Source organism: Pelophylax lessonae (assembly GCF_965119305.1).
Source record: "Pelophylax lessonae genome assembly, chromosome: 4".
Taxonomy (NCBI): domain Eukaryota; kingdom Metazoa; phylum Chordata; class Amphibia; order Anura; family Ranidae; genus Pelophylax; species Pelophylax lessonae.
The window spans coordinates 458,173,414-458,317,201 of record NC_138771.1 but is presented as its reverse complement, the minus strand read 5'-3'; the positions used below and the strand labels follow the sequence as shown (position 1 = coordinate 458,317,201).

The 143,788-nt window shown below is 42.5% G+C and overlaps 1 protein-coding gene across 1 annotated transcript; it reads left to right on the top strand.

Moving 5' to 3' along the window:
• The first annotated feature begins 40,084 nt into the window (after positions 1 to 40,084).
• On the top strand, positions 40,085 to 107,604 carry NMUR2 (neuromedin U receptor 2). The gene is made up of 4 exons (XM_082257163.1): positions 40,085 to 40,944; positions 70,788 to 70,872; positions 85,046 to 85,171; positions 106,784 to 107,604. Exons 1-4 carry the CDS (start codon positions 40,219 to 40,221, stop codon positions 107,041 to 107,043), a joined length of 1,197 nt encoding a protein of 398 aa, XP_082113289.1. The 5' UTR covers positions 40,085 to 40,218; the 3' UTR covers positions 107,044 to 107,604.
• The last annotated feature ends 36,184 nt before the right edge of the window (positions 107,605 to 143,788 follow it).

Sequence of the window (143,788 nt, the reverse complement as noted above, 5' to 3'; positions counted from 1 at the left end):
TTGCACCCTGCTAAATGGACAGCAATAAGGTTGTAAATACAGTGACTGCCTGTCCCCCCTGATGGCGGCCCTGGGTGTGTCATGAAAGGCCAATTGAGAAAATGGCTATATCATGTAGAGGAAATCACCAGTGTGGGGCAACCTATGTCATGGAGGTAGATTTGGACATCGATGTATATGTATCACCAGAAATGGAATTCTTTGTTCTACAATATCTCAAAGACGACCTAGCATGTTATTTGAAGACTGTACTATTTTGGACATACTTGGACTCAAACATACACTGCTCTTTCCACAGCTCCTCCTCCTCTGGGGGTATGATAAAGTTTATACGCATCTTCACCAAAAGCACAAGATGATGTGTCGTCTCCGGATGAGGCTGCAGCGGAGATTTCAGTTCCAGGCTGATATAGTGGATCTGCGGGCCTGGAGTGATGCCAAAAGGCGCTCACCCAGGCTCCTGCTAAAGGCTGTGGAGCAAATCTCCGGTAAGTAAAAATATACATTACATGTGACCAGATAGGTTACAATTTTTTGGGTAGGTGGACATGTGTTTAGCTATGCAACAACACTAATACCAACACCCCCCCCCCCCTCCCTCTCGCTCCTACCTTTCCTACCTCCATCAAGTGTCTCTTCACAACCTTTAATACTACTATGTACATTCGTATTTTTTATGTTTTTTTTTTTCTTCTGCTTCTAGCCAAAGCGGACGGACGGCACCCTCTTGTGCTTTTGGTGAAGAAGGGGAGGAGGAGGACGGCCACACTCCAATATGCAGTCAGAGGCAGCGAGCCATTTGAGCAGCTGAAAATTGTGGATCGTAAGTAGAAAATAAAAATGTTAGAAATTTCTAATCTCTAATCACATTTTACAGAGCCCCCTTTACATCGGAGTCTCCAGACTTACTACACTGTAAGAGGGAAGTGTGAAGACTCTGATATAAGGAGAGTTTGGGAACCATTATTTGAGGGGGGAAGCTGGGGACTCTGGTGTAAAAGGGAACTCTGTGTTCCCCAAAGCTCCCCCATACATCTGAGCTTACAGAGACCCTCTTACACTTCCCTTCCTCAGTCCACCACAGTCAAGGGCACAACAAGTCCCACTGCAGAAGGCTACCTGCTTGGACTTGTAATCCTCTCTGTAGGGGAATGAGGAAATACTGCCTGCTATGCTAAGACTTGTAGTGCCCTCTGTTAGGGACTAAGGATTCCTCAGTCCTCAACATTCTAGGGCACTATAAGTCTCAGCATAGTGGGCTGTCATACCTCAGTCCCTCACAGCTCGGGTCAAAAACAACACAGTTAAACATCTAAAGGACAACTCCAAACAAAACTACCAATAATGGACAGAGTCCATATGCTCTATAATGTCAAAGACCCGCTACCACTCACCTTCCACCTCTGGTGCTGTCATTGTGTAGGGCAAAGGGCTCCATCTACACCATGTTTGGCTTTCATGTCAGATAGGCAGGACTTGCTCAGCTCCACTCTCTTCCTTGGCAATTGACTCTGGCGTCATTGTGGATCTTTCCTCCTCTAGAAAACCCCCAGGGGCCCTCTCCTTGTCCCCCAGCCACCCAGGGCCTTCTTCTCCTCCTCCTCCACCAACCATTTTCAGACTCTTCCAACTTCCCTGGGGCTACTCAACCACTTTGCATAGTGGACACAACAAATCTATGACCAGCCTGCAAAATATCAAGTCTGGGCCTGGTTACCTGTATGTTCCGGGTCCAGGGCGGAGCTCTCCTCCCAGAGCAACAACTGATGATAGCAGAGTGAGTTGACCGGCCAGTCACTTCCTACTGGTGCAGGTACACACCTACCGATTCCTCCACATCTTAGGATAACATGATCAGACGGCCAATCCCCAGGCAGAGAAGGAGGAGTAAGTGTCAGCGGACAACAGACACCTGGCAGACGCAGTGAAGGGACTGCAGCACACTGCTGCAACTTTTTGATCCGAGGATTGAAAGCAATCTTTTACTTGGGAGATTTCCCTGACTGCGCCCTTCGAAATGTTGGTGCTCCGCCACTGGCCGCAAGGCCCCTGTAGGTGCGAGGCCTTAGGCGCCCGCTTAATTTGCATGGTGCCCTCCTGTTTTAAAACATGGTCAATGCATCTCATTGGTGTAAGTGCACTTCTATGTTCTGAATTGTAGGGGCATTGAGTATGGTGCTAGCATGATGAGAGGTTACTGCCTATTTGTGTCCATAAATAATATATAATGTTTTTCTTTTATTTTAGAAACCAGTGATCAGGATGTTGCGGCTCAGCCTTCTCAGGCCCCCTGTAAGTAATGTGGATGTGCTGGTGTGTTGTGTATTAGGTCGAACTTGGAGGAATGATTGTTTGTTTTGTTTTCTTTTGTGGTTGATGTAACTTCAGCAAGAGAGGAGCCTCAGGCAGGGCCGAGTCGCCTGGATCCGGGCCAGGAACAAACTGTTGGCCAAGAAGAGGCCAATTTGTCCGACTCGGATGAGGACCTGGGCTCTCCTCAAAGGGGAAGTAAGTATTCTACATGTGTTTGTGTGTTCAATGTGTCCTGGTAAATATAAGGGCTGTAATATATATATTTTGACATTGGGGTTTTGTAGCAGCTGACATTGAGGATGTTTGTTGTGGAGGACTGGGGAAGAGGGGCCACTGCTTACCCAGTCCACTGTAACTACTACCTTCAATGTTTCCAGACTACTTTCTGTGTGCCTTTATCAAATAGCTTTTGTTCAAGGATTGTATTTGTGTCTTTGTGTTTCTAGGAGATACAACGCCATCCCCCCATGAAGGGACACCATCCCCCCATGTAGGGTCTCCCCCATCCTCCCCCACTCCAGGCTCCCCTGAACTAGTCTGTAAGTACCTAAAATTAGATTCTCACATGAATTGTGTGTGCTAGGATGATGTGTATCTAGGATAATCTAAGTTGGAGTCAAAGCAAGTGTAGTTTTGCTATATGTGACAGGAAGGTTGGTCATGAAACACTCTTGCTTAACCTTCATGTTTGAAAGGTGGTTTTGGGGAGCTTTACAGGACATGTTATCTTTTGTAAGTTATCTCAAGCCACCCTATTCTAAATTGGTGTTAGTTTCTCTACATTGGAAATGGTGTGCTTTGTACTTGTAAATTTTTAGGGGACATTGTAATTTAATCATGTCCTGATTTAGTCAACACTGAAAATGTGTGTTTGTCAATCTTTCATAAATACTCTTCCTCGGTAATGTACCACATTCCAGTTCACAATTTGTGTTCTTTTTGTGCAGTTTCTCCAGAGCCAGCCACGCCATCCACTTCAGGGGCCCCAAAAAAACCTGATGATGGTAAGTTGTGTGCTTTTCCAGTAATGTGTCTACTTAGTAAGTGGAGAAATGCTAACTGTGTATGTCCCCGCTCAGGCTTCAAGTTGTTCTAAAGGCAGCGGGTTCTTTATGTGAATGCATTCTATGCATTAGTATTCCAAGTGATAGGTGTGCATATTCCCCCTAAGACTTACTGGGACCATTTTTTACGGTCCAAATTTTTGCACTAATACTTGTCTGGAACAGACTCCCCCTCCTCCTTAACTGAGGTGACAGCATGCCAATATTGCCTCCTGATGCTGTCACTCCTAATCATTGAGACCATTGGAAGGGAGGGGGGCAAGGCTGGCTCACAGCCTAGTGCCTGAACAGGCACAGGGTGCTTGGCTTCATCTCATGTGCCTCCATAGCAAGCTGCCTGCTGTGGGGTCAAACAACAGGAGGGAGGTGCCTAGAGGTGTGTACAGGGGCCATGTAAAAAGGAGGATTGTTATTTCTCTTGTCCCCAAAAACCTAGAGAGTGTAAGTCTAACCTGATTAGTTTTCCGCAGCCCTCCCAAAATGATATGTTTCCAACACTTAGAACAGGCAGGGCTGAGGCACCAAAAACATCAGAAAAACACAATCAGCACAAAAGCAGGGAGTACGTATCCTTAACGCTACAAGCTTCACCCAGAAGAATGACGCTTGCACTGTACAAATCTGCATCACCACCATATCAATGTCTAAATAAAACTTTCAGGGAAATGTGGAGGGGTAATGAGTGGGTGTTAGAGCGTTTTCATGACTGCGTAACCTACAGTTAGCGTGAGTCCATTTGTTGATAAACTTTTTCTTCTCTCTTAACACAGCTGGGATGGCGGAAAGGAGATCAGGGGAGCAGACACATCTGCTCCGTCCAGAACTGGCCCTCAAAATTCCTAAGGGTGAGTCTCTACTATGTGTCAGGTTCAATCTATAGACAGTAAGAGTGAGAGAGAACGCTCCACAGATTCCAATGGTGATAGAGATAAATGTGTGCACATGTATCGTGTTGACCAATTGAACCCAAAACACCTTACATTCTTCAAAATGATTGCTTGTGTTTACATGCAGAAAAGCATTTCACTTAGCTTTGGTGGAACTGCTACTAACATTCCAAGCCATCTTATGTAACCTTTTGAACAATTTGCTGTGAAAGTTTGAGTTTAAGGTTTACAACAGCAATTTAGCATATTTGCTTCAGAGTGTTGATAAAAGCCAACCAATAGACTCCTAAGCATATTTGTTGAGGCACATTAATTACAATCCTTGTTTGGATCATTTTGCCTAAAACTAATTGTCATGTTTTTTTCTACCCAGGGCACACCCACCTCACCTACGAGGTCCTCCTGGATTATATGAGGTGGTGCGGAGACCGAATTCTATATTTGGAACACCTTTGTGGCGTGGATCCAGACCCTAAGGAGCCATTCGTTAGGAATGTCACACCTTTAAAAAGATCCTAGTATTTTTTTTTTGTGGTTTGTTTACTTATGTTGCACGTTGCAACACAAAGAAATGTGACATTTGTAATTGTTGCCCATTATAAACAAAAATCAAAAACAGTTTAAAAAAAAACCCTTTTTTTGGGACCCAAAAAAAAAAAAAAAAAAAAAAAGCCTTGTTTTTGGCAACCAAAAAAAATATAAAAAATTATAAAAAACCCTTTTTTTGGGGACCCCAAAAAAAAAAAAAAACAAAAAAAGCCTTGTTTTTGGCAACCAAAAAAAATATAAAAAATTATAAAAAACCCTTTTTTTGGGGACCCAAAAAAAAAAAAAAAACAAAAAAAGCCTTGTTTTTGGCAACCAAAAAAAATATAAAAAATTATAAAAAACCCTTTTTTTGGGGACCCAAAAAAAAAAAAAAAAACAAAAAAAGCCTTGTTTTTGGCAACCAAAAAAAATATAAAAAATTATAAAAAACCCTTTTTTTGGGGACCCAAAAAAAAAAAAAAAACAAAAAAAGCCTTGTTTTTGGCAACCAAAAAAAATATAAAAATTTATAAAAAACCCTTTTTTTGGGGACCCAAAAAAACCAAAAAAAAAACAAAAAAAGCCTTGTTTTTGGCAACCAAAAAAAAAATGTTTACAAAAAAGCCTTGTTGTTTTTATGGCAACCGACAAAACCAAAAATGTTTACAAAAAAGCCTTGTTGTTTTTATGGCAACGGACAAAACCACAAATGTTTACAAAAAAGCCTTGTTGTTTTTGGTAACAAACTAAACCAAAAATGTTTACAAAAAAGCCTTGTTGTTTTTATGGCAACGGACAAAACCACAAATGTTTACAAATAAGCCTTGTTGTTTTTGGTAACAAACTAAACCAAAAATGTTTACAAAAAAGCCTTGTTGTTTTTATGGCAACGGACAAAACCACAAATGTTTACAAATAAGCCTTGTTGTTTTTATGGCAACGGACAAAACCAAAAATGTTTACAAATAAGCCTTGTTGTTTTTGGTAACAAACTAAACCAAAAATGTTTACAAAAAAGCCTTGTTGTTTTTATGGCAACGGACAAAACCACAAATGTTTACAAATAAGCCTTGTTGTTTTTGGTAACAAACTAAACCAAAAATGTTTACAAAAAAGCCTTGTTGTTTTTATGGCAACGGACAAAACCACAAATGTTTACAAAAAAGCCTTGTTGTTTTTGGTAACAAACTAAACCAAAAATGTTTACAAAAAAGCCTTGTTGTTTTTATGGCAACGGACAAAACCACAAATGTTTACAAATAAGCCTTGTTGTTTTTATGGCAACGGACAAAACCAAAAATGTTTACAAATAAGCCTTGTTGTTTTTGGTAACAAACTAAACCAAAAATGTTTACAAAAAAGCCTTGTTGTTTTTATGGCAACGGACAAAACCACAAATGTTTACAAATAAGCCTTGTTGTTTTTATGGCAACCGACAAAACCAAAAATGTTTACAAATAAGCCTTGTTGTTTTTATGGCAACCGACAAAACCACAAATGTTTACAAATAAGCCTTGTTGTTTTTATGGCAACGGACAAAACCAAAAATGTTTACAAAAAAGCCTTGTTGTTTTTGGTAACAAACTAAACCAAAAATGTTTACAAAAAAGCCTTGTTGTTTTTATGGCAACGGACAAAACCACAAATGTTTACAAATAAGCCTTGTTGTTTTTATGGCAACGGACAAAACCAAAAATGTTTACAAATAAGCCTTGTTGTTTTTGGTAACAAACTAAACCAAAAATGTTTACAAAAAAGCCTTGTTGTTTTTATGGCAACGGACAAAACCACAAATGTTTACAAATAAGCCTTGTTGTTTTTATGGCAACCGACAAAACCAAAAATGTTTACAAAAAAGAATTGTTTTTGTGAAAACCTTCCAAAAAATGATGTCAAAACATAAAAAATGTTTAAAATGTTTATCTAAATTAAATTTAAGTATGTTGCTCTTTGCAACACAAATGTTACATTGGCAATTTAGTTCATTCTATTATATATTGTAATATATTTTTTGTACGCTACAGTTGGTAGACACCCACATGTGTTATTAAAACATTTATTTTATTACCCAAGTTTTCTTTTTGGTGTACACATCGAATGTCTTTTGTGTTGTATTTGTTTACTTGAGTGGTGTGGTCTGTAATTGTTAGTATGTTGGCTTTGGTTTATGTTAGCCTTGAGACTTGTTTTGAAGCTACATTTGAAGGGAGACCTTTTCTTGGGTCGTTATGTGAACATTGAGTTATCTAAATTTACATGAAATCATATGTTTGGAGATCGAGAAGCACGTGTGTATAAATGCCTACATTAACCAGGGCCATTACTTGGCCACCAACACTCCTAAAAAACCAAAGAGCAAACACAAACTAATCATTTTGCATAAAATTTTATTTCATCCCCAAAAAAAGCACTATAAGAAATCATATTGTGCCACCCTCAAATTTAAAAAAAAAATGGCCCCACAAATTGGCCAATGTAACAATCATTAACAAAACCCAAAAAAAAAAAAAAAAGAAATTAAGTTGGTGGTGGTGGTGGTGACTGAAGCAGTGTGGTGAGCAATGGAAAGGTTCCTGCCATCAAATGGTGGGCCAATAGTCCCATCTGCTCTGGGGTTAGCCTTAGAGTTCTGGTAAAGTGGCCCATTAGAATCAGATCTTGTGTCTGAGGCTGCTGCTGATGCAGGGTGTTGAACCCTGGAAATGTCCCAGACTGAAGATCTTGTGCCAATAGTCCCATCTGCTCTGTGCTCAGCCTAAGAATTTGGGTAACGTGTGCCATTACCATGAGATGGGATCGTTGCTGCTCCAAGGCTATTTGATGCTGCTGGTGGTGCAAGGGTTGTGAAGATGTGTGGGGAGTGGTGGTTGATTGGTTGTTGTGGTCCACGGTGCGGGGGCAAACGACATGTCGCATTGGTGACAAAAAAGAAGAACGGCCTGGGGAGGAGTGAAGTGATAAAGGTGTGGAGGGAATGTAGTCAGGTGGAAGGGGTACTGTGGAACCAGTGCGCATTGAGGTTGTGCAGGAGGATTGCTCATTGAGGGGTGTGGGAGTCCGAACGGAGTGTGAAGTGCTAGGAGTGGCTACAGGAGGAATTGTCCCATCCCCAGCTGCCTGACAAGTGGCCAACACTGGCATTACCCTCCCACTACCACAACCTGCAGTGGCAGGTGAGTGAGATGTTTGGGAGGGCTCTGCCAATGGGGCATCTTCAGATCCAAACAGGCATTGGCGTGTGGCCAGCACCTGAGTGTCAACACTTTGCCGATCCCGTTGATGCTGGTCTGCTAAACTTACCAAGCTGTTACGCATATCCTGTTGAACCTGTAACATATCCTGGTGAACCTGTACCATTGTTGCTACAGATTCCTGTATGAGCCCGAGCAGACGTACTGCCTCAGTAGATTGCTGAGTACGCCTCCTTAACTCATTTTGGACCTGATACTCATCAAGCAGCCTCTCGGCTACATCCAGCATAGATGGACGAAGTTGGGTAGGTGACAATCCCTCTGCATCTAAGGCTACCTGAAAGCAGAAGAAATAGACCAAATCATTATCAAACATCATGACTAAATATTTCAGATTAGTTTGACAACTTAACACCCCAAGCAGAACGTTGAAAAGTTTGATGTGCTTCTAATGAGTACTTGTTCATTGTAAGATTATCCAAGCTAGCAACACTTCTGATAATGGGTACATATTATATTGGTAGGACTAATATGACAAAGGCAAAAAAGATTCAACATGAAGGTGTTCCCAATTAACCCTGGTGTGGTAGGTTGTTTATGCTTTTGGTAAATCTGTTACTACACCAATGACTTTATACATCTACGTATGTTGTCTAAAATCTTGCCATCAATCGGCTAGAGGACAACCCAACCAAACGATACCCATGAATTTGGACCTGGAAAATCAAAGACGGGCCGGACTTTAAAGATCCTGGATGTTTTTGGAACATTAGTGGCACACCAAATTATAACATAATTCCCTGATGTTCAAGATAGAACTCTTGTTGTGCTGGTGCATCGTCAGAATGTCCTAGCACTAATTTAACACACACAATGTAAGCCACATCTAGTCCAAAATCAATGCTACCATTGAAATGTTACATGTGCACCTTGTTCCCTTATATCACATACCACAGCACTGGATGCAGAATCGTCGCCAGCTCCTGATCCAACTCCAGCTGCAACGTCAAGAGGGGCCTGATGTTCTTTTAAAAAAAAAAAAAAAAAACATGTTTAGTACATAACCTTAGTCAGTAATGATTATGGCCAGATTGCCCTCCTAGCTTCATGAATGAAGCATTGAGGCCAAACATTCAAAAGTGCTTTCCTGGGCTCATAGGACACTTGCTAAACCCTCCCAAAGGTTAAGAAGGCTTGGTCTGCCTACTAATGACGGCACCCATTAATGCTGTCAACTGTGTTTTGCAGGGTAAACATCTAAAAGGCAACACTCTTTCCTAAGAAAAAACATGTGTGTTAATGGGGTTAATAAGATTCAAAAAAACATTATTTGACTAGACATACCAACACCTTCCTCCAGGCCTAGCTGCACTGGGTGTGTTCCCTGCTGCGGATCTTCTGTAAAGGACATAGCAATATGAGCTATCTTGGCCAAAAAAAAACATCTACATTGTTTGGCACAGTATGATATTGGACCTACCAGGAGGAGGGTCAGCACTGATGTCAACACCTGTGAGTCCGTCTGGTTCGCCAAGCTGCATGGGCTGTGGAGGGGCTGAGATCCGTGCTACAGATGAACAAATTGCAGGTTGGGGAAAACAAAAAAAGGACAATTGGAAGGGCAAGTATCACATTCTCTTAATGTCACACATAGGATAGTAGTTAATCTTTTCCAAACAACTCACACAATTGACATCCAAGATAATATCCTACCTCGGTGCAAAGCATCCGAATCTAAGTCCTCTCTGGGAAAGATGGTATCGGGTCCTATGATGTTCAAGAAAGGTAATTGATAATCCCAGAGAGAACTTCGTGCACGTTCATCCAGCCGACCTTGACGGTCATAAAGACCCTCCGCAGCCCATGCAATTAGCTTCTTCCGAACGGACCCACAGATGTCGTTGACCTTCTTCCGCACACTGTCACGGTGGCGAGGTGCTTCACCCAGTGCATTTACAGCATCCCGGATTTCATCCCACAATCTGTTCTTCTCTGTTACTGAGTAAGACGCGGCCCTGGTCCCATGTATCGCCTGATATCTGGCCATATAGGCGTGGACCAGGGCACAGCACTGATTGTGGGTGAAACGGGGAAGCCGGGTTAATGTGGACAAGCTGACTCTGGTGGACGGACCCGCTCCAGGACTACTGTCAGAAGAGCCAGCTTGTCCACTTGGTGTGTTAACACCTCCCCCGGCTTCCTCCTCCGGGATGGGGATGGTGGACTCCCTCATGGATACAGCTGGAGCCTCCCTCACACCAGAGCCAGACGATCTGCCCACCCTGCCCCCCCTGCCCCCCCTGGCCCCCCTGGCCCCCCTGGCCCCCCTGGCCCCCCTGGCCCCCCTGGCCCTTCTCATCCTTCCAGTGGGTGGGGCCATGGGAGCACGAGGTGGGCAGAGAATCTGGCTGTCCAGCAGCAGCAAAGAGCCCCAAACTCCTAAATCTGAAATGACAAAAGAGAAAACAGAAAAAACAGGATTTGCAGATTGCTCTTCATATACAGTATAATTAGTGAACAGTTACAGAACACACTTACCTAATGGCACAAACAGACTTGGTCGTGGTGGTGGTGGTAGTAGTGGGCAAAGAGCAGAAGAGGCTGCAAAGAAAAGGAAAAAAAAAAAACACATAAGAAAACGCATATGGGTACAAATCACACGAGGCCCTCCAAACACTTACCTAATGGCACAAACACGGTGGTGGTGGTGGTGGTGGCAAAAAAAGCAGAAGAGGTTGCAAAGAAATGTACAAAAAAAACACATAAGAAAACGCATAGGGGTACAAATCACACGAGGCCCTCCAAACACTTACCTAATGGCACAAACACAGTGGTGGTGGTGGTGGTGGTGGTGGCAAAGAGCAGAAGAGGCTGCAAAGAAATGTAAAAAAAAAAACACATAAGAAAACTCATAGGGGTACAAATCACACGAGGCCCTCCAAACACTTACCTAATGGCACAAACACAGTGGTGGTGGTGGTGGTGGTGGTGGTGGTGGTGGTGGCAAAGAGCAGAAGAGGCTGCAAAGAAATGTAAAAAAAAAACACATAAGAAAACTCATAGGGGTACAAATCACACGAGGCCCTCCAAACACTTACCTAATGGCACAAACACAGTGGTGGTGGTGGTGGTGGTGGTGGTGTTAAAGAGCAGAAGAGGCTGCAAAGAAATGTAAAAAAAAAACACATAAGAAAACGCATAGGGGTACAAATCACACGAGGCCCTCCAAACACTTACCTAATGGCACAAACACAGTGGTGGTGGTGGTGGTGGTGGTGGTGGTGGTGGTGGTGGTGGTGGCAAAGAGCAGAAGAGGCTGCAAAGAAATGTAAAAAAAAAACACATAAGAAAACTCATAGGGGTACAAATCACACGAGGCCCTCCAAACACTTACCTAATGGCACAAACACAGTGGTGGTGGTGGTGGTGGTGGTGGTGGTGGTGGCAAAGAGCAGAAGAGGCTGCAAAGAAATGTAAAAAAAAAACACATAAGAAAACTCATAGGGGTACAAATCACACGAGGCCCTCCAAACACTTACCTAATGGCACAAACACAGTGGTGGTGGTGGTGGTGGTGGTGGTGGTGGTGGTGGTGGTGGTGGCAAAGAGCAGAAGAGGCTGCAAAGAAATGTAAAAAAAAAACACATAAGAAAACTCATAGGGGTACAAATCACACGAGGCCCTCCAAACACTTACCTAATGGCACAAACACAGTGGTGGTGGTGGTGGTGGTGGTGGTGGTGGTGGCAAAGAGCAGAAGAGGCTGCAAAGAAATGTAAAAAAAAAACACATAAGAAAACTCATAGGGGTACAAATCACACGAGGCCCTCCAAACACTTACCTAATGGCACAAACACAGTGGTGGTGGTGGTGGTGGTGGTGGTGTTAAAGAGCAGAAGAGGCTGCAAAGAAATGTAAAAAAAAAACACATAAGAAAACGCATAGGGGTACAAATCACACGAGGCCCTCCAAACACTTACCTAATGTCACAAACACAGTGGTGGTGGTGGTGGTGGTGGTGTAATCCTTTATAGGCAAAAGGAGGCTGCAAACATTAAACATACATGAGAAATCGCATGACCTACATACGTGCACATAATAAATTACAGTTATCAGGAAAGCAAAAATGGTGTCTTTGGAAGCTGGGAAGGTAAGGGGGCAGGTTTAGATGCCAAATCTAGACTGCACACCTTTAACAAACATGAGAAAACACATGTCCAAACCACATGCACATGGGGCCAACTGCCAATGATTAAAAGACACTTGAGGGGTTCCCAAGCTATTGTGGGTTGGAGGGGATTCACCATAGACAACTTAAGCACACCCAAGATAAGTACAAATTGTCTCCTTCCTTTTTTTTGGGAGAGAGAGATACAATTGTCTTACCTCCAGATAATGTAGGTTGTGGGTCACAGGGTCTTGCTAGCACATAAGAAACATCGATCTATAACATCCAGCAGCCATATTGGCCATGTGCTCCTTTTATAGCTGGCTCACAGGTGTGATAATTAGCGGCCGTTTCTATATATATCTGCGCATTCGCGAATTTGCGCGTTCAAAATGGAGGACGATATCCCAGACGCATTAGATGGTGCAATGCTGGCATTTATTGGTGCCTTGTTTGAGGAGGCCCTGGCACAGGAGGCAGCAGAAGGTGGGGAAGCTGCAGCAGCAGCAGCAGCAGCACCTTCAGCAGCAGCACCTCCAGTCCGTGTGCCCTTACCTCGCCAGCCACGCATTTTTGCTCCAAGGATCTATTTGGACAAGCTGCGGGATTCTGATGTCAGGAGGAAGTTCCGGCTCGAGCGAGGAACTATTCTACACCTCTACCAGCTCATAGCAGAGAAAATTGACCCGGACACACAGCGCGGCCATGCGGTGCCCGGCATGGCCAGATTGCTGGCCACTTTGTATATTTTAGGGCGTGGCAGCTTCCAAGCCACTTCGGGAAGTATCATGGGCATTAGCCAGCCCACAGTTTCAAGGGTGTTCATGTTGGTCATTAATGCCATAGTGGATATAGTGCCCAATTTTATCCACTGGCCACAGAATGAAAATGAGTGGAATGAAGTCAAGTTGGGTTTCTACCGGCGGGCACACATGCCGCAAATCCTAGGGGCAATCGATGGCACCCACATAGCCATTAGGCCCCCAAGGAGCCACGAAAGTGAATACCGGAACCGCAAGCAGTACCACTCTGTGAACGTCCAATTAGTGTGTGACGCCAAACAGCGCATCATGAGTGTCAACACTGGTCACCCAGGGTCGTGCCATGATTCCAGTATGTTAAGAACAAGTACTCTGTACGAGGTGTTTGAAAGTGGACAAATGCCCGAAGGGTGGCTTATTGGTAAAGTATTTTGTCTTAACAACATAAACTGTAAGATTACATAGACATAGGAATAAGCTACATCGGTGTACACCCTGATTTAAGCAAAGCCTACCTAAAATGGATGTGTTATTAGTTGTCAGGCTGTTCACACACAACCAGATCAGCAGCTTAGCAGCTCACAAAAGAAAGATTTGCAAAGTTGTCTTTGAGTCCAATGAAGGTGGTTAACCAATGTGTAAATGGTGTCCTCTAGCCACCCAAAGAAAACCTACAAATGATTCCAATGGTATTGCCATATCCCCAAAGTACTTTGCATAAGTGAGTCAATATTGGTTTCCTCACTCTAGTTGCAGATATATTCCAGAAGTAAGACCTAGGCTAATGTAATAGGAACAGAATAGGGGCCAAGTTGTAACTTGCAAGAGAAACCCACCACTTTGTGTGTCCTTTTTCCCATTTGTATTAGTGATTTAGGCAGTTAGACAGAGTTGAGATGTTTCATATGATTTTTTGCAAACAGACGAGCAGGTTGTTTAGTAAAATGCCTAATTGTCTCCCATTTTGAGGAGTCATCTAAAGTCACATGATATGAATAACTAATGTATATTTTTCTTATTTTTCAGGGGATGCTGGTTACCCGCAGCTGACGTGGCTGATGGCTCCAATCAGGTACCCCCAGGGCCCAGCAGAGAGGAATTACAACAGGGCCTTGCGGAGAAGCCGGAGTATCATTGAGTTGACCATAGGTCTTCTCAAGTCCCGGTTTCTCTGCTTGGCCCGGCCTGGGGGTGAACTCCTGTACTCTCCTACAAAGGCTTCCAAGATCATCCTGGCGTGCTGCGTGTTGCACAACATGTGCGTTGCCCGGGATGATTCTTGGGAGCTGACGGAGGAGAGGGAGCCAGAGGTCCGTCAGCCGGCGGCCCCCAGGCGGCGGAGCACCGCTGCCGGTATGGCCACCCGGAATACCCTGGTTGCTAGCCACTTTACATGTAAGTACTGTAACCGGTCAAGATAGGGCATGTGTATTAATTAGTTAGTTAGCAGAGGTGCCACTCACAGGGAGACAGAGGGTGATTATCATCTGCCAATGACACTTGCCATTGTAGATAAAGTGTAGTCAACATTGGTAAAATTGTGTTACTTGAGCAAAAACATGCACCTCTAACCATAAACATGTTGGTATTGTGAATAGTGTAAAGGGCTGAGAAGAGCTGGCAGGTGTTTATTTGTGTCTATGCCACCTGTGTAGTTATTGATAACATGAACGGCTGCTTGGTATCTTATGGTGTTGTAATTTTCCAGAACATCAACATCTTGGAATCATGGCACGTACCATGGGAAGCCTGTGGTGATGGGCTGTCTGGCGTCACAGGTGTGTATTCAAATGTTTACATTAATGATTTCTGGTTTGTGTAAGTTGGCATAAAATGTGTTATTTCACTCGTGATGTCGAAATTAAATGAAGTTCAGAATGAAGCAAACAGGCATTAAGATGTGATTTTCATAATGAAATGTCTTATCCTTTGTTTTATTTTTCCAGGAGTGGTACTGCTTGCGGGTGTAGGTGGTAGAAACCCACCTTGATGGACTCCACTCATTTTCTTTTGTGGTCAGTGGATATTTGGTAAGGCACATGGCCAATGACCAACATGAACACCCTGGAACTTCGAAAGTGGCTTGGAAGCTGCCCAGCAACCTTGCCATGCCTGTCCCCTATGAGCTGGTAGAGGTGCAGAATGGATTCTGAACTCTGCCGGAAGTTGTGGAAGACATCAGAATCCCGTAGCCATGGAGCAAAGATCGTGGTCTGGCGCTGTAAAGGCACACGGACTGGAGAGTGACAATATTCTTTTGCTGCATCCCTCCTTCTGCTGTCATTCTCAAATAAATAAATACATTAGAATTGAACATGTGTTTTTTTGTTTTGTGTGGGTGCCTACAGACAAAAGGGCCATCCACACTGTAAGATTTAGAGAAGACTTTATCCTTCCGATTGACATTTTCTATGTAGTGCAAGGGCCTGCCTGATTGCATCCAAATTGAAAGTGTTGAGGTTTGAGCTTCTATTATATGGTTTGGTTAAGTCTACAGGAAAAAGTCTAGACAAATTGTTAGTGTATGGCCCATTAAGCTGCCAAGGCCGGAGTTTTGCACTTTGCATGCTGCTTGTACTGGTGATGTGAGGGGTTGTAATGTAGAGTAGGGATGTGACAGTGTTGTGTTGAGGTGTGAGGCAAATGTAGTGTTGGACTATGAGGGCCTGTGTTGTTGAAATATGGAGAGAGTCCAATATCAGACACCTATGTTTATTGGTCAAGAAATTGTAAGAACCATGGTAAATATGTAAAGAATTGCATCTCGATAAAACTAGGACCACACTCATAAAATCAAAATTGTGTTGTTTCCATTGATGTGCTTGAAATTTGGGTAGGACACCCCCCTCCCCCCCCAAATTCAAGATAGTTTAAAAAAACTGTTTAAAAAAATGAGAGTGAAAAGAGATCCCAAGTGTAGTGATGTGATTTGAACCCATGACGTTGTGAACTGCAGTGAAGTTGCAAAGCACTTAGCTATTGTGCAGAATAAAGCTGTATGGTGGAAAAAAGGGAGTGTGTTAAGGCTAAAAAGCACATATAGCTAAAGAACTAAACATTGTATGGAATGTGGGAAGAAGACCATGGTAAAATTGTGAGGTTTCATCTTGCCCTGAAGTAGGGTAGGGGTTTGGTCACTTGCCTTTGGTACTTTCCTTCATAAGATCGATTCGACACACAGACAAGATCAAAAAAACACTTAAAATGGTGTAAGCTTGCAAGCGCTTCTGAGTGTAACATTATTTAGCAATATATATGATGTAATCCGTTCCATTTTAGCAATATAAACAAAAAAAGAAAATAAAAAAAGTAGGTGGAGATGGTAAGCCTCGAACCTACAGCAGAGGGAGATGAATTACAGACATGTGATGTGTGCACTAATCCACTAGCCCACATCGCTATGTGAAACTGCTATAAGCAGGAAGACATAAGTTTGCGAATTGGCGAAGCCGCGATCGTAAGTGAATCCCGCTGACGGCGGAATTCATTATTGCTGTTTTACTCGCCAATTCGCCGCAGCGCCAGTTAATTGATTTGAACGCGGCGAAACTGAAACACGTCATAGATGTTTGAAGCTGCAGTTTCTTTAAATCCGGCCCCCCATATCAAAACCTATAGTCTTACTAGAGTTCAAAACCCAAACCCCCAAAAGAGTGGTATGGGATACTTTAAAAATGCGGACTTGTAATAGGAGAACACACTTCACTATGTGAAATATCTTTGAACAGTCTTTAAGCCAGAAACAAAGGGGAAGGCAAGAACTGAGACCCTGTAAAAGCTGTCTCAAAGAGTCACTAAAGTCATTAGGATCCTGAGCTCTGGTCAGTGCTCACAATGTCCCAGGGCAGCTACACACCTTCCAGCTTTCACCAGACACTCTTCAGTGCGTTCTCCTGACCAGATCATGAGGTAAAACAGCTTAAGTAGCTCCAAAAGTAACGAGGAATACCCCACGCAGCTCTGCTATAGCTGAGACCTCAATGAACATCAGCAGACTCCAGCAGAACTGCCACAAAGACACCACAGCCCCTGGTGGTGGAAACTTCAGCAGGACAAGAACAGTGTATGCTTGAAAGTGAAAATTATAGAGAACACCCAAGCCCTGAGCTGTCTAGATTTAGTATATGGCTTTGCTGTATGCAGCAGTTCATTTTTCAGGTCTGCTCAGGTTTTCCATAAACCTGGGGCTGATTGCTCCTGTATGGTGCTGGAAGAATATTCCAGCAGTGTAGTGGGAGGATCAATCACCAGGGATAAAATAAATGTTTTTTTAGGTCCTAGCCAGTCTGGGAGGCTGGCCCCTAAAGTGTGGCCGGGGAGAAGATAAATATTTAGAAGGATCTGATTAGTCTCTCTCTCCCTCTCCCTTGGGGCTTCTCCCCTGGGAGGGGCATGTGTTTGAGTTCTAGAGAAGCTACTACTTCTAGAAACCAGAACATACAGCTCTACATGAATAAAGCTCTCCTTATACATAAATCCATGCATAAAAATAGTGGCAGCACTGAGGTGGTTAATGCCTGGCGGACGGACCAGATAAATAGGAGTGACGTGGCCGCGCAAGCACGCTCTCCGTTGAAGTCTCTGACGAAACGCGTTAGGGCGGTGGCTTGCGCGGTCACCCAGGCAACGGGACGCTGTCTAGCCACGAGGATCAGCAACTTCCGGGACGCTAAACAGCGGGCGGGAGACCGGTAAGCGGCTGGCAGGGACCGTATTGCCTACGATGTTATGCTGTGTATTTTCCAGTCAAATGTGAGTGTAATGGGAGGAGGTTTTATACAATAAAGGTGCGTTTTTTATCCAAGCAATATTGCCCTATGTGCATCTTTTACTCTCTCATATACATGACGGATTTTGAGGATACCGCAGCCGTGAGTGTTACTAGTGTGTGCTGAGTCCGGGGACAATCTATGGGAGAACATCACTGATTACGGGCTTATTATACAGAGAAATCTGGTAAGAGCACAACCTTGGGGATGAGCAAGTGGTGAGGTGGAGGCATAATACCGGCATCTGCTATATAGTGTCTGTTCCCTTCTCACAACCCCATTGGAAGCTTTTTTTTGGTGATGGACTTTTGTCATACTGGATTTTAACACCTATTTTTATGCATGGATTTATGTATAAGGAGAGCTTTATTCACGTAGAGCTGTATGTTCTGGTTTTATAGTTGTATAGCGCTGCTTGTGTATATCAATTCATTGGTACGCACCTTTTTTTTATGTTTGTTTCTTTTAGGCAGCTGCTTTTAAGATTTTAATCGATTGTTTGGTCTATGTGCACATGAGACATTGCCGCATTTATTAATAAGCGCTGGGTGATTGAGTTATAAGTTGGTTCTTAACACTCGGTCCTTTTTCACCTACTACTTATAGGCCTCAGCAGATGCTATGGGCAGAGGGACTAAAGGAAACTTGCCTGTGGATGCTTGGCTGGAGAGTTGGGACCTTTATCCTGTAGCTTCAGATATAGAAGTTACTTCAGGTATGGAGGTACTTCATGAGGGGGAGATGCCACAAGTTGCTGCTTAAGCATTATGACTGCTCACTTAGTGTACAGATTTACTGGCTGTCCCCTTTTCTTCAGCATTATTTTTAAGGATGCTAATATAGGACTGATTACTGCTAGGAACTTGTCCTCTAGGATTCATGTGTCTTTGTTATCCTGAACCCTCAACCTTCCTCCTTGCAATTTGTTCAAGATCTGCAATAAACGTTAAAAAGACCTTCTAGACTGAGCCTGAATTTGTTGGTGTGCTATTAGGACTAGGCACAGGGCGGACAGCCTCTGAACAGGTAAGGGGGGGGGGGGGCAGTTTAATTCCAGCTCCCCCTTTGGGCATTATCACTATAAAGGGTAGATGTGAGTATCCTATTTACCAAAGTGTACTGTACATTTTTGACACCACAACAATGCCACATATGTGAATAGATATACCATTGAACACAAATATATCAAAAACAGAAAAAAGGGGAGATGTGAGTCCAGTGATTAACTTCTTTAGTGCAAATGAAACTAAAGCCCAGGTGTAAGTGAAAAAATCCAAAATATGATCCAGAAGGAAATTTTAAGGTGATAGTGACTCCAAAAGATCCCCAATTTAGTTTAATTTGCACTAAAGAAGTTAATCACTGGACTCACATCTCCCCTTTTTTCTGTTTTTGATATATTTGTGTTCAATGGTATATCTATTCACATATGTGGCATTGTTGTGGTGTCACGTTTAGAGCCGGTTCACACTGGGGCGACTTGTCAGGCGACTTGGTCGCCTGACAAGTTGCCGTGGGTCGCCTGCCATAGATTAGCACAGGACCCGTTCTAATAGGAGCGACACAAGTCGTTCCGACTTAGAAAAAGGGTCCTGTACTACTTTGGGGCGACCTGGAACGACCTGCATTGACTTCAATGATATGAAGTCCGTGCATGTCGCTCCGAGGTCGCGGTGCGTGCTGTGCACTGCGACTTCACAGTCGCCTGTATGTGAACCGGCTCTTAGCGCTGCACTGTTTTTTGTTTTACTTTTATGCAATCTATGTCGGTTGTAGTGTCAGCTGCTTAACACTATTCTTGTTTTGCACTTTATTTTGGTTAGCACAGTTTGATATTCATATTCACTACTGTACATTTTTGTTCTCCCAATTTTTTTTTTTCCTTTACTGCACCGGATCTTTCAACACTATTCTTTTAATATTTCTTTAAAGTTATTAGTGAACCATGACTATCTTCTACAACCACAATTACACTTTTAGAGACCATGCTATAAGGGTGCTTAGCAAGAAATCAGAAATATCTATGAGTACTTAGGTGTACTTGAATCTTTTAATCCATTTAATGCTTTTAAGAAATTGTGTGAGATGTGTATGTATAGAAACATTGACGGTATCTAGCTTCTTTTTAGCTTCTGTACTTTCAGTTATATATCAATAAATGGTATTATATCAAAAAGAGTAATAGCCCAATATAAAATGGGAAAGAGCCTGGGGATCCCCTAAACAAAAAATGAACAGGGAAGTCCCTATTTTTGTCACTTCAGATGGGCAGAAAGTTTGTGTAAAGGTCACCATACACATTACAATCTAGCTGTTCAAGCTTTGTACAATTAGCTTTATATTTACCAAATCAATGTGATATGAGGACCTACCTAATCTATCCAATCAATCTGTATACAATCAGACAGGTCTTGCAGATGTTGGTAGATCTAAAGGAGATTGGACGCTAAGATTATAATGTGTATAGCAGGCTTTAGTAATTCAATGATCCCTTTATCCAGCAGAACCGAGTGAGCACTCTCTGGACTCCCTACAAACACATACATCAGGAAAGCAATCAGGTGTCCCCTTATCAGGCTGGAAAAGCCCATCAGCATTAATCATTAAATGTACATTGTATCAGCCATCTAAAGTGGACCTGGCATCGAATATGTTTTTCATGTTGAGTGCATGGAGCCTTTGCAGTTTAGGGATGCATTCACAAATACCGGACATCGAATCAGCCTCTGCCACAGCCCCTTACCTTGTGAATTTCTATAAAATTAAAGAGGTTGATTTACTGAAGAAAAATACATTGTTTACTTTGCAAAGTGCAGTTGCACTCTGCAAGAGCAATTGCTCCAATGGTTAGTAAATGAACAGAAGCTCTGCTGACTTCCATCATTCTATTGTGCAAGAAAAACTGCAGTTCTTTTATTTTCCTTTCACGTGATTAGGTATTCTTTGCAAAGTGAAGCTTAACCTCATTTACCAATGTAGCGCTACCCCCCTGGGAACACCCCGTTTGAGTATATTTGTTTGCCCAGGTCTCACACTGTTTAATCTGCAGCTAGTCATAGGTTATTTTCCCATACAGCCAGGGGCACACACTCTTATGCTCGTTGTCTCCAAAACCCAGTCTAGGGGATGTATTTTTTTGTTTTATTTGAAGAACTTGCATAGGAGAAGGGATTTAGTAGGATACTCCAAATTAACTATTCACATGCGAGGACAGCTTTCTCAGTAGAACTATGCAGCAGGCTGTACAGAATAGAGCAAAGTCCCTTTGTAGCAGGAAGAATTTAGTAGACCTTGCTTCTTTAAGACACCAGCTGGTGTCCCCTTTAGCTTACACCCAGCAACTGACCACTAGCACCCAGAAGGGGGTGTTAGCAGCACCAATCTCTAGAACCCCTTTAGGGGATCCCTTTAGGGGGTCTGTACTCACAAGGCCCTGGCCGCAGGTCCCTTTCCTCCATAATACCAGACTGGATTCACTGACTTTCTCCCGCAGGCAGTAGAACCATGGCTTTCAGCTTCTATGTTTAGGCCCTCGGGTCACCCACCAGAGGCCGCATGGCAGCCCCCTCCCCACTTGGACCTCTCTCTGCAGAGAAAGACCCAGAGCCCATGTGCTCATCATATATAAACACCACCATTCATAGGGGCACTTCTTGTTCTAATTGGCCAGGGCTGTAAAGATATTTATGCTTTCAGCTGCCAGATTTCCACCCACTATCCAGCACCTCCCATAGTGGCTAGATCAGTGTGAAACCTCAAAAAAGCATGACCAGCACTGCAGCAGACACTGTTAAACAATCACAGCTCTCTGTTAAGCAGACAGCACATACATTTACCTGCTGTCTATCTGTTAGGCAGAAAAAACAAAAAACTATAATACACTCACTATAGCACCTACCTAGGAGGGCGCTACACTAAGCTCTGGAGCAACTGCACTTGCAGAGTGCAACTACAATTTGTAAAGTGCACAGTCTATTTGCCTTTAGTAATAAACTCTAAAATGTTGCATGATCTCTGGGGCAGAGAACAAATGCTTCCTCCTGCCAGCAGCAGACTAATAGTATAATTTCAGTCTAGGCATTGTCACAAGACTAGAACTCGGGATGACTTTTTAAAGAAAGATGATAGAGTTTTATTTTTTTGACATGTCAAGTATGTCTCCATATAGACTTGTAAAGATGCTTGAAATTCAACATTAAGAAACCATTATAATATGTGAGTAAAATTTACAGCAATACATTATCTGCTAGTAAATTGTCAGTGTTCCTTTGATATAACTGCCACCAGCTAAACTTTGCATTATTTTTGGAAAAATTAGAGCTCTATTTAAATATCTTCACTTTCTTACATATTTATTTGTCATATAATTGGACTGAAACAATCTATTAGCCAGGAACCATTCTTTTCAATTTGCCTAAATCTCCCCAAGGATTTTTTCCAATTTCTTCAGAATACAAAATGGCAGTATTTGAAGGCCCCAGGAGCAGCCTTTTAGTGGTCTCTTATATATGTGAAAATTGTTATGTATGTAGTCTCTTGGCAAATAAAAATGTAAATATCCACAAAAGGACATACAAAGAACACAATGTATGAGCCAGCAAGAATTCTCTGTCCCCGACTAAAACTGAGTCTAAGCAAAACATTTCCTCCATATATTTTTTTCACATATCTTAGGGCCAGTTCAGACCAGAACGTAGTGCAGAAAACCTGTGTTCTCTGCGCCACACTTGTGATACGTAGTGGGTATCAGTGTTAACTTAATGACAACCAAAATGCAGGTTACAAATGCAGTGCAGTAGAACCATGCGTTCCAGTTCCTGTGCATTTTATAATATAAGCATGTCTAACACAAACAACAAACCATCAGTGATTGTACAGAAGGGAGATGATGTCAAAAGTTCTGCAAGTTTGATCTGGCCCTTGCCTCCCTGGAATAAAGCCTACTTGGTCTTTATGGATATACAGCGCAATGAAGGATGCCATGCGGTCAGCCAATATTTTTGTCAAAAGCTTAAGATCATTGTTAATGAGTGAAATTGGGCGATAATTGTTAACTAGGATTGGGTCCTTCCCCGGCTTGGGCAGAACTGAGATAAAAGCAGAGTTAAGTGCCTTATCCAGAGGGGACCCAGCATTTAAGGGGTTAAAGAATTTGGTTAAGTAGGGGGCCAGTGTGGTAGAAAATGTTTTATAATGTATGGTGGAGAAACCATCAGGGCCTGGTGCTGAGTTTGTCTTGGATTTTTTAATGGCCATAATGTCTTCCCCCACCGAGATTGGTTGTTCTAGTTCTAAACGATGACTGTGTCTTTAAGCTTGGGGAGGGGGAGTGAAGATAAGAATAAATCTACTTCCGAGGAGGAGGGGGGGAAGTAGAATTATACAAATTTCAACCTTGCATTAACCACTAAGGCTGAAAAGAGCCTACGGTGGACCTCGGCTAAATTCTATAGTCAAAGGGACAGGATGGGCATGGCTTTAGCTCATAGGCTTCACCCCAAATAGCGTACCTATACTCTGCCGAAGCTTAAAGTTGCTGGAGGTACCCTGACGCAGAACCCGACGCGTATTCTTCAAGCCTTTCAGGAATTCTACCGAAATTTGATCATTAGTTTGAGTCCCAACCATGTGTCAGGAACCATGAATCAGACTGAGACAGAAAATGCACTGAAATCACACCTTTAATGTAGTGGTAAAAAATAGTATAGAACTGGTGTGGTTGGCGGCAGCTCCTAATATGGCCGCTTGAAGCCGGAGCTCCATCCCGCCTCAGACGATCCCGGATCCCCGAGCCACGTCTAGACCCTGGTACCCGGCTCCAGAGACACCATTAGAAGGGGGAACACCCGTGGAACCGTTCCATGTCTATAGGAACGGTCTGCAGGGACCTCACGGCAGCATTCTCCCCTCCTGAGTGTCTGACAGGCCTCTCCAACATGGCGGACGCTATACAACCAAGCCCTCACATCCCGCCACAGCCTCCCCCCACAGTCGGGACCAAGCTACACTATGAGCCCAGCTTGGGGCTCCCCCATGAGTATGCCGAATGTGGGATTTGTTTCACCGGCTTCCACAGAATCTCTGATAGGCCTCATGCTCAATACGCAAACAGGGACTCCCATGGAGGCAGGAGGGGCCCACTCCCATTCTCCTTATCCAGGGGCTGACTTTTATCCAGGCCCTCATGTTCAGATGGAAGCCATGTTTTCTAAGTTCTCTGAAATGTTAGACAGGGGATTCGCCACCACAGCTTCTAAAATAACTGGGGACATAAAAGCTGACCTTGTCAACATTGGGACATGCATAGAGGCCATCGAATGTAAATTGGACCACACAGTGGTTAAAGCCAATCAAAACTCTGACTGACTACAAGAGCTACATGAACAATTAGAAGCTGCCCTGTTAAAGATCGATGATCTTGAAAATCGCAGCAGGAGGTACAATTTCAGGATCCAGGGTATCTATTTATAGGGTAGGGGGACTGTCCATGTGCTGGAATGTTTCAATTGGCTGTCCTATTCCACCTGATGGCTGTGTCATGGGTCAAAATTCTCCCCAATGTAAACAAATATGGCCGCCACGAACGACGCCATGTGTCCAAAGATTTGGCGGGTAGCGAACAAGCAAAGTTCGCCGCGAATCGACCTCCGGTTGAACTGCAAGGCCATCTCTATTCGGGAGTCTTCTTGCATCTACTGTGTAGGGGGGGCCACACCCGTGAATTCAGATGGAAACTTAACGAGTCTCTCCTCAGTAATCCTAGCATTCTGAATGAAATAGAGAAGGCTATGCAGGAGTACTTCTCCCTGAATGACATGCAGGAGGTTTCCCCGGAAACCCTATGGGCGGCCCATAAAGCCGCAATCAGGGGTGTACTGATTCAGATTTCCTCACAAACCCTAAAGGCACATCAGGCTGATGTTGGAAGACTTGAGAAAGAGTTCCAGGACCTCAGCAAAAACCATTAATTGAATCCAACTCGACAGTCGACGGCTGCATTGGGCGCAGCTAGACTTTCCCTCAACTTTGCCACTGTGCTGACTGTAATTAGGGATGATCGAACGGTTCGGGTCGACCATCGGTTCGGCCCGAACATTGGGTGTTCAAGGTTCGTCCGAATTTAAAACTTTTTGCCCAAAAAGTTCGGAATTCGGCAACCAGAACCATCCAAAATGCAGTGCTTCAGGAAATGGGCTTTAAAAGCCCCTGATTGGACCAGAACCATTAGCAAAATTGAGGGGGCAGGAGAATGCTAGGAATGTGATTGGAGTGACTAGGGGGTCCCTAGACCAATCATTAGTGAATACGCCCCCCAGTATATAAGATCGCCCCCGCCATATTCCTAGCATTGTTATACTGGACATGGAAGAGAGTGGAAGCAGTTCTGTTAATTTTACTTTAAAAGTGTCATTTAGCTATTTTTAGTGTGAGGAAAGGGATATCTAGTGTAGTTAGAGTGCTCCTTTACACTTAAGTTAGCTTCAAAAATTTAGTTTCTGTAGGGAAAGTGTTAAGTGTAAGGGGACCGTAGTGTAGTGTAGGGTTAACTGGCATTGACTGCTATGGCAGGGTGACAAAACCCTTCCATAGCAGGGTGACCGCTATAGAGAAATGATAATTTCTCTGAATTGCTTCGGCACACCCATATGGCTTCTCACCAGCCAAGCATTTTTTATGCTGCAGGGGCTGCCACTGCCAGTGCTTTTTTGAGGACATGTTTGATGTCAGACATGACATCTGAACATGTGTATAGGGGGTATATATACACATATATGTCTGAATATATACCCCTAGACATATATAGGTGTGATAGTAGCAGAAATATATGCTTGCGCTAATGAAATCTTTTACAGTAATATATTTCTGCTACTATCACACCTATATATGTCTAGGGGTATATATTCAGACATATATGTGTATATATACCCCCTATACACCTGTTCAGATGTTTTGCCTGCCTCAAAAGAACCCAAAAAAATGCCAAAAAAACGCTAGCGTCAAAAAAAAAATGCCCAGGTGTGTTTTTGCTGGCATTTTTTGGGGGGTTTTGGAGGCAGGCAAAACATCTGAACTTGTGTATAGTGGTGTATATACACACATCCATATATTTATATACACACCTAGACATATATAGGTGTGATAGTAGCAGAAATATATGCTTGCGCTAATGAAATCATTTACAGTAATATATTTCTGCTACTATAACACCTATATATGTCTAGGTGTGTATATAAATATATGTATGTGTGTATATATACCACTATACACAAGTTCAGATGTTTTGCCTGCCTCAAAAGAACCCCAAAAAATGCCAAAAAAACGCTAGCGTCAAAAAAAAAATGCCCAGGTGTGTTTTTGCTGGCATTTTTTGGGGGGTTTTGGAGGCAGGCAAAACATCTGAACTTGTGCACAGTACCACTATACAAAAGTTCAGATGTTTTTCCTGACTGCAAAGAACCCAAAAAAATGCCTGCTTTGAAACCGGCAAGGTGTGAAAACCGAGGAGAGAAGCTAACCCCCTGAGCTGAAAGTTTTCTAATACATACAATCCTTTTTTTTTCTGGTTCTGGACATGCTACAGAGCTGAAACTTCACAGGTACACCTTTTAGACCCCCCCAGACACAAAATCACACAAAATAAAGTTCTTAAAAATTGTCATTTTTGATAAAAAAGCCAATTATTGAAAAAAAAAAAAAAGAGATTTTTTTGATTTTTACTTTGGATTTCAGATCTGGGGGGTCTAAAAAGTGTACATGTGAAGTTTCAGCTCTGTAGCATGTCCAGAACCAGAAAAAAAAAAGATTGTTTGTATTAGAATACTTTCAGATCACCAATATGGCTTCTCGGGTTTCCACACCTTGCCGGTTTAATAGAAGGCTTTTTTTGGGTTCTTTGCAGTCAGGAAAAACATCTGAACTTGTGTATAGTGGTACTGTGCACAAGTTCTGATGTTTTGCCTGCCTCCAAAAACCCCCAAAAAATGCCAGCAAAAACACACCTGGGCATTTTTTTTTTTGATGCTAGTGTTTTTTTGGCATTTTTTGGGGTTCTTTTGAGGCAAGCAAAACATCTGAACTTGTGTATAGTGGTATATATACACACATAATTATATGTATATAGACACCTAGCCATATATAGGTGTGATAGTAGCAGAAATATATTACTGTAAATTATTTCATTAGCGTGTTTTTGCTGGCATTTTTTGGGGGTTTTTGGAGGCAGGCAAAACATCAGAACTTGTGCACAGTACCACTATACACAAGTTCAGATGTTTTTCCTGACTGCAAAGAACCCAAAAAAATGCCTTCTATTAAACCGGCAAGGTGTGAAAACCGAGAAGCCATATTGGTGATCTGAAAGTATTCTAATACAAACAATCTTTTTTTTTTCTGGTTCTGGACATGCTACAGAGCTGAAACTTCACATGTACACTTTTTAGACCCCCCAGATCTCTTTTTAATTTTTCAATAATTGGCTTTTTTATCAAAAATTAAAATTTTTAAGAACTTTTTTTGTGTGATTTTGTGTCTGGGGGGTCTAAAAGGTGTACCTGTGAAGTTTCAGCTCTGTAGCATGTCCAGAACCAGAAAAAAAAAGATCATATAGGTGTTAAAGGAGGGTCCCACATCCCTGTTCTACTGAAAAATTATCTTTTTTTTTTCATGGTTCTGGACATGCTACAGAGCTGAAACTTCACATGCACACCTTTTAGACCCCCCAGATACTAAATCCAAAGTCAAAATAAAAAAATCTCTCTTTTTTTTTTTCAAGAATTTTGTCTTTTTTTATCAAAAATGACAATTTTTAAGAGCTTTTTTTTGTGTGATTAATAGTTAATGGGGCATGACCCAGAACCCTAGGCACTTTTTAGGGGCATTTATTGGGTTTTAGGGCTTAAAAATTGTGTTTTTTGATTACCGAAGTTCGGGTCCCATTGATTTCAATGGGGTTCTGAAATCCGGGCCGAACTTTCGGGAAGTTCGGATGTTCTGGCCGAACCGAACTTTTCAAAAGTTCGATCATCCTTAACTGTAATAAAATGAATTTATTATGCTAAGTAAAATTGCATTTTACCTAAAAACACATATAACTCTGAGGGATAAAACATATTAGGAGAGACTGCAGGAACTTAAAGCGGTTGTAAACCAGCATGCTTTTTTTTTTTTAAACCTGCAAGGTAAAGTTATAATTTGCTAGTATACATCGCATACTAGCACATTAGGAGAAACTTGCCTTAAAACGGAGCCCTCCAGCAATGCACTGTCACCGCTGACAGAGCTTTCATCTTCACCTGGTCTTCCTTCCAGGTTCACATCCTCCGGCCGTCTGATTAGCTGTGCTGCGATGACATCACTCCCACACATGCGTGCTGGTGCCAATTTTAACGGCATAGGACTCTGAAGAAACGGCACGGGCATACCGTTCCTTCAGAGCACACAGAGTGACATCACTGGCCCATGCACAAATAAATGTCTTCTAAACAGTGCACATTTAGGAAATGTTTGCTGTACCCATAGGTCATCCTTATTATAGGCTTACCTGTAGGTAAATGTCAACCATGGGAGTTTACTCCCACTTTAATAAGTACAGACTTGAGGAAACAGGAGAAAGGGAAGATATGATTGAATCCTTTAAATACATTTTTCTGCTGTCGCTTTTCTATCTTTATGTTCTAAGTTAAAACCTAATTTTTAACTTAAAGTGCAAGTAAATTCTAACAATAAATGTCTCCTCTTTGCTTCCTTTCAGTCTGGTAAATATACAATTGAAAGCATTTTGTTATATCTGATCATTTAGTGAGAAAAAAAAAAAAAAATTGTTCATCATGTCTGGAATCTTAACATCCTCTGCTTTCCTCCTATGCTGTACTCCTATCAGTTGTTCTCAGTAGGGATAGACTGATATGGTTTTTTCAGGGCCGATATCGATACCGATATTTTGGTCACTGGAAGTATCGGTATCGGCCGATATTTTGCACATTTAAAGTTTTGAAAAATAAGAAAAATGTTGACACAAATCTGGTACTGAGCATCTTAAAGTTTGTTTGTTAACATTTTTAACATTAAAGGCTCGTTCTTCACACCTTACCTGCATGAAAACTGTTCGGAAAACCACACAGCTTTCACTTGCAGGTACATCAGTTTTACAATGTGAACGAACGAGTCCTAGAAGAGTAGACAACTGTAGACAACTGTGAAAAATAAAGTGCTGGGAAAATATTAAGTAAAGGCTTCCCAAAACAAAATTTACATAAACTGCTGCAGTAGTGAACTCACTGTCTGCAATGATTAAATCTAGTAGCTGCAGTGCAAAAGACAGTGGACTAGACACTAGTACTAATAACTTTTAATACGCCAACTTAGGTAGAACAATAATATTGTGCAGAAAGCATAACATTTTAGCATATTCACCAGTTAAACGGCTTCTGTTTTTTCAAATATTGCTGCCACTTCACTAAAAACACGCTCACTTGGTACCGAGGAAGGAGGAGCAGAAAGGTATCTTCTAGCATGAGAAGCAAGTCTTTTGTAGCGTGCCTCATTTTCTTTCCATCACTTTCTTTCCACCACAGAGGATCACCACTAATTCTGCCAATTGCTGGTTCCTTCAAATAGAGATGAATTTTATCATCCAGGGTCATTATTGCAGATTCAGAAGAATCCTCTGCATGAGGCCCTAATAAAACACTGAACATAGCATCTATTCGACCACAATGAAGTTTCTCTTCTGTCCATTGTCTTTTTGGACGACATTTTTCTCTTTTGCAGCATCCATTTCTTCCAGATTAGAAACCTGCTCTTCCTGACTTGTCTTTTCGGCAGGAACCTCCTGTTGAATATCTTCTGTCAGACATTGTTTTGCCTTGGCCAATACATCATCAGAAGAGAAAGCATGATTCTTGTATTGAGGATCCAAAAGACATGCAAGCACAATATTTTTTTTCTCTTCATGCTTCTCAAAATGTTTGGCAAGGCTGTCCCTCACGGCCTGCCTACATGTTTTAGTGCCACGTGTGTTGGGTCCTTCATTCTCTTGAAGAAGCGTCTTCAGCACTCTCACACATGGGATGACAGATGACACAGATGAGTCGTAATGAATCACCTCTAGTGTCACTTCCTCTATGGGGAGGAGGGTTTTAATGACATTGGCTGTAATGTCCCACTGATCAGCTGTAGGACAAGGATATCCTCCATATTCACCTGAATAGATGGTAAGAGTTCGCTTCTGCTCCAGCATTCTTTGCAGCATGTGAAGTGTTGAGTTCCATCGTGTTGGAACAGCGTTAATCAAGTTGTTTTTGGGTAGGCCAAGGTCTTCCTGAATGCACCTCAGTCACTGCTTGGCAAGGATTGAGTGGTGGAAATGGCCTGCGCAAGTCTTCAGCATGCCAATTATATCAAGCAAAGCTCTCTGGTTTGACAGACCATCATTTTCCACAAGTTTGAGGGTGTGTGCCATGCAACTGAGGTCTGACACATCAGCAAGCCTCATTCCTTTCACCATGTTCGCTCCGCTGTCTTGAAGCACAAGCATCATTGGGTCTTTGGTGATTCCCCAGTCTTCAAGCATTCCTAAAAAACTTTCTCTAATGTACTCCCCAGTGTGGGATCCTTGCATCACTTTTGTATTCAACACCAAATGCCTTCTTGTCTATCCGCTGTCAATGAAGTGGCATGTAAGACTCCATTAGTGACTCTGTTTGTCCTGACCAGCAGTGAGTCGAGAATGAGAGTGAGTTGCCAGCATTCTCTGGTTTCAGCATAACATTTACTTTCTCAACGACCTTTTGGTGAATGTTTCCCAGCATTTCGGTTCGATAATACTTGGCACTCCTCAGTGTGTACCTTGGCTCAACTATGGACATCAACCACTTAAATCCAGAGTCAGACACCATTGTAAATGCCTGGTTATCAGTGACCATCATCTCTGTGATTACTCTGTCCAGCAGTTGCGACCTACCATCCGAATTTAGCCACCTGATTTATTTTTCTGAAACATATCGGTTATTGTTGCCTGGGATACTGGTATTTCACCTTGTGATTCATTGTGTTTTTTCTGTGCTGCATGCTATAATTTAACATGATGAACTCTTAGATGGGCCCAAAGATTTTTAGGTATTTTTGTTTTTTGCAATTGCTGATCCCATGCTTACATTGTTTGTGCACGTGTTGCACACTGCTGCTTTTCCTGGAGATGGAGACGAGAAATATTCCCAGATCACACTTTTACTTTTTCTATCTGCATCCATCTCCATTGAAATTTGAAAGACATTACTAAAATTGAATATAGGGTTAAAAAAAAACTGGCTGGCAGGCACCCTGTGGTGGGTGGCTGGCTGTCTGGCATCCTGTGGTGGGTGGCTTGCTTGCTAGCACCCTGTGGTGGGTTGCTGGCTGGCACCCTGTGGGTGGGTCTGGCTGGCTGGCACCCTGTGGTGGTGGGCTGGCTGGCACTCTGTGGTGAGTGGGGGGCTGTGGGCTGCTGGCTGGCACAGGGCCTGTGGGTGGCTGGCTGCCACATGGCCTTTGGGTGGCTGGCTGGTACAGTGCCTGTGTCTGGCTGGCTGGTACAGGGCCTGTGGGTGGCTGGCTTGCTGGTACAGTGCCTGACCTGTGATTGGCTGGCTGGTACAGGGCTTGTGGGTGTGGGTGGGTGGCTGGCACTGGACTGCTGTGGGTGGGTGACTGTATGGCTGTGTTACACTCCCAACTAAGGAAGCAAGAAAAAACAAATCACTGCTCAAAAGGCTGTCAGCTGAACCAAAAGGAATCCCGAGCAACTGCGGCAGTCCTGCAAGAATCGTAAGTGGAATATGTAGACTAATATTTTTACGGATTTGTGAATATGCATTTTCTTAGATAAAAACTTTTTTACAAAAACTTTTTACCGTTTATAAGCACATCCTTGACTGTATTCCCTTTATGCATGTTTGTACGTCCGAAGCGAAAATGTAAATTTACACATGCGGATTCCCTTAGACTGTATAGATTGTTCATTATATAAACACATGTGTAAGGGTCTTCTTCGGATGTTTTTCAGCTTTTTGTGGGTTGTCAGTGTTTAGTGTTCAGCTGGTTCCAAATCAATTTAATATATATGGTGCGCATAATTATTATATTACTGTTCAAGTAGTAAATTAATTCTTTTTTTATCATCTTTCATTCCTCTTAATGCGCATTATGTATATTTATTTCTTTCCTTTTTTGTATCTATACACATGCATTCACCCATTCAATTTTTTTTTTTTTTTTTGGCTAGGTTTTTAGATAGATTTTGTCTCTCTTTGTCAGTGATTTTATATGAAATTTTTGATATAATGTCTGTCTGTTCATTTATTGAATGTTGTGTATTTTTGTATACACATGCAATCTATATGTTGTTTATGAGATTACCTTTTGGGTGGAATCTGTTTGCGCATATTTGAATAACGATTTAACAAGAGCATTGCATGTGTATGATTAGGTTTTGCAACTAGACGAGTGTGTCTTCGTTTATTAGAGCCAGGTGTCCATGTCCCAGGAAACCATTCTTTTAATTGGACAAGGTGATGCTACCTGGCCCATAAGGGAGGACACATGTCTGTTTGCAATTAGTAATGAATAAGCACATGGTGTGAAACGCGTCTGCTATCCTGTTTGTCTTGTATACATGTTCGATGTTGGACCTTTGATTTGAATAAATAAACTCAAGTTTCTACTTTCCTGGGACTGGAAGTGCTGCTTTCCTTTCTACACATTACACTCCCAACTAGTCATGATGGTTAGGCCCAGTGCGTGGAGGCGCGTGGCGCAACATACGCAATGACATCACGACAATATCGGTAATATCAGCAATTTCCGGGGTCGATACCGATATATCGAGAAAAGTGAATATCGGCCCTCCGATAATCGACTTTGCTGAAAATGGGTTGATCCCTAGTTCTCAGCTCTCCCTGGAGACTACAGAACTACCCCTTCCCGCTTCATTTTTTGGGGATCAGGAGAGGTGGATGAGTTCTGTGGTCCTGTTGCTCTTCCAACGATACAGTATTGTGAGTGGGACAGACCCAACCAAGACAGGGGCTTTTGGAGGGGACTGTAGGCTAGCCTCTTGCCTATTGACTAGGGGCCCTGACCTTCGATGGAGATACAAGTATTTAGGAAGATATCCTGTTATATAATGCAAGAGGACACTATTCAATTTAACAGTCAAGGAAGCCATGGTGGTCTCTGCCAACTTGAAACACAGTAAGAAGATGTATGTGAAAAGAAAGCTGGTTAATGAGACTAAGCCCAGGGTCTTCTTGAATACTGTTGCCGGACAGTCTGGAATTACTCATGTATTATGCAACTAATTATTGTTTCATTATTTCTATATATACATGTCTCACCGATTTTATGTATATTGTGTATGTTAAATAATCATTCCCCATTTGTTAGGGGTTTCTGTTTTTATATGTCAATCAATAAAAAAGTTTTTACTTCCCCCTTATTTGTGCCTATAAAGTTCACCAAACTTCTTCTAACGAGTCTGGAATTACTGATTAATCAAAGCATTGTCTAGGTGTGAATTCCCATTCACCTATAGTTTCTGTCTGTTGGCTAATTTGACTAACTCTTGGAGGTTCCGATGAGGGGATTAGCGTTGTGTCAGCTCTACCTCATTACCCAAATCATTGTGTGATGTTTGGGTAAAATTTTTGTGTTATTGTTCATGGGGTGACCGACCTACTTTTGAAGAGCATAAAAACCTGTATTTCTGTTCAACAAACAGTCATTCCTTTGATGCTATCCCAACATCTTGTCTGTGCTTTGGGTAAAAGGCTGGTATTAGCTCTTGATCTGCTGTAATGGTTTGGAGGGCAGGATCACTGTTTGGTGGAAGGAAGCACCTAGCCTGGGTGCAAAAACCAAACCCGATTTTAGCTGATTTTTTTTTACTTCTTTCTCTGGCAATACAGTCCAAATTATGATCTTGCACACAGTCCCACTGCTTTATTAAAATGCACCTGGTTGCATCATAAAGATGGCTGCAGCATGGTGGCCATTTTTAAACTGTGCCCAGCGGCTTCTATAGAAAGAAGCCAGGAATTTCCCTGCATGCTATGCAGCAGTACATATTTAAATGCCCCCTCTATGCATCTGAGCTTCAATGCGTAGGTGGGGCTTTGTGTGAGTGTGGCTGGTGTCACAGTGGCCCCATGATCTACTATTGTCCTGGGGCCCCATGAGTTGTCAGTCAGCCCCTGAGCCCAACATTGTGTTCTCTAACTACCACAAAAATAACATTCTTTTTTCTTGTAGTGATGAAAACAGCAGTCAGTTTGTACAGAAGATTTCCAGAATTCCTCATCCCTCTGCTTCTGTAACTAGTTTACTGCTACTCCCAGTCATCTTAAAGTAAAAGTACAAACAGGCCATTAATCATATTGTAGAAATACTGGCAATGTTCTTAGGTTTACTAAGTGGTTCATCTACCATGAGCTACTTATATGTCAGGGTCAGCATAAAATGTGTTCACATTTGTGTGTGAATCCATATATTCATACCCATAGCAACACCTGTACACTGCAATCAGGTCTGTTCCTATGGCTTCTGCACATCAATACGGAGAATGACTGAAGCAAACCTGTATCAATCATTAGGTGATCTATGATTGCAAGAAAATCACAAACATTGATTGGTATGATAATCACCCTTAAAATTAGGGATGACAGCAAAACTTGCTAATTCTTAAAGTGTGAAAGCATAATTATGACATACATGCCTGTGAATGTAAATCACATAACATAATGGTTCCTATGGAATTATTATGAGTTTTAAAACAAAGGTATGGTGATCATTTAGTGGGCAAATCATTTGTATTTTTTACAGTGTTTATCATCAAGTCATTTTACTGACATTATTAACATTTTTACAAGCCTAAAATATGTGAATATAATAAAATGTGAAATAACTACTAGAGGGAGCTTTCAGTCGCTAAGTGCAATTATATTTGCTATACATTTGCCCCACATTCATCCAGAATAAGCTGGGAAACATTGATTTCTATCTACATTGGCATGGCAAAAAAATATATATATATACATTACCTAACATCTGCAATATTTGTACTTGCATCGAAAAAGATGCTAACTGTAATACATATTCTAATTATCCTACTTATATAAAATGGAATGTTAATGTAATTTACGGAACACATTTGAAAATTAAATTTGCCAGGGTCAAGATGTCGTATCATTGCATTTTGTACTGCAAATGCAATTGATGCCCATAGAGAGTGCCTAACCTGTGCATTTATTACAGGTACAGCACTTTAAGTTTTTTTTTTTTCTTATTAAAAAAAATGCCCCCTGCAGACATAACCAGCTTCTACCCCCCAGCATGCCGACAGCTAACGCAGTGGCAAAAGAAAACCAATTGCCTAGTCCCCTGCCATGTTGCTATCAGATCACATGGTTTTGAGCATTGGAGATGATTTAAAAGGGGTTACACCCAAAAAAGGGGTACTCATCCCAAAGAACTGGTGCCTGAAAAGGTGCCGACAAGTTGGGGGAGTTATATGCCATCTACTTGTTTCCCATGGTTACAAGTGGGTGAATTCCCATGGTTACTGTGGTCCTTTGGAGTTCTCCTTGACATCACTAAGACATGTCCACATTTGGCATTAGTCCAACTAGCACATCATTGCCCACTTTTAAAATAATAATTTGCATAAACTTGCAAATTGCAGCAGTACCACAGATTCCTCAGGCTCACTTAGCCTTTACTCATAGCACTTTGCTGTATTGGCCCACTCCTGGCCTCTGTATCGGGTCTCCCAGCATCCCGGGCTCTCCCACTCAAAATGTACAAATCCCCCTCCTGGACTCTCTAGTTGTCTCAGCTCTCTTGGTCCTCTGCTGACTTGCATAGCTGTCCCAACTCTCCTGGTCCTGTGGGTAAGGAAATCTCTCCAACATGGAGTCTTGTCTCCCCAATCAATTACCTCTCCTGACTGGAGCACACTTCCATTCTCAGACTGTCTTTGTTTCTGAACAGCAGCAACTGCAAATGCTGTAGTTCTGATTAGGCTTATATTGGCCCTGCACACCTATGTCACTCAGACTGCAGGCATTTATCAAGGTCTGGACACAGGATTGAAGTTTCCTTCCTGCCCAAGACACTTTGGAACTTTCAAGCTCCAGTACCCAACCCAGGACTACCAAATCCTAGGGAAAACTTAAAACAGAGCTTTATCAGCTTATAAATCACTTGCTGAAGCTTCTAAAACTGAACCTTTGAGAATACTGTGACATCTGCATAAATTTTACTAAACTCATACTGTGGCAGGGCCTTGCATTGTCTCACCTCAAAATGCTAAAATTGTGTAAAAACACAGCACCAGTTTCAGCACCATGGATAGCTCCAGAAAATTCTCTAAGTATATTGTCACCTGTAAAAGTGATATTCTCCAGCAACCCTCATTCATCTGGTACACATTAAACTTATCATAAACAGGGTAAATGTAGATATGAAATGCCATGTAAATGTCAGGAGGGCAAATTGCTTTAAAAGATGCCTTTAAAACATATTTATATATATATATATATATATATATATATACACACACACATATACACACGTATATTCAAAAGTATTGTAATGTCTGCTTTTACACACACATGAACTTTAATTGCATCCCAGTCTTAGTCTGTAGGGTTCAATACTGAGTTGGCCCACCCTTTGTGGCTATAACAGCTCCAACTCTTTTGGGAAGGCTGTCCAAAAGGTTTAGGAGTGTGTCTATGGGAATGTTTGACCATTCTTCCAGAAGCGCATTTGTGAGGTCAGACACTGATGTTGGAAAGAAAGCCTGGCTCACAATCTGCACTCTAATTCATCCCAAAGGTGCTCTATCAGCTTGAGGTCAGGACTCGGAATAGGCAAGTCAAGTTCCTCCACCCCAAACTCGCTCATCCATGTTTTTTATGGACCTTACTTTGTGCACTGGTGTGCAGTCATGTTGGAACAGGAAGGGGCCAACCCCAAACTGTTTCCACAAAGTTGGGAGCATGAAATTGTCCAAAATGTCTTGGTATGCTGACGCCTTAAACTAAACTTGAACTAAGGACCAAGCCAACCCCTGAAAAACAATCCCACACCATAATCCCCCATCCACCAAATTATTTGGACCAGTGCACAAAGCAAGGTCCATAATGACATGGATGAGCACAGAGTCCTCACCTCAACCCGATAGAACACCTTTGGGATGAATTTGTGCAGAGACTGCAAGCCAGGCCTTCTCGTCCAACATCAGAGCCTGGCCTCACAAATGCGCTTCTGGAAGATTGGTCAAACATTCCTAAAGATTCATTCCTAAACCTCGTGGACTGCTTTCCTAGAAAAGTTGAAGACAGTAGAGCTTCAAAGGGTGGGCCAACTCAATATTGAACCCTACGAACTAAGACTGGGATGCCATTAACCGCTTCCCACCCTCCTACAATACATATATGGCGGAGTGGGAACTTCATCGTTCTGAGCCCACATACCAATACACCGCTCTCAAAGAGTACTCGGGCATGGCCCCGTGGCAGCACAACAGCACAATCCTGTGATGGCTGTGATCACAGGACACAGCCAAAACGGGATGAGGATATGGGCACCCAATTGGCCCTCCTGATAACATGATGGCTGTGTCCAATCAAAGCCTTCACAGTGTAAACAGAGACACAAGTCTCTGCGACAGTTCTCCCTGCTGAGCTCAGTGAGAGCTCAGTGAGGGGGGGGGGGGATCTGCAAACTATGTGACAACTCTGTGTGTAAGGGATGATTTTACACACAGAGCTGTCACAGATCCCCACACAGTATGCAAAGCACCACTGCCCCATCACATCTGTACCACTGCACAAAACATCTGTCATAGTGTCCCCATGAACATCAGTACTAGTGCAAAAAACATCTGCAATAGTGTTTCATTGTGACATCAACATCTGTCAGTTTCCGCTGGTGGACGATCAACATCTGTCATAGTGTACAAGTGCACAAAAACATCTGTCAGTGTATCAGTGTCCCACTGATAAATAAATAAAACTATTAAAGTGGCCCCATCCCCTCCGTGCTCGCGTGCAAAGGCAACGCACACGTTGGTTCCGCTGTGAACGTCAGAGTGAAAGCAATAATTCTAGCACCAGATCTCCTTTGTAACTCTAAAATGGTAAAAAATAAAGGCTTATAAAATATCACCTTTGGAGATTTTTAAATACCGAAGTTTGGTGCCATTTCACAAGCGTGCACAATTTTAAAGCATGATATGTTTGGTATCCATTTACCCAGTTCAGCACCGTTAACTGTGTAAAATTTTGTTAGAAAAGCTGCTTCACAAATACAGTGTGACATAAAAATTATCAAAACCCACACTTTTATTCTCTAGGGCCTCTGCTACAAAAATGTATAATGTTTGGGGGTTTTCTATTTTCTAGCAAAAATAAGAATTTTTACTTGTAAACAAAAAGCATCAGAAGAAGGCCTGGTCTTAAACTGGATAATGCCTGAAGGTGCTCCCTGCATGTTGGGCCTCTCTACGTGGTTAGGATTTGAAAAAGTCTCATACATGTAGTATCTCCATACTCAGGATGAGTAGCAGAATGTATTTTGAGGAATAGTTGCAAGTATGCCTATGCCGTGTGTGAGAAATAACTTGTTAATGTGACATTTTTGTGAAAAAAATTATAATAATTTCTTTATTTTACAAAGAAGAATTGTGAGAAAAAAATTGCAACTTCAAAAAACTTGCCATGCCTCTTACTTAATACATTGGACTGTCTACTTTCCAAAAAGGGATTATTTGGGGGTTATTTGTACTGTCTTGGCATGTTAGGGCCTCAAGAAATTAGGTAGGCCATCAGTACAGCAGGTGTGATCAATTTTTAGTGATTGATACAATAGCTTGTAGACTCTATAACTTTCACACAGACCAAATATTATACACATATTTGGGTTATTTTTACCAAAGAAATGTAGCAGTATAAATTGTGTTCAACATTTATGAAGAATTTTTTTCTAACAGAAACAAGAAAAACATATTTTAAAAAAAAAAAGATATTTTTTTCATTTGTATTGCAAAAAAACAAACAAACAAACAAAAAAAAACAATTGGTGATTAAGTACCACCAAAAGAAAGCTCTATTTGTGTGAAAAAAAAATGATAATGATAATTTCATTTGGGTACAGTGTTGCATGAGTAATACTCATTCAAAGCGGGACAGCACAGAAAGCTGAAAATTGGCCTGGGCAGGAAGGGGGTGAAAGTGCCCAGTACTGAGGTGGTTAAAGTTCATGTGCATCCCAATACTTTTGACAATATAGTGTGTATATAATATATATATATATATATGCCCAATAGAATTTCATTGTGCGAACTATGATCACTGTGTATAATTATAAAGCAGAAAGAAGATCCTGAGTATTTTTGAGAAAATAAGGCTGTGACTCTGTACATATAAAACTAAAATTTATACATGGATACAAACAAACAAAATGTTTTTTTAACAATTAAATCACAGTGATAAGAATATTTATGCCCTTTCACATTTTTCTTAAAAAAAAAAAAAGATAAGGAAAAAAAAAAAAACTATAATTTCCTTTTTAGGCTTACTGACCATTTTATTTTATCTCATGCATGTCAAATTAAATCTGGCTCATGGTTCATTTGTCTAACAAGTGTTAGATGTTCATTTCAAAATATATTTTCACATTACCAGCAAACATAGTGGCAAATGCAATTTACCCAGGACAGTTTTCATGGTTGTATTCCTCCGTTATGAACATCCAGAACACATAACATTCCCATTTTCATCTGGTAGAACAGAAGTAATGGTGTGTCCTAGAAATTAACCCTTCAGCAGCTTGCCACACCAACCTGCACTGAATATCAGCGATCGTGAAAGCACCAGCGATGAGCAGCGAGAACCTTTTCATCTCAGACTCGTGCTGAATGCAGCTTGAAGTCATTGTTAGAAATGTTGAATAATTTTGGCCATCCAATCAGCATCCTTCAGGGGAGGAGAGTTTTCCACTTAAAACAGAGATCTTTAAAAGGCAACTGGTGTACAGTATCACACAGCAGCACAATCTGAGACTTGAGCAGTTTTCTCCCCTATTGAACGGACTTGTAGCCCCTTGGAAAGTGCTTGAAGAGGAGCTCCAGTGCCAGTATTTAAACAGAATTCATACTACCATTGTTAGCTTCCTGACACCTAGTTGAGTATTTCTCTCCTATTTTTTACATCATTCGATGTGTCTTCATTTTACATTAACCTTTTTGTGTATCTTTATATTTTAGTGACATTTTATTTCATTGTGTCTAGTTATTTAGAATTATACTATTATTTTATTAAACCATTTATGTCTTGGTTTATTATCTTTTAGTGATTTTATTTTTGTTACATAGCAATTTTGCTACGTTATGGCAGGATCTTTTTGACAGACCAGCTTCATTCTTACTAGTATTTAGACAGTTTCTGTTGTTTGGACATACAAATTAAGTGAATCCTGGTTCAGTCTTAACATCCGAGCAATGGATGAGCAGCAGAATGTCAGTCTCATGTTGCCAGGTCATTTTCTTCCATCTGATGACACTCTCTTGAGATACCTAAACAGCACAGAAGAATATCTGGCATATTTTTATGGCCCAAAGCGAAGTCATTTATCGCTCCCCATAACTCTTGTATACACAGCGATTTTCTTGGTGGGGGTCAGTGGAAACATTCTGGTGTGTTTGGTGATCCTGAAGCACCACAACATGAGGACTCCAACAAACTATTACTTGTTTAGTCTAGCAGTTTCTGACCTTCTTGTCCTGCTCCTTGGGATGCCTCTTGAAGTGTATGAGATGTGGCGCAACTATCCTTTTCTCTTTGGTGCTTGGGGGTGTTATTTTAAGACTGTGCTCTTTGAGACTGTATGTTTTGCCTCCATCCTTAGCGTGACAACAGTGAGTGTGGAGAGGTATGTGGCCATTATCCATCCTTTTCAAGCCAAGCTCAAAAGCACCAGAAGGAGGGCCCTTAGAATCCTCATTACACTTTGGATCTTCTCCATTCTTTTCTCTATCCCCAATACTAGCACTCATGGCATCGAAGTGAAGTACTTTCCCAATGGAAGTCTTGTACCAGACTCTGCTATGTGCACTGTTGTCCAACCCTTGTGGATTTATAACTGCATTATCCAGGTAACATCATTCCTGTTCTACGTGCTTCCAATGGGAGTCATCAGTGTCCTTTACTGCCTGATGGGTATAAAAGTAAGTTGGATGACATCTAATTACATTTTTAAGATTATGCAATAACCGCATTCATCTTCATGTATAAAGAATTAGTCCACCCAAAACCGTCATTTTTTGCAAGAGCCTGGGAAGGTAAACCTCTAAGTGTCTTACATCTCCCAGGATCTCTATTGGTAAGTGCTCTACTGGTGAGGTTCTAAACCTTTGCCATGACTATGATGATGGAGCCCTGTTCTACTTGCTGTAACTAGTTGTTTATTTTACATTATAAAAATACAACAGTAGGGATGGGAACACCAAGATTGGGTGAGAGCATCCAAAAAATACAAAATGGGAAAGGAAAAGATCTAGGGACTGTCAAAGGTAGATCAAATCACTAGAGTCTCCAAAGCATACAACACAATAGCAGGTGACTTAGCTCAGAAGGCTCCACCTAAATCTAAAATATTAGTTTTGTGTGGATTAACTCTTAATTTTCATGAGAGCTTAGGTATTGATCATCTCATTCTGAGTTTAGCTTGTACTTCTGTGTCCTCATTTATGCACTTTATCATTATGTGCCAAGTACTTTTAGTTTCATGCTTCTGCCTGCATTGCATTAAGTGTCAGTGTTACCACATCCATGCTGGGAAACTGCAGGGGAATAATAAGCAAAAGCATGAGGTGATTGAAGGTAAAAAGGATTTAAAGGTAATTCTCATGAACAAGAAGCAAAGGTGAAGAACACTATCATTTTAAACTCACCTTTGTGATTCGTTTTTAAAAAAAGACTCAATTTGAAAGTAGATGTAAAACCTAAAAAGAAGAACATTTCGTTTCTAAAGCACTGTGTATTACAAAAATCTATTAAAAATAAAATACTTTTTGTTCACCTTTTTTTTCATGCCATGTGACATCTAAGTGCAGTTTATCTCCAAAAAATCTTTGCATCAAGTTTCTGTCTACATGCACTTCAGCAATGGCTATATGGCATTTCCTAGAGATGTTTTCCACATGATGACACCAGTGGATCAATGTGTGTTGGAATGTCCACTTTGTAGTCTCTATTGAAAACCTATATAAAACAGGGTAAATGCCGCAGAACAATTTGGACAGAAGACAGACAGATTTTTTCACCCCATAACAGGAAGTGCCTTAACAACCACCTTCATAGCAGGATCACCAGGTGTTATTTTAATGAAAGCTGCAGATTTAAGAATGTTAAAGATAACTTTTAAAAATATGTTAAAGCTTATTTGAAATTCTACAGATTGGGTTTTCACATACTTTAAAGTCAATACTCAAAAAAAAACTGCACTAGCAATTTAACCTTCAAAACTGTGATCTAGGTAGCTGTATTCTTCAAAATGTTTCAGTCACACAACCCTATAGCCTATATCTATTGTAGAAGAATAATATAGGAAGAAAACTAGAGTTTTAGTTCCCCCCTTGCTTCTGCCTGATATAGATAATGCATGTTCAGAAATTCAATATACACTATATTACCAAAAGTATTGGGACACCTGCCTTTACACGCACATTAAATTTAACTGCACCCCAGTTCTAATCTGTAATGTTCAATATTGAGTTGGCCCACCCTTTGTAGTTATAACAGCTTCAACTCTTTTGGGAAGGCTGTCCACAAGGTTTAGGAGTGTGTCTATGGGAATGTTTGACCATTCTTCCAGAAGTGCATTTGTGAGTCTTTGTGAGTCTTTATGGACCTTGTTTGTGCACTGGTGTGCAGTCATGTTGGAACAGGAAGGGCCATCCCCTTACTGTTCCCACAAAGTTGGGAGCATGAAATTGTGCAAAATGTCTTGGTATGCTGTTGCCTTAAGAGTTCCCTTCACTGGAACTAAGGGGCCAAACCCAACCCCTGAAAAACAATCCCACACCATAATCCCCTCTCTGCCAAATGATTTGGACCATTGCACATATCAAGGTCCATAAAGACATGGATGAGTGAGTTTGGGGTGGATGAATTTGACTGGCCTGCACAGAGTCCTGATCTCAACCCGAAAGAAAACCTTTGGGATGAATTAGAGCAGAGACTGTATGCCAGGCCTTCTTTCCAACATCAGTGCCTGACCTCACAAATGCACTTCTGGAAGAATGGGTATATATTTCTATAGACACACTCCTAAACCTTGTGGACAGCCTTCCCAGAAGAGTTGAAGCTGGTATAGCTGCAAAGGATGGGCTAACTCAATATTGAACTCTACGGACTAAGACTGGGATGCCATTAAATTTCATGTGCACGTAAAGCCAGGCATCACAATACTTTTGGTAATATAGTTTAGAAGGTTCCATAGATTAGGAGGGAGGAGTGGTAAAGAGTTGGGTTTTATTCTAAATAAAGCGCTTATCTTTAGGGCCCTTGGCACACAGGGCTGCCCAAATGCAGTGCATCTCTCCCAGTGTTTTAGTACACTCTGGAGGGGAGAATCCGGCATCAAGCCTCACTTTAGGAAGCCTGTCAAAGTCTTTAGCAGGCTGTGGCTGAACAGGACTGAATGCTGTAATGAGACGTTCTGTGCTAAGGGAGTGAGCTAGAAGAGGGGTCGGGGCTGAGGGGAGTTTAGGACTGTGAGTGAAAATCTGTACTGTGTGAGGAATTGGTCCTTTTAGAGGGGATCTGTACAATGGGGGATATAGGATTGGGGTGGGAGGGATTTGTACTGGGAGAAGGGAGGAGGAGAGAGTGTACATTGTACATTAGCCTTTTTTTTTTCATACTTTTGGGCCCCTCACTCTCTGTGTCACACAATCCTAACATCTGCACTCTTGACCCCTGAACTCTGTGTGTTACATACTCCTGAACCCTGCACATTGTACAGTAAGTCCCCTACTTACGAACGAGTTCTGTTCCGGGAGCTCCTTTGTAAGTCCAACTTGGTTGTAAGTAAACAAAGATCAGTGCTTACAGACCAGGGCTGCGAGCACTATAAAGTGTGTTCAGGGGGGGGGGGGGGGGGGAGTTCCCCTGTCAGAATACAATAACACAGCTGGGGAGATCACTGCACCAACATTGCATGTGCTGGTATGGTGATCTATCAGGTTGTTTTATATTCAGTCTGCTAGGATGAATGAAATAAAAACAAAAAAAACTGTGCGTTGGCATCTTTGAAAGTTCGCAACTCGAAGGTTCATATGTAGGGGACTTACTGCACAATAACTATTCCTGATACCTGAACTCTGTGCGTGTCACACACCCTTGTGCCATACACCCCTGTGCCCTACACACCCTCCCCCTATATATATTTACACAATTTTGGCCAGCATTCTGCATGCCACCTGTAGATAATGTGTCTTCTGCTTCTGCTAGATGCCTGTGTGTGCGCAGTAAAATCCCAAAGACATCTACAGGGCTGGGAAATAGGCATCTACAGTGCCGGGAAATGTGTCTTCTGCTTCTAGATGCCTGTGTGTGTGCAGTAAAATCCCAAAGACATCACAGTACTGTGAAATGGATCTGTCCCCCAGCTCTATAGAACTCTATAGGGTTTTACTGCCCCAAACACAGGAAGTTTCCCTGGCTAAAATCCTATTTGTGTCTCTCTTCTGTAGATCATGTGACATGTAATTAATTAGTGATGGGACACTTCCGGTATCTGCAAAGATTGCTGCAGTTTAAATGAGATCAACAACACTGTCACTAAATGCTAAGCCCACTGTGGGAGTGTATAGTGTTTGGGATAAGACAGAATAAGCCAAAATGGGACCTGTAGCAGCAGGAAGGAAAAAGCATTGTGTTGGTATTATATGTATGCATGGTAGCATCAAGGTTTAAATCTAACCAGTGCCATCCACAACAGCCACACCCAGCAGAAAGCACCTGCAGCAGGTGAGTCTGTGTTGCAATGGCAAAAGCAAATAGGGCAGCGCTTAGGCAATGTAAGGCCCCTTCACAGGTTGATGACGGAAAACCACGATGGATGCTCTGGCTCAGATGTCCCCTCTTACATCAATGGATGAACACACTTTCAAAAGGTAGAGCCGATATTTCTTAATCCATCTTTATTAGTACATGTAGATGAGTAAAAATACAAATGGGCTCACACGTTTCGGCTGATAAGCCTTGATCAAAGCACAGATTTAGAGTAAAAGAGCAGGACATATATAATGTGCAAATATACCCCACCTTCCAATTAATCACCTAATTAAACATCACAGTTGAAAGTAATCAGCTGGTTGGGTATAATAGTTGATAGTGCAGCAGAAAAAAGGGGAGGCTTGTTAAGGCAGTGGACATATAGAACAAATATTTGGACGGTCATTCAGTTAAAGAAAGTAAAGAAAGAAAACATGTAAATATAAGTATAATAGATACATTAGCATAAACAATTATTTAAGAATCACATCCACATCATATTGGGAATTAAAGCCTATAGGTACCTTGGGTCTCTAATGGCTCGTACACACGATCAGATAATCGGACGACTTATAGTTCGCATTTTGTTGCATGATACTAATATCGAATTCAACAATGCGTACTAAACGTATGATTTTTGTCGTACCATTCTGGAAAAGCTTCCTGGCTGCGTAGCTACGTATTGGATAGTGCAAATCAAAAACAATGGCAGCCAGGCCTTTTCCGGGTTTTTTTTTGTGTTTCTAATCATGCGTCGACTTTGTCTATCGATTTTTAGTGGACGCATACTGTACTGATTAAACGACTGCCATTCGGTAGGCTATCGTACGACAAAGGTTTTCGTGTTTGTTCCTTCGAATTTTTTGGGACGAAAAGGCTGTTGAAAGTTGTGTACTAACGATCAGATTATTGTGCGATCAAGTCGAAAGCAATATTTTTCGTACGATTATCTGAATGTGTGTTTGAGGCATAAGCTAAAAATCAACCAAACCGCTCTTTCCAAAAGTTTGCAGTGGAAATCTCCACCACTTGGCAATTTTTTACCTTCTCTAGACCACAAAACACAAAAGATCTCATGTCACCAAAATGGCATTCTAACTTCTGGCTTTATCAGTTCACACTACCTCCCCACCCCCAGCTTCTGCTGTGGCTTACAAAGGAACTGTAATCTTTGGCCTGGCTGCTCAAAATGCCAACCACAACCCTGAAAGACTACATCGGGAGTTACAGCTGACAGCACCTCGAGGGGCACCACTCACCCCCACACTTGCTACCACCCCACCACTACCACGTGAGCACTCCCTCCTCCCCCTTTACCAGTGTGCCTGCACTTTTCTTCATACCACCATGCCTGAAACTGCCCCATCACTACATCTTCATAACAACCCCCCCCCACCCCAAAAAAAAAAAACTCACAGTATACTGTCTGACTTCCATCCTTCTCCCTTCACCTCACCTGTACACTAGTTCTCACTCTCACCACTGTGCCGGACTCCCACCTCTCCCGTATGCTCACTTCCTTAGTCACTGCATCGACGCATGTCTTATCACACATCATCACTGCCACTGTACCATTGTGTATTCCTGCGCTCCACCACTACTACTACTACTACTACTTTTCGCCAGTTTAATGAACAGGCACACTTTTGCTAGTGTACAGTCAGCAGCAGAAACTCATTCAGCCAATTACAGCATTGAATCATACCCCATTGATTAGGAATTTGTGGTTAGACTTAAAACAATTTCAGCTTCTGGGTATTACCTTCTTGATATTGAGACCCTATCACCAGTAAGGGATGAAGCAAGCCATTTTAATAGGCTGGAAAGGCAACTGTTAAAATATGTTTTTCACTAGAGCCTCTGAGTGTTATATAAATCTTTCTGCTTAAGACATCGATGGCGAATTGCCTGAAACTCAGCCTAGTAGAAGAACTATTATCTTATGTAATAGCATTTAGCTGATGTTTTGCACTCAGCTGTTGTTAACAAGATAACACAAATCACATTAGTTTGCAGACATCTGGTTAGTGGTTACAAAACAGCAGAAGCAAAACATCCCTGCACCATGAAAGCAACACCTTCTTGTCGCTTCATATGAACAGGTTCCAGCAATCAGCAACATTTTATTATTTTAAGAGTCCAATGACCTGAACCTTTTTTTTTAATTACACATTTTATTTTAAAGGAAACAATAATTTGAATTAAAAATGATTTCTAGGACTATAGGCTTAGAAAGAGTCAGACACAAAATCACAATATAGGCTATTTAATTGTATTTAAGTCCTACTAAACGATTCTAAACATTTTTAACCATTTCAGCTCCGGAAGGTTTTACCCCAGGCCTATTCAGCAATGTGTTACATTCACACATATGAATTTTTTGGTGCGTTTTGCAGAATTGCAATACAGTTAATTTAAAATGGTTTCGTATGGATGTAGTTCACATCTGTGCATTTTGCAGAGCTGCATATTGTTGGAAAGAGTCACTTTTTCTCACAGCAGATTGAGTTTTGCGTTTAATAGTCTTCAATGGAACTGCACCAAAAGAGCAAGTGTTTTGTGTTTTGCGGATTTGTGTTTTTTTCTCTTTAACACACTGTGTATAGCTGGTTGCTATAGTGGGAGTGTGCCAGGAAGCTAGCTGCCACGTCATCAGCTGTCAGTGGGCTTCCCCGCTGATAGCTGAATGTAAAAAAATCTTATTTTGAAGATTTTGAAGGTAACCCCCATACCAAAATTTAAAAAAAATGGCTATCCACCCCCCCCCCCCACACTTCTCAAAGCATGCAGTCCAGCAGGTCAGGAAATGGAGGGAACAAGCAAGTGCCCTCCTCCTCCTGAACCATACCAGGCCACATGCCCTCAACATGGGGGTTGCTTTGTGCACGGGGGGACTCTGCCCCCAAAAAAGCACCTTACACCTCTATTGATGGGGACAGCCTCCAATAGTGTTCAACCTCATGGAGGGAAATGCATGTGGCTTCCCTCCAGATGAAGCCACATGCGTTGGTGGTATAACATGTAGATTTTGGGCCTGGCGGCAGGAGTATTCACTGGATTAGGTGATATGCTGGATGTTTATTACATGCTTGTTTTTATATAATAAATGTGAGTATATTTTATGAAGTGGGGTCTGTGCATTGTGTTGAACGTATTAACCCAGGTACTGCACTATTGGAGGCTGTTCTTTTCTGTTTGTTGCTTATGACCTGCTTGTGAGCTGTGTGGAGCCATTTTGGAAAGGAAATCCTATTGCTCTTAAATAAACCTGAACACCATATGTTTGGTTCATCAGATTGATCTGCTTACATGCTTAGTTGACCCTTAGTTGGGGTCTAGAATAAATGTGAGCTTGCACTTCACCTGGTGAAAGAAGCAGAAGTTGGAAAAAGCATAACACTGTAGAGTTTTTTTTGTGAAGCAATTTATTGCATAGAGACTTTCTCAATTCTCAGATTTTTTTTATTCCTATTCAATATAAGTGTACTTTCTCACACTATTTATTTACACGTTTGTTTACAGATATATTTTGTACTGAAACATTATATTTATGAAATGTTTATATTTGTAGTTATTTATTGTCACGTTTCAGTTAACCCTATATTTTGTTACTGAGGCAGCGCGATGATCACACATTTTTATTTTGATTGATTTCCCCTTCAACATGGGAGCCCCCAGACCCCCCACCCCCCCAGCTGAATGAGTTTGAGATATATTGTCAATCACAACACCTGCTGCCACCGCCAACTCAAAAAAAGAAAAAAAAAGCCTGCTAGAGGACTGCCAGCTCCATCGTCTGCACCTGACAGTTCTTATCTAAGAATACCAATATCTAAGGGGTGAGGTCACCTGGTGACATCACTGGGTGACACGCCCCCTTGTGACATCACAAGCCAGGGTCATGTCATTTAAGAACTGTCCGAAGGCAGAGCTGGCAGAGTTTGAGTAAGCAGTGGCATTGGGCATCCTGATTGACCGGTAATCTTCACAGGGGATATTTATTTTTATTGTTAAAATAAAAGGACTATGTGCCCCATACTTATTCACATAGGAGGGGTGGGATCTGGGGGCCACCTTGTTAAGCCCCCCCCCCAGCCTGCAGACCCCCAGGGTACATGGGTACAAGGTGCTTTGGGGGGGAAAGCAAAGCCCCCCAACCCAAAAGCACCCCCTCATGTTGAGGACATGTGACCCGGTATGGTTCAGGAGGGGGGGGGGCGCTTTCCTGACCTGCCGGGCTGCATGTTCGGATAAGGGTCTGGTATGGATTTTGGGGGGGGACTTTTCTTTTAAATTTTGCCATTTTATTTATTTATTTTTTTATTGCTGGCAACTGTTTTTTACATTCAGTGTCATGTGTTATCTGTTGTATCCAATGCCAGGCAATTTAGTGGGCCATTTCTCTGGACAACAATCAGATACATTTGAGAGCTTTTTTCATAAATTTTCTTATTACATTTTTTACCCACTTAATGACTGTCCCACGTACATTTACTGCGGCAGGGCGGCCCTACGGTGCATAATCACATACCTGTACAGTGGGAGCCAATCAGTGGGTCGTTCGGAGGTATGACAGAACAGTGGTCTGCCTATGTAAACAAGACAGACTATTGTTCTGGCAGACAGGAAGAGAGAGATCTTGTGTTCCTACTAATCAGAAACACAGATCTCTCTCTTATTGCAGTCAGTCAATCCCCCACACAGTTAGAAATCACTCTCTTGGAGCACACCTAACTCTTTGATCGCCCCTGATGTTAACCTCTTCCCTGCCAGTGTCATTTATACAGTGACAGTGCATTTTTTGCACTGATCACTGTATTAGTGTCACTGGTCCCTAAAACGTGTCACTTAGGAGTTGATTTACTAAAGGCAAATCCATTGTGCACTTGGAAGTGTAGTCGCTGTAGATCTGAGGGGAACATGCAAGGAAAATAAAAAAACAACAGCATTTTTACTTGCACATGATTGGATGATAGAAATCAGCAGAGCTTCCCCTCAGGTCTACAGCGGCTGCACTTCCAAGTGCACTTGCAGTGCAATTGCAGCGCACAGTGGATTTGTCTTTAATAAATAAACCCCTTAAGCCCCGTACACACGTACTGATCGTCGGCCGTCTTTTGTCCAGGGCTGTCGTGTCTGTTGAAAACTGCAAAAGACTGCACACGAATTTTGTCGGCCAACAACAGCCGACTGCAGAAGTGATGTCATGTGATGGTTAACTTTCCGTGTCTTTTTTCTTTTCTGAGCATGCCCAGTCTTGCTAATCTGCTGTCTGTCGGCCGAAATCTGTACTGACTGGCGAACAATCAGCTGTTCTGTTGTTGGCCAACAAAAATTTTAATGCCTGCACGACAGATTCTGTTCGGCCGAAAATGCGCTGTCGGCTGTCGGAAGCATCATACTAACAAGCCAACAATCGGCCGATCCGTCGTCGGCCGAATATTTACGGCCGACAATCGGTACGTGTGTACGGGGCTTTAGTGTCAGATTTGCTATAATGTTGAAGTCCAGCTAGAAATTGCTGATCGCTCCCATTTCTAATAAAAACAATAAAAAATAAATAAAAAGTCCATAAATCTATCCAATAGTTTGTAGATGTGATAACTTTTGCGCAAATCAATCAATATACGATTTTTGGGATTTTTTTTAGCCAAAAATATGTATCAGAATACAAACTGGCCTAAACTGAAGAAGAAATTAGATTTTTACATTTTTTTTATTGGATATGTTTTATAGCAAAAAGTTAAAAAAAAAGTTGTTGTTTTTTTTTTTTTTTTAAATTGTCAGCATTTTTTTGTTTATAGCACAAAAATAAAAACTGCAGAGGTGATTAAATGGCACCAAAAGAAAGATCTATTTGTGGAGGGAAAAAAGGACATCAATTTTATTTGGGTACAACATCGCGTGACCGTGCAATTGTCAGTTAAAGCAAAGCAGTGCCGTATCACAAAAAATGGCCTGGTCAGGAAGGGGGTAAAACCTTCCCGGGCTGAAGTGGTTAAGGAGTAGCTCATAAGGTATTGGGTTGGGACTGGCATGTGGAGTGTAATAACCCAAATGCCTAGTCACTTTGCGCACACATACAAATTTATTCAGGAACCAATTAAACTACCAGCATGTCTTTTGAGTATGAAAGAAAGGCTACACAAGCACATGGAGGACACGTAAACTGACCAAGATTCAAGCCAAGCCACTGTGCTGCCCTAAGGCATACACCACCATTGGTTCTTATAGTTTTAAAAGGACCATCTTAATTTATAGATCTTTTATGTATTAAAACTCATTGTTACTTTGATGTTTTTTTTTCTGGATCCCTAGTTTACCATTATGGTAACCAGTGGTGGCTGGTGCTCCATGGGCCGGGGGGGAGTGGGGCATCAGACGGGAGACACCATACCCCCCCCCCCTCTGACCACACCAGCTTGCTCGCACACCATACCATCCAACCACCCCCCCCCCCCAGTCGCCAGCTCACTCACTCTGGACTAAAGTAGAGAGCAGCTTCCCCCAGTGGCGGCGGCTTCCCCTGCGTCTCCTCCCTCCTCCTCCTTGGCCAATAGCATGGCCTCTCCTTTCAGCCAATCGAGAAATGGGTCTCAGGACCCGCTTCCTGATTGGCTGGGAGTAGGATCCGTGTGCTATTGTCACACAACTGGGTGGGCTCGGGGCGCAGTGCTCTGCGCCCTGAGCCCACCCTTTTTTTGAAGCCTATTAGAGCCTCTGGCTCTAATCACGTGCTTAAAAAAAAAAAGAAAAACCCATTGGAATCCATGCGTCCTGCACCCTGCATGTAGATTAGGGGGCCAAACTCATGGATTGGTGGGCGGCGCCCCTGCGCCCCCAATGCACCTGCCGACACTGATGGTAACCTCTCTCAAATATGAGGATTCTAGTAAAGCTTAGAAAAACAACTGTGTTATGTTATAACCTGGGAACTTCACACACTCTGGTGTCCTAACCTAGACTGCAGACCTTATAAACCTTTACATATATCAACTGAAGTAACTAACCTCTGGTGATAACTAGAGATAAAAAAAATCCTCCTACATACTGTAAGTTGTACCTGTATATCTGCTGTCCTCCTTTCTTTAGATCCTTCTAAAGCACCTAGATCAAAAGCTTGTTCTCAGCTCCAGCAGGCAGAGGGGTGGGGATCTGACATCACACACTGAACAGAATAGAGAGGAGATCTGAGTAGAGGGAATAAATACAGCCCCCACTCACACACACACACACACACACACACACACACACACACAGCTTTATAGGAACATATGCACAGCTGAGGCTGTCAATCACCTTTTTTGTATTGGAGGGGGTGGTGGGACCATTACCAGTGCTTGTCTGCTCTTAGGGCTCTTTCACACACGGCGATCAGATCAGATCCGCCTGTCAGTTTTTTAGGCGGATCTGATCGGATCCTCCATGCAGCTCTATGGGGCAGCGGATGTCAGCGGAGACACCTCCGCTGACACCCGCTGCCATCCGTATCCGATCCTGTCCGTGAAATCTGGACGGATGGAAACCCTATTTTTCCACCTGTTCAGGGATCGGATCGGATTAGAACGGACAGGCAGTCCGCTCTCATCCAATCCCCCATAAAGAGCAGCGGGGGCTGTGACACCTCCCTCTCCGCACTGCAAGCGGAGACAGAGCTGTCATCCGCCGGCTCAGCGGGGATTGGCAGATCGATCCCCGCTGAGCAGCACGGATCCGCCTACGGAGGCGGACCGTGTGAAAGAGCCCTTAGACTGTCAGAAGTGACCCATGCAGATAGCAGAGGGAAGAGAGATCAGAAAGGAACACACTAGGTGCTTTGGATTGAGGCTAGTATGCATTCTAGAAGAATATGCTATGTTAATTTTTCATTTCAGAGGTTTATAACCACTAAAGACGAGTTACTACTGTGCCTTTGTGTGTCAAGTAAATCCCCAATTATAGTCTAAGTAAACAACTGGTTGTACTAAAATAAGGGTTACCAAAATAGGATTGGCTGCTTCATATGTATGTCTTTTTTGTTTTTTTATTTTGTTTTGTTCACTTCTCTGTTTAGTTATCTTCCCCTTACTCCAAAGATCCATTTGAGTTAAACTTCTCATAAGCTTGTATTTCCCATTTTACTGTCACTCTGTATAACACATCAATAAGGCAGATAACATTTTTCTTTCTTCAGATAGGACAGCACACCAAAATAAATGTTATTCAGTTGGTTTTGCACATAATTATAGTGCGAAGACCATTGATGTGCATTAAAACATAGCAACCAATCAGATTTACCTGCAGTTGTCAATTAAAATATTTCTTGTTGCTTTCTACAAGTGATTTAACATCACTGTGTATTATCCTACACCTTAAATAAATTCCCTTTTGGGTTTCTGTTTAAATTGTAACTTTGGTTGTTTTTTTTAATAGCCCCTTAGTGATGGCATCTACCAAATGTGCTAGAAAAGAAAATGGTGACTCTTGAGTAGAAAAGATTGTCTATTTGGTAGAGCCTAGAAGCCATACCATCTACACCAGCCTTTCTCAACCTTTTCAGCACAGAGGAACCCTTGAAATAAATTTCTGGTCTCTGGGAACTCCTGCTAAAAAGTAAAAATCTACAACTTATGACACATTAGTGTGACAGTCAGTGGAAAGAATGATCCTTACTCTTGTAATCATTGGAAAGAATTATCCCCTTACAGATAGCTAAAATGAACAATGGTGTCATTGGGAACTTATCTGAGAGGCAGAAATTGCCCATTGCTAAAGGAACCCCTAACAACCTCAGGGGGAACCCTATGGTTCCACAGAACACTGGCTGCATGTTAAAAATAATTGCTATGGCTGATACACAGTACATATAAACTTCTCATTCACGGCACACACATGATAGATTTATTAACACAAATATTAAAATGTTCAGCACGTGGTGTCTACTAGACTAAGTGTCAAATGGTGACTATTTGTCAAAAGAAAGTCAATATGACAAATGACCAGAAAAGGTTGTGTACGTTTTTTAGCTGCGTTCGGATGGTTTGGTTTAGAGACTAGCCAGACACTTCTTTAACATTGCTGAGGCAGCTCAAAAGGTTGCAGATCAATAGTGCTAACTACAGACATACAAGTGAAGTTGCAATATTTGCATACCCTTTTAAGGCCCCGTTCACATAGGGGCGACGCTACTTCGCACCGCGACCTCCGAGGTCGCGGTGCGAGCAGCGTGCCGCGACCTTGGAGCGGCCGCCACGGACTTCATAACATTGAAGTCTATGGCGGTCGCCTCCTGGTCGCCCCCAAAGAAGCTCCGGACCCTTGTGTCGCTCCTATTAGAACGGGTCCGCAGCTTCCCTATGGGAGGCGACCTACGGCGACCTGTGAGGCGACCAGGTCGCCTCAGTGTGAACCGGGACTAAAGCAACTCTGTAACAAAACAAATAAAACAATAAAACAATGAAACAAATTAAACAAATAAAATAAAACAAAAACATAGTGGCCCGGACAAACAAGAGAGTTTATACTTACCTTTTCCACTGCCTGTGCCTCCAATCTGCATCTGGCACTCCTTGGAGAGGGTTGTATTCCGGCTGGTCCCCTCCTACGCTGTGGTTTCTCCTGCTGAACCCTACATGAGCGCATGACGCATTACTGACACGAGGGATGGTGGATCAAACCACTGTAGTGGAACCCCCTGAAAGTCTATCAGATGCTAAAGATCCTTCTGCAGTGGCATCCCTACAATACAGCGCAAATCGTTGTTCTCTCTGAAATGATCACTGAGCGCCTGTGATCCTTTTATATAGGCTCACAGGTATCTGTGTCATTTCACAAGTCCCTCCCCATACAGTTAGAAACACTCCCCTAGGCTAACAATTAACCCTTTGATCGCTCCTAGGTTGACCCCTTCCCTGCCAGTGTCATTATTACAGTAACAGTGCATAATAAACAGGATGAACATTTTTAATTTTTTTTTCAGGAATGTTATATAGCAGAAGATGAAAAATATATATATATATTTTTTTTTTCAAAATTGTCGCAATTTTTATAGCGCAAAAAATAAAAATCACACAGGTGATAAAATACCACCAAATGAAAGCTCTATTTGTGGGAAAAAAAGGACATCAGTTTTATTTTGTTACGGTGTTGCACAACCATGCAATTTTCCGTTAAAATAACGCAGTGCTGAATCGCACAAAATGGCCTGGTCATTAAGGGAGCAAATCCTTCCAGTCCAGAAGTGGTTAACCTTTTAAAAAAAAAAATTTCCACACTTACCATGCATTTTCCAAACTTTACTGTAGCTTTGCAAGCATAGGCATGCGCACAGGGTGTGCAAGATGTGCTTGGGCACACACTAATCAACCCATGCGCATTAGCATTATCGCTCTGTGTGCCAGAAGGAAGATGGGAAATATGGGAAATCTAAATTTGTGTATAAAAGAGCCCCTAATTTAAGAGATAGGGTACTCAGGAATCTCATAGAACCTCCAAAAATAAAGAAGTTGACTTTTTGGAACATTAAGGGATTCCACAGCTGTGGCTGATGCTACAGCTGTGTCAGAGTACCTAACAACATGAAGAAAAGGACATCCTTTACTAATCCCAGCATACAAAGATCCTATGATGTTAAGGATTTTGTGTCATGTGATATTAAAGGAGTAGTGTATGCTATAAAATGCCCCTGCAACCTACTATATCTGGGGTCCTCAATAGGCGGACACCGGGCCACGTCCGGACCCACACACGCTTAAATCTGGACCGCCGAAGCGCTCTCCCTCCTTCTGTCATCAGCGGGGGCAGAATGGAGAGGATCGGAGTGGCTGTGTCTTACACTGTGGCAGCGCTGCATGATTACAAAAAGCCAAGTTCTTCTGCTTACCCGGCGGAGAGGCTGTCATATGAAGTTTCGCCTCCTGGACCGGCTCCTACCTATGATAGACAGAATACCGGTGACGTCTATCATAGGAGCCGGTTCAGGAGGCGGGACTTTGTATGGCAGCCTCTCCGCCGGGTAAGCAGAAGAACTTGGCTTTTTGTAATCATGCGGCGCTGCCACAGTGTAAGACACTCCGATCCTCTCCATTCTGCCCCCAGCTGATGACTTGGCTTTTTGTAATCATGCAGCGCTCTAACCCGCACTGGTTACTCTGCAGTAATGGGGGCACACACACTTGTCATTCTGCATTAATGGGTACGCACTGGTCACTCTGCATTGGATGGGGGCAAGTTTTGGGGAATGCCTTTTTTTGTTGTTGGCGTTCTGTATTTGGAATTTGACGGTCCTTTTCCGGACCTTGGACTGAATGGAAAATTGGTAAGTGGACCTTTTAAGTTTACATTTGACTACCCCTGTACTATATATAGGCAGAACAAAGAGAACACTTAAGGAAAGAATAAAAGAGCATGTGCACAATATCTGTATAGGGTTTGATAAACATAATTTGTCTATACACTGCAGAGATAAACATAATAAAGACTATAAGGGTCTGCAGTTCTGGGGTATAGAAGCCCCAAAAAAACACTGGAGAGGAAGAAGCTTTGTTCGGGTACTCAGTAAGGGTGACTAGTGGTGGATATATGAATTAGGATCTTTGGTACAGGGAGGCTTGAACAAGGACTTTGACTTGGGATGCTTCATTATCATTAGTAATCAGTAGGAGTACAGTATTTGCAATGGTAGGGTTGAAATTAGATCATTTAGAGAGTTGCTAACCCCAGTTAGGGTATTGAGATTATGCTTTGTAATGCCTTTTAACTGATAATATTCCACTGTACATTAATACATATTGATTGTATTAAAATTAGTAAATGTACACTATTATGATGATAGATGGTGTGTGCATAAGCCGATTAGACGTCACTGTCTTTAATAAAATGTTCTATAGAATGTAGCATAAAGGGCATAAAAATGTTAATTGTATATTTAGCAACAATGTATTTTTTAGTCAGTGGTGGGTATAGGAACGCTGCAGAGTATAATCTAACAAAAATTGTCGATGCCAAGTAAACTACAAGAAAATGGTGCCTGCTTGAGTAGATATATAGCATTTTAGCCCAATGTCCAATAGAATTCCCCCTGATGAAGACACATGACCCTGTGTCAACACGTGTTGGGGAGGGTCAAAGACAGTGACGGCATCCAGAAGCTCAGTCGAGATAGCAACCTGGAGTGTGAGCTAACGGCTTGTATACACAGACAAGACCATCAGAGAGGAGTTTTATGCGCATGTAGACTGGTGTGCTGGAAGAACCAGAAATTTGTAGCAGAGTACCCAGTGTTTTATTTTTAATAAAGTGTTGTTTTTAAGGTTAAAAGGACTGTTGATTTTTTTTCATATGTGATACCGGGACACCATTAAGAAAAGTTGGGTGGCCAGACAAGGAGCAATCATTGGGGGCTTAGTTCCTAGACCTAGCCCAGGAGAGGCTAAAAAGTGCATTTTGACCAAGCTTAATTGCAAGGTCAAATTATTGAATGTGAGAGTTTAACCGAAGGGAGGGGGGGGAGCACTTTTTGTGGTGTCACACGGATTTGCTTATTCGTACCTCACTAAGGGAGAAGGAAGAGTGTGAACAATTAAGGAGATCGGTGATGGGGAAGATTGTCACAGTTCATCCTAAATAGCACAGATGCGCAGGGCCGGCGCTCCCGCTAGGCGAAACAGGCAGTCGCCTAGGGCACAGCCTTACTTCTCAAGTGTCCCTGATTCGCCGGGATAATCCCCAGCTAATCAGGGCTGAGTATCGGAATGCTTGCGGCGGTGCGGGCGGCTTGGTTCCCGCACACCGCGAGTGACACATGGCAGCCGGTCTCTCTCCCTGGCTGCAGCCTGCCTGTGTCAGTGCAGAGAGCGGAGAGCACTGAACCCGCCCCTCCCCCTTCCTGTGTTTGCTGTACACAGAGGAGGCGGGAGCAGCTCACCACTCTCTGCAACATGCCGCTTTGATCTGAGGTCTGTGACTGTGATTTTTACATCTAATACTAACTTGCTGGGAGGGTAAATGGAGATCGAACTGGGGGGGATGTATGGAGAGGGGGGGATGTATGGAGAGGGGGGTGTATGGAGCAGGGGGGGATGTATGGAGAGGGGGGTGTATGGAGCTGGGGGGGTTATGGAGAGGGGGGGTGTATAGAGATGGGGGTGTATGGAGAGGGGGATGTATGGAGCTGGGGGGATGTATGGAGATGGGGGGATGTATGGAGATTGGGGGGGATGTATGGAGCTGGGGGATGTATGGAGAGGGGGGATGTATGGAGAGGGGGGTGTATGGAGAGGGGGGATGTATGGAGATAGGGGGGATAGTATGGAGCTGGGGGGGATGTATGGAGCTGGGGGGATGTATGGAGCTGATATACTAATTGAGAGCACCATATTGTTGGGGAACACATCCATCTTGTATACCAAGGCCACAGTATTCAGATTCCTTCTCCAAAGAGGATCAAGGTGCTCTTATTAGTATATCAGTCTCTCCCAAATCCCCTTCTATAGCTCTGTCCAGACAGGCATGTTCCCAGATGGCCTGGCCTAAAAGACCTTTTGCAGCCCACTGAAGGACCTGCAGGAAAAGGTTGGGGGCAACAGGGTGACTATATTTGTGTTTAGTTCATCCTTGCCTGGAACTTCAGCCCTACAAAGAGCCATTTAGGTCAGCTCTTTAGTGGACTACATCCCAGAAGCTCTAGGTTGTTTAGCTCCCATGCCCTGTCTACTATGGGCTTCCCCTACACTTGTATTTTTAAGGGCACTGACTACACCCATGACATCACTAAAGGAAAGTTTTCTCTAAAAGGGGACTAACACTCAATTAACACTTTTAATCTACTATACTATGTTTGGAAGCACGACACCTAGTGGCAAGCAAGCTAACTGCACTTGCCTATATCCTCAGTACTTAAAGGCTAACTCCACCTTTTGCACCATGTCATACATCTATTTAGGCTATAACAAGTAACATGGTGCAAAAGGAAACCTTCCCAGTGACAGTATGTGGAGGTTCTTTTTCCCTGCAGCTACTTCACTTTTACAATTTGCATGGCTGAGCAGGGCTCAGTTCGCACAGCTGCATCATTTAGTCACAGATGTCTGTGAATGAATGAACTACAAGTCCCATCTTCCACTGCGCCAAACTGAATCACCACACACATGGTCCATTGATATTTTCTCTAGTTCTCTAACTGAAAGTCTGTAACTTGGTACAGACAGAGAACTGGAGAAATAGTCTGCAGGAGCCTAGCATAACGCCCCCGGTGCACTGTTTACTTTTGGAATGCTTTATAGTCTCATTTGCAAAAAGATAATAAATGCACATTTAGCAACTCTCATTTTTTTTTTTTTTTTTAAGATGAACTTAGCCTTTAAGATTTGTATTCAAGCATTAATATATTTTAATAGCCTTGGAAGACATTGGGGGTTATTTACTAAAGCTGTTGAGTGCAAAATCTGGTGCACCTCTGCATAGAAACCAATCAGCCAGAAGTTTTCAATGCCGAAACTTAATTGAACAAGCTGAGATTAAAAGCTGATTGGCTACCATGCACAGCTGCACCAGATTCAGAGTGCACCAGCTTTAGTGCATTTCCCTCATTGTGACTTCAGCACAGTTGCAGTGTTTGCTGAAGAGCATAAGTAGATCACTGATTGCTTGTACTTGTTGATCGAAAATAAACAATCTCAGGCATCTAGAAAATGAATCAGCAAGCCGCTAATTCTATCCAGGAGATATTCCATCTGTGCTAAGGACTGGAAAATGAAGATTTATACAGGAAGGTTCAGAGAAACAGTTTGGAAAATAAGTGATGCTTAATTAATTAAGACAGATTTACTATACAATTTTAGTTCATTAAATTCCACTTTGGCTGGTTTGAAGCAGCTGTGTACCAGTACAGAATATACAGTACCTCTATCCTAAATCCCAGCCAAATGTTGTTGCTGACCTCTACTTCTGAAAATGCTAGTTGCTGGTAAGTCATGCTGAGATGAGGGATTCAATATTGTCTGAGTCACTGATCTGGAGCAAGTAGTCAGAACTCCAGGGATCAGCAAGAAAAATAGTCAATTAGCTTTTTTTGGAAGGACAACTCAGTAATGGTATTCTACATATTTCACCACCTCTGATTTTCTCTACCCAAGACATGTTCTTTTTTTTTTATAACATGATTTTTAAATTGAAAAACATATTGCATTTTTAAAAGATTAGCACAGATGTATGGATATGGTTCCCCAGTCTTTACATGCACAGAAAGACATTGTTTAAAGTGGTTGTATCCCCAAAAAAATCAATCAAAAAAAAAAAAAAAACCCTGCAGGACAATGGCATAATGTGCTAGTATGCATTGCATACTAGCACATTATGAAATACCTTAGAACGAACCCACCACATGGTCGCCCGGACACCGCTGAGGGAGCTGACAATGTTCCCTCAGTGTCACTTCCGGGTTCAGCGGCTCCTGTAAGTGGCTGGAGCCGCGATGACGTCAATCCCGCGCATGCACGCGGTAGTTCACTTTCCGGCAAGGAGTCGGCAAGGAGCTCTGAAGGTCTGGCAAGATATGCCGGACATTCAGAGCGCATGCGCCGCTGGTGTCAGCGGTTGCATGCAGGGTGAATATCTCCGAAACCGTGCAGGTTTAGGAGATATTAATTCTACCTACAGGTAAGCCTTATTATAGGCTTACCTGTAGGTAAAAGTTAAAAAGCGGAGTATACTACCACTTAAACCAGTTCTGGACCGAAAGGTTTTCCCCCTTAATGACCAGGCCATTTTTTGGGATTCGGCACTGCGTTACTTTAACAGACAATTAACGGACAATTCCCCACAAATAGAGCTTTCTTTTGGTGGTATTTGATCACCTGTGTGATTTTTATTTTTTTTGCTATAAACGAAAAAAGAGCTACAATTCTGGAAAAAAAAAAAACAATATATTTCACATTCTGCTATATAACAAAAAAAATGTAAAAATCTATTTTTTTCATAATTTTAAGCTAATTTGTATTCTGCTACATATTTTTTGGGGAAAAAAATCCCAATAAGCGTATTTTTAATGGTTTGTGCAAAATTGTGTCTGTAAAACTAGGGGAAAGATTTATGTCATTTTTATAATTTTGTTTTTACTAGTAATGGCGATGATCAGCGATTTTTAGCAGGACTGCAACTTTGCAACGGACAGATCAGACCCCTAACTGACATTTTTGGGGAGACCAGTGACATTACTACAGTAATTAGTACTAAAAATATGCACTGGTACTGTAATAATGACACTGGCATGGAAGGGGTTAACTTGGGGGCGATCAAAGGGTTAAGTGTATGAATGGGGGGTTTTCTAACTGTGAGGGGGATGGGCTTGGGGAATCAACACAGACACCTGTGATCCTAAATAGGAGAATCACAGGCGCTCTGTGCTGATTCCTGAGAGAACAACGGTCTGCTGTGTTTACAACAGCAGACTGTCGTTCTCTCTCTCCAGGGGGAGTGATCACGGGTGCCCGGTGGCAATCGCAGTCGCCGGCCCCGTGAATCAGCTCCCCCACTGGTTAATGGGGGTGTGCGTGCAGGTACGGCGGTTTGCGCAACCGAGCCAGCCTGCTGCAGTATATCTGCAGCGGACGGTCAGCAAGTGGTTAATAAGTCACCCCTGCAAAGTTTGCTTGATTTAACCAGAGCTTTATGTGATGCACTACTGCAAAAACTCACAATATTTCTGTGCAGAACTGCAGCCTCACCTCACAAGATTCTATCCCCTACAGAATTCTCATCTGAAGTGCACAGTGCATTTTTAGAATCGAAACCTCTATCAGGTGTGAAGGCAGACAATTTTTGAGCCCCACACTCTTGAAACATTAATCTGATGTTGATGGCATATGGTATACTGTCAACATTAATAATCTATCCCTTTTTTGTCGTGATCATGCTAGTTCATATGCCTGGTGAGATGAGCTAGAAGCAATTAGCATTATTGCAATATAAAGACAAAGATAGAAGAAGAGAAAAAAGTATTCATTTATTCATATTCTAACGCTAAGCAGATAAAAAATTCACAATCTAATGCAGCGCTCTATTTGGTAATGCGTCATTATCTGTATTTTTTTTAAATGCAAGCAGGTTTAATATGAGAGCTGCAGAATGAGCCAATCAGTCCATGTGCTGGCAAGAAGCATGCTGGTAGGAGAAGAAAGTAGAGTGACAGATGGATGAGCCCATCACTGTGCTGCTTCTCCTTTCACTGTCCAGTGACATGACTGAGGTATAGCCGATATTGCGGCTGCTGTACCTGAACCCAACACCACATTTACCTAATACAAAAGACACCACAACTTCTTGGGTTAGAAAGGCCATAGCAGCCATTTATTAAAACAAATCAAATTTTGTTACAAAATAAATTGTTTAATTTAACTGAACAGTAATTACCCAAATTCCGTACCATGACTAACCTTGTCAACTAATCTTGTCAACGTCTAGGATCTTGGAAGGCGAGCTATTGACCAACTGGCTATATCTCCCAACATAATAGCCTCCGAGGCCCTCAGCCGCACTGCACTGGTTCGAGGACTATTACTATTAAGATACCCTCGATATAGTCAAATGACTCTTAGCCATTACCATCTTAAAGTGTTACCAAGGTAGGTACACCCATACCTGAGATGGGCTCCACCCTTCCAATTTACTCCTTGTAAAACCATTACAGCCATCCAAGACCCTAAGACCCCTGTCCCCTACTATGACAAAAACACACCAGCCCACCATCCCAGGCCACGCAGCCATCCCCCTCTACAACCGTCCAACGCCTGCCCCCGACCCCCCACTACCCAAGATGGCCAAGAACACCAAACCACAATAAAAACCCGTACCCCCACAGCCACCAAAAACTAGGGATGGAGGGAGGGAAAGTTATTTCTCTGCCGTCCTGCTCCGAATGACTCCCAGGACCCCCCAGCACCACCCTTTCTCTCCCAAGGGTGCCGCCCTGCCCCTCCCTGCCCTTCTCCAATCAAAACTGACCCTGAGTCCCATGCACAATTTTTTATTTAACCCCTAAAGTACTACAGCCTACTGCTAACCTAGTCATGCCGGCCTTCCGTTTACTGTTCCATTCAACTCAAGGCCTTTTCTGTCTTGGGTGGGTCCAGGACAACCTAGATTTAGCAGCAAGAAAAGATCTCTGGATATTGCAGCAAAAGTAATTCATTTTTATCTTATTATTTTTGGCTGGTGCTGTGCAGCAGAGATCAGTGCAGTGATGATGTGCTGATTTTGGCGCATCCGCTGTTTTTTTTTTTTTTCAAACTTTATTGAAATGTCACACAGACATCTTATACAGTTCAATTGCCAGCTATGTGGTGTAAGGCAATGGATTGCCTTACACTGCGCTGTGCTGTAAAAAGTACTACATATAACAATAATTTATTTTAATTTTTTTTGTGCACCTTGTCCACACACCATCGTAATGCATTGGCGTGAACCAGGCAGATAGGGAGACAAGACATATTGCATTGTCATGTGGTAGGACAACAGCGATGGAATAGCCACCACATTTGGTGTGAACATACCCTTAAAGGACACCTCTGTTCTAGGAATACCACATTTTTATTGGTTCTATAGAGTCTTCTTGGTGATTTCTGTTACTTCCTTCCTTCAATATGGTGAAAACCTCTGTATATTTCCATACCAGGTTCTGACTTTTTTATTTTATCCCTTCTATGAACTTTAAATCACACATTTGGGAGAAGCTAGCAGGATGTTCTGTCTCGGAAATAAAAAGCTGTTACCCATCATTTGGAAATAGCTCTTATAAAAACACTGAGTAGGTAGACAAAATGGTCTCAGTAACTGCCGAGCAGAGATGTTTTTAAGATCAGACTCTGCTTAGTAAGCTGAGGTCATTTAGTGAATGGCTGATTATGTAACAGTCATTTTGATGGCAAGTAATGGGAACACTGGCAGCCCTGAGGGCTGTAAACTTACCTGTTGCTTCTCATCCAGACAGGAAAAGCTGGAGAAATTAACTTTTTTTATTGTATTTTCTAATGTCCTGCTTTATTCTTCTTTACACCTTAAAAAGAACATGCTGATTCCTTGTCTGTCTCTCTGAATTTTTTCACTTGCCTCCGGTGTCACCCCTTTTTGTCTATTTTTTTATGTAGTTGTAATGATTACAATGTCAGGTAAATTGCAACTGCTCCTCTGCCTTGAAACAATGGCCTGTTTGCACTTAAACAACTTACTAGTTTTGTTTAGTTTTGACAGCATATATTTATATTGCTGTGGAACACCTTTTTACAGAAATGAGAATAATGGGGTTGATTTGTAGTTTGCATTGCAGAGAATAACATCCCACCGGCATGCTATCCCTTCCTGTATCTCTTATGCGTGGTACACAAGAGATGCTTTGTTTTTTTTTTAACCCATTGGGTTAAAAAAAAACAAAAATAAACTGACAGATCATCATACTAATGTAGCAATGTTTCCAGGCCTTGGGCCTGAGGCGGGTCTGCCATTAGTACCGGTAACACTTCCAACACATTTAAGTTGTAAACCCAGGTGTGAGAACTGAGACAATGACCATTCCGGCATCTTTGGTTTGTTTTGTTTATTGTATATTGGGGATGGGAGAAGGGAATGAGTGGGATACTCCTCTGGCTCTTCTAGGCTTAACTGGGACTTTGTACAAAAATGACAGTTAGCGCTGTCTTGATGCCAGCTGAATGCCGACCAGTGCTTCCTGGCGTTCAAAGATACCGTTATGCTGAAATTGTGCTGGAACCTCGACTTTAACTTGTTTGTTAACTCAGAAGACCCAGGGCTGTAGAACACTTAACTCTTGACACTCGATTTAGCTCAAAAGCCACTGAACAGCTCCCTCCAGCCCTTCACTGACTGAGGTAGCTCCTTGTCACTGTTTGTGCTGCTACAACTCTTAACTCTGTACACTGTACACTGACTCTTCAGGGCCCAACCACTGGTGTCCCCTTTTACACTTCAGGGTCCTCTGGCTAGGTACCCCCTCTAATACTTCTGGGTCCTCAGACTAGGCACCCCCTTTACAGCTAGCTGACTCCTGGATCCCTGGAACCTTCTCTGGGGTGGTCCCCTCTACACTTGGCAGACCCCTAGGGACAGTTAACAATACCCACGACCTTGGTAGGCTTTCATGGAACTGAACCCCTCTTCCTCCACTGGTCCCCGGCACACTGGATCCCCTCTGCAGCTCAACTCAACACTCTCTGGATTCCCAGGCAGGCACCCGAGACATCCTTCTTACATGAGGAGAGACAGCCGTACTCTCCCTCCTGGGACTCTGCTTTCTGCCAAAGACGCTGCGCCATGCGTTCCCTCAAAACTTATACCCACTCCCAGAATCCTCTGCAGCAGAATCTGCCTTCTGGGGTAGATATAGGCCTGAGTGTGTCCCTGATTGGGTTTCCTCCACTGCCCAATGAGAATCCTCTCATGGAGCCAGTGGGGAGACTCCCCTCTTAGCAGACACACCTGGGAGACATGACAGCCAGCTGAAATCATGGCCCTGCTGTTAGGCAGCCAAGGCCCACTATACTTTTACCTAGCACCTACCTGTAGGGTGCTACACTAACATTTGCAATGTTAGTGCGGCGAGTGCTATTGTGGTCTGACAGGGGGACTCCCCTGCCCCTGCTAGAACACACTCATCACTGATCGGATGCTGGTTTTTGAGCATGCCCATTTGACCAACTTCTGTAGAACATACAGCTGTACACATGGCTTGGTTCCTGCCAAACTGACCATTTTTGGATGATTTTCGGCCCGTGTATACCCAGCCTAACACTAACATTTCATAAAATGCTAAACTTCTGTAGCACTAATCCCATGGGAGCTGCTGAGTGTGGGTTCCCCTTGGTTACCATTAGCAACAGTAGGACATTTAGGCAAGTTTCCATGTGTGATTACCTCAGACAAGAACCAGTCCAGTTTCTTTGGCTTTTTAGGGTTTATTGAGAACTTGGATAAGAGAAGGGATGAGTGGGATACTCTAACAACTGAACTATGCACAAAATAGGCTGCTTACTTTAGCTTCACTTTTGATTATGAAAAGTCGTTTAAGCTCCTTATGGTACTCCTTCCTGAGGTAGCTGACATGTAGTGTAGACTGTACTGCTGAGACACTTCAGGGCCCTTCCTGGGAAACCCTCTTTATTCCCTATTCTTGATTTTGAGCACTCACAACACTGGTTTTCCAGAAGAATCCTGCCCCACAGCTCCACTTGGTCAGCACACACTGGATCCTCTACAGCACAGCTCATCCCCTGGTCCCTAGGATGACTGCCTGGACCACCCTCCTCAGCAACAGGAGGAGAGACAACCGTCAACCTCCTCCTGGGACCTGGCTTTCTGCCCATAGACACCCTGTCATATGCTCCCCGCCTATTTATGTGCAATCCCAGGATGCATTGCAGGAAAGCCCTCCCACTGGAACTGACATAAAACAGAGTGTGCCACTGGATAGGTTTCCTCCACTGTCCAATAAGGTCCCTCATTGGCTGCAGTGGGGACACTCCCTCAGATCCAGTGAATCACACTTAGAAACATGTGACAGGCTAAACTAGTAGATCAGACCCTCCTCATACACAGGAACAGGGTCACAGATATGTTTTACCTAGCACCTACCTGGGACGGTGCTACACTTCTATGTATCCTTAACACTAACCTTCTCTACAACCCTAACATTAAAACTAACCTTCACATTAGCACTAGAACTAACCCCCTCTGTTAACATTAAGCCTTCTTGAAAACCCTAACACTAATCCTCCCTTTAGCCCTAAAACTAACCCTTCATGGAACCCTAACACTAACCTTTCCTATAAACTTAACAGTAACCCTCCCTGTAAACCCAACATAAAGGAGAAGTACATCCAAAGTTCATTTGCCTGTACTTATCCAATGGATCACAGTTCCTTCTGCACTCCTGTGGCCCGCTGTCTGCTGACAACACAGATCCGGATCAGGCTGGGGAAAGAGCACGACAATATTGTCGGAATCCACACTCAACCCTGGACTGGCACTTGGCTCAGTCTCTCAGTGAGCCGTTAAGAGCCTGAGCCTGCAGCTCCTGCCCCCTCCACAGCACAACACTCCAGTGAACATGGGAGGGGCAAAGCAGAGCACGGTGACTAACAGTTACGAGCTCTCTGCCCACGGAGCTCTGAGAACGCAGCAATCCAGTGGTGTTTAATCGCTTGGTTCTCAGTCTTAGAGCTGGCGGGGGACAGATGCAGCATAGGACAATTGCTGCATCCACCTAGGTAAGTATGGTTCTTGAAAAAAAATATATATACTTCTCTTTTAAGCCTTTATATAACTCAATTCTAACCCTTCCTGTAACCATAATATGATTAACTCTGTACACTTTAACTCTGACACTAGCCCTCTCAGTTACCCCAACATTTACCTTTCCAACACTAATTCTCCCTGTACTCCTAAAACTAACCATTCATGAATCCCTACCCTTAACCCTTAATTTATCCCTAACACTAACCCTCACTATAACCCTATCTTTACCTTATTTTGTAATCCTAAAATTTCCTCCCTTAAAGGGGTTGTAAAGTCAGAAGGTTTTTTTTTTTATCTTAGTGCATTCTATGCATTAAGATAAAAAGCCTTCTGTGTGCAGCAGCCCACTAATACTTACCTGAGCCTTCTCTCTATCCAGCAATGTCCACGAGTGTTTTATCATCCAGGACTCTCTCTCCCGATGGGCTGAGACACAGCAGCAGCGCTGTTGGCTCCTGCTGCTGGCAATTAAACTCAGTTAGCCAATCAGGAGAGAGAGGGGGCGGGGCACGACAACAGCTCCGTGTCTGAAAGGACACACAGAGCGGCAGCTCGGCCCAGGTGCCGCCATAGCAAGCTGCTTGCTGTGGAGGAACTCAACAAGAGGGAGAGACCTGAGAAGAGGAGAATCTTTGCTGCCCTGTGCAAAACCACTGCATAGAGGAGGTAAGTATAACATTTTTGTTTTTTTAATAATAATTTAAAAAAAAATGATCACTTAAAATATCACTTAAAGCCCTGATCATATCCTTCCTGTAACCCTAAAATGAACACTTTAGTTATCAAATAATTTTGTGCAACATCATAAAAATAAATAAATAAATACATTTCATCTGAGTGTCCTTAACCACTTGCCGACTGCCGTCAGTATATTTACTGTGGCAGCCAGCCCCTCACAGGCAAAGCGACGTAGTACTACGTCGCTAGCCTGTGAGGCTCTAGGGGGCGCGTTCCCGCCCCTGCTCGTTCACGGACCCCCCGCGCGTGTGCCCGGCGGACCCGGTGTCCGCCGGGCACTCGCGATTGTCTGTTACAGCGGGAGAAAGGCAGGCGACTAATGTAAACACAGGCACCTGTCATTCTCCCCTGTGTAGGAATGGTGATCATACAGTTCTACTATGTAGGACCGTTGATCTCTGTTCTTACACCACAAGCCAAATCCAATCACAGTTAGAAGCACGCCCCTAGGGACACACTTAACCCCTCCTTCTCAAATAAAGTTAACTCCTTCCCTGCCAGTGTCATTTTTACAGTAACAGTGCATATGTATAGCACTGATTACTGTAGTAATGTCACTGGTAACCCCAAAAGTGTCAAAAATGTCAGTCAAGGGTCCGATCTGTCCGCCACAATGTCGCAGTCTTGCAAAAAAAAAATCGCAGATCGCTGCCATTACTCGTTAAAAAAAAACAACAAAAATGACAAAAATTTTTCCCTTAGTTAGTAAACGCAATAACTTTTGCGCAAACCAATCAAAATACACTTTTTGCGATTTTTTTTTACCAAACATATGTAGCATAAAACAAATTGGCCTAAAATGTTAAAAAAAATTTGATTTTTACTTTTTTTTTTTGGGGGGGGAATTTCATATAAAGAAATGTGAAAAATATTGTTGTTTTTGCAAAATTTACGCTCTTTTTTTGTTTATAGCGCATGATCAAAAAATCGCACAGGTGATCAAATACCACCAAAAGAAAGCTCTGTTTGTGGAAAAAAAAGGACATCAAATTTGTTTAGGTACACCGCGCAATTGTCCGTTAAAGTCACGCAGTGCCGAATCGCAAAATAGGCTCTGGTCAGGAAGGGGGTAAAATCTTCCGGGGCTTAAGTGGTTAATCAATAAATATAATAAAGTCCACCTCCTATCTTACAAAATCCTCTGTGTTGCAAAAAGTGACATCAAAGTTCATGTATTTTCTAAGATTGAACTTTATACCAAATCTTCTGTTTGAGACCAAGTGAGCACCTCGTCCAACGCTACCACACCCATGTATGTGATTCTGCTAACCTTGGATGTGACCTCCAAATTATAAGAGGTTCAGACAACATCAAGAAATAAACAGCAGCAACATTTCCACACTTCCACTATTAATGGTACCCAAAAAAAGGCCACTCCAACTTCCGTATCTATCCACAAGACCTGCTCCATTTCAATTTAAACGTCCCACATGGGTCAGGTGAATCCCCTCTAAACTTCACGAAGGTAATATGAAGCCAAGAAAAATATTGGAGGCCCTGGTGCTCCGAAGACTATCACCACACTTTCCAGGTCCTCCCTGTGCTCTCCTCTTCCTTTAAGCGGAACTGTATTTACCAAAATGGCACTTACGGGCAGTACCTAGGGCAGAAGTGTTAGAGGGGTCAAGCCTTAACTTTAACAACCTTAACAGCCTTAAGGCTACATTCACACCTGAGCGTAGCGTTTTTACCGCGATTTTACCGCGATTTTTGCGGCGTTTTTTACCGCGATTTTACCGCGATTTTTACCGCGATTTTTGTGCAGGCGTTTTTAGATTGAATAGAGTTCAATGGAAAACGCCTGTAATCTGCCCAAAAAGAAGCTCATGTACTTTTTTGAGCGTTGGGCGTTTTGTATACAGCGTCAAAACGCTCAGATGTGAACAGGGGCCATTGAAATGAATAGGATTTGTCTTGTTGGGCATTTTGAGAGCTGATCCTAGAGCAGAAAAACGCCCCAAAAACGCCCCAAAACGCCTAGATGTGAACGGAGCCTTACTTTAACAAGCTATTTATTTTTGTTTCTAATTTTGTTTCCATCTTTTTACCAGGGGAAACAGCAAAATACACAAATAAAACACATATATAGGAGTTGTTTTACCTTCCAAAGGAATTACATTTTTTTCCATCTATTTATGAGCTTAATAAGTGCCGGTTCACACTACGTCGCTCCGACTTAGGGGGCGACCTGTGAAGTCGCGTGCAGCGCGACTTCGGCGTGACTTGCACGGACTTCATAAAATGAATGTCTATGCAAGTCGCTCCAGGTCGCCCCGAAGTAGTACAGGACCCTTTTTCTAAGTCGGAGCGACTTGTGTCGCTCCTATTAGAACGGCTCCTGTACCGCACAATAGGAGCGTGACGGACCGCGACTTGTCAGGCTGACAAGTTGCGGTCCAAGTCGGACTAGTGTGAATGCGGTCTTACACAATTTTTACCACACTGCACAGCCATGTCTGAGGGGCAGAAGACCTTATTTGTATCTGCTGTAGTCCATTAACATCTACAGGTCTCTATCCTCCTGAAAGGAGCTCACTGCTCTATCACTCTGCTCTCTCCTCATATCAGCGTGTTCTGCTTCTCCATTTCCCAGTCTGAACTCTGCTATACAGGGACTGTATAAGGCTGATATTAAGTCATATCCAGGTACTAAAACTGCTTATATTTACAAAAATATATTTAACTACAGAACTGAAATGATTCAATTTTTTTTTATACCTGCCTGGAGATATCCTTTAACGTAATATCAGTTTGCGGAAAAATCAGATTTCCCTGTGTGGGCTAAAAAAACACAGAAGATGATGAGTAACAGTAATTCTCACCCCCTGCTGTACTAAATGATTGATGTATTGATGGCACAATATTCTCTGCGCTCCAATGTATACTTCTCATTGTCGAGTTAATGGACACTTTCTCAACATAGTTGTGCTGTTGCATTTTATCTCAAAAGCTATTTCTTTACACATTTTCAACTTGTATTCTTGTTCAGCTAAAGGGGGATCGCTCGCTGGAAGTGGATAAAATGTCTGTGAATGGACAGAGGCCATCTCGAAAATCAATCACAAAGATGCTTTGTAAGTAAAATATGAAGTGTACTTATGTGCTGTGTATCGTAATACTTGTGTGTATAATGGGAGTATATAGAAAAAATGATCAAAAACTGTTTTTCTAGCAATTTCAAAAGTATTTGAGAGTCTATTTTATTCACAGTCCTCAGTCCATTATACTTTTCTTTATGAACATATAAAAGTGCAGCAACAATAAAAAAAAATCTTTATAATAAACAAAAGGGTCCAGGCATGGAACAAAAAAGAGAATGGTAAAAAACCAACCCTTTTTCAAGATATTTAGGTAAGCCAGGAGGCATTTATCTTCTTCATCTTCCAGAAACCAATAAGTGGAGGCTCAATACTAAACCCCATACATGAATTGTGTGTCTTGATTGGATCTCTGATTAGTTTTTTTTTTTAATTGACTCCTTTTTAGCCTGATATGCAGTTTTATCAATCTCTGCTAAGCTACAAGGTGATGACAAGGTTGCTTCCACTTCCTTTGGAGTCAAAGCTTGCCTGGTCCTTCCTGAAAACACAGGTCAAGGAGGCATTTGAAAACAGTGATGGGCTAATAGAGATGAGGGGCATCCAAGCTCCAACACTACCAGGAACCTGAATGGATGCAGCAAAGGGGATTGACAGGTAGCAGCCACCTTTAAAATGTCAAAGTTAGAGCTTGGGTCCTTCCTTCTTGCTTGTCCTTCCCTCAAAGGATCACCCCTGCATCTATTTTCTGGATGGCTTTGGTCTGGTCTAGCAATTTCACAGGTTCTCTTTACTTTCTTTTTCTTCTGATGAGCAGTGCTGCCTTGATGACCAGTAGAATCAACACTACAAGATTCATTTTATTTGACCTTTAAAGCGGTATTAAACCCAAAAGCAAATATTTATTATATTTCGGCTTATCAGTTCTTAGATGTGATGGCTATATTAGTTTCCTTTTTTAGGCTCTCTTTCCTCTGTATTAATCTGGTGATCTGTCTAGTAAGTCTGTTGTTTTTCATTGCAAGCTCCAGCTGTCTGGAAGAATGTATCAGTTTACATGGATGAGACAAATCACTTAAGGCCCCTTTCAGATGGGTGGTGCATTCAACGGACTCAGTTTTGCTCAGCGGGGATCGATCCGCCGATCCCTGCTGAGCAGGCCGATGACAGCTCCGTCTCCGCTCTGTGTGCAGAGACGGAGCTGTCAGAGCCGCGCTCCCTCTATGAGAGATCGGATGAGAACAGACCGCCTGGCGCCAATGGCGCTCTGAACATTTTTCTGTATATGATAACAGTATACATGTGATTTTTTTTCTACGTATTTTTTTGTCAGTATATATGTGTATATATATATAGATATATTCTATGTGTGTAATGTCACTCACAAGCAGGCTGTGTCCACAATTTTTTAGGTCAACAGTTGCAGCATTAGAAGTGATGAAAGGTTAGTGATGCGGTACTAAGGGTGAGCTTCTTTGACTCCAAAATCGAATTTCTCTCATTTCCCCTGACTGCTCAGCAACCTAATTTATCTATCAGGGAGGGGGCACAAGGAATAACCTAGGGGGTGCAATTCCCCCCCCCCCCCACACACACACCTTGCCCACCTGTAGCAAAACCATTGGTTTTGGGTTGATACCGCTTTGAATTTTTGGTAGGAATTTTTGGTAGGTATTTAAATGTATTGTTGGAATTTTGGTGATGACAAAAGTATTCAGAATTATTGAAACACAGATGGACAAGGACATTTCAAAGAAAGTTTTTAAAAAATGTCAACACTGAAAAATACATGACAGCCAGCATCATTCAACCTCCTTTCCTACGCCATCTTGGCGGAAGGTGCATCAACACGCTGCACTGAGCTCAAATTACTGCAGCACTGTGCCCTTTAGTGCCTTCAGTAGACCACCCACCACTGCAATAGACAAGAAGAGGAAAGATCAATGACATCACTGAACTGGCCAGAAGACAGCTGGACTTAGGGCATGTATGTTAGGAATTTTTTAAACAATATGAAAATTCCCCCTGCCCCCAAAGTAAAGAAAAAAAGCTAAGTCAAAGCAATAAATAATAAAACGTAAAACCAAATTAAAAATAGTTACTTTACACCCCAGCTTTCAGCAGCTTCCTGTGGGCATTGATGACATCATTGGGCCTTAAGGCAGGATCTTGGAAAAGCTTTCACTAGATAATACTCCAAAATTGTGCAAGAGTGCATTCTTGCAGGATTAGGGATGTCCACCTTTCCCAGGATCCACAGAAAAATCCAGTGATGTTGCCAAAATGTGATGTGACAAATTTTTACTTCCAGTGTTCCATCATTTTATCACCTAATGATTTTATTGTTAAGTGGGGGACTGTGAAATAAGCAGACGTTTAGTTTGCATGCAAATTTCATTAGGTGCCCTTCGATTTAGGTAGTATTGTTAGTCTGGGAACCTAGATATTGATAGACTTACTTTTAGGAAACCCAGTCACCAATTAAAAAATTGCAGGGGGAGGCACAGAAATATCAAACATTTTAGGTGCTTGCTTGCAGCATTTTTTTCTTTCCATACTGGATTTGTTTACTTGCCCTGTTCTTCTGAACTTTTTGGAAAATTTGACACCTACAGGAAGAGTCTATGTCATAGCACAGCCCCCTCCCTCCTTGAACAATATAGCCCTCTCCTCCCCTCGAAGTATATAATTACTTTCTGTGCTGGCCCAGTTTCTCCATCAATTCCTTCACCTCCCTACATAATCTTGTGAGTGTGGCTTACATGCAGCTATGTAGCAGAGGGATCAGACGACACACGTTTTCTCTTTTACTTTTCACAGTAATCAGCCATGGAAAATATTGTTCAACATTATTCCAGAATATACTTTATAAACTGGGAACTTATCAACATACAGCATAGGACAGTTTCAGTAGTGCAGTAGGCATACGGTGCTTACAATTAGTAGAATGTTTAGGGCTGGCTTTCTATACCAGCATTGCTTGTGGTCATTCACTGTACCAGCTACAAGGGACAAGGGATGCTCTGCTGTCCAACTTGCACGGGGTAGTGTAAGACTGGCATGCTGATTACATGCAGAGTAGTTCCCTCTTCCTATCACTAGGAGGTATCCGGGTGTCCGCAAACTGTCTCTTCTCCACAGGATCCTGAAGCTAAGCTCAACCTATCTCTCCCTGATAAGCGGGTCTCTTTCCCTACCCATTTTTCTCACATTGCAAGACTCCCCCAACTGACAAAGTAGGTACAAATCCTCTCTGTGGCAAATAGGGCTGCCCAAATCCGAACTCTAGAACTCTGTGTCTGTACAGACACAGGATCCCCAAGATGGTACCCAAAGTTAATGGCAGAGGATACACTGATGCCATGCATGTTTTCCCTCTAGAAGACAGAATAAAAAGGTATTACTTCTCTTAAACAGAATTTTAATTAAGGCATGAAGATATCTAGTTGTAGAAAATCAGCACTACAAGGAAATAATCTGAGACTAACACCCAGTCACAACCTTTTATGTAGCTCCTGGGGGGTCAAAGGGGAATGTCACTTAAGTGAAAAGATTGAGTCTGCTATGGCTCCCAACAACACATTTAAGATGGCAGTACCCATCAGCAGTTTTATGTCTGTTGTAAGTAAATAACGTGTTTAAAATATGTAAAATCCACATATCATATGGGAAGACTGTTGTTAAAATGAATGGTCTGGCAACAGGGTCCCTTTAAAAAGACTGAATGTGTTCTCGTTTTAAATGATATTTTTAGTTATAATTACTAATGCATTGCATTATACCAGTTCAATTCAGGAAATATATCTGACTACCTTTGTGAAATAAAGAAGGATTATTTTTCTACCGAGGCCAAACTGACACTAGTTGTCCACATTGGTTTGTTTGTCTTTTGCTAGATCAAGGATTTATATCTGCCAAACAGTGGCTTCACTTTTCCCCATGTAGCTATGACCAAGCCATTGCTTGTCAGGGAGACAGGATGCTTGATGTGAAGGTACGAGAGCATAGGCTTATCATTTTGGCTCTCTGGTAAAGTCATGCCACATGTCCGTGTAACCATGACAGCTAACTGCTGCCTAGAGTCCGTGCTCATGTGCATTGCAGTCCCAGCTCAGGCAGCCTGTGTGGTCCCCAGTGCATGCACAGTGGGAGCCTCTCTCCTGTCTAGACCAGAGCAAAGAGGGAATAAAGATTTGGGCAAATTACTAGCAGTTCTTGCTAATCTGACTCCTCTCCTGCTTGCTGTGACTTACAGAAACATGGAAAAAAGAATGTGATGTGACGAACAGAAGTATTTTACCTTCAGATATTTTCATGAATAAGACCCTTGAGCTATGCAATAATTTTTGGAAACAGAGCGCCTAGGAGAAGGAGGGTTCATCCATTCAAGGTGTAAATCCACAGCTCCAGTCAGCTATATCTGATGGACCACCTGCCAGTGTATGGCTGGCCCCGAAGACTAATGCAAAGTTAAAGTTTGTCCCTAAACACCAATACAAAGTTAAAGTTTGTCCCTGAACACTAATGCAACGTTAAAGTTTTTCCCTAAGCACAAATTAAAAATTAGAGTTTTTCCCAGAACACCAGTAAAAGGCAAAGTTTGTCCCTAAACAGTAATAAAAAGTTAAAGTGTGTCCCTAAACTCCAATGCAAAATTAATTGTGTACACTAAACACCAAGCACTGAACACCAATCTAGTGTTGGAGTTTTGCAATGAGCACCAATACCACTAAGCACTCATGCAAATTCAATGTTTTTGTGACCGTCATTCTGATATTTAATATGGAATTCTGTTTTTTATTGTATCAGCGTTTGTATTTGTTATATAAATCACATTTATTGCTATAGCTACAAGTCATTGATCACACTAATGTACCACAAGCTGTAGATGAGAAAATAATTTCAAGGGTCCCCTGAACGGTTTTTAAAGGTTGCTTGGGGATAAAAAGTCTGAGATAGGCTGTTCGAGAAAAAAGCTGCTTTTTATGCAAGGCTGACCTTAAAGGACTGTCTCTATTTGCCCTTTCTAATTATGAAATTAAACAACTATGTTATCTCTCACAGAATGCCAAGGGACTCCTATTGGCCTTGCCAATCTAAACCAGCGCCTACATGGGCTGCCAACAAATTTTGGCCATCCATTTTCTTTCAGCATTTTGTAGCATTTCATTTCCCCTCTGTTTCTGACAGCATTGTCTTTAGATTGTGGTTTTCTTTGTGACTCCTCACTTAATACTATTATTTGAGTTCAAATAAATACCAGTTACTTTACAATATATAACTCTCTGGGGGCTTGGGTGGTTTAGTAGATGGCAGTTGACTAAAGGTTAGATACCAGAGTGTGGCTGTAAATAGGGTTCACTTAGAACAGAGACCAGTCACTAGTGGTGTACCACAATACTCCATATTAGGTCCTGATCTATGCAAGTGATATAACTAAAGGTTTGTTGGGCAAGGTATGTCTTTTTGCTAAAGATACAAAAGGTGTGTAATAGGATTTATATCCCTGGAGGTGTATGTAACATGGAGCAAGATTTGGTATTGCTGGAAGATTGGTCAAAGCAGTGGAAACGGCAGTTAAATGTTTCTAAATGTAAAATAATGCCCCAGCTGCATCTAATTCAATAACCCTGACCCTGCATACTCATGGAAACCCAATACCCCTCGCATTTCTCTCATAAAAATGTAAATGGCACCACACTCAGATGTTCACAAAATACCACATCATCTGGCAATCACTACTTAAGTCGTACAATGTTAGGTTATGCTTATTCTTCAACAACATATCTTTGATGTTCCATATTTCAATAAACGTTACTGTACCTAAATCTATTGGAGTACAGATAAAGGGCAGGTTAGATGCAGGGACCCCCCCCCGAGACACAGTATGGTCCCGTTGGGGTGTCTGGATGGGTTGGACACCCCTCTGTAAGACATCAGAGTAAGCTGTTTATTCCATGTAAAATTTTGGCTTTCCATGCGTTACCTTGTTACATATCAGAATTTTTCAATATTATTACATATGTAGCAAGGTTTCCAGGCATGTGGCCTGATGTGGGTCTGCCATTAGTACCGGTGTTCCGTGAGAATTACCTACCCGTGAGAAAAACCTACCCCTCGTCACTTCCGGTTCACGGCACTGTATGTAATGCAGCGGTTACATTAAAACAACTGTGCGGCAATACGAGTCATTTGCGCTCCTGTCCCGGTCACTTCCCTGCTCTCGGCTAGTAAATATAAAAGCAGCGGCGGGTGTATGAAAACATAAATCACAGAGCCGAGAGCCGCTTTTATATTTACTAGCCAAGATCAGGGAAGTGCCAGGGACAGGAGCGGAGATGACTCGTATTGCAGCACAGCTGTTTTATGTAACCGCTGCGTGGGTAGGTTTTGTTCACGGTACACCGTGATATTTTCATACTAGTGCGTATGCGCACTAGTCAGCTCCTGAGTTGTTCCATTAGGTATCCGGGGCTGAGAGCATGCGCACTGCTGCGCTGCTCAGCTGTTCCTGGCCGGAAGTGACAAGGGTAGGTTTTTCTCACGGGGTAGGTAATTCTCACGTTACACCGGAATCCTCTGCAGCCCATGTGAGCTGAGTCCCTGGGTGTGACAACTGAAGCAATGACAACTCCGGCATCTTTGTTTGTGGTTTTTATTATAAGTTAAAGGAGATGGGAGAAGGGAATGAGTGGGATACTCCTTTAGGCTCAAACTAATTACAATTGGGACTTTGATCCTGAAAATGCCCGTTGGCACTTCCTTGACGCCAGCCGGCGCTAGCCAACGCTCACTAGCACTGAGTACACACTGCAACTTGATAGAAGTGCTGAATCCTCGACTGAAAGTCCAGAAGATCCAGAACTGTGAAACTGTAGAATTTCTGACACTGTTATGCTGTATAAATCACTGAATACTGTCCCCTGCTTTGGCCAGCCTGAGGTAGTATGAAGTAGAACTCTGCATAGCTGTACTTGCAACTGACACACTCTATACAATTCAGGGTGCAGATGCCCACTTGACTGTAACTCTTCAGGGTCCACTGACTAATATCCCCTTTGTAACTTCAGGGTCCTCAACCTAGGTACCTCCTTGTAGCTAGCTGACACTGGATCCCAGAACCTCTTCCGGAGTGGTCCCCTCTGACTCTAGGCAGACCCCCAGTGGCAATCCTCAGTACTCACCACCTGTGTAAGCTTTCCTGGGACTGGACCCCTCTCACTCTCCGCAGACTCTCGGCACACCATATCCCCTGATTGGGCTTCCCACACTGCCCTATGAGAAGCCTCTCACAGGAGCCAGTGGGGATACTTCTCCCCTCAGCAGGCACATCTGGAAGCCCTGACACCCTAGCCAAATAAATCACAGCCCTGCTGTTAGGCAGACAAGGCCCACTATACATTTACCTAGCACCTACCTGTAGGGTGCTACACATTTATGCTTTTTTCTTTCTGTATTAATTTGCCATTATGAAAATATGTAATAAACATTAATGAAACATACATATAAAATAATGCACCTAGGGAAAAGGAATCCCTTGTGAGAGTACAACATTAGGGATACAGTTTTGCCCAACACTACAGAGGAAAAAGATTTGGGGGTACTTATTTCAGATGACTGCAAAATGCGCAAACAGTTTGACCAGGCAGTGGAGAAATCGAATGCGATTCTAGGATGCATCACTAGAGGGATCACCAGCAAGAGAAAGGAAGTCCTGATTTCCCTATATAGATCTTTAGTGAGACCTAATTTAGAATACGGTGTCCAGTTCTGGAAACCTCACTTGCAAAAAGATATTGATAAGATAGAATGAGTCCAGAGACAGGTAACTAAAATGGTGAAAGCTTTAGCGGATAAAACCTATCGAGAGCGACTTCAGGATCTTTATATGTACAGTCTGGAGGAAAGAAGGGAAAGGGGAGACATGATTTAAACCTTTAAATAGATCAAGTGAGTGAATAAGGTTCAGGAGGTCAGTTTTTTTCAATACAAAACCAAAATCAACAACATAGGGACATGACCTCAAACTAACTGGAGGAATGTTCAAAACGAATTTTAGAAAGTATTATTTTACTGAAAGCATTGTTGGTGCTTGGAATAGACTTCCAGCAGAGGTAGTGAGCCAGTCAACAGTAAATGGCTTCAACCATGCTTATATGTAAATATAGATTCATACTCAGACAAAACAGTTAACAAAACAATAAAAAGAAAAAAAAATTAAAAAACAAACAAACAAACAAAAAACAAAGGGGCTGACTCGATGGACTACTTGCTCTTTTATCTGTTGTCACTATTCTAAGTTTTTAATAATGCTAATATATATTTAAAGTTAGAACTTTTTTGTTAAAAGTAGGGATTGAACTCTTTGAGGCTGGGTTCACACTGCCACAAGGAGCAGCTCACAGCAGAGGTCTGGTGCGTCCCTGTTCACCATTTCAGGTCCGATTTCAGTCTGAATTTTTGGCTGAATTTGGACCTGAAACGGAGCAGAAGATGCACAGGACCCCTGTGCAATTCGCACCAGAGCCACTCCAGAGATATGTGAACTGGCTCCATAGAGAGCCGGTCACAATTTCCTGACATGCAAATCTGATGCAGGGAAACTTGCATCCGATTCACAATTGTGTGAACCCAGCCTAAACATTTTGGCTGTCCCAGAAATTTCCTTCCATTCCTGTGAAGTGAGGAAGTGAGAGGGGATCCCTCTAAAGGAAGGGAAATCCTTTTCTCAGCAGTTGTCACCAGAACAACCCACTTGAACATTTCCCTCTTTCCAGTGACCACTAAAAATGTTTTTTTTTTGTACTGGTGACAATGGTCACTAGGACAAAACGAGATGGTGGATCTCTACAGCTAGGACAGAGAAAATATTTCAAGACCTAGTAAAGATTTTTAACCTTTCCCTACTCTATCCAAAGCAAACAAAAAATGGCTTTAGACACTCTTTAACTTTTAAGTGCTGAGAAGCCGCCTTCTGCCATAGGTACCTAAAACATAAATTAGGAATAGCCAAATTAGGCATACATTGAAATGCTTAGAGGGGTATAATATAGTCATAGAAAATTCAGTTTCTGATGTTGCACTTGGCCTGCCTCTTTCTTCTATTTCTTTCTCATTATTGGTCAGGTAAGGTATTACACATGAACCAATAGAAATATAGGTGGGCCAATTATTACTTCAGGAACCCTTAGAACCTATGTACAATGTAGAGTTCCTGGGATCTGCAATATATCTGACTACACATGTAGAAGCTTGTAGGTTCCAGCAATGCATGGTGGGCCATTTATTACTTCAGGAACCCTTAGAACCTATGTACAATGTAGAGTTCCTGGGATCTGCAATATATCTGACTACACATGTAGAAGCTTGTAGGTTCCAGCAATGCATGGATTCCTGCAGCTGGAGAATATACTTGGGTTCATTTTAATTTTTTAAACCTAAAGAAACTATTAGCATCTGAGGAGTAATGCCAGTTTCTCAATCTGATCAGCTCACTTATGTATAGTAAATAAGACAAATTATTGTCCCAGTAAAAGCAACTGGTGCAGATCACAGATTGCTTGTAATAGCTTCAGTTAATCCATAGACTGAAATGTTTTATCCTTGCTGACAGCACTGCAGTATCAGAAATATATCCTTGGTTTCTCAACTAGTCATTTATATTCTGTGACTGACAGTGACATCAATCAAGGCACCAAATGGATATATCTAGAAAGTATGCAGAGATAAGTGCCAGGGTGAAGAAACTGAGTTAGATGAAAAGTGCTTCCAAAAAAATATAATACCTTGGTGCAGCTAATAGTCTGGAAGCAAATAAAGAAACGTTAATACATTAAAGCCCAACTTAACGATCAGTTCAAATCAGAAAAATACATTCCAGATGCATCAAAACAAAGTATTTTCAAAGTCTTATAGATTTTTTTAAGCTTGTCCCCTGCTAGCATTCTGCACAGAAGGACCTTTGTTGTCTGTGTGGAAGCCGTGGTCTCTCTGCAGAAGTTCAGCATGACCTTTTCTAAACTAACTTTTAGACGCACAAACTTGTGCCCGGGGTGATCATCTTTTCCCAACTGAAAGTAATGGCTTCATGTGTGATTCCATGCGAACACTTGCATGTAATTACTTTGCACAGGCTGAGTAACCACAACCATCCACATCCACCAGTAAATCCCACTGCAGGTATACGCTGGATTCTTGCCACAGCCGAAAGTAAAACATCACGAAAAAGAGTCTTTAGACTGCATTAAAGAAGAACTCTGCACAGCAAGACTTTACTATGTTTATTGTGTTATTCGCTCCTAACCTCTTCAGTGTAGCATGTTATTTTTATTTTCTTCCATCATCTAAAATTTTGGCTTTTAGATATACCTTTTTGTATGTCTACTCCCCACTAACACCAGTGCTGCATATAAGGTTGACACCATCTGTTGTCCCTGTGTATGATTGCACAATCAAAATACAGTCTGTGATGTCCAACACACAGCCACAGGTGTGTGTGTTTCCCAGGTTGTGATTATTTAAAGGAGAAAATAAATGCAACACTGCACTGATAAGGAGCTAATGATACATTAACAAATATTAAAATTGTGTTGCCCTGAATTGTCGTGGGAAAAAAAAAATTGCAAATAAAGAAAAAATAATATAGCGTATACAATTGCAACACAAGTCATATTGTAAATAAATGTTATTAAAAATTACCAAAAAAAATAATAAACAAATAAATAATAATTACCTTTCTATTTCAATCTATAGCGCCGTAATTTTCTGTAAAATGCAAGGCAATATGGCAATCTGGAGGCATTCTGTACATAGATGGTGTACAGAACGTCCCCCCCTAGGTATGTCATTTCCTGCTTGTGTGATTGGCTCACTGATTTGCATCTCCTGCAACAAAAATTTTATTTTTGGTGAGATATTCTGAAAGGAAACCAAAATCTAAAATGTAAATTTAAAGGGATGTACACCCTGCCCCTTTCCTCATTAGAGCCCTTCAGGTGCAGCAGCTGATTGATAATTACAAAACCCCTCCCATACAGACTCTTGCCCATGCACACAGACAAACAAACAGATATTACTCCAGAATAACAAAAGGTAGGACACTGCAACAAAGTTTGCTAAAATCCTTGTAATGTACATAGATCACCTAGAGGGGAGAATTTTTTTCTCAACAAAATGAAGTTACTCTTTCATTACATTTAAAGGGTAACTCCACTTTCATGGGAAAAAAAATTGCAAAAAAACCCAAAATATTAATATCGCAAATACAATTGCGACTCAAGGCAAACAATATTTGTTACTTTCTGCTATAAAACATATTCAATAAAAAAATGTAAAAAATCAAATTTCTTCATCAATTTGGGCCAATATGTGTTCTGCTACATATTTTTGCTAAAAAAAAAAATCCCAATAAGCGCATATTGTTTGGTTTGCACAAAAGTTATAGCATCTACAAACTATGGGATATATTTATGGAATTTTTTTTTTTAATAGTAATGGCGGTGATCAGCAATTTTTAGCGAGACTTCAACATTGCAGAGGACAAATCTGACCCTAGGTGACACTTTTTGGGGACCAATGACACTAATACAATGATCAGTGCTAAAAAAAAAAAAATGCACTGGCCTTGTACTAATGACACTGGCAGGGAAGGGGTTAACGTTAGGGGCGATCAAAGGGTTAAATGTGTTCTCTAGGAGTGCTTGCTAACTGTGTGGGGGTGCTTTGACTGGGGGAAGACAGAGATTTGTGTTCCTGCTTAGCCGAAACACAGGATCTCCATCTTCCCCTCTCACAGAACGGTAATCTGCCTTGTTTCAATAAGCAGGCTGCCGTTCTGCCTCTCTCGGGAACAATCACCAAGTTCCAGCAAACATCAGGTCTGCCAGACCTACTGATTGGCCCCCCGCTGTGCCCAATCACAGTGGGAGCAGGTCACCACTAGCGCACATGTGCGCCCCCTGAACCAGAAATCGAAATGACATACAAGTTTGTGATTTTGCGCTGGAGGGCCACGCTGCCACAGTATATGTACTTGAAGCAGTCCGGAAGAAGTTATGAAACCACTCCCATTAGATGCCCTTACCACATGAACACAGACAAACACACAGTGATTTCTTCAGAATAACAAAAGGTAGGAATCTGCAAAAAAGTTTGATAAAATCCCTGCAATGTACTTTTTTCTTAACCAAAGTGGAGTTACTCTTTAACCACTTGCCGATCGGGCCATAGCTGATTGACGGCTAAAGTGTGGTCGGCTTATTCTGGGAGGGCATACAATGATCTCCTCGCAGACTCGTGCGCACACGGATCGTGGTAAAGGGCCAATGACAGCGGCCTTTTCCCACGTGATCACTTCATCCAATGACGGAGCAATCACTTGTCAACAAACCGGCACATGTACGATTGGTACAGTGTGTGAGGAGAGGAGAGAAACTGTAGCTGCAGCCATCCGCTGCCTCCTCCATACCCAAAGTGTGCCCATCCATGCCTCCATCCATGCCACATCCATGCCACATCTGTGCCCACCCATGCCACCTCAGTGCTCATCCATGCCACGCCAGTGCTCATACATGCCACATTGCTCATCCATGCCACGTTAGTGCTCATCCGTGCCACATCCATGCCACGTCAGTGGTAATCCATGCCACATTCATGCCACATCAGTGGTCATCCATGCCACAACAGTGCTCATAAGTGCCAAATCCATACCACGTCAGTGCTCATCTGTGCCACATCCATGCCACGTCAGTGCTCATTTGTGCCACATCCGTGTTCATCCATGCCACATCCATGCCACGTCAGTGCTCATCCGTGCCACATCAGTGCTCATCCATGCCACATCATTGCTCATCCGTGCCACATCCATGCCACATCAATGCTCATCCGTGCCACATGAGTGCCGCTACAGTGCTGATCAGTGCCCTACAATGCCTCACAAAATTGTAAATGAAAGTCAGGAAATTATGGTGCTCCCTCCATGTTGGGCCTCTGTATGTGGCTAGGATGTGGAAAAGTGTCACACATGTGGTATCGCTATACTCAAGAGTAGTAGCAGAATGTATTTTGGGGTGTAATTTTTGCTATGTACATGCTATGTGTTAGAAATATCTTATAAAGGGAAAACTTTGTGTAAAATAAAATTCGTTTTAATTTTCTTTCCACATTTTCCAAAAACTTGTGGAAAAAAATGACATGTTCAAAAGACTCCTAGATTATGTATCGGGGTGTTTGCTTTCCAAAATGGGGTCATGAAATTATATGTGTAATTTTTGCTCCTAGAACACCTGACAGTGCTACTTGGATGTTGGCCCTCTGTCTGTGGTCAGGCTGTGGAAAAGTCCCACAAATGTGGTATCGCCATACTCAGGAGGAGTAGTAGAATGTATTTTGGGGTGTAGTTGCAAGTATGCCAATAAAGTGTGTGAGAAATAACTTGGTAATATGACCATTTTGTGGAAAAAAAAAATAATAATTTTGCAAAGAATTGTGGTAAAAGATTACAACTTCAAAAAACTCACCATGCCTCTTACTAAATACCTTGGAATGTCTACTTTTCAAAAAGGGGTCATTTGGGGGGTATTTGTACTTTCTTGGCTTGTTAGGGTCTCAAGAAATGAAATAGGCCGTCAGTACATCAGGTGTGATCAATTTTCAATGATTGGCACCATAGCTTGCAGACTCTATAATCTTCACAAAGACCATAAAATGTATACTTATTTGGGTTATTTTTACTAAAGATATGTAGCAGTATAAATTTGACAAAATTTATGAAGAAAAATTAATAAATTTGCACAATTTTAAAACCGAAACAAAGAAAAATGCATTTTTTTACAAAATTTCAGGTATTTTTTCATTTATAGCGCAAAAAATAAAAAACCCAATTATAATTAAATACCACCAAACGAAAGCTCTGTTTGTGTGAAAAAAAAGGATGAAAATTTCATATGGGTACAGTGCTGCATGACTGAGTAATTGTCATTCATAATGTGAGAGCATTGAAATTTGAAAATTGGTCTGGTTAGGAAGGAGGGTTTAAGTGCCCAGTGGGTAAGTGGTTAAATCAGCATACAGAGATCAGCATAGATATCAGAAGAGAGAGATCAGCATTAACACTTTGCAAATACATTTTGAATGTATATTAGCTACAATAAAAACAGTATAAAACATGCTAATATATTTCACATACTAATCTTACCCTGTGTTATTACAGTTGTCTTAGTGATGGTTTTTGCCATCTGCTGGGCTCCTTTCCACATTGACCGACTTTTCTTCAGCTTCGTGGGGGAGTGGACTGAGCCTCTAGCCAACATCTTTAACCTCATGCATGTAGTGTCTGGTAAGTTGAATATGAATAAATTGATCTCTCTGTAATGGTATGCAGATGTAACATGGGATTTTTGTATGGTAAACTATATTCAGTCATGAAAAAGATGCTTTAGCAGCTGCTCCATTCTTCTAAACCCTATAGTTGCTAGTATCCGGTTTTTCTGAATGTCATTGAATGGCAGGCTCAAAAACCTTAGATGTAATTAAATATTCAGTGCCAGTTGTATCCAAAAGTATGCTATAAGTGCCTCTACTGAGGCTAAGCCTATTTCATTCACTGCTTTTCCCCTTCTCAACACTGCATGGACATCAATGTTAGGGTCTGTTCTTTTTGCTTCAAGTGGGTGTTGCATTCTCATCCAAGTCTTTGGGAAAGCAAAACCTGCTTGAATCTGGTCAAATTTGGGTCAACTGTCTGTAAATGTAACTGTCAATGAATTCTGAATGAGCTCAGGAGCTTCTAATACTGGTGTCAGACTGATGCCATCAACCAAGCCTAATCCCCATCAACACAGGACCTTTCTGAGCCAAGTGCTTCTTTCCAGCTAAAACAGAAACCTTAGTATGTAAGAATTCTGGTTCAAGGGCCATGATTATAACATATCTGCAATATTGTTAGGAGATTAAAGCTTACTTATCAGGCACAATAAAACCAGCATTGGTTATTTAGATTGCAGCATTCTTGGCATTTCATGCTGTGCCTATGCTGCATATCGCCAATAAAAAGATTCCTTCTCTGGCTGGTAATGTCCCCATATCCTGTGATGGAAACTGATCATCTTTGCCTCCTGTCTGTGAGGTGATCTGTGTCCTTAGCACCCTCTCTGCAGTTGTAGCGAGGAGTTTGTTCTACCATCAGGTAGATACCAAGAACATATGCTGAAGAAGGGCATACAAGCTATGCCCATCCTGAACCCAATTATGTATAACTGAGCCCCACTAATGCTGTTAGCATTTCTCTTCAGCAGACTCTGTGCATATAGACAACTCCTCATGACTCTAGCAGATAAATTATACTTTCAGAAGAAAAACATAATGGGACAAGGAGGTAAAGAATAAAAAAGGGGGATTCTAAGCAGAAGAAGAGGGAACTGAAGCATTTATTTTAGCTACTGCCCTAAGGGGTTTAAAGAAGTAGAGGGAGGTGAAGCATTTATTTTACCTACTGCCCCTAAGGGGTTTTAGGGAAACCTTTCAGGGCCCTTTCACACCAGATGTGCTGACATGCATTGATCAACACACACAAGCACATCTATATTCTCATAACAATGTATTTAAACAGGAGCAGTTCATACCAGTGCATTATGTATTTATTAAAACTGGAGGGTGCAAAATCTGATGCAGCTCCGCACAGAAACCAATCAGCCTCTAGATTTTATTGTCAAAGCCTAATTGAACAAACTGAAGTTAGAAGCTAATTAGCTACCATGCACAGCTGCACCAGTTTAGTAAAAATTCCCCCCTGTGTAAAATCTGCTTAAATTCAAGAAACATTATGTTGAAGTTTCCTTTACAAATAAAGCTATTGAAGTTATAATGTGAAATGCGTTTGTATGTACTCATGACATACACTGTGGTGTGAATGAACCCTTCAGGGGAAAAAAGACAGACACATTTCTCTTGCTAGGCCTTGTGATCTTACTCATTCCAGGAGGTACACTTTGAGCTTTCAGTACTCCTTTACTCCCTAATTTACAAAAACTGGAACAAGATTCTATGTCATAAGATATAGGGGTCAACATTCATCCTGCAGCACGGTGGGACCTTGACAGGAGCTTATCCAATAAATGTAAACAGCAAACAACCCTAAATCCTGAAAGATCAGATTAGAGTCAATATGGATGCTAATTTTTAGGGATAAGAGGACCATCTGAGAGAACAAGTTGTCTATAAGGTATGGTCTGTATCTTTCAAAGCAGCCTCTTCAAACCTCAGAAAATTGTGAGCAGTCAGCCATTGCTGGAGTGCGTGCATGTAGACAGGACAGCCGTAAATATTTTCTGCCATGGCTAGGAAGCATGAATTTAATCTTTCTGACAGACAGCTCTACAATTTTCTCTTATCACAAGGAGCAGGGAGGGGCAAGACCTCCTTTGGTCCTATACAGCACAGTTTGGAATTTTGCTGTGCTCGGAAATAAAAATAGTTTCTTTCAGCTATTCATCTAAAAGCAAGACTCGATATGATAGCAGACAGCATACAGAAAAGCTTGGGGTTAGAGGTAATTGAGTCTGAACATCAAAGTTTTGGCCCAAATCATCTTTAAATAGCCCCTTCAACCCCAAGTAGATTGATTTGGTGGAAATATGCAGAGACAACAAATTACCTTTACCAAATCCTGCCCGTATCATTTTTTTTTTACACTATATAATTTCAATTACTGTAAATCCGATCCTTCCTCTTTTACCAAAGACCTTTAGCCCCGGTTCACACTTATGCGATGCGGGAAGGCTGCGAATCCGTAGCCTGTTCCCGCATCGCAAACGCACCCCCGGCAGTTCACACTGCCATATGCGATACGCTGGGGGTGTCAATGTAATCTTAACGACACCCCCAGTTTGATCGCATATCGCAGTGCGATCTTGCAGTTCGCACAGAATCGGATCGCACAAGTGTGAACCGCTGTGCGATCCGATCCTGATGCGGCTGCCAAAAAGGGTCCTGTGCGTGTTTGCTGTGGGTGCGGTGCGAATTTAGCCATACAAAGTGTATGGCTAAACTCACACCGCACAGCCGATCGCATGTAATGAAGGATAAAGAAGAATGTGAACCGAGGCTTAGCAAGAAAATGAAATACTTGTTCAGAAATCCTGGTTTGTCGATCGCTATAATTGGGTAGAAGAATACCCTTGGTTACTTCAGACATTTTCATATCTTCTGCTTCAAGGCCCTATTCTCCACCTATTGTCCAATATTTTTATCTCCCTGAAACCTGTATCTTCATTGTTTGCGAGTATTTTCACCTGCCAATACAGAGGGGATGTGCTAGCTAACGGAAACCTCTCCTGCTACCTACAGCAGAAAACTGTTAGAGGCTAAGCACTACCTAGTTTTATTTAAGGTCACACCAATTACATATGTTTTAAGTTAGTACCTCACAATATCGTTTTTAATGCAGTATAATGTGTTTGTGCCCATTTAACTCCTTCGAATGCAGAGGAGTTATATCATCTGCCAGATTTTTTTTGGCCTGTGTCGCTTTTGGGGAAATTTCCATTATCTTCCTGTCTAGTTGCCAGGACAGGAAGTGAGTGGGATCTCTTCAACAAGGACACAACAAGGAATTTTAAAGAAATTAGATTCTAATCTTTCCCAGCTCTATCTATAAAACGACTAAACGTGTGCATTATGTAATAGAAAAAAGAACATTCTACTACTTTTTGACTTTCAGTTAATTGCTTTTTGACTTCTGTCTATAGTATCATTTACTTTTCTAATCAGTAGCAGTGTAATGGCATTCTGTCCATTTTAACACCTAAACTGGCTGCAGTTTTTGGCAACAGATTGAATAATTCAGATGCAAGAAATCCTCTGGTGCTTTGGTATGGTATGGTCTTGATTAAATGTCTCAGATCTGATGAATTGCCCAGCATTCCTTGTAATAGGAAACAATTTGACACCTGCTGAATTTTGCCTGCCAGCTGCACGAATAGGGGGATCTAGAAATATATAGTCACTGGACTGTAGCAGAATCCTATTTACACCCCAAAGTAGCAGAACATTTTGGCAAATCAAACTGATTAGGTATTTTGACAAGGTTTTTACATTTTTTCAATGATATTGGCTCCACACTTGTAATAATAGTTTTGTCCAAACTTAGCTAGCATAAATTTTTAATTTATATGTTCTATATTTTAAAAAAAATTGTAAAATAGGTTTATTAGGAACATTTAGTCAGAAGAACATATTCAATTTGTGATGATGTACTATATATTTATTTGCTTATGTATTTGTTACAAGTATTTATATAGTGCCAACTTACACAATGCTTTATATATATATATATATATATATATATAGCGTGTGTGTATTAGGTACACCTGTTCAATTGCTTGGTAACACAAATTGCTAATCAGCCAATCATATGGCAGCAACTCAATGCATTTAGAAGAAGAAGCAAGGCGCCTCTAAATGCAGTAACTCAGGTATTTATTACACGGTAAAAGATTAAAAGCACTTACAAAATAGTAGGCTGTAACAGGTATGAGAGAGCTAAAGTGATCCAAGAGGCCATCCAGAATCTGCAAGTGTTTACACGTCTGGTGTATGTGCACATCATGCCGATAATTTAGCTAGCTCCTTTCCCTTTTGTACCGCATTGGCCCCTCCCATCTATGACCGTAGCTGCCCATATAAGTGTCCACCGATCGTCAGTGGGTGGAGGTCTGACGAAGGAGCCGCGCATGCTCCGAAACATGTAACCGGTGAATCTAAGATGGAAAAGGACCTGGGGGTCCTAATGGACAACAGGCTTGGCAGTGGCATGCAATTCCAAGCCGCTGCAAGCAAAGCCAACAAAATACTGGCATGTATAAAAAAGGGGATTCACTCCAGAAATAAAGAGATTATTGTCCCACTCTACAAGACTCTGGTCCGGCCACATCAGGAGTAGGGATGATCAAACGGTTCGGGTCGACCATCGGTTCGGCCCGAACATTGGGTGTTCGAGGTTCGGCCGAATTTAGAACTTTTTGCCCAAAAAGTTCAGAATTCGGCAACCAGAACCTCCCAAAATGCAACGCTTCAGGAAATGGGCTTTAAAAGCCCCGTGATTGGACCAGAACCATTAGCAAAAGCCAATTGAGGGGGCAGGAGAATGCTAGGAATGTGATTGGAGTGACTAGGGGGTCCCTAGACCAATCATTAGTGAATACGCCCCCCAGTATATAAGATCACCCCCGCCATATTCCTAGCATTGTTATCCTCCTGCCATCCGTGCTACAGCCTATATACGGCTGCAGCGCGGACTCGAATTTTCGGGAGGCCGTTTTTTAAACGGCCTCCCAGTGACACGCCCCCCGCGCGCTCCCACGAGCGCGCATCGGGGGGAATCTGTGTCGGCCGTGTCCCTTGGACACAGCCGATCACAGATCGTGGTGAATGGCCAATCACAGCGGCCATTCACCACGTGATCAAGCCGTCCAATGAGAGATGATCTCATATGTAAACATATGAGATCATCTCTCATCGCCGGCGCTCCTTCCTCACACAGAGCCTGCGTGTGAGGAAGGAGGGAGAGCTGCACAGCGCCGGGGACACAGAAAAAAGTTATCAGGGCACCGATCACCAGTGCCCTGATTACTAGAGGTACACCAAACACACCTTCAATGCCCACAGTGCCCACCATCAGTGCCCCCCATCAGTGCACACAATCAGTGCCCATAGTGCTGCCAGTCAGTGCCCATAGTGCTGCCAGTCAGTGCCCATCAGTGCCTGCTCATCTAGGCACTGATGAGCACTGACTGGCAGCACTATGGGCACTGAGTGTGGGCACTGATGGTGCTGCCCATCAGTGCTCATCAGTGCCGCCCATCAGTGCTCATCAGTGCCACCCGCCAGTGCCCATCAGTGCCGCCCGCCAGTGCCCATCAGTGCCGCCCGCCAGTGCCCATCAGTGCTGCCCGTCAGTACCACCTCTCAGTGCCCAGCAGTGCCACCTCTCAGTGCCCAGCAGTGCCGCCTATCAGTGCTCATCAGTGCCGCATATCAGTGCTCATCAGTGCGGCATATTAGTACCTCCTCATCAGTGCCACCTCATCAGTGCCCATAAGTGCCACCTCAGCAGTGCCCATAAGTGCCACCTCATCAGTGCCCATCAGTGCAGCCTATCAGTGCCCATCAGAGCCGCCTCATCAGCGCACATCAGTGAAGGAGAAAAATGTATTTATTTTCAAAATTTACTCGCAAAAAATAAGAAAAACTTTTTTTTTTTCAAAATTTTCTGTATTTTTTCATTTTTTGGGGAAAAAATAAAAAACCCAGAGATGATTAAATGCCATCAAAAGAAAGCTCTATTTGTGTGAAAAAAAATGATAAAAATTTTATATGGGTACAGTGTAGCATGACCGCGCAATTGTCATTCAAAGTGTGAGAGCGCTGAAAGCTAAAAATTGGTCTGGATGGGAAGGGGGTTTAAGTGCACAGAAGGCAAGTAGTTAAACTGGACATGGAAGAGAGTGGAAGCAGTTCTGTTAATTTTACTTTAAAAGTGTCATTTAGCTATTTATTAGTGTGAGGAAAGGGATATCTAGTGTAGTTAGAGTGCTCCTTTACACTTAAGTTAGCTTCAAAAATTTAGTTTCTGTAGGGAAAGTGTTAAGTGTAAGGGGACCGTAGTGTAGTGTAGGGTTAACTGGTAGTGACTGCTATAGCAGGGTGACAAAACCCTTCCATAGCAGGGTGACCGCTATAGAGAAATGATCATTTCTCTGAATTGCTTCGACACACCCATATGGCTTCTCACCAGCCAAGCATTTTTTTATGCTGCAGGGGCTGCCACTGCCAGTGCTTTTTTGAGGACATGTTTGATGTCAGACATGACATCTGAACATGTGTATAGGGGGTATATATACACATATATGTCTGAATATATACCCCTAGACATATATAAGTGTGATAGTAGCAGAAATAAATGCTTGCGCTAATGAAATAATTTACACTAATATATTTCTGCTACTATCACACCTATATATGTCTAGGGGTATATATTCAGACATATATGTGTATATATACCCCCTATACACATGTTGAGATGTTTTGCCTGCCTCAAAAGAACCCAAAAAAATGACAAAAAAACGCTGGCGTCAAAAAAAAAAAAAATGCCCAGGTGTGTTTTTGCTGGCATTTTTTGGGGGGTTTTGGAGGCAGGCAAAACATCTGAACTTGTGTATAGTGGTGTATATACACACATCCATATATTTATATACACACCTAGACATATATAGGTGTGATAGTAGCAGAAATATATGCTTGCGCTAATGAAATCATTTACAGTAATATATTTTTGCTACTATCACACCTATATATGTCTTGGTGTGTATATAAATATATGTATGTGTGTATATATACCACTATACACAAGTTCAGATGTTTTGCCTGCCTCAAAAGAACCCAAAAAATGCCAAAAAAACGCTAGCGTCAAAAAAAAAAATTCCCAGATGTGTTTTTGCTGGCATTTTTTGGGGGTTTTTGGAGGCAGGCAAAACATCTGAACTTGTGCACAGTACCACTATACACAAGTTCAGATGTTTTTCCTGACTGCAAAGAACCCAAAAAAAGCCTGCTTTGAAACCGGCAAGGTGTGAAAAATCAAAATCAAAAAATCTCTCTTTTTTTTTTCAATAATTGGCTTTTTTATCAAAAATGACAATTTTTAAGAACTTTTTTTGTGTGATTAATAGTTAATGGGGCATGACCCAGAACCCTAGGCACTTTTTAGGGGCATTTATTGGGTTTTAGGGCTTAAAAATTGTGTTTTTTGATTACCGAAGTTCGGGTCCCATTGATTTCAATGGGGTTCTGAAATCCGGGCCGAACTTTCGGGAAGTTCGGATGTTCTGGCCGAACCAAACTTTTCAAAAGTTCGATCATCCTTAATCAGGAGTATTCCGTCCAGTTCTGGGCACCGGTCCTCAGGAAGGATGTGCTGGAGCTGGAGAGTAGGGATGGCCTTGTGGTTCGCCTGGCGGTCGGTACCCGCCAATTTTGCGAACACATGGCGTTGTTCGCGGCCGCCATATTAGGTTACATTGGGGAGAACTTTGACCCATGAAACAGCCGTCAGGTGGAATGGGACAGCCAATTGAATCATTTCAGCACATGGACATGCCCCTTACCTTATAAATAGACCAGAGCAGGCAGCCATTTCACATTCTGCTTTTTGTCAGCATAGGGAAAGGTCTGTTGTGTTCATGAGGGAGAGATTGCCAGACACAAATAGCTCTGTTAAGATCCACAAAAGTCCTTTTCAGGGCTGGTATTTCGATATAGGTCTACTACAGTCTCTTTTCAGTTTAGGGACAGGTATCCAGTCTGTGATTTAGGGGCAGTTAGAGATCGGCAGTGACACAGATCACTCTGTTAATGTCCAGTAAAGTCCTTTTCAGGGCTGGTATTTCGGTATATGTCTACTACAGTCTCTTTTCAGTTTAGGGACAGGTATCCAGTCTGTGCTTTAGGGGCAGTTAGAGATCGGCACTGAGGTGACACAAATCGCTCTGTTAATGTCCACAGAAGTCATTTAAAGGGCTGGTATTTTGGTATAGGTCTACTACAATCTCTTTTCAGTTTAGGGACAGGTATCCAGTCTGTGCTTTAGGGGCAGTTAGAGATCGGCAGTGACACAAATCGCTCTGTTAATGTCCACAAAAGTAATTTAAAGGGCTGCAATTTTTTTGGTATTGGTGTGCAATACACTATATAGGGGTGTAATCCACGATATAATATACTATGTAGAAAGCATATTATAGTGGATTTGTATTGTGCACTGTGCAGCACTGTGACTGGTTTGCAGCAATACTACAAACAGTGACAAAAGCACTTTTAATGTATTATAACTGGTGTGATAGACCAGTGCCCCCCCCCCCCAATACCACATATTGAAGTGGGGTATTATCTGAGTATACTTTTACAAGTGTATTTGTAACAATATTGCCTCTTTTGCTGTGTTAAGTCTGATACACACAGTGCCAAACTCACTGGCCAATTTTTTTTAACAACTGGTGTGATAGACCAGTGGCCCCCCAAATACCACATATTGAAGTGGGGTGTTATTTAACAGTATACTTTTCTAAGAGTGTATTTTAGTCCTGCAAAAATTTGGCTTCTTTTGCTGTGTTAACTCTGCTACACACAGTGACAACAGTTACTGGCCAATTATTTGTAGAACTGGTGTAACAAACCCCCCAATACCACAGATTGAAGCTGGGTGTTAGCTGAGTATACTTTCCTATTTGTATTTGTGTCCTGCAACAATATTGCCTCTTTTGCTGCGCTAACTCTGATACACACAGTGCCAAACTCCCTGGCCAATTTTTTGAACAACTGGTGTGATAAACCAGTGGCCCCCCAATACCACATATTGAAGTGGGGTGTTATCTGAGTATACTTTCATAAGTGTATTTGTGTCCTGCAACAATATTGCCTCTTTTTCTGTGTTAAGTCTGATACACACAGTGCCAAACTCACTGGCCAATTTTTTGAACAACTGGTGTGATAGACCAGTGGTCCCCAATACCACATATTGAAGTGGGTTGTTATCTGAGTATACTTTCATAAGTGTATTTGTGTCCTGCAACAATATTGCCTTTTTTGCTGAGTTAATTCTGATACACACAGTGCCAAACTCACTGGCCAATTTATTGAACAACTGGTGTGATCAACCAGTGGCCCCCCAATACCACATATTGAATCGGGGTGTTATCTGAGTATACTTTCATTAGTGTATTTGTGTCCTGCAACAATATTGCCTCTTTTGCTGTGTTCATTCTGATACACAAAGTGCCAAACTCCCTGGCCAATTTTTTGAACAACTTGTGTGATAAACCAGTGGCCCCCCAATACCACATATTGAAGTGGGTGTTATTTAACATTATACTTTTCTAAGAGTGTATTTTAGTCCTGCAAAAATTTGGCCACTTTTGCTGTGTTAACTGTGCTACACACAGTGACAACAGTTACTGGCCAATTATTTGTAGAACTGGTGTGATAAAACTGTGGCCCTCCAATATCACATATTGAAGTGGGTGTTATTTAACAGTATACCTTTCTAAGATTGTATTTTAGTCCTGCAAAAATGTGGCCTCTTTTGCTGTGTTAACTGTGCTGCACACAGTGACAACAGTTACTGGCTAATTATGTGTAGAACTGGTGTGATTAAACTGTGGCCCCCCAATATCACATATTGAAGTGGGGTGTTATTTAACAGTATACTTTTCTAAGATTGTATTTTAGTCCTGCAAACATTTGGCCTCTTTTGCTGTGTTAACTCTGCTACACACAGTGACAACAGTTAGTGGCCAATTATTTGTAGAACTGGTGTGATAAACCTGTGGCCCCCAAATACCACAGATTGAAGTGGGGTGTTATATACATTTTTCCAGATATACTGCGACTCTCTAGAGACTTTTGTCACAGGGTAATTTAAAAACATGACAGGCGGAGGAAGAGGGAGACACTTACGCAAGGGTGGTAGGGGTAGGGCAGGAGCAGAAGGCCGGAGCCAAAGTGTGAAGTTTCAGAAGGCGAGTTCAATTACGTCAAATGATGCACCAGACTTGGTTGAGTGGCTCACTCAGCCTTCCTCTTCTGCACCCTCCTCATCCTCTCTATCTGCACCCTCTTCACTCTCTGCTGTGTGCACCCCCAAAGACACCACCACAAACACCACCACCACATACCCTCTGCTTGAGTCACTGGTATTATTTTCCGATCCATCACAAGACATTTGCGATGCGCAGCCATTGTTGGCATCGGATCAGGAAGAGGAGGTAGAAACAGCCGCCACTCAGCAGTCTGACGACAGTACCCAGATCAGCCCAAGGAGGTTGGTCCCCGCTGTTGCTGCCTACTCCGAGATCTTGATTGTTAGTGGAGGGGAAGGTGACATGGATGATGACGTGTGTATGGACGTCACGTGGGTGCCCACAAGAGAGGAAGAGGAGGGGAGTTCAGAGGGAGAGAAGGACCAGCAGATAGGGGGTAGAGGCAGGCAGAACTTGCATTGCACAAGAGGTACAAAGCAGACTGATAATGTATCAGGAGTGAGCCATCCACCATGTACAGTCACATCTGGCGCTCCCAGGACGCCGACACATGGCTCCGCAGTGTGGGCTTTCTTAAATGTGTCTGTTGCTGACAACAGTGTTGCCATCTGCAGCCTTTGCAGTCAACGCATAAGTCGCAGTAAGCCCAACACTCACCTAGGGACAACCGCCTTAAGAAGGCACCTGAACTCCCATCACCGAGCCCAGTGTCAGAACCCACAAAGCCACACTCCAGGCTCTCACCGTCCAGCCTCTTCTCCTTCTCCTCTCTCCTCACATTTGTCCTCCACTCCATCTTCCATGATGCCATCGTCACGTTGTTCTGGAAAAAGGCAGGCTTCTGTGGCCCAAATGTTGTAGCGGAAAAAAATGATGACGCCGGATAGCCCTCTTGCCCAACGTTTGACTGCTGGCTTGTCGGAACTGATAGCCCGCCAACTACTGCCATATCAACTGGTGGACTCGGAGGCCTTTCGTAAATTTGGGGCCATTGGAACACCACAATGGAAGGTCCCAGGCAGGAAATATTTCCCGCAGAAGGGCATTCCAGAGCTGTATGGCCATGTTCAGCGGCAAGTGAATATATCTCTTGATGCCAAGATACATCTGACCACAGACACATGGTCTAGCAAACACGGCAGGGAAGGTATATCACTTTTAATGTCCACTGGGTGAACCTTCTGACGGCCGTCAAGCATGTAACCCGTGGCACCCGTGTAGATTTGGTTGTACCGCCACAGATTGCATGCAGGCCTGCCTCTTCTTCTCCTCCTCCATCCTCCCTCTCCTCCTCGGTTGACCCCTCCTTTTCCGCTGCTACCGTCTCTTCCACTGCGCTGCCCAAGATCCCCAGAACCTATTCCACATGCCAGGTGAGAGGTTGCCATGCTGTGCTGCGTCTGTTGTGCATGGAAGCCAAGAGCCACACTGGTCCTGCACTCCTTTCAGCTTTGCGTTCACAGGCAGATCAGTGGCTGACACTGCTGAATTTGACAGTTTGTAAAGTGGTACGACAACGGTGTCAATCTGCTGAGCACGCTGAAAAAGGGCAAAATAACACACTTGCCATGCATGGCACACGTCCTGAAGTTGGTGGTGCAGCGATTCATTGCCAAATACCCTGGGGTCCAGGACGTCTTGCGGCAGGCCAGGAAAATCTCGGTCCATTTCAGAAGATCTTACACAGCCATGGCTCGCCTTGCTGACATTCAGCGGCGACACAACCTGCTCATCAGGCATCTTATTTGTGACTGCCCGACGCGATGGAACTCAATGTTGCATATGCTTGATAGGCTGCTCCAGCAGAAACGTGCAGTTAACGACTACCTGTACGAACTCTGCGGCAGGACAGGTTCTGGGAGCTTGGGTTTTTTCACCTCGCCAGTGGCTGCTCATGCGGGACGCATGCAGACTTCTGCGGCCATTCAATGAGATCACCAAACTGGTCAGTCACAGCCAGGATGCCATAAGTGACAGTGTACCATACGCCATCTTGCTGGAGCGTGCATTGAGTCGTGTCATTGGTCAAGCCATCGAGGAGCAGGAGCGGGAAGATGAGGAAGTCACAATGTTGGATGAATTCCCAGTGGCTGCTACTCCATCTGAGACAAGTCAACAGCAGGAGTCTGAAGAGGAGTCAGAGGAGGATGGTGCTGGGGGGGGGGGGGTGAGGAGGAGCAAGAAGAGCATGCTTTAAACCTTTCTGGAATCCCTGGTGTTATCAGTGGATGGGGGAGGAGAACGAGGATGACATTATCATGGATGATGAGCTGGAAGCAGGCCACTACACCGCTTCCAGTTTAGTGTGAATGGGGCCCTTCATGCTCCAGTGTTTTAAGGGGGACCCCCATATAAAAAGCATAAAGGCCAAGGACCAGTATTGGATGGCAACATACTTAGACCCCCGTTACAAACAAAAAATGGCGGAAATGTTACCACAATCACAGAGGGCGGTCAGAATACAGCACTTCCAGGCCTTGCTGCGGCAAATGCTGCATTCTGCTTTTGCGTGCACTGGCAGAGGAATTTCCAGTCATGGAGAGACAGTTGTGGGTAGCAATCCAACAGCGCCTGCAAGAGGAGGGCGGTTTGAAGATGTCTTGGTCACTTCAGATATGAGATCCTTCTTTCAGCCGAACCATCAACAGTTGTACTCCGGATCCAGCATCAGGGAATGCCTAGACCGATAGGTGTTCAACTACATCGGGTTAACAGCCGATGTGGACACTCTGAGGAGTGATGAACCCCTGGACTACTGGGTGGGCAGGCTTGACCTCTGGCCAGAGCTTGCACAATTTGCAATGGAAATGTTGGCTTGCCCCACGTCCAGTGTCCTGTCCGAAAGGACGTTCAGCGCAGCAGGGGGGATCGTGACCGGTAAGCATACTCGCCTAGCTCATGACAGTGTAGACTACCTCACATTTATAAAAATGAATGAGGCATGGATCTCTGAGGAATTCAACACGTGTGACCAGTAGACCATGTTTCATTGAAATTCCTTATGCCAGGCCACAAATATCCGCCAGACCGCCATCCACCCAAAACAATTCCTGGTCCTTGGCTTCGCTAAATACAGCGGCATAAAAGGCATTTCATGTCCATTGAATGGCTAATTTTTGGGGCCTATACTGGCCGACACTTACTTCTTTCTCCTGTGAATACCTAATGTACCTCCAGCCACCAAATACTACGTTCTTAGCTGTCAGTTAAACCCATGTGGGCTAATTTTTGGGGCCTATACAGGCCGACACTTACTTCTGTATCCTGTGAATGCCTAATGTACCTCCAGCCACCAAATACTACATTCTTAGCTGTCAGGTAAACCCATGTGGCCTAATTTTTGGGGCCTATACTTGCCGACACTTACTTCTGTATCCTGTGAATGCCTAATGTACCTCCAGCCACCAAATACTACGTTCTTAGCTGTCAGGTAAACCCACGTGGTCTAATTTTTGGGGCCTATACTGGCCGACACTTACATCTGTATCCTGTGAATGCCTAATGTTCCTCCAGCCACCAAATACTACGTTCTTAGCTGTCAGGTAAACCCATGTGGGCTAATTTTTGGGGCCAATACTGGCCAACACTTACTTCTGTATCCTGCGAATGCCTAATGTACCTTCAGCCACAGAATACTACGTTCTTTACTGTCAGGTAAACCCATGTGGGCTAATTTTTGAGGCCAATACTGGCCGACACTTCTGTATCCTGTGAATGCCTAATGTACCTCTGTCCACCAAATACTACGTTCTTAGCTGTCAGGTAAACCCATGTGGGCAAATTTTTGGGGCCTATACTGGCCGACACTTACTTCTGTATCCTGTGAATGTCTAATGTACCTCCAGCCACCAAATACTAAGTTCTTAGCTGTCAGGTAAACCCACGTGGTCTAATTTTTGGGGCCTATACTGGCCGACACTTACATCTGTATCCTGTGAATGCCTAATGTACCTCCAGCCACCAAATACTACGTTCTTAGCTGTCAGGTAAACCCATGTGGGCTAATTTTTGGGGCCAAAACTGGCCGACACTTACTTCTGTATCCTGTGAATGCCTAATGTACCTTCAGCCACAGAATACTACGTTCTTTACTGTCAGGTAAACCCATGTGGGCTAATTTTTGGGGCCAATACTGGCCGACACTTACTTCTGTATCCTGTGAATGCCTAATGTACCTCCAGCCACCAAATACTACATTCTTAGCTGTCAGGTAAACCCATGTGGCCTAATTTTTGGGGCCTATACTGGCCGACACTTACTTCTGTATCCTGTGAATGCCTAATGTACCTCCAGCCACCAAATACTACGTTCTTAGCTGTCAGGTAAACCCACGTGGTCTAATTTTTGGGGCCTATACTGGCCGACACTTACATCTGTATCCTGTGATTGCCTAATGTTCCTCCAGCCACCAAATACTACGTTCTTAGCTGTCAGGTAAACCCATGTGGGCTAATTTTTGGGGCCAATACTGGCCAACACTTACTTCTGTATCCTGCGAATGCCTAATGTACCTTCAGCCACAGAATACTACGTTCTTTACTGTCAGGTAAACCCATGTGGGCTAATTTTTGAGGCCAATACTGGCCGACACTTCTGTATCCTGTGAATGCCTAATGTACCTCTGTCCACCAAATACTACGTTCTTAGCTGTCAGGTAAACCCATGTGGGCAAATTTTTGGGGCCTATACTGGCCGACACTTACTTCTGTATCCTGTGAATGTCTAATGTACCTCCAGCCACCAAATACTAAGTTCTTAGCTGTCAGGTAAACCCACGTGGTCTAATTTTTGGGGCCTATACTGGCCGACACTTACATCTGTATCCTGTGAATGCCTAATGTACCTCCAGCCACCAAATACTACGTTCTTAGCTGTCAGGTAAACCCATGTGGGCTAATTTTTGGGGCCAAAACTGGCCGACACTTACTTCTGTATCCTGTGAATGCCTAATGTACCTTCAGCCACAGAATACTACGTTCTTTACTGTCAGGTAAACCCATGTGGGCTAATTTTTGGGGCCAATACTGGCCGACACTTACTTCTGTATCCTGTGAATGCCTAATGTACCTCTAGCCACCAAATACTACGTTCTTAGCTGTCAGGTAAACCCATGTGGGCTAATTTTAGGGGCCAATACTGTCCGACACTTACTTTTGTATCCTGTGAATGCCTAATATACCTTCAGCCACAGAATACTACATTCTTAGCTGTCAGGTAAACCCATGTCTGCTAATTTTTGGGGCCAATACTGGCCGACACTTACTTCTGTATCCTGTGAATGTCTAATGTACCTCCAGCCACCAAATACTAAGTTCTTAGCTGTCAGGTAAACCCATGTGGTCTAATTTTTGGGGCCTATACTGGCCGACACTTACTTCTGTATCCTGTGAATGCTTAATGTACCTCCAGCCACCAAAAATGACGTTCTTAGCTGTCAGGTAAACCCATGTGGGCTAATTTTTGGGGCCCATACCGGCCGACACTTACTTCTGTATACTGTGAATGCCTAATGTACCTTCAGCCAGAGAATACTACGTTCTTAGCTGTCAGGTAAACCCACGTGGTCTAATTTTTGGGGCCTATACGGGCTGACACTTACTTCTGTATCCTGTGAATGCCTAATGTACCTCCAGCCACCAAATACTACATTCTTAGCTGTCAGGTAAACCCATGTGGTCTAATTTGTGGGGCCTATACTGGCCGACATTTCTGTATCCTGTGAATGCCTAATGTACCTCCAGCCACCAAAAATGACGTTCTTAGCTGTCAGGTAAACCCATGTGGGCTAATTTTTGGGGCCAATTCCGGCCGACACTTACTTCTGTATACTGTAAATACCTAATGTACCTTCAGCCAGAGAATACTACGTTCTTAGCTGTCAGGTAAACCCACGTGGTCTAATTTTTGGGGCCTATATGGGCCGACACTTACTTCTGTATCCTGTGAATACCTAATGTACCTCCAGCCACCAAATACTACATTCTTAGCTGTCAGGTAAACCCATGTGGTCTAATTTTTGGGGCCTATACTGGCCGACATTTCTGTATCCTGTGAATGCCTAATGTACCTACAGCCACCAAATACTACGTTCTTACTTGTCAGGTAAACCCATGTGAGCTAATTTTTGGGGCCTTTTATGGCCGACACTTACTTCTGTATCCTGTGAATGCCTATTGTACCTTCAGCCACAGAATACAATGTTCTTAGCTGTCAGGTAAACACATGTGGGCTAGTTTCTGGGGCCTTTTATGGTCGACACTTACTTCTTTATCCTGCGAATGCCTCATTTTTCAGACAGGAATTGAAAATCAATGGGTCTGTAAAGGTTCCGCCAAATTGTGGAATGGATGCGGACCCATTTTACAGATGTGTGAATGGACCCTATATGTATTTGACATGTATTTACCGGCTGCTGTTAGTTCTGGCTGATTTATGAAAAAAAAAAAATAATAATAATTTTAGGGCAACTTTTCCAATTGCACTACTTCTGTTATGACATTGTCCATGTGGTGGGACTATTTGTGCACAGCTAGTACGTCTTTTGTGGCTGAAAATATGATCTAAAGGTTTTTAAAGTTCGCCTCCCATTAAAGTCAATGGGGCCCGCCGCAAACTTGCGGTTCGCGGACTTTTGAGAAAATTTGCGGCTGACTTCAAGTAATTTTGTGTAGTCTGAGAGATTTCCAATTTATGGACGTCTGCAGTGGTTGAAGCCATACTACCACAGTCAATAATATCAACACGATCAGGTTTGAGGTAGTTACAGTGGGTTTCAGCAGACATAGAAAAAGGCATGCAAGCACTTATCCCCTGAGCAGTTTGAAGTGACCAACAGTCTGGTTTTGACTGGTCACTCATGCACTTTGGATATAGTGCCGTTCTGGGTGTGTTGGTGGGCGGGATAGTGCCGGGTGAGGTGGTATGCATGGTTTGTCATCTGGACGTCCTCAAGGTCTAATTGCATTCTAGTTAGTATGCAATTTTTAATCAAATCTTTTTGAACTGACCAAAGTTCTTTGTCTTGATTTAGCTACCAATAAAGTTTATTTTTGCACTTAAACCTGAGTTGAGCCTCACTATAACACAGCCATTCTGAGGCGATCCTTTTGACCGCCTCCACCTTCCCCTATTTTTTCTAGATTGTCCATTAAGGTTGCTGAGGCTCCCCGACACATATTTTACGCCGTTAGGTTAAGTTGGATGTTACATCCCTCAGTTAGACTATCAGAGGGAGAGTTGTTCTCATACTGAGTTTTATCTCCTTTTCCATAAACCACTCATTACAAGCAAAGTATGCAGAATACATCTCAGAATGCACAACACATCCAACCTTAATGCACAACACACCGAACCTTGAAGCAAATGGGCTACAGCAGCAGAAGACCACACCAGGTGCCACTGTCAGCTAAGAACAGGAAAATGACGCTACAATTCACACAGGCTCACCAAAATTAGACAATAGAATGGAAAAACCTTGCTGGTCTGATTAATATCAATTTCAGCTGCTATGTTCAGATGGTAGGGTCAGAATTTGGCATAAACAGCTTAAAAGCATGTATCAGTAGGGATTATCGAACGGTTCGGGTCGACCATCGGTTCGACCCGAACATTGGGTGTTCAAAATTCAGCCGAATTCCGAACTTTTTGCTGAAAAAGTTAGGAATTCGGCAACCAGAACCGACCAAAATGCAATAGGACAGGAAATGGGCTTTAAAAGCCTGTGATTGGACCAGAACCATCAGTAAAAGCCAATTGAGGGGGCAGGAGGATGCTAGGAATGTGATTGGAGTGACTAGGGGGTCCAGAGACCAATCATTAGTGAATACGCCCCCCAGTATATAAGATAGCCCTGCCAAATTCCTAGCAGTGTAATACAGGGCTGTGGAAGAGAGTGGAAGCAGTTCTGTTACTTCTGCTTCAAAAGTGTCATTTAGCAATTATTAGTGTGAGGAAAGGAATATCTAGTGTAGTTAGGGTGCTATTTTCCACTTTAGTTAGATTCAAAAATCTAGTTTCTGTAGGGAAAATGTTAAGTGCCAGGGTGACCGTAGTGTAGTGTAGGGTTAACTGACTCTGACTGCTATGGCAGGGTGACAAAACCCTTCCATTTCAGGGTGACCGCTATAGAGAAAAGATTGTTTCTCTTAGGTGACTTATTGAACAGGGATATGGCTTCTACCCTGTCAGCCTGCTTTTTGCTGCAGGCGTTTAGAGGGCTTTTTTGAGGACATGTTTGGAGTCAGGCATGACATCTGAACTTGTGTATAGGGGTATATATACACACACACTTATATGTATTTATACACATACACATATATAGGTGTAAAAATAGCTGAACACTATGCTTGCGCTAATGAAATAATTAACAGGCATATGTCTCCGCTCCTATAACACCTATATATTTGTATGTGTACTGTATAAATACATATAAGTGTGTGTGTATATATACCCCTATACAGAAGTTCAGATGTTTTGCCTGCCTCCAAAGACCCCAAAAAAATGCCCCAAAAAAACACCTGCAATAACACACCTGGGCATTTTTTTTGGCACAGGCATTTTTTTGGGGTCTTTGGAGGCAGGTAAAACATCTGAACTTCTGTATAGGAGTATATATACACACACACTTATATGTATTTATACACATACACATATATAGGTGTGATAGGAGCGGAGTCATATGCCTGTTAATTATTTTATTAGCGCAAGCATAGGATTCTGCTATTTTCACACCTATATGTGTGTATGTGTATAAATAAATATAAGTGCGTGTGTATATATACCCCTATACAGAAGTTCAGATGTTTTGCCTGCCTCCAAAGACCCCAAAAAAATGCCCAAAAAAAACGCCTGCAATAACACACCTGGGCATTTTTTTTGGCACAGGCATTTTTTTGGGCATTTTTTTGGGGTCTTTGGAGGCAGGCAAAACATCTGAACTTCTGTATAGGGGTATATATACACACGCACTTATATTTATTTATACACATACACACATATAGGTGTGAAAATAGCAGAATCCTATGCTTGCGCTAATAAAATAATTAACAGGCATATGTTTTGCCTGCCTCCAAAGACCCCCAAAAAATGCCCAAAAAAACGCCTGCGCCAAAAAAAAAAACCGCCCAGGTGTGTTATTGCAGGTGTTTTTTTTGGGCATTTTTTGTGGGTCTTTGAATGGTGTGAGGGATATTTTCTTGGCACACTTTGAATCCCTTTATTATTATTTTTTCTTTTCTCTTTTTGGATACATCATCGGCCATTGCACACTTTATCCCTTTCACATCATTTCTTTTCCTGCCCTGTCTTGAGCTCCCGACTTTAGGGACATCTCACTCATTGATTTCTTACTCCCCTTTGTCAGCTCACTTTATCTGGTTACTTTTGTTCAAGCACAGGCATCACTCCGTGAGGTTAATATCCTCATGGTTTCTATACTTGTCTCAATCTGATTACATTTTCACAATATTGCTAGTTTGTATTACCATTATCCTGTGCAACTTCACACATGTGTCAATCCTACTAATCTTTCATAATCAGACAAGTCTACTTACTTTCTTCACTCCATCTTTTGTGTTACAGCACTTCTGTCATCCTTTTGGTTCATTAGATGCACAGAGATTAGCACTTTGGGTCCTAAGCTTCTTTCTCTCTCTTTTCTTTTTTCTTTTTTGCTTGCTTTCTCCTCTTTTTGATTCTGACACTGGTCTTGCTGGAACACATTTTCCATACATAAATACTCCTTTCTTTGTGGTATCACCTTGCGATACAGTACATACCTCTATATTATCTATATTATGATATACTGATATATCCATCTATATATTTATGTATTTTCAGCCAGTGTCATTTTATCCACCTTTATCCACACTTTTTCACCACACATGTCTCCTCGCCTGGCTCTCTGCTGTGTTGCAGCATATTCTTGCCCCTTCAGCTCCCGGATCAGATGAATATACCCCCACTCTACGGTAGCGTTCACCAGTCTGATTTAGCCAGAAGTAAGTGTGGTTTCCCCACTTTAGTTATACACATTTTTTCAAACTCCATATTTACTGGCCTATATAACGCATAGTGGACATTGACATCTTATTTGATTATTCCCAGACAGATCTATCCATATACTCCTGATGAGTGGGCAAAAGGCCCCACGAAACGCGTAGAGTTTCCAATACAGATTATTTATCGTCATGTAATATTGATGTTGACATGCTATTATTATGTTCAATATGCTACAATGCTGTTACTTCACCATTATGTTTAACATGCTTTACATGTCTTGTAACTATGTTTGTGGTCATGCACATATATTTATTATATATTTTATTTGATAATAAAACTTACTCTTTTACTACCAGTGATGTTTGCATTCACCTCATATAAAGTCCCACCAGGGGACAGTTATACAGTTATAGGGCAATTGTGTGTAAAAGCATAACACAAAAAAAATCCATATGTTTTTTAATATTACTACTATTATTCTTTTTTACTGACTGCTATACCCCACAATTCTAGCACCTGCTGATTTTGCAAAGGCCGGTAAGCTTCTAAGGCGAAAGATGTTAGCTGAAAAATAAAGGTTAAAAGTTAATTACAGACACTGTTGCACACCTATGCCTTGAAAGTTTATCCACACCACTGAGTCTTGATAGTGTACCAACCATGCTCTTGTTGTTATTGATTTAGACTGTATGATCAGATCAGTGACACGTATCGTAACAGAAGATACTGCCAGGTGCTTTAAAAAGAGAGGAAGCCAGGTGCCCCATCCAAGATTTGCCATGGTTCCTGATGATCTCTAGTTACTCCCTTGAGAGCCTAAATTACATTGCTGAAAGCCCTTTACCGAGATAAATTGCTTTGGGCTCCTGGCACAGAAAGTTAACTTTCCTTCTGCTCAACTCTGAAGGATATTTAGGCTGGTATTAGAATAGCAAGGAGCAGGCAAGCTCATAGGTTGACATTGGAATATCAGTATGCATGGTGTGATCACTGGCATTATACGCTGACTACGCGTTTATAATAAAAATGTTCATTAAAAAGTTGATTATTAAAAAGTTAAGAAGTGTATTATGAAACTAAACTCAACAATCTACAGCTCATGAATGTAATTAACACACATTCAATAAAGAAGAATTGTATTGTTTCCTTATTTCTCAAAGGTATACTAAAAATAATAATGCAATAAAACATTGTTACTAACACATACCAAGGTTGTTTGAATGCTTTAACCAAAACAGTAATTTTTTTCCTGCTACGTCTATGCCCACATAATATGTTCTTATAAATTCTGAGAACCTTTATTAACCAAGTGAATGCAGGATCAACATGCTTTTACATTTTGCTTGTCCTTGTCTCTCTAGGTGTTTTCTTCTATCTCAGCTCTGCTGTCAATCCTCTGATCTACAATCTTCTCTCCAGACGCTTTCGATCTGCATTCAGAAATTTCCTTCCACCTCTTTTCAAACACTGGACTCCTAAAATCCCAGTCCAGGTCTTGGCCCCTCAGAAAAGCACCTCGATTCTTGCCAGCCGTAACCGCAAGGACTCCACGGAAGAAGGCAGTCCCTCTTTTCCCCATCGCACCTCTGTCTGCAGTTCCCATTTCTCTACAGTATTGTGAATTTGTACAGTTGCCTGGGCAGTTGCGATCTTTTGGAGATTACAATATTTGAATGTGTTAGCACGCAATGGGTTACTGTGCAGCATGAAAGTTATACTGTCCCTAGGGAAGACCTCAGTCAGCTGGAAAGAATGAATCCTATGCCCAGACAACAGCCACAGCAGTCATCGCAAGGGGAAGTGACTTAATAAGAGATCAGTTTAATCATTTCATTGCTTAAGTGGATTAAAACATGTTGCTCTGTGCATGCAAATCATGTTAAGCAACTTGCAGTTTTCTGTGCTTTCCTTGTAGCTGTCTGATAATACAAGACAACAAAAGGCATAAGATATATGTTGTTCAGTTTATGCCATGTATATTTTTTCAAGAGTGACATTTTACATTCCACTTTTGACACTGGCATAATTAAACACAAGGTAAACATGCAAGCACAGAAAATAATTTGTAGTCGCCAAAACATCTTGTACATGGCTTCCTAAACGTACGATTAAAGATCCCCAATTGATTGCCCTATATGTACCCATACTCCCTTCTCAATATTGTCAAAATCATCACCTATGAGGTACCAGTATGACTTCAAAAGATGTCAATAGCTTGGTCATAGGGCCCCTTCACACCTTAACATGTGGCATGCAGTACATGTACTCATCTACACTTGAGTGAGACCACATCAGTAAGCTTCCCTGCTGGCATCAACATCTTATCATCTGATTACTTGGGATCTTTGACCATCTTGATTGGCCAGGCGGGATGAGTTCCCTTGAGCCACCAAGTCACTTGAATGACAATGGGCTCCATTCACAAAGCCATATCTACCGCATTAAGAGCCACAGTAAAATATCTAGCGTTTTTCAAATTTTTTTTTGCAATTTACTAAAAAACAGCACTAAATACAGCATGAGCTTTTTCAGAAGTGATGCAATTTTAGTAGTGAAAGATAGCGGTATTTTAACGGCATTGCTTCTTTAACAAGCAGTCAATAGCTGGTTAAGAAGAGTGTGGCCACGGCAACAACCAAGACTCATGACAGAGTTCCTCACTGACAGCAGAATGTAAACAAAAGAATTGCCAGCATTTAAAAATTATTTTAAAGGGAACCCCTAAATTTATACTAGACCCTTATCTCTGCATGCAACCCAGCATGCCAGGAAGGGGAGTTAGCGAGAACTCCCCTCCTCCTGAACTATTCCAGACCACATGCCCTCAACATGGGGGTGCTTTGGGGGAGGGGGACTTCCCTCTTAAAGCACCTTGTCCCAATGTTGAGGACAAGGGTCTCTTCCTGACAAATCTGGCAAGGTGGCTGTGGGGGTGCGGGGTGTGAGTTATTGTAATCTTGAAGCCCCCTTTAACAAGGGTCCTGGCCCTTCCATAGGAATGGAACATATGTGCAAAGTTCCCAGAAGTAGATCCAACATCCCCCCCCCCCCACCTTTCCTGGCCAGCCGGGCAGCATGCTCTGATAAGATAAAAGTTAATGACAATCAGCGCAAACAGAAAAGGTACCAGATACTCCTAAAAATGCAAGCTGAACACTGAAGATATATCACTCATATCCCAACATGGTAAAATTACATATAAAGTGCAGCGCAACAAGTTCTAATAAGGCAATAGTCCAGAAAGTCCCAGAGGATCCATAAAGTGCATTGAAAGATGGTCAACCAAGCCCCTCCACCAGTGAGGTATACACCGCACTCACCTGAAGGAACCCAATAAACGCCTGACAAGTGGTGCCAAAAGCTATATCCAGGTGACCAGGACATATGCAGGGGGACTCTCCACAGAAAGATCCAGGCAGCAAAATTATATGTAGGGGAATCTCTCCCCCCTGCATATGTCCTGGTATGGATTGAGAGGGGGACCCGCATACTGTTTTTTTTTTTTAATTTTAAAATGCCGGCAATTTTTTTTTGTTTACTTTCTGCTGACAGAAAAGTCATGGTTGTTAGGAATGCAGTGGACGACCGCTCCATAACAACCAGCTATTTACTGGTCATTAAGGACGTGGCAGTTGCCCGCTCCTTAACAACAATCTATTTACTGATTGTTAAGGAGGCGGCAGTTGTCACAATCCTTAACAGCCAGCTAAAATTAAAAAAACGTCTTAACTATTGGTTGCCTGGACCACTACTTCTTTTACTGCATGCATTTATTTATTTATTTCCTTCAGTGAAATTACTTTACTGACATTTTATGCAGTATTTAACAAGCAGTTTTGCTTTTTGAGGTAAATACTGCATAAAGGGATAGTAAATTGACATTTTCAGCATAGCATGGTGTATTTGGGGAAAGTGTCTCTGATCACCTAAATACTGCATTCGATCTGCTGTCTATTACATTATATACAGTATCTCACAAAAGTGAGTACACCTCCTTATATTTTTGTAAATATTTTATTAGATTTTTTCATATGACAACACTAAAGAAATTACACTTTGATACAATGTAAAGTAGTGAGTTCACAGCTTGTAAAACAGTGTAAATTTGCTCTCCCCTCAAAATAACTCAACACACAGCCATTAATGTCTAAACTGCTGGCAACAAACGTGAGTACACCCCTAAGTTAAAATGTCCAAATTGGGCCCAAAGTGTCAATATTTTGTGTGGCCACCATTACTTTACAGCACTGCCTTAACCCTCTTGGGCATGGAGTTCACCAGAGCTTCACAGGTTGTCACTGGAGTGGAAAGTCCTTTTCCACTCCTCCATGACGACATCACGGAGTTGGTGGATGTTAGAGACCTTGCGCTCCTCCACCTTCCATTTAAAGATGCCCCATAGATGCTTAATAGGGTTTAGGTGTGAAGACATGCTTGGCCAGTCCATCGCCTTTACCCGCAGCTTCTTTAGCAAGGCAGTGGTCGTGTTGGAGGTGTGTTTGGAGTCGTTATCATGTTTGAATACTGCCCTATGGCCCAGTCTCCAAAGGGAGGGGATCATGCTCTGCTTTAGTATGTCACAGTACATGTTGGCATTCATGGTTCCCTCATGAACTGTAGCTCCCCAGTGCCAGCAGCACTCGCACAGCCCCAGACCATGAAACTCTTACCACCATGCTTAACTGTAGGCAAGGCACACTTGTCTTTGCACTCCTCACCTGGTTGCCGCCACACACACTTGACACCATCTGAACCAAATAAGTTTATTTTGGTCTCATCAGACCAGAGGACATGGTTCCAGTAATCTATGTCCTTAGTCTGCTTATCTTCAGCAAACTGTTTGAGGGCTTTCTTATGCATCATCTTTTTGGAAGAGGCTTCCTTCCGGGATGACAGCCATGCAGACCAATGTGATGCAGTGTGTGGCGTACGGTCTGAGCACTGACAGGCTGACCCCTTCAACATTTGCAGCAATGCTGGCGGCACTCATACATCTATTTTCCAAAGATAACCTCTGGATATGATGCTGAGCATGTGCACTCAACTTCTTTGGTCGACCATGGTGAGGCCTGTTCTGAGTGGAACCTGGTCTGTTAAACTGCTGTATGGTCTTGGCCACCATGCTGCAGCTCAGTTTCAGGGTCTTGGTAATCTTCTTATAGCCTAAGCCATCGTTATGTAGAGCAACAATTCTTTTTTTCAGATCCTCAGAGAGTTCTTTGCCATGAGGTGCCATGTTGAACTTCCAGTGAACAGTATGAGAGAGTGAGAGCAATAACACCAAATTTCCCACACCTGCTCCCCATTCACACCTGAGACCTTGTAATACTAACGAGTCACATGACACCGGGGAGGGAAATTAGCTAATTTGGCCCAATTTGGACATTTTATTTTAGGGGTGTACTCACTTTTGTTGCCAGCGATTTAGACATTAATGGCTGTGTGTTGAGTTATTTTGAGGGGACAGCAAATTTACACTGTTATACAAGCTGTACACTCACTACTTTACATTGTAGCAAAGTGTAATTTTTTCAGTGTTGTCACATGAAAAGTTAGAATAAAATATTTACAAAAATGTGAGGGATGTACTCACTTTTGTGAGATACTGTATATTATATTTCTAAGAACACACAGTATTTGTTTCACACAAATATGTTATAAGAAAGCGCACAACTTCTCTTCTTACACTCACTTACATAACACTTATTTCTGCTTCCTCCATTACCATACTTTTGATTGATTTTATCAGTGCTTATTGCATGCTCCATATTGCCTTGCCTTGGTTACCAGTATCTTCTTCTCCATTGTCTTTTATACTTTTATAACTTAAATAAAAAATACATTGAATTAAAAACAGCAAAAGCAAAAAAACTATTTTGCGATCAAAACATGGCATTGTTACTGACAACGTTACTTCTAAGGCTGGCCATACACTATACAATTTTCTTATTCAATTTCCTTTAGATTTACCTTAAACTATGTAGTGCAAGGGCCTGTCTGACTGCATACAAATTGAAAGTGTTTAGGTTTGACCCTATATTACATGGTTTTGGTAAATCTAAAGGAAAGTTGAACAAGAAAATTGTATAGTGTATGGCCAGCCTTAGTCTACTGACCCATCGGGATTTCTTCACTTTGATTTCAGATTTAGACATGAAGGGAATCCTGTTTAACTTTTTTTAATTATTCATGGATGTGACACACTAATCATCCTTTTTACCATATATCTCAAAGGGTATTGACACCCCCAGTTAAAGTACAAACATTTATTTTTTAAAACAAACCGGCTTCCACTGCCTCAGCAATGCCTGTGAGAGAAGGGAGAGACGCTACTGACAGACACAGCACTAGATCGAGTGAAGACTCAGGTAAGTACAAGAGAGGGTTGAAAAGGCATACTGCTACCTAAACATTTTTTTTTACCTTAATGCAGGAAATGCAATAAGGTAAAAATTGTTTATGCTTTAGAACCACATTAAAAACCCATGTTCTAGAAAATAGACAAACATTAAAATGCATTACTTTGTTCTTTTGCACTTACGATTTACATTTTAAGCTGTGAACATTCAGGTGGTTATTGAGTACTGATTTGTGTGTCCTTTAAAATATTTTTTATTGTGTTTATACAAAAGTGTGGTGTTACATGACTGTATATATATATATATATATAAATATATATATAAAAGTCATTATAATCTCCCATAGCATTTTATTTTGTTACATGGCTTATACTAGAAATACAAGTGTGCATAAAAAATAAAAGATCTATTGTAAATAAAGATCTAACATATGTAGTTATCTGTGCCCTTAGTTTATTGTCTTGTTCGTTTGTACAGAATGTACTATAAATGCCACTGTGTGCAATCATATACAACATATGAGCAATAATGAACTTATATCCAGTGTAGACAAGTCCTGTCTAAATTATTTTTGTACTAATGATAAGTACTGTATTTTTTTTTTTTGTAAGAAACCATATTTAGTGTGTGTAGCTATAATTCAGAGCTCATACAACTATTGACCTTTGATTGGTCAATTTTCTAGAATTCTTCAGTCCTATCATTGTCTTGTAGTCCTATGATTGTACTTTTCATATTCTTGGTATTATTTGGCCTTCAAAGGGTTGGTACACTAAAAAGTGTTATTTTAGTTGTATGTCAACCCCTTGTTTATGATGCCTTTGATGCTCTAAAGCAGTAGTGGTCCACTCCCTTGATATAGGGGGCTTTAAGTGTGATTCCTGACATTACCAAAGGGCCAAACATAAAAATATTGAATGTAATGTTATAGAAAGCTGTCAGGGACTGCAGGCATGTGACAGGAGATGGTCATAGACTATGTGCATTCTATATGAGATGGTAAGAGACTGCAAATATACTATAGGAGTTATTGGAGACTGGGGACATGCTTCTAGAGACGATCAATAACTGATGACATTAGATTAGACTACCAATCATGGCCATTACTGCTTACTGCTCCTTTATATATCAAGGGTTCCACATTTGTGTTCTCTCTCAGGAAAGTCCTTTATAATTCATGAACATACAAAAGGTGATAAGGTATAGTCATCCCGGAAAATATAAAATGGTGTAAAAGAAAAAATTCAAGCTGTTTTTTCTTCACTGGCCTGAGTAAGCACCTAAGCGTGGAAAGCACAGTCTATATCTGCAGGAGCTCCATGGGGCAACGCATGAGTTCCAAAGGGCTGCAGGCTGGGCGCCAAGGCTCTAAACAATGATATTTATTTTTTCCAAACCCGCTTGAGTATGTGCATTTATTAACTCATGTGGTATTTACTTTAGGAACATGCAATTCATAAAAAAGTATGTTAAATACCGCATGAGTTAATTTTTGTTTATTTTACAGTATTTAACGTGTGTTTTTGCACCCTTTTTTAACATAGACCTATTCTACCTGGAGAAGATGCACTTAAGAGGGAATATGATAGTGATATACAAATATCTTTTCCCAATCATTTTTATTAAGGTTGTAAATAGTAAAAAGGTAAAGACATACAATACAATAAAGTAAAGTACCAGTACATAATGGTGTAAATGACATACAGCATTGATTAAAAAAGTATCAGTATAAGGTGATAGGGCTGTGACTACATTCCCTGAGAACAATGATTTTCATCCTAGGAGGAGCTGCATAGCCAGGGGGTTACCTTAATTTAAGACAGGTCACCCCAACTGTTGGTTGGCCATATTAGCTGGTCTTCCCGTTAGCATACACAGCCCTCAGACGGAGATTGGGACCCATGGTGGCTAACCCACAATCCCACAGCTTTCCCCAAGCAATTAAAAGTTTTAATACATGGAAAGAAGGGAAGAGGACAAAAAAGGAAAGAAGTGAGAAATAATGAAAGAAGAAAATAAAAGGAGACAGTGAGCCTCTCCTGTGGCACTAAGAGGTTTGCCTATAATCTGAGGAGGCAGTTCCTATCAGGTAGGTGATCCAGGGGTCCCTGGATATGGTGGATATGTGTTTGTTTAACAATATCTGGGACAATTTATTCTTTAAAAGGTCATAAGAAATCACTGGATATCCCCATCCGTTTTAGGATCGAGAACTGAGTGATCAACCACTGCTGATCACTTCATTTTAGGCCTTGCAACCATGGGTGTCTGCAGAACTTTTTTCAGGGCGGGGGCATAATTTTAAGGTCACCCATGCTCCGTCCCTTTTCAACAATGTCATGAAGGGGAGGGGCTTAGTTATTATACTTATTTTGAGTATATTCCCTTAAAGCATGTGTAACAGATTCCCAATACTTGGACCAAGTATTTCTGTCTTAGGTCTCCAGACTCTCACGTGATGCAGTGACCTGGCCCCTCAATTCCCCCCCAAACATCAACCGAAGCTTGATGAAAAAGTAAAACAAATGACCCTTTATTCACCAACTCAACTTCCAATATATATCCAGTTTTAGGAGCTTGATTACATCATGCAAATGTATTGTATACAAAACATAATTAACATACCTGGCCATCTGGACAGACAAAGGTGAATGAGACTGCAACATTATCATAATTAATTCAACAAACAACAAGCCCAAAACATAGCCGAATACACATTCCTAGAAGTGTGAACACACTTCACCTCTAACAGATTAAGCAGAAAACCTAGGCTCTCAGACTGCACATCTTCTTTTTTAAAACACCTTACTATAAATGTCAATACACATCCCCACAGCAGACGTCATTAGCATCTCTTTAGTCTCTCAATGTGTGGAGAAGTCCTCTGCTGTAATATGCAGCTCTAGGCCTGTAACATTGATCCCAGTCTGAGTCTGTATCTTGGGGTGACAAGGATTTGAGTCCAAAGCAACACTACTCCCATTGTCCCCCAGCATATACCCCCACACAGAGGTGCACTCCCCTACAAGCCAGGGCCCATAGTCCGTGAGCAGGAGGCTGGCCTCCACACTCCTCCAGTAGCCCGTGGCGAACATCCCAGCAAATGGGCGTTCGTCACAGCATGTTATACAGCACAGTGCTTTGCTGTGTAATTTAGCCCCTTCTATCACCTAAAATACCTGGCTCATCCTGCCTGGCTATGTTCTCCCCTCTGTAAACTGACCACGGTATACCATGGCTGCTGAGCCCTGACACCGTGGTCAGTTTACGTGCCTCCATCATCCGCAGCCCTCCTGTCCTCCTCTGTCCTCACTTCCCCCCTCTCTTCCTGCCTGTCTACTTCTGTGTCAGTGCCCATCCCCCCTCCTCTCCTGCTGCTGTAGTTTCATTTAAAGTTTCATATCCTGTCTACAGTTTGTTTAATAATCCTGTGTGCCCCTGTGTCTGTTTTTTATAAAAATAAGCCATTCTTTATAAGTATAGAGTGCCACTCACCGCTCACGTGACCCGCCACCTCTCTCCTCCTTTCCTCTTCCACTCCTCCTCCCCTCCCAACTGACATCAGTGAGGAATCCTTGGCCCCACCCGCTGCAGGCAGCTGTCAGCCGGAGAGAGGAGAGAGCGGACTGGTCACGTGAGCGGTGCTCGGCCCTCTGAAAACTGGTAAAGAACAGCTTATTTTTTTAAAACACAGACACACAGGCACACATGATTATTAAACAGAACAGATAGGATGGTGTAAAGTGGCTTAACAACCACTTAAAAGGGGTAGTTGAGATTCCAAGGGAGGGCATTTGCCCCCCCCCCTTGCTCCTACCTGTGGATGCCCATGCTTGCAACTGCAGGGAGCTGGTGAATGTCAGTCACTGGCTCTCTGCTCTGCCCCTTCAGTGCTCACTTGAGCTTTGGACTGTGAAGGGAGTTGGAGCAGCTGGCTCAGGCTCTCAGTGGCTGCCTTAAAGACTGAGCCAGCTGCTGACTCAGGCATCTGGATGGATCCGGTTCTGTGACATCAGCCGGAAGTGGGCTTTAGCCTGCTGTGGGCTGAGAGTGGGTCACAGGCATGAAGAATGAACTGCACTCCTGTGATCCATAAGAGAAGTACAGCCAAAAAAGCGTAGGCTATACTTTTCCTTAAAGCTTTGCCGGAAAAACAGGAAGCTAATTGGTTTCCATGCAGCACTGCACCAGATTTTGCACTCTCCCAGTTTTGGTAAATAAGCTCCAATATGTTTACTTAGCTAGAGCACAGAACAGATTTCTATGCAGCTAAATTAGAGTAAACCTGGTAATCCACAAAAACAGCATTAGGTAATGGCATTAGAAAACAGCAATGATAATAAATACTGTGATAACTTCCTCTGTAAACTATATTTACTGCACTCTGGTTAATGGTAGCAATGAAATGTAAAACTCTCTAAAGAGGTACTTCTTATTATGGACAATAGGTAAAATCCTTGCAAAGTAGCTGAGTGAATAGTTTTTAGCCCTAGTACCTCAGCTGGCTAGCATTGGGGCCCTGGCCTTACAGTGGTGTGCATAAGTACATTCCTAGTAACATCTGAATGCAGTAAATAATACTGCTAGTTAAATAGCCAGTCCCTATGTGCTCAGTCTTTGTTAGCAGCAACAGGTTAATTACAGCAATGTCCTTTTACTAGCTATAGTGATACAGCAACAAGGGGTCTTGCTGTTCAAATGTCAGCTCACTTCTGGATCTGCCTCAACACATAGCTACAAGCTTGTAGCAAGTTGATGTGCACACCTCAGACAGCAAGAGAAAAACCCTTGGTATTCAGTCTGTAAAATACAGCTCTCTCTATCTTTTTTACCCAGCTTGCACTGGGAATTTTAGTCCAATTATCCATCAACTGCCATAGTAAAGTTTCTTTCCCGAACTTCATCTCCCATGATTCAGTGCTGCCAACCATCAAGTCTCTTGAGCTTTTTTTTCTTGTCAGCTCCCCCTGGTGGATGAAGGTGAGGTAATGTTTTTTATATAACAGTTTATTGAAGTTCAACGCATTACAGCAGGAGTACATTACAACCATACAATGAACAAATAGTGTGGATACACAGTAGGTGGCAATCGGTCACAAAACAAAAGTAAGCGAATTTGCGTGAAGAACTCCAGAGAAAACATAACAATAATCTCTGTAGCCAAAGGCATCAACAACAAATAATATTAATGATACCATTTTCTATTTTCTGGGGTTAGGAAGGGAAACGGTAGGGTCAAGGGAGGAAGGTAGGAGGGGGGGGGGAGGATGGGTAGCCAGACATATGCGTGTAAACCAGATACATACGGTATAGAGGGGCCAATGCCCCCTATATTTGCTCCTGGGGGGGAGCATGAACATAGGCAACGTTTAGTGTCAACGTTGGGCACCGTCTCAAGTACTCTTTGCACATATAAAACAGTAGGATGTAGCTAGTACTACACAACTAGATAATAACAGTGAATATTGTATCCCCAACAGACTGTATGGCTTGTCTAGGTGCCCCATAATGATAATGATAGGTCGGGTCTTTACCAAGGGCAATTAGGAATGAAGCGGCACCAAGGTGTGAAGAAAGGGGGGGTCTATCAGATCTTGTACATCCATTAAAAGGTCAAGTGTCCAGACCAGGTCTACTTTGAGAATCCCCTGCCACTGTGGGGAAGAGATACCATTTCCTGTGAAATCGTAAGGCATTGGCAGAGGGAGTGTGTTGCAGGCCTGTAGATTCTTGGTCACGCAGCCTAGATAAGTCAGCATGGAGATCTTTGATTGTGGGAGGAGATGGCTCCAACCACCGCTTGAGGATTAGTCTGCGAGCTATCATGAGGCAGGAGAGTATCCAGGGCTTGTTGTTGAACAGTATACTCCGGGAGTGTTTGGGTGTATGAATGCCAGGCAACGATGGATCACCAAACAGCAGGAGGTAGATGTCCTTTGGTAGCATTAGTCCCGTGTAGTTTGATATATACCGTAAGACCTTGTCCCAAAAGGAGGCGATGGGGGGGCACATCCAGAGTTTATGAAGCAACGAGGGAAATTGGCACTTACACAGCGTGCAGAAGTGATGGAATACATCTGCGGACCACCTTATGTGTGGAAAATAAGCTCGATGCATAATTTTGAAAAGTTGTTCCCTCCAGAACTCATTTGTGATGTATCGGCGGGTGGTTAGATACCCGGATAGGATGCGGTGATGTGCTGTATCAGAGTGGAGTATAGTATTCCACGGTTTCGCCACTTGGTCAGAGACATTATGGGAGAGAGCAACAAGCAAGGGCTTGTATAGGTGAGAAATCTTATGTTTGCCCTGCTGTAGCCACGTATCCAGTAGTGAGGTGGTAAAGCGATTTTGGGGCGTGCGGCATAATGAGTCCACGAAACTTAGACATTGTCTATAGTACAAGTAGTGACCCTTCGGCAGATGGAAACGAGTAGCAAAAGTGTCAAATGGGAGAGGCATTCCTGAACATTCATCAAACAATTGGACAAACTTTGTAACACCTCGCCTTGACCAGTCCCCATAAGCGGAGCACTGCTGGGCCTGTGGGAACATGGGGTGATTACAGATAGGCAAGAACCTGGAGAGGCGCTGAGGCAACTTAAAACGTCTCCTCAGGTCCCTCCAAGCCATCACAGTATCCCTGAGCAGCAAATTGCCGCGCAGCGACACCGGGAGATCAGCTGTTCCACAGTGCAGCAGCGCCGCCAGGTTCCAGGGAGCGGCTAATTCTGAGTCCAAGGCATAATTAGTATATCTGGATTCACGACTCAACCAGTCCATACAGTTTCTCACAAGGCAGACCACATTATACAACCGAGTGTTAGGGAGATCCACGCCCCCTTCCCGTTTGTTTAAGTGTAATTTGGCCATCGATATTCTAGAGCGTTTCCCGTTCCATAGGAATGAAGAGACAGCTTTGTGTAGTCTGGAGATATCTACATGTTTCAAGAGAAGTGGCAAAGTTTGGAGAGGGTAGAGGAGTTTGGGGAAGGTGGTCATTTTGTATAGGTGACACCTACCGATAAAGGAGAGTGGTAGATTTGCCCATGTTTTAAGTTCTGCGCACATTTTATCGATAACCGGTGTGAAATTTAGACGGTATAAGGAGGAGGAGAAGCGTCCTATTTTTATGCCCAGATAAGTGATATAACTGGTGTTGACCCGAAGGAGGGAAGATGATGCCCAATGCGGAGTATGAACTGTATTTAGCGGGAGGATTTCACTTTTAGTGAAGTTTATACGGAGGCCGGAACATAGTCTATATTCCGCAAACATGTCCTGTATAAGCGGTAAATCATGGCTAGGGTCTGCGGTAAATATCAGAACGTCGTCCGCAAACATGGCGGTACGGAGTTCCTCTTGGCCCACTTTGATCCCCCGGAGCCCAGGATGATGCAGCATGTATCTGGACAATGGTTCCAGGGCCAAATTAAATAGCAGGGGTGACAGAGGGCACCCCTGTCTGGTACCCTTGTACAATTTAAAAGGTTGCGAAATGTGGCCTGCTATTACCACCTGAGCCTCGGGGGATGCGTACATGGTTCTGATTGTGTGTAGAAAAGCGCCGGAGAAACCAAAGCGTACTAGTACTTTATCTAGCCACTGTATATTAACATTATCGAAGGCCTTTTCGGCGTCCAAAGTGATGATCGCTGCCGTGTTGTCAGGGTTTTCTTTGGTAACTTCCAGGGCAGTTATAACCTTTCTAATGTTGGCGGCTGCTGAACGTCCTTTGACAAATCCTGCTTGGGCTGGGTGTATAAGGGACGGGAGTATAGACGCTAATCTGTCCGCTATAATTTTGGAGAGCAGCTTTGAGTCCACATTTAATAGCGAGATGGGCCTATATGATCCCAGGTCCTTCGGGTCCTTCCCCTTTTTGTAAATCAGCTTAATGTGTGCCGGGTAACCAGTCGGTAAGTATGGATGGCCTGACATAATGTGGTTGAAGACGCGTTGTAGGGTAGGAGCTAAGTGGTCTATGGCCAATTTATAGAACTCCGGAGTGTAACCGTCGGGACCGGGCGATTTTCCTGGTGACAGTCCTAGAACGGTGTTCCGCACTTCCTCGACGGTTATAGGAGAATTTAGGGAGTCTAAATGGGTCGGGGACACCGTAGGGAGTTCCACAGATGACAACCACCGTGTAGCTGTAGTTTCATCGCAGGGTTCGAATCCGTACAGGGACTTATAAAAGTCCGCAAATACCTTGTTGACTTCGGTGGGAGACTCCACAAGCTGACCATCAGCCCCCCTAAGGAAAGACACAAGTGTGGGTTCAAAAGGTCCGCGGCACAAAGATGCCACCAGCTTTCCGGGTTTATTCCCAAAGGAGTGGAACTTCCAATCCAGGTGGGATTTGTAAAGTCTCTCCCTATTGTCAGCCCAGGTATCGAATTCTGTCTTCGCCTTACGCCACCTGTCTCTGTTAGGCGGAGAATTATCGGGGTTGAGGTCGGTCTGTGCTTTTCTAAGGGAAGCGCTAGCTTCCGTATAGGCTTTGGCCACCCTCTTTTTATATGCTGACGCGTATGCGATGATGCGTCCTCTCAGGACTGCTTTACCTGATTCCCATAGAAGCGTCGGGGAAGTGGAAGGTGTGTCATTGATGTTGACAAAGTCGGCCCATACGTCGCCTAAAAGGGTAGCAATCCCGGGGTCTTTGGCTAAGTAGGAGGGAAATCTCCAATTTTTGAAAGATGGGGCGGTTGCATGTATGGAGATATCGATGGATATGGGAGCGTGGTCCGAAATGGCTATGTCGTGGATTTTCGGTGAGCTAGTGTACGGGAGCATTTTAGTGTTGGCGAACGCGTAATCTATCCTCGTGAGGGTGTTGTGGGGATGTGAGTAAAAAGTAAATTCTCTGCCGGTGGGGTTCGACAAGCGCCACGTGTCGTAAGTTGTAAACTTTCTGCCAAGTTGAGCAATAAAGGGGAATGATATGTGTTCTTAGAGAATGTGGACCCCGTGGCCCGTGATCTGTCTTCAGAGGGTTGCATGAGCTGGTTAAAGTCACCGGTCACTAGTAATGGTAGATGAAGGAAAGGCGCTAGGGCACTAGCCAGTGTTTGGAAAAAGGAGACAGAGGGGGCGGTAGGCGCGTACACACCCGCCACCGCCCACTCCTGCACCCCATCTCTGAGATGCAGAATGGCGATGCGCCCCACCCCGTCGAGGTGTTTGTCATGGACTGTGACTTTGTAGTTCTTGTGGATCAGAATCAGTACCCCTGATTTCCCTTTCACTGCTGGTGAACCAAATACCTGTCCCACCCAGAGCTTTTGCATTCTGTGGAAATCTCTCTCCTCTAAGTGAGATTCCTGCAGTATTGCAATGTCCGCCCTCAGACGTTTCAGGTGTCTGAGGACGGCCATTCGTTTGTGAGGTGACCTAAGTCCTTTGACGTTCCACGAGACAATGGTCATGGGGGATCATAAAAGCTGGATTGAGCCGTGAAGCCTTTGAGAGCAGTATGAGGACTGAGACGGTGCCTGGTAGAATGCAGCCTATGATTAATAAAAATTAGCAGGTGGCCCGGTAGGGGCCGTACATCTGGCAAGTCAAGGGAAGGGAGCAGGGGCACAAGTAGCCTACCAGAGGCTAGGGCTAGAGAAGAGGATAGGGGGCAAAAACATCGTAGAAACTTCACTTTTTTCCTCATGCAATAGGGCACGCGGATGGACAGCGTTACCGGGTTTCTATGGTCAGCGTCCGAAATAGGCTAAGTGATCGCTTCAAGTGTCGACACCACACGGCCCAAAAGGGACACCGAGCCCAGAAACCAGTAATAAGGCCGTGGCCCAATTCACAATGAAACTGTGGGTACTTAGTAACAGGTAAACGTCAAAATAATAAACCATAACAGGAATTAAACCATCAGAAGGTAGACGAATATAAGCAATAAGTATACAACATATTCTATTACCTATCCCTTCAAGGCAGTGAAAATTTGCGGGACCACGAGAGGGGGCAGCCGAGCCGCCGAGGCACGGGATAGAGGTCCATATGTCTTAGAGCCGTAGGGGCATCGTAGCCAACAGTCACTGCCCAGATGCATGAAAGGGGTATATGTCACGTAAGTGAGGTGACACCAGAGCTGAGGTCTCCTCCTGGAGAAAATGAGAAAAGAGCGGCCAGCACCGGCAGGTGCGTGGAGTCACTCAACGATTTCTGTGTTCGGACGACGGTCCATTGGTGCGTTGCCTCTTCGTCGGTTCCTTCCGTGGACTCCGTTGTTCTCCTGCCCCCTGGGGGCGCTGGGGAGATGGGGTTGCTGGTTGCTCCACCTGGATATTGAAGTGGCGGTCAAGAAAGTGCACGGCTTCCTCAGGGTATGTGAAGGACTTTTGTTCCCCTGATAAGTCGGTTAAACGCAAGGTAGCAGGGTATGCTAGGGTGAACTTGACAGCTTTGCGGTAGAGAGCTTGGCATAATGGCTGAAAGGCCTTTCTGCGTTTGGTAACCTCCTGCGAGTAGCCTGCAAAGACCAACAGCTTGTGGCCGTCAACTTGGAACGATTTAGAGTTCCTAAACGATTTGAGGATATTTTGTCGGTCCATGTAGTTTAGATACCGCACTATGACAGGGCGGGGTGTTTTTCTGTCATTTGATGGAGCCCCCAGGCGATGGGCTCTCTCAGCAATGCACGTTGTGTGGATCCCCAGAGCCAGGGGGAGGCGGGTAGTGGTCAAATCCATTAACGTTTCTGCTCCGTATGATTCAGGGAGGCCTATGATCCGGAGGTTATTCCTCCGAGATCGGTTCTCTAGATCGTCCAGCTTGTCCAATAGATAGCGCTGGGTCTGCCTGGCTTGCTGGTCCATCGAGAATGAGCCCTGGAGCTCATCCTCTACATCTGAAAGTCTATGTTCCAGCTCCTGTAGCCTGCGCGTGTGGTCTCCCAGTTCCTTCTGCAGCTGGGCCATCCCCAGGGCTATCGCCTTATCCACTGCCTCTGTGATGGTGGGCGATAGCAGGCTGGCCACTGCCTGGGCTAGAGAGGTGATTTGGGCCTCAGGCATGGGCAGGGAGGACTGACCTTGTGGGGCCGGCTGAAGTAAGGGAGCGGCATCCGCCATTATGGCCTCCGTGTAGGCCGCAGATGAAGCCGCGGGCTCGATTTGCGGCGGTGCGGCGGAGCCATTCGGGCGAAGAAATTTGTCCATCCCTCTGGGTCTTCCGATGGCGTGGGGTCGGACCGTGGGGTCGGATGGCTCGTGCGGACTGGTTAGAACGGTCTTTTATGCTGGTTTGCCCGGAGCCGATGTCCCACACAGCCTCTCACATGGGCGCCGGAACCGGAAGTGTCCAAGGTGAGGTAATGTTAACCCATTGACCTAACATCCATTGGGAGACACAGAAATCACTACAATATCCTAAATCCCTCTCTGTCTCTAGCCAAGAACATGGCTTCTCAGCAATATAGCAGTAAGTATTAAATATCTTCTTTACAGGGAGCACATTTTTGACCATTTTTCATTTTGGGGACAATAAAGCTTTACACAAGACCAGCTTAATATTAATTATTAGTGTCTTGATGTACATACACATTAAGTACACAATGTACTGTATTGACCTACACATTTTGATTAGGAAAAATGGATAAAGATGGTCATGACAAATGTGGGAACAACACAGAGTAAACTTATATTTTATGGGAATAAACTGACAGTTGGTCCTATGAGGTAGAGAAGAGATGCATAATAAAGAAATGTGTAATGAAGGAGCTTTTGTTTTGCTAAAGGAACATTAAAAGTATAAAGCACTTGGCCCTGGGGTCACTGCTGCAATTACACACAAATGAATAGCTGGTACTGCCTATCAGGGGCCTGGATGATGGCATCAATTGTTGCCATGGGCAACAATATTGTTAGACATTCAAGGTCTACATTTATCTTAAAAAAAAAAAAGAAGAAAAACAGGAGTACAATCAGCATTGAGTCTATGTATCAGATATACATTATCATGAATAATAAAATAAAAATTGTAATTATATTTTGCTTTTTATGTCTAGCTAGTCATCTGTGTTATAATTTGCCTTATGAGGAAAGCAGATTATGTAATTAGCAAAAATAGCTAATACAGAGACACAATGAAAAGGGAATAAATGGGCCCTCTAGAATATGACAGAGCTCACTGATCAGGTTTTCTAAATTAGGAAAAATAATGACAAAAAGGACCTTTTCACACTGATCTATTTTTCAGCAGCGCTTCTGTTAAAAAAAAAAAAAAAAAAAAAAAAAAGAAGAAGAAAAATGCATGAAAAATGCATCCCTTTAAGTCCTGTGAAGCTCTTTACACTGGTCCATTGTATTTCAATTGCATTTTTAAAACCCCTGCTTGCTGCATTTTTGGTGTGCTTTTTAAAATCGCACCAAAAACACAGCTCCCCATTAAAAAAAAAAAAAAGAAAATGCGTACTGGTACACACTAATTAACAAAATAGCTGAGATGGAAGAGCTAATTTCAGTCTCACACAACTCCCCTCATAAATTCATTACTTGGGCCTGCTGGATTCGCTTTCAGTTTTCCTGTGATTATCTACAAGAGTTAGACACTCCCCTCCTAAACGCGACCAAAAATCTCAGTATACCTTTCTCCTACAATAGACTCAAACTTATTCTTCATAAATTGCTTCATTCAGGTATCAGGTAAAATTGCCTTTTTTTTTTCTCTTCCCCTCTTGTGCCTAAAACTTTTACATCTTCCCCCTTCTCCCCTACCCACCAATACCAAAACCACATATTGCTTTAGTGCCTGTGCTGGACACACGCACTCCCACCTCCCACACAAGATAAAACGTCACACATCAAGATCAATCCTTTCAGATATACCTTCCATATTACAACCTCCACCTGGAAAAAAAAACCTCTTTTCTTCTTTTAGGTAAAAAACCTCAGTTATAACAACCGATCAAGCTTACCTGCTTTCTGCCCATGGCATTACAATTTTATTGCTCATTACTCCTTATTAGACTCATATTTGTTAATTCATCTTCGTACTATTAACCTGTTATATCGAGTTGAGGTCAGAACTCTGGACAGGCCAGTCAAGTTCCTCCACCCCAAACTTGCTCATCCTTGTCTTTATGGACCTTGCTTTGTGCACTGGTCCAAATCATTTGGTGGTGGGGGGATTGTGGTGTGGGGTTTTTCAGGGGTTGGGCTTGGCTTAATTCCAATGAAGGGAACTCTTAAGGCGTAAGCATACCAAGATATTTTGGTCCTGACCTCAACCTGATAGAACTTCTTTGGGATGAATTAGAGCAGAGACTACATCCTAAACCTTGTGGACAGCCTTCCCAGAAGAGTTGAAGCTGCTATAGCTGCAAAGGATTGGCCAACTGGGATGCCAATAAACTTCATGTGCATGTAAAGGCAGGCATCTCAATACTTTTGACAATATGGTGTATATAGCAATGGATAAATTAAGGGTAGATGTGCCTAGAGGCCTCATTCACCACTTCCAGACTAGCGAGGTACCCATATGTCGCTGGACTTCAAGTGGTTATACCAGAAGGGAACCTGCAGCTGCAGGAATCATCCCAGTACTATTTTTTAGAGCCAACGGTCGGCTCACTTGTCCAATCAATCCTAGTGGCTAATTAGATGCTGGATTGCTTTTCCAAGCAATGGGAGGGGATATCCACACCCCCCGTTGCCTTCTGCAGCTTTCTTGGGTTCTCCCTGTCCCACCAGGAAACCTGAGCAGCCAGTCGGCATGTCCACCAGTTGATCAGAAAGCTGAACAAAGCCCGGATCTGCTTTGATTGGCTCTCGTCTATGGTAACCGGCAACCTGACATCACTTCCATTTCACCCAGATGTCAACTGCATAATTTTTAAAAAAACAAAAGCGTTTGAAAACACAGATCTTGGTGTTTTTTATGCTTTTTACATTCCCTGTGACAGCAATAAAATTAATTTAAAAAAATTTAAAGCCACAGTGTAAAAAAAATCAATAATAAAGACTATTAATTTCAAAAGAAAATGTAAAGTGTCCCTGTCCCCCTGTGCTCGTGCACAGAGGGGAATGCGTGTGTAGGTTCTGCACACATGCGAACAGCGATCGTCCCACACATGTGAGCTATCACCACAAAGGTCAGATTGGGGGACAGTAATTCTAGCACTAGACCTCCTCTGTAAATCCAAAGAGGTAATCTGTAAAGGCTTTTAAAGCGTTGCCTATGGATAGTAAAATTTACATTGTTTGTCGCCATTGCACGGACACAATTTTATTGTGTGACATATTTGGTATCTATTTTCTCGGCGTAACATCATCATTGATATTTTACAAAAAAATTGGTTTATGTATTGTGTTTTTTAGAATTTAAATTTAAAAAAGTGTATTTTTTCCCAAAATTTTAGTTTGAAAAACCGCTGTGCAAATAATGTGACATAAAAAAAATTGCAAAACCCACTATGCACTATGGCTTCTGCTTTTAAATATATATATAATATTTGGGGCTTCTAAGTAATTTTCTGGCAAAAAATACATGTAAACAAAAAGTGACAGAAAAGGACAGGTCTGGAAGTGGTTTAGGGGACACACCAGAGCCAAGCACAGAACAATATAGACATAAAGACATCTGCTGTGTCCCAATGCCAAATCCAGCAAGCTAAAAAAAAAAAAAATCTGTTAGTTGTCATTTGTAAGTGGTGCATGGACACAGGTCAAAGCAGTTGAAGTTGCAGCTGAGCCCTGGCTCCAGTAATGCCCCTTTCACATGGGCCCCCCCGTTTGGCAGAATCCGCAGGCAGGTGACAGGTCTGTCTTCGCTCACTGTGCCGCTCTCCGCTATGGGGAAATCGGGTTAAAACAGACTGGCCAAAGACCCAAACAAAGCCAGAATTGTCTTCGGTCGGGTCTCCGATGTAGTAAAACCCAGAAGCGATTGTCATGACATCACTTCGGGTTACTGGAGCCTTAAAGGCGACAGATTTTTAAAAAAATGACAGTATTCTAAACAGCCAAACTTGCCATTTTGAATGCTTTTAAGTTCAGAGGAGGGGTTTGGGGTCTTTTAGATCTAGATCCCTCCATAAAGAGTACCTGTCACTGCCTATTACTGTCACAAGGGGATGTTTACATTCCTTATGCTAGCAATAAAAGTGATCAAAAAAATGTAAAGGACAATGTAAAAATAAAAACTTTTAAATGTGTAGAATATCGTCACCTTATTTCGGCCTGAAGGGTGGCTGGAAAATCTGTATCAGTATCGGCCCTGAAAAAAACTATATCGATCCATCCCAAATTCTCACATATATAACAGATAAAAACATCATTTGAATCATAAAGAGAACAGACTGAATAAAAATGTGTTCTGCTCAGGGAGCTGTGATAACCGAGCAATCTGCGGTGTTAGATTGCTCAGTTCTCAGTGTTAGATTTGGCATGGGACAGATGCTGCATCCACCTAGGTAAGTATTACTGGGGGAAAAAAAAGTCTATACTTCTCTTTTAACCACTTTACTACCGCTTACGGTAATAGTACTGCGGCAGTGTGGCTCGTTCCCGTCCAGTCACGTAGTATTAACGTGACTGGACTCCTCCCCTTCTGGGCGGCGCTTGCGCGCCGCCGGAGGCTCGCTCCCGCTGTTTTCATTCACAGCGGGAGTCGGGCCAGGGGAGGAGCAGCGGCGATCGCCGCTGCTCTTACCCGATCGTCGGGGATCGAGTCTGGAGATCCGCCCGCTGTGTGTAAACACAGCGGGCGGATCTCCATAGTGACAGGGAGTGACAGATCGGACTGTTCAGCATAGCTGGACATCCGATCTGTCCATGAATCACATAGTCACCTCCCCCCCTACACGTCAGTAAGCACCAGGCATACATTAACCCCTCCCTCTCCAATAAAATTAACCCCTTCCCTGCCAGTGTCATTTTTACAGTAACAGTGCATATATATAGCACTGATTACTGCAGTAATGTCACTGGTACCCCCAAAAGTGTCAAAAATGTCAGTCAGGGGTCCGGTCTGTCCGCCGCAATGTCGCAGTCCCGCAAAAAAAATCGCAGATCGCCGCCATTACGCGTTAAAAAAAAAACACCAAAAATGACAGAAATCTTTCCCTTTGTTAGTAAACGCAATAACTTTTGCGCAAACCAATCAAAATACGCTTATTGCGATTTTTTTTACCAAACATATGTAGCATAAAACAAATTGGCAAAAAACTTTTAAAAAAATTGGTTTTTACATCTTTTTTGGGGGGAATTTCATATAAAAAAATGTGAAAAATATTGTTATTTTTTCAAAATAAACGCTCTTTTTTTGTTTATAGCGCAAAAAGTAAAAATCGCACAGGTGATCAAATACCACCAAAAGAAAGCTCTGTTTGTGAGAGAAAAAGGACGTAAATTTCGTTTGGGTACGGCGTTGCACGACCGCGCAATTGTCAGTTGAAGTCGCACAGCGCCGAATCGCAAAAAGTGGCCTGGACGGAAGACAGCAAAATCCTCCGGTTGTAAAGTGGTTAATAGATACTTTGAGAAACCTACATCATCTATTCAAAGGCTTCACATAATATTTGTACCCACACACAGAGGGTATAGAAAAGAAATGCATCCCTTTAAAAATAATCCGATTTTGTTGCTTTGCAGCCTGGAATGAAGACAGGCGCATTTTTTTTTTTTTATCTAGCTATATTTACTCAGTGCAACCTTGAACATCCAAGTGAAAGATATAACACCAACATGACAGAAAAAAAAATCAAAAACGGAATCAGAGTTGGAAAAAGGATCACCCCCCTCCTAAAAATGACTTGTAAACTCAGTCGGGTGTAGCTAATCACACTCAATGGCACACAACACCAGTTGGCTTTTAACTGTAATCAGCTATGGTCAATTTAATTGGCTCAGCATGAAAAGATCTTTCCTGCAGCATTTCAGTCTCTGGTAGTGCAACTGAAGCAAACAATCAACTATGGGTGGCGAGGCACTGTCAAAAGATCTCTGGGATAAAGTTGTGGAAAGGCACAAGTCAGGAAATGGATATAAAAAAGTACAAGGGCTTTATCAATGCCTAAAAGCACAATGAAATCTTATATAATAAGTGGAAGGTATTTGGTACAACACAGACCCTCCCTGGTTCAGGACATCACTCGAAACTGGTCAGAGAGGCTACCAAGAGGCCCACAGCAACTCTAAAGCAGCTGCAGGAATATTTGACAAAGAGTGTTCATTGTGTGCATGTGACAACAATATCACAAATTCTCCACAAATGTGGCTTGTACAGTGCTTTGCGAAAGTATTCGGCCCCCTTGAACTTTTCGACCTTTTGCCACATTTCAGGCTTCAAACATAAAGATATAAAACTGTATTTTTTTGTGAAGAATCAACAACAAGTGGGACACAATCATGAAGTGGAACAAAATTTATTGGATATTTCAAACTTTTTTAACAAATAAAAAACTGGAAAATTGGGCGTGCAAAATTACTCAGCCCCCTTAAGTTAATACTTTGTAGCTCCACCTTTTTCTGCGATTACGGCTGTTAGTCACTTGAGGTATGTCTCTATCAGTTTCGAGAGACTGACATTTTTGCCCATTCCTCCTTGAAAAACAGCTCGAGCTCAGTGAGGTTGGATGGAGAGTGTTTGTGAACAGCAGTTTTCAGTTCTTTCCACAGATTCTCGATTGGATTCAGGTCTGGACTTTGACTTGGCCATTCTAACACCTGGATATGTTTATTTGTGAACCATTCCATTTTAGATTTTGCTTTATGTTTTGGATCATTGTCTTGTTGGAAGACAAATCTCCGTCCCAGTCTCAGGTCTTTTGCATACTCCATCAGGTTTTCTTCCAGAATGGTCCTGTATTTGGCTCCATCCATCTTCCCATCAATTTTACCCATCTTCCCTGTCCCTGCTGAAGAAAAGCAGGCCCAAACCATGATGCTGCCACCACCATGTTTGACAGTGGGGATGGTGTGTTCAGGGTGATTAGCTGTGTTGCTTTTACGCCAAACATAACATTTTGCATAGTTGCCAAAAAGTTTGATTTTGGTTTCATCTGACCAGAGCACCTTCTTCCACATGTTTGGTGTGTCTCCCAGGTGGCTTGTGGCAAACTTTAAACAACACTTTTTATGGATATCTTTAAGAAATGGCTTTCTTGTTGCCACTCTTCCATAAAGGCCAGATTTGTGCAGTATACGACTGATTGTTGTCCTATGGACAGAGTCTTCCACCTCAGCTGTAGATCTCTGCATTCATCCAGAGTGATCATGGGCCTCTTGGCTGCATCTCTGATCAGTCTTTTCCTTGTATGAGCTGAAAGGCCAGGTCTTCATAGATTTTCAGTGGTCTGATACTCCTTCCATTTCAATATTATCGCTTGCACAGTGCTCCTTGGAATGTTTAAAGCTTGGGAAATCTTTGTATCTAAATCCAGCTTTAAACTTCTCCACAACAGTATCTCAGACCTGAAAATACAAGGGAACAGCGCAGATTTGATATAATGAATATTAAAGTGCTTATCGTGAATAAATAATTATATATAAATATGAATATGGCAAAAATGCATTCAATCACTAAAAAACACCCCGTGAAGTGAATAAATAAAGTTCATGAATATTAAAGTCCATAAATCTCAAAAACAGTCCAAATAATATTCCAAGCAAGTGCTTCAGCAGGTAGCCAGTGAAAGGTATCAGGTAAAAAACCAGATAAAATATATAATAAGGTGCTCAAGTGCTAGAAATCCTGTGCAAATTCATGCTGCAATGGTGTGGTGATAGGTGACTTTTTTCCTCTCCCCCGGATGTTACACTTACCGGACAATGTGGACCCCTAGACAGTATAGTGTAAGGGTTACACAGGCAGAGTCCAGCATAAAATCCGGGCAATACTCCTTTGGTCTTGGTTAGGGCCACTTGGGGGTCTCCTACAGGCTCTCACCAGAGTAGGACCATAAATGAAAGGAAGAAAATCCCAATAGTGTGATATTGCTAAAAACTCATGTTTATTAAGCTTGCTGATAAAACACTCACATTTAATGAAGTAAAGACAGGTGGTGTACAGTCATATATCGGTATCACAGATCGCTGGGATCACGGTGCGCAGTGGGCTCCCACTTTTCGGGTTTCGCCATCCCACTGGGCGTATATGTCTGTGATAACGCCCAGTGGGAGGGTGAAACGCGTCGACGCAATTTCCGGTTCCACACCTTTCGTGACGTCATTTCCGGTAGCAGTGGAACGCACGCCGGAGCCAGAGGAGCCCGCTGCGCACCGTGATCCCAGCGATCTGTGATACCGATATATGACTGTACACCGCCTATCTTTACTTCATTAAATGTGAGTGTTTTATCAGCAAGCTTAATAAACATGAGTTTTTAGCAATATCACACTATTGGGATTTTCTTCCTTTCATTTATGGTCCTACTCTGGTGAGAGCCTGTAGGAGACCCCCAAGTGGCCCTAACCAAGACCAAAGGAGTATCGCCTGGATTTTATGCCGGACTCTGCCTGTGTGACCCTTACACTATACTGTCTAGGGGTCCACATTGTCCGGTAAGTGTAACATCCTGGGGGAGAGGAAAAAAGTCACCTATCACCACACCATTGCAGCATGAATTTGCACAGGATTTCTAGCACTTGAGCACCTTATTATATATTTTATCTGGTTTTTTACCTGATACCTTTCACTGGCTACCTGCTGAAGCACTTGCTTGGAATATTATTTGGACTGTTTTTGAGATTTATGGACTTTAATATTCATGAACTTTATTTATTCACTTCACGGGGTGTTTTTTAGCGATTGAATGCATTTTTGCCATATTCATATTGATATATAATTATTTATTCACGATAAGCACTTTAATATTCATTATATCAAATCTGCGCTGTTCCCTTGTATTTTCACGTTTAAAATCCTTTTGATTTTATGCACAACAGCACTTTTGAGGCACTAATATATCACCATAGCGCAGCATTAATTTTTCGTTTTTCCAGTATCTCGGACCTGCCTGGTGTGTTCCTTGTTCTTCATGATGCTCTCTGCGCTTTAAACGGACCTCTGAGACTATCACAGTGCAGGTGCATTTATATGGAGACTTGATTACACACAGGTGGATTCTATTTATCATCATTAGTCATTTAGGTCAACATTGGATAATTCAGAGATCCTCACTGAACTTCTGGAGAGAGTTTGCTTCACTGAAAGTAAAGGGGCTGAATATTTTTGCACGCCCAATGTTTCAGTTTTTTATTTGTTAACAAAGTTTGAAATATCCAATAAATTTTGTTCCACTTCATGATTGTGTCCCACTTGTTGTTGATTCTTCACAAAAAATTACAGTTTTATATCTTTATGTTTGAAGCCTGAAATGTGGCAAAAGGTCGAAAAGTTCAAGGGGGCCGAATACTTTCGCAAGGCACTGTATGTGAGGGTTGCAAGAAAAAAGCCACTTTTCAAGAAAGCCTACTTGAAATTTCTGAGGCCCCATGGAAAAAAGGAGTTATGATCAGATGAGACTAAAAGTGAATTATTTGGCCTCAACACCAAAAAATATGTCTTGTGGAAATCTAATACAGCTCACTCCTGTTATGGAGTGGTTCCTCTGCAGCAGGAACTGGAGCACTTGTCAGGATAGAAGGAAAAATTAATAGGGCAAAATATCGTCAAATTCTTGAGGAAAATCTGCTGCCCTCTGCCAGTAGGTGGGCAGTGGGAAGAAGGTTTACCTTCCAACATGACAATGACCCTAAGCACACAGCAAAAATGACCACACAGTGGTTGAAGGAAAAAAAGGTAATTTTCATTGCATAGCCCAGTCTGAGTCCAGACTTAAACCCCATTGAAAATCTGTGGAATAACTTAAAGACTGCAATCCACAAACAGTCACCATTAAATTTAACTGAACTTGAGCAGTTTTGCAAAGAAGAGTGGGCAAATATTGAAAAGTCTAGATGTGCAAAGTTAGTAGAGACCTATCCCAACAGACTAAAGCTGTAATCAAAGCAAAAGGTGGCCCAAAAAAATACTGACACAAGGGGGTGATTCTTTTTCCAACTCAGTGATACTGTTTTTGAATTTGGTGTTATATCTTTCACTTGGATGTTATAAGTTGCACAGAGTATTTACAGCTGCATAAAACAAAAACTGTGTCTGTCTGAACTTCAGGCTGCAATGCATCAAATGCAAATGTAAATAATTTAAAGGGAGTGATTCTTTTTTATAACCACTGCAAATCCAATTCTAGATTTTTTTTTTTTTTTTTAACACCAAAGATTTTTTATCTAATATCACTACTGCACACATTTTAGCGGTTAATTGGTCAGATCATGAATTTTGATTTCCTGCCACTCACTGATAATCAAACCATAGGTCTTTGCATGTAGAGTAAATGATTCTATGCTAGCATCCAAAGATACAATAAAGCTGCTTAAAGGCAAGTCTGCAAAATATTGGCTTCTCGATAGTGCTTCAGTTGAATTTTCCACTACTCTATGGAAGCGTATAAAGCTGTCTACTCTTGAGTGGCCAAATTACCGTTATATACAGCTTTCCTCTTAAGGAAAAAAATAGAGCACTGCACTCATTTCTAAGTTGGAATGTGACTTCTTGATTGCCTCTAAATTGTTTACACCCAACTCCACTAAGGCCAAATTTAGTAATCTGGAAAAGTTAGAATGTACTTAAATGTAGCCCTTACTAATATGGCAGAGTGGAAGCTGCAGTGGTTGAAAAACAACAGTTCTTTGCCAAAGGCAATAGAGACAGCTGGTTGTAAAACAAAGAAATTCCAGCAATAAAAAAATTAGGAAAAATAATGGTATGGGCCCCCCACCGATTAAATCCATACCAGGCATTTTGGATTTTGAGAGGAAACCTTACGGCAAAATTTAAAAGAAAAATGGTGTGGGGTCCCCCGAAATCTATATCAGACCCTTATCCAAGCATGCAGCCCCACAGGTAAGGAAAGGGGGTGGACAGATGGGTGCCCCCATCCTGAACCATACCAGATCCCATGCCCTCCACATGGGCACAAGGGCATGTTGATGGGGACAAGGGCCCTTTCCCCACAACCCTGGTCGATGGTGGTGGGAGTCTGTGGGCGCGGGGCTTATTGGAATCTGGAAGCCCCCTTTAAAAAGTACCCCTACTCATACACCCACAGGAACCCCGCTGACAGCTGATTACTCATTGGTTGTTAAGGACGCGGCCACCCACTCCTTAACAACCATGACAATTACTGGTGGATGTTATATGACGTCCTTAGGTTTTTTTCAGCTGATGATTCCCTCTCTTGTAAAAGCAATCATAATTAGGGATGATAGAACGGTTCGGGTTGACCATCGGTTCGGCCTGAACATTGGGTGTTCGAGGTTCGGCAAGGTCGAGGTTGCCCAAAAAGTTCGGAATTCGGCAACCAGAACCGACCAAAATGCAATGGTTCAGGAAATGGGTTTTAAAAGCACGTGATTGGACCAGAACCATTAGCAAAAGCCAATTGAGGGGGCAGGAGAATGCTAGGAATGTGATTGGAGTGACTAGGGGGTCCCTAGGCCAATCATTAGTGAATACACCCCCCAGTATATAAGATAGCCCCCGCCAAATTCCTAGCTTTGTTATAAAGGACATGGAAGAGAGTGGAAGCAGTTCTGTTAATTTTACTTTAAAAGTGTCATTACCATTTATTAGCGTGAGGAAAGGGATATCTAGTGTAGTTAGAGTGCTCTTTTACACTTTAGTTAGCTTCAAAAATGTAGTTTCTGTAGGGAAAGTGTGAAGTGTCAGGGTGACCGTAATGTAGTGTAGGGTTAACTGACTGCTATGGCAGGGTGACCAAACCCTTCCATATCAGGGTGACCGTAATGTAGTGTAGGGTGAACTGACTGCTATGGAAGGGTGACCAAACCCTTCCATACCAGGGTGACCGTAATGTAGTGTAGGGTGAACTGACAGTGACTGCTATGGCAGGGTGACCAAACCCTTCCATATCAGGGTGACCGCTATAGAGAAAAGATAGTTTCTCTCAAGTCACTTTCGCTGCATTAATATGGCTTTGCCCCTGTCAGCTTGCTTTTTGGCTGCAGGCGTCTATAGGGATTTTTTGAGCACATGTTTGGAGTCAGGCATGACATCTGAACATGTGTATAGGGGTATATATACACACCCATGTATGTATATATACACCTGCACATATATAGGTATGAAAGGAGCAGAAAAAACGACTTGCGCTAATGAAATAATTAACACCAATATAGTTACGCTCCTATCACACCTATATATGTCTAGGTGTGTATATACATATAAGTATGTGTGTATATATACCCATATACACAAGTTCAGATGTTTTGCCTGCCTCCAAAGAACCCAAAAAAATGCCCAAAAAAACGCTAGCGCCAAAAAAAAAAAAAACACCCAGGTGTGTTGTTGCAGGCATTTTTTTGGGGTTTTTGGAGGCAGGCAAAACATCTGAACTTGTGTATACGGGTATATATACATACATACTTATATGTATATATACACCTAGACATATATAGGTGTGATAGTAGCAGGAATATATGCTTGCGCTAATGAAATCATTTACACTAATATGGTTACGCTCCTATAACACCTATATATGTCTAAGTGTAAAATACATATAAGTATGTGTGTGTACACAAGTTCAGATGTTTTGCCTGCCTCCAAAAACCCCCAAAAAATGCCTGCAACAACACACCTGGGCGTTTTTTTTTTTTTGACGCTAGCGTTTTTTTGGGCATTTTTTTGGGTTCTTTGGAGGCAGGCAAAACATCTGAACTTGTGTATAGTGGTATATATACCACTATACACAAGTTCAGATGTTTTTCCTTACTCCAAAGAGCCCAAAAAAACGCTTGCTACTAAACCGGCAAGGTGTGAAAAGCGAGAAGCCACTAACCTGTTCTATAAGTGTTCTAATACAAACAATCTTTTTTTTCTGGTTCTGGACATGCTACAGAGCTGAAACTTCACATGTACACTTTTTAGACCCCCCAGACACTAAATCCAAAGAAATTTTTTTTTTTTTTTTTTTTTTTTTTTTTTTTAATTTTTCCAATAATTGGCTCTCTATCAAAAATGACAATTTTTAAGAACTTTTTTTTTGTGTGATTAATAGTCCCTGGGGTATGACCCAGAACCCTAGGCACTTTTTAGGGGCATTTATTGGGTTTTAGGGCTTCAAAATTGTGTTTTTTGATTACCAAAGTTCGGGTCCCATTGATTTCAATGGGGTTCTGAAATCCTGGCCGAACTTTCGGGAAGTTCGGATGTTCTGGCCGAACCGAACTTTTGAAAAGTTCGATCATCCCTAATCATAATGGCTGTTCAGCCATATATATAATGTTTGGGGGGGGGGGGGGGTTCTGAGTAATTTTCTAGCAACAAAAAGACAATTTTCACATGTAGGAGAGGAGTGCCAGAATAAGTCTGGGCTGGAAGTGGTTAAGAATGCCGGAGGCCACCTGCTCCCTAAAGTGTTTGTAACCCTAACACCTAAATTCACTGCCAGCCCCCTCTCTTGTTTTATGAATGGAGCCCAGTATGATATGCCAGAAGTGTTATCCCCCTCTGCTCTATACAGATGTCATTAAATCCACTTCCATCCACAAGAACCTTCAGTGGTTATATATGGGAAGTGCAAAAAAAAGAAGGATATATATATATAGTGCCCTCTATATATTATAGATTATTTTTTTTAAATAAAACCCAAAATTAAAAACTTAACTTTAAAAGTGAGCATTTGCTGGTGCACATCAGATTACATGCAAGTACATTAGAAATGGCTCACGCAAGATGGCAGGCTACACACTTTTTGTTTGTGGCATGATGTCAAAGGCTCCTCCCAAAGGTACCTGAGCCTATCAGTGCAAGGGGGAGGATGCTGCAACAGACACTGGGAATTGTAGTTTCCTAAGAGTGCAGTACAATACAAGTGTATGCAGGCTATGGGCTGCAGGACAGGTCAGCAATACCTATGCTGTAATGTGTCAGCAGGAGGAGAGAACTGAGTTTTTTCCCAGGCAAATCTAGATAATGGGGGGGGGGTCTTTGTGGACAGAATGCTGAGTTGCATGGAATTGTTGCCTTTGCTGAGCTTGTACAGAAACCAGGTGCTCTTGCGGTTTCCACAAGAGCCTAAGGACTAAGCGGCAAAGGGATCACATGCTGTGCCTTGGGACCAGAGCAGAGAGACCTGCTGTGAGTACCTATACCATAGCCAAGAGACTGAACCCAGTGGAGGATTTCAACCAAAAGGCTGAGCTGCTGGAACCTGATGTCAGAGTGATGCAGAGACTGAAGACCGCCAAGGGATCTGGACTGGATTCATGTGTACCAGGAGGGGTTAGCTGACCATCCATACTTATCTCAACACTGAGAGACTACTCCTTAATCAGCATCCCACTAGCCATCTGCTGCACACACTTAAAGGTACAGCTACATATGAACGACCTACAAAACAGCTCCAACTTAAGCCGGCCAATGCTGACACTTAGGTGCAAGGAATGAATCCCCTATCGGGGCTGTATGCATGGTATGCATGCAAAGACCTTTTTTTTTTATTGGTTAGTTGATGCCAATGCTAATATATTGATCCCAGATGATAAGTGACACAAGATTGCCATCATCCCATATAACTGTGTAAGGTATAACACAAAGTGTGTTGTTCTGCTCTTTGGGGAGGGATTTTTAAGGCAATGAAAAAAATGAGAAAAGAAAATGCAAAACAACAATGTATAAAAAATATATGAAAATGTATTGGTACAATTCTAATTAAAAAGTAGCAGGTATGCCAAACAGCATGCAAAGTTACATTCGAAAGAAAGAAATGGGGGTACATAACTCCCGCCCCAGGGTGTAACCCCTAACGGAGGGAAAGTATTGAATCCAACGCGTTTCGAAAATATTTGATGAACGTTTGAGTTCCAATCTTCATCAGGGATATATACAAATTTGTGATCCCCTTTTCCTGAAAAATCAAAAACATACAAACACACAAAAAGAAGAAACAGAAAAAATATGTATAAATGTACTGCATAACTCGCTTGAAAGACAGCAGCCAAAGACATGACCACCTCCACTACTGACACATGAGCCAATACCCACCAAATTCTCTTGTTCTAACTGGTTTCATGTATATCTTTGGAATCCAAATGTCTTGGGTTGACTAATAGCCAGGAGACAAGGGGGGAGAGAGGAGGGAAAGCACAAAGGCTAATCCAGGTCCCCAGTATGGTAACAGGGCTTGCACCTTCAGTAGGGTCAAGGGGTGTAGATCTAATTGGACCCCGTAAGATGCGGTGCCTTAAAACAGAGAGAAGAAAAAAATATGTGTATAATGATGGTGAACAACAGGACCATTTATGCCACATATATGGGGATGGTGGGTCATAGGAGATATACCCAAACCCACCTTCCTACCACAAAATCTAGACAATCTAGAAAGGTTGAGCCCACAGGTAGGGACCGGATCAATGTTGCAAAAAATACTTACAAATAAGAATCCCCTGTGACTGCATACTAGGTCCAAGCTGTAATCAATTTCCCAAGCCAAGATATTCCAATCTGCTCTTAATCTGCAAACTGATATGTTGTGGTCCACATTCAAAGAATCCCCTTCCGCCTCCTTCCTCAGAGGAGAGCGGAGGGTAATGGCACCGAATAGCCCTTGGCGTCCTCTGTATATACCCATGCGCGGCGGGAAACCGCGCAATGGGTTTCTCCCGCTGATTGGCGGGACCCGGAAGTCATCACCTCACAGCTGACGGGACGGAGGCGTCACGATCGGCGCTCCGGAAATGACGTCAAAGGTAAACACATCTCCGTCCGAATTGGGAGAAAAATACCAAAGGACTCAAAAACCACCGACACAGGAGAGGCGAGTGTTCAAAAGGCAGAGGTACAAGACCTCAGCCATATAATACAAATCACCAAATGCCCACCACATATAGTGTGTGTGCAGGCTCACCTGTGCTGGACTGAAAGAGCAAAGCTGACCACCACAAAGATTCCCCTCTGGCCGGCCACAGAAAGATATATTGTGATACATTAAAGGCTGCAGCAAGTGGCTGAATATCAATAATATACTAGATAAACAGAAATGACAGCCAGATCATTGTATGAGTGCTGCTCATTAGGATCTCTTATAGCCAAGAGAGAATGATAAATATGGCTATATCATGGTCCAATGGAAAAAATAAAAACACTCAAAAACAGTGGTCAATGCTAAACATGTCAGCAAGTGGGAGAAAACCAACAGTCCAAAGGCTGCAGCCAGCGAGCAATATAACGTAGCACATCCCCATTTATAATACATATCAAATCAATAAACAAATAACCTAGTATAGAAAATAAAAAAAATAAAAAAAATGAATATAGAAAAACATGCAAGTTTCTACAATGAAAATCAATTAACAAAAATTATTAAACATAATCCAAAAATTCAAAAGGGTCAGCTCTGTTTAAGAACATACGTCAAATGGCACACAGGAAAAAAAAAAAAATATATAAAAAAAAATCATCCAAATTTCCCTCCTTTGATTCCAACCCTGCCCTCTCACTATTTATCAAACGAGTCACCAAGGACTTGCAGGCCTTTAGTGACAATAAGTCCTACAGTATACTAACCTGAGCCCTACACTACAGATGGCTCTTAAGGCTCTTCAGGACAACAGCAATATCACCATCAAGCCCTCCAACAAGAGGGGGCAATATTGTCCTGATGGACAATGAGAATTATGTATTGATGTGCCTGAAGATTCTCAAGGACCCAAGATGGTACCGTCAGGTCCCCGCCTCCCTGGTGGGTAAGTCCAACCAAGAATTTTTTCGCCTTTTGGATGAAGCTGGTGTGGCAGGTACCATCACCAAAGAAATTTGGGACTATGCACGGACCCGACATCCTAGGCTACCTACGATGTATGCGCTCCCTTAGGTGCATAAGAGCTTGGACGACCCACAAGGGAGGCCCATTATCTCTGGGAATGGGAGCATCTCGGAGGGCATCAGTACAGTTATAGATGCCTATTTACGTCCCTATGTTTTGAGTTTAACTTCCTATACCAGGGATACCCTACATCTTCTTCAGATCTTGGACAATTTGCAGATACTTACTTGTATCCATAGATGTTGAATGTCTATACAATAGCATTCCTCACGACAAAGGGATACAGGCCATCAGAAGGATTTTGAATCAAAAAGGCATGGATAATTGGGCTTTTGACCAATTTATTTTGTCCATGCTGGACTTTATCCTTCACAACAATATTTTTTCGTTTCAGGGCTCCCACTACCTCCAGGTGCAGGGTGTGGCTATGGGGACCTGTTGTGCCCCCACCTATGCCAACCTGTACCTGGGGGAGTGGGAGCGTGCAGTTTTCTCAGACGAGGCTTTATCTATGTACACCTGCCATATTCTTATCTGGCAGAGGTACATAGATGATGTTTTCCTCGTCTGGGATGACTCTTTGGATCTCTTTGAGACCTTTCTTGAGCGTCTCAACCACAATGCTTTCAATTTATTTTTTACTATGATGGCAGATCAGTGGCAAATTAACTTCCTTGATTTGACAATCTTCAAGGATGAGGATGGCAAATTATTAAGTAAATTATTTAGAAAGGAGACGGCTGGAAATAACATTCTGCATGCCGACAGCTTCCACGCGGAGTCGCTCAAGAGGTCGATTCCTTACAGTCAGTTTCTTAGAGCTAGACGGAACTGTTTGACCCTTGACGATTTCCAATTGGAGGCTGATGATCTGACCAAAAGATTCCTAGCTAGAGGATATACCAAGTCTTGTCTAAGGAAGTCTTTTAACAAAGTTAGGGATCACGAACGAAAGGACCTGATCTTCAAACCAGGTAAACAACGGGAGGATCATACAGTCAGAATGATCACCCGATATTCCAAAGAGCATGAGACTTTTACGAAAGTTCTCACAAAACATTGGGACATTCTGACGGATGATCTTATTTTATCAAAATTTGTTCCTAATAAGCCATCTGTGGTTTATAGAAGGGCTGGGTCCATTGTTCAAAAGTTGGTTCAGAGTGAATTCAAGGGGGATCGCAGACATGATCCGTGCCGCACTTGGGGGACTTTTCCATGTGGTGCATGCTCCTTCTGTCCTTTTGTACAGAGCAGACTTTCCTTCACCCTCCCCAACGGTGAGAGTCACAGATTGCACCACTTTGCCAACTGCAAAACAAGGGGGGTCGTCCACTTGGTGGAGTGTGAATGCGGTTCATTCTATGTGGGGAAGACCAAACAGGAGTTACAAGCACGGGCTAACAAACATCTAGCAGGCATGAGAATAGGCAACCTCTATTTGCCTTTGGGCAGACATGTTGCTTGGGACCATCACTATCACATGCCTCGGGTCAACTTCACTGTTTTGGACCGCATTCACTTTCCACCAAGGGGCGGTGACTGGAACAAGTTACTACTCCAAAGGGAGGCACAGTGGATCCGTACCCTTGATGCCACCAAACGACCAGGTCTTAATGAGGCGGAGAGCTTCAGACCCTTTTTGGAAGGGTTTAGTTCTGGGAAGACAGACTAAACACCTCTCAGGCCCCCCTATTGTTACCTTTTTTTTCTTTGTGATTTATTCCCAATTTTCTCCTACTTTTTTTTTTTTTTTCCTGTGTGCCATTTGCCATATGTTCTTATACAGAGCTGACCCTTTTGAATTTTTGGATTATGTTTAATAATTTTTGTTAATTGATTTTCATTGTAGAAACTTGTATGTGTTTCTATATTCATTTTTTTTATTTTTTTATTTTCTATACTAGGTTATTTGTTTATTGATTTGATATGTATTATAAATGTGGATGTGCTGCTTTATATTGCTCGTTAGCTGCAGCCTTTGGACTGTGGGTTTTCTCCCACTTGCTGACATGTTTAGCATTGACCACTGTTTTTGAGTGTTTTTATTTTTTCCATTGGACCATGATATAGCCATATTTACCATTCTCTCTTGGCTATAAGAGATCCTAATGAGCAGCACTCATACAATGATCTGGCTGTCATTTCTGTTTATCTAGTATATTATTGATATTCAGCCACTTGCTGCAGCCTTTAATGTATCACAATATATCTTTCTGTGGCCGGCCAGAGGGGAATCTTTGTGGTGGTCAGCTTTGCTCTTTCAGTCCGGCACAGGTGAGCCTGCACACACTCTATATGTGGTGGGCATTTGGCGATGTGTATTATATGGCTGAGATCTTGTACCTCTGCCGTTTGAACACTTGCCTCTCCTGTGTCGGTGGTTTTTGAGTCCTTTGGTATTTTTCTCCCAATTCGGACGGAGATGTGTTTACTTTTGACGTCATTTCCAGAGCGCCGATCATGACGCCTCCGTCCCGTCAGCTGTGAGGCGATGACTTCCGGGTCCCGCCAATCAGCGGGAGAAACCCATTGCGCGGCTTCCCGCCGCGCATGGGTATATACAGAGGACGCCAAGGGCTATTCGGTGACATTACCCTCTGCTCTCCTCTGAGGAAGGAGGCGGAAGGGGATTCTTTGAATGCGGACCACAACACATCAATTCGCAGATTAAGAGCAGATTGGAATATCTTGGCTTGGGAAATTGATTACAGCTTGGACCTAGTATGCAGTCACAGGGGATTCTTATTTGTAAGTATTTTTTGCAACATTGATCCGGTCCCTACCTGTGGGCTCAACCTTTCTAGATTGTCTAGATTTTGTGGTAGGAAGGTGGGTTTGGGTATATCTCCTATGACCCACCATCCCCATATATGTGGCATAAACGGTCCTGTTGTTCACCATCATTATACACATATTTTTTTCTTCTCTCTGTTTTAAGGCACCGCATCTTACGGGGTCCATATAGATCTACACCCCTTGACCCTACTGGAAGTGCAAGCCCTGCTACCATACTGGGGACCTGGATTAGCCTTTGTGCTTTCCCTCCTCTCTCCCCCCTTGTCTCCCGGCTATTAGTCAACCCAAGACATTTGGATTCCAAAGATATACATGAAACCAGTTAGAACAAGAGAATTTGGTGGGTATTGGCTCATGTGTCAGTAGTGGAGGTGGTCATGTCTTTGGCTGCTGTCTTTCAAGCGAGTTATGCAGTACATTTATACATATGTTTTCTGTTTCTTCTTTTTGTGTGTTTGTATGTTTTTGATTTTTCAGGAAAAGGGGATCACAAATTTGTATATATCCCTGATGAAGATTGGAACTCAAAGGTTCATCAAATATTTTCGTAACGTATTGGATTCAATACTTTCCCTTCCTTAGGGGTTACACCCTGGGGCGGGAGTTGTGTACCCCCATTTCTTTCTTTCGAATGTAACTTTGCATGCTGATTTTGGGTCCTATTGGCCCATGACCGACTTCGGTCCCTTCCGCTTTTGGCCATGTGAGTAGGATTAGGTTACATGTAATTTGTGCAAGTTTGGCATACCTGCTACTTTTTAATTATAATTGTACCAATACATTTTCATATATTTTTTATACATTGTTGTTTTGCATTTTCTTTTCTCATTTTTTTCATTGCCTTAAAAATCCCTCCCCAAAGAGGAGAACAACACACTTTGTGTTATACCTTACACAGTTGATGCCAATGCTTTGCCTTGTTTGCACCAGTTATAGATTGGTTTAAAATTGCTCCAGTTTAATTTATTGCCAGTTTTTAGTTTAGTGTTCGCTTTACCTCATACAGCATATCTGAACCTGTTTATTTGCCTGTTTAATTATTTATGCACTATTTAACTGCATTACTTTAATACATCTGTTTATTTTACCATCAGTTGCTTGTGACCTCTTTCCGTGCACTGTTTTAGAGTGGTAGCATACTAACGCTTAAGTTACACAGGTGTAAGCGCCCTTCTACCTATACCTGGATTTGCCGGTGGAAACTGAGCATCTTTAAGAGACCGGCAGAACAGAAGACCCATCATCACCAACGGCTCCTGCAGGGGTAAGCGATACAATCGTAACATCTAGGAATCTAGGAACTAGAACTAGGAACATCACACAAATGTTTTATTAAACCAAAAATCCCT

What these genes read in the sequence shown, in the direction of transcription:
- NMUR2 (XM_082257163.1), top strand. Translation starts at nt 40,219, where the DNA reads ATGGATGAGCAGCAGAATGTCAGTCTCATGTTGCCAGGTCATTTTCTT. An exon ending in ACTGCCTGATGGGTATAAAA is followed by an intron (nt 40,945 to 70,787) that starts GTAAGTTGGATG and finishes ATTCTTGTTCAG; the next exon opens with CTAAAGGGGGATCGCTCGCT. An exon ending in ATCAATCACAAAGATGCTTT is followed by an intron (nt 70,873 to 85,045) that starts GTAAGTAAAATA and finishes GTGTTATTACAG; the next exon opens with TTGTCTTAGTGATGGTTTTT.